The 106,248-nt window shown below is 43.2% G+C and overlaps 6 protein-coding genes across 7 annotated transcripts; 1 reads left to right on the forward strand and 5 right to left on the reverse strand.

The window, feature by feature from the left end:
• Positions 1–8,548: 8,548 nt before the first annotated feature.
• kcnk7 (potassium channel, subfamily K, member 7) lies at positions 8,549–11,080 on the reverse strand (the record flags this gene model as incomplete). The annotated part of the gene is made up of 3 exons (XM_079185058.1): positions 8,549–8,859; positions 10,062–10,457; positions 10,744–11,080. The coding sequence occupies 3 exons, from the start codon at positions 11,078–11,080 to the stop codon at positions 8,588–8,590; spliced, it is 1,005 nt and encodes a 334-aa protein (XP_079041184.1). The 3' UTR covers positions 8,549–8,587.
• Positions 11,081–11,670: 590 nt separating this feature from the next.
• On the reverse strand, positions 11,671–18,821 carry taf6l (TAF6-like RNA polymerase II, p300/CBP-associated factor (PCAF)-associated factor). The gene is made up of 12 exons (XM_079185251.1): positions 18,731–18,821; positions 17,922–18,090; positions 17,583–17,669; positions 17,345–17,495; positions 17,174–17,224; positions 16,867–16,961; positions 16,716–16,790; positions 16,320–16,540; positions 14,771–14,903; positions 14,026–14,154; positions 12,941–13,437; positions 11,671–12,857 (listed from the first exon to the last, which is right to left on the reverse strand). Exons 2-12 carry the CDS (start codon positions 18,066–18,068, stop codon positions 12,509–12,511), a joined length of 1,935 nt encoding a protein of 644 aa, XP_079041377.1. The 5' UTR covers positions 18,069–18,090; positions 18,731–18,821; the 3' UTR covers positions 11,671–12,508.
• A 1,210-nt stretch (positions 18,822–20,031) lies between these two features.
• cth1 (cysteine three histidine 1) lies at positions 20,032–21,527 on the reverse strand (the record flags this gene model as incomplete). Its single annotated transcript, XM_079184640.1, has 2 exons — positions 20,032–20,958; positions 21,519–21,527. The coding sequence occupies 2 exons, from the start codon at positions 21,525–21,527 to the stop codon at positions 20,032–20,034; spliced, it is 936 nt and encodes a 311-aa protein (XP_079040766.1).
• Positions 21,528–25,930: 4,403 nt separating this feature from the next.
• Positions 25,931–54,705, reverse strand: mta2 (metastasis associated 1 family, member 2). 2 transcript variants are annotated; one of them, XM_079185015.1, is made up of 18 exons: positions 54,375–54,705; positions 44,880–44,947; positions 40,888–40,981; positions 35,319–35,436; positions 34,649–34,712; positions 34,429–34,546; positions 34,219–34,321; positions 33,592–33,691; positions 32,344–32,532; positions 31,823–31,897; positions 31,679–31,737; positions 31,488–31,588; positions 30,107–30,246; positions 29,760–29,988; positions 29,565–29,654; positions 29,359–29,477; positions 28,401–28,543; positions 25,931–28,192 (listed from the first exon to the last, which is right to left on the reverse strand). In XM_079185015.1, exons 1-18 carry the CDS (start codon positions 54,400–54,402, stop codon positions 28,039–28,041), a joined length of 1,992 nt encoding a protein of 663 aa, XP_079041141.1. In that variant the 5' UTR covers positions 54,403–54,705; the 3' UTR covers positions 25,931–28,038. The 2 variants fall into 2 exon arrangements, with proteins under 2 accessions (XP_079041141.1, XP_079041140.1); XM_079185014.1 differs by having other exon boundaries at positions 28,401–28,591.
• Positions 54,706–58,163: 3,458 nt separating this feature from the next.
• Positions 58,164–98,905, reverse strand: eml3 (EMAP like 3). Its single transcript, XM_079184861.1, has 24 exons — positions 98,795–98,905; positions 82,820–82,996; positions 81,931–82,042; positions 81,229–81,735; positions 78,354–78,464; positions 78,099–78,127; positions 74,548–74,583; positions 72,931–73,051; positions 72,626–72,775; positions 70,894–70,963; positions 70,338–70,448; positions 69,667–69,762; positions 66,968–67,102; positions 66,536–66,674; positions 66,288–66,439; positions 66,054–66,179; positions 63,630–63,761; positions 63,418–63,485; positions 62,789–62,877; positions 62,302–62,399; positions 60,888–60,975; positions 60,695–60,793; positions 60,469–60,599; positions 58,164–59,033 (listed from the first exon to the last, which is right to left on the reverse strand). The coding sequence occupies exons 1-24, from the start codon at positions 98,817–98,819 to the stop codon at positions 58,827–58,829; spliced, it is 3,009 nt and encodes a 1,002-aa protein (XP_079040987.1). The 5' UTR covers positions 98,820–98,905; the 3' UTR covers positions 58,164–58,826.
• Positions 98,906–99,782: 877 nt separating this feature from the next.
• Positions 99,783–103,965, forward strand: ecsit (ECSIT signaling integrator). Its single transcript, XM_079184994.1, has 8 exons — positions 99,783–99,853; positions 100,261–100,427; positions 100,638–101,043; positions 101,148–101,371; positions 102,720–102,777; positions 103,093–103,241; positions 103,352–103,457; positions 103,570–103,965. Exons 2-8 carry the CDS (start codon positions 100,296–100,298, stop codon positions 103,854–103,856), a joined length of 1,362 nt encoding a protein of 453 aa, XP_079041120.1. The 5' UTR covers positions 99,783–99,853; positions 100,261–100,295; the 3' UTR covers positions 103,857–103,965.
• Positions 103,966–106,248: the final 2,283 nt, after the last annotated feature.

Genomic DNA, 106,248 nt, shown 5'->3' on the forward strand with positions numbered 1-106,248 from the left:
AAAGAGATGGAAAATGTTTTTATGTACTGGGTCGAGAATTTTGTGCTACGCCGATGTTTTCTGGTAAAAAAGACAATAGGAAGCAAATCTTCATCATCATCATCATCATCATCATCATCATCATCATCATCATCATCGAGATGGCACATTAATAAACAAATGTGTTTTTCTTCTTCCAATATGACAACTGTCCGGATTTAGCGTTCATTTGTTAAATAACAGAGCTCAACTCAACAACACATGACCAGCAGGTTTGGACATTAGGAAATTAACTAATAGTCCAACTGTGTGCAAATGTTTTATTATGGTCAATGATTGAACTGGTGAACTAGGGAATATTCAACTTGAGCTCATTTATATATTTGATTTATAATATTAATAATTTAATTTAAAATTAGATTGTTTTCACTTGAAGGGCAGTACTTCCTGTTTCCCCACAGTTTATTGTGGCTGACTTGACTCAGCTGAGATGGTTGGGCAATAAACTATACTTCGCAAGTCACACCTACAATGACTTCATGTTCTGCAGGATAATCTAATAAGAATACTAATGGGATGTTGTTGATATGCGTTGCTTAAACTGAAGTTCTCGAAGCACAAAAATAATGACAGTTATTCAGCAACAGAGATACAAAATGATACAACAGAAATTACAGCTGTTGGAGATAAAATGCCATTATGTTCAGTGAGGTTTTTAGAGGTTTGTCCCTAGATAGTTGTTACAGTGATTTCTCATCAGGGATAGGTTAATAGGTCTACAGGTGAATGATAGATGCAAACAAATTCTCCTGAATCATTCTCCTGCAGATGAGTTACAAAGAGCAGTTTAACGTGTAACAGATGCAGGCCTACGCAAGTAGTCCTGTGACCAAACAATGATTAGTGAGTTCCCATGAAGCTGTGTTTAGGGATATTATCAAGGACTGCCTGGAAAACATAAATTACCTGTCTGTGTATATGTGTGTGTGTGTGTGTGTGTGTGTGTGTGTGTGTGTGTGTGTGTGTGTGTGTGTGTGTGTGTGTGTGTGTGTGTGTGTGTGTGTGTGTGTGTGTGTGTGTGTGTGTGTGTGTGTCAGTGAAAGTTTCCCCCTGTCATGAGTCCCCCTCAGCTGGAGGGACTTTTCCAGTTTAGCCCAGAGTCTATTTATAATCTGTCGCTGACACATAGAGCAGCTGGGAATATAATGTCGCCTCCAACACACACAAACACCTTGAATGATAAAAGTTAAAGATCTCATATCAAGTACTGATATTTGTATATCACACAGCGTCCCTATTGTGTTCCCAAATATAAAGTCTATTTATAGAATTACAAAACGAGGCCTTCCTCTAATGTAAATGTTGTGTACTTCTTGGCATGAGGCTTCTGCCGCAATACAAATATTGAACTATAAAATAATAGATTACACATCTACATGCATGGAGGAAACTTTCTTTTGTTTCTACACAGTGTAATCAGTTACTGTATATTTATCTATTTATGTGATTTTAACTCATAAGGTTGAATCATATGTAAGTGATGGCTCCAGTTTACCACGTCACATGGTCAAATCCACGTAGTAAAGCTTACAAATCATTTTCTAGTTTGAAATATGAAGCAGCACTGATGCAGTACTTTTGGGGTCTGAGAACTTGAGAACTGGGTTAGTCTCTGAATGTGGTCTTATCTGGTTCCAAACATTCAGTACATTAAACAGGGAGGAATGTTTACATTAGTCTTGGTAATCATGCATCACATAAATATGACTTTTGTTTTGGAGTTGCAAACGGAAGCTGTCTGCGTCCCCTACTTTTCTCACTAAACATCCTGATATTATCACTCAGTACAATGATCATTCATTTCCACAGCTACAGTGGTAGTACTCAGTTACTCTGTATGAATGTCAAGCCATAGGACACGCCTTGTCTGGAGTCTGCAAACAATACATGGATGAAGTATGACTCGTTTATATATGAAAACCCAACACAGAAATACTTTTACTTGTGCCCTTGACAGAAGACATGCTGATGAGTGTTACGGATCAAATGTGGGAACAAAGACCTGCATTTTCAGGCCTAAGTTCAGGCCTAAGTTCAGGCCTAAGTTCAGGCCTAAGTAAACTGTATTTCCATCCACTGACTTTGAAATTGGAAGACCGAAGAAATATGTTCTCTGAATTTTGTTTGAGTCAGAAGCCTTTCTGCATTCTCCACTACTGCGTTGTTTTGGATCAAAAGCAGCTCCTGAATTTCTGGCTGAACTTTGTAAGTTAGCTTTCAAGACATACAGCTGGGTGTCATCTGCATAACAATGAAATATCGCCAGAAAAGAACGGTATTGGAAAAATCTGCAAACTTCCAGATTACGTTCAGTTAGGTACATAAGTATTTCTTTTTTTTAATTCTTACTTTCTTCAGTATCTGTACTTAAGAACTTTGGTAGAGGTCAGGGAGAGAGTGTTGTGAGGTGCAATAAAGGAGGTTATTAATAGATTCTGCATCTCGTTATCCTTTACTTTGTTTTTTACATGACAGTCATTTATCAGACGCTTTGATCCAAAGCGACTTACAATTCAGATTCTATCTCAATTATACACCGTAGGTCACAGGAGCAATTTTGGGGTTAATTGTCTTGCTCAAGTTTACATCAACATGAGACTATGGAGCCAGAGCCGGGGATCAAACCGCTGATCCTCTGATTGATGGACGGCCCTGCTATCCACTTCGCCACAGTAGCCACAGTTGACTGACAGTTGACAGTTTGTCGTAAAGTGAATCAGCTCATCAGATCCCGAAAATGTAACTTGTTTTGAAAACTTCAAATGATGGACGGAAGTTTCCTAGCCGGTGTGTAAGCGTGATTGACACAACACAAGATTGTATTTATCTTTAAACATACGTCAATTTTGTACAAAAATGGCGCACTACTCGCCTATCCACCACCCTGACCTCCACATCTTCCACTTACGTTGCAACATAAAGGAGTGGTGCGGAATCGTCCAATATAAGACGTAATATAACGGGATTCTTGGGGATAATGGGCTGAGGACAATAAAACACAATTTTGAAAAGACAAATAATAAAGCCAAGAGGTAGCATACTGTACAGACTAAATACAATCGTGCCAAAATCGAGCCTTATGTGACCCTACATGACCAGAATCAAACTATTAGGTTGTAATATAGTATTGATCCCACAGGTGGACAGGATTGGACCAGATGTGCTGCTTGTAATAAGACATCAGCTCCACATACATCACATGGTCTGATCCCAGCACATCCTGTCCCAGTCTCCATCTGCCAGGCTAGTCCCTGGTGTTTCCGTTAAGAGACTGAACCTCAATGTCAGTGTCCCTCCATCCTCACCGTCTCCCAGCAGTTTACTCTGCAGGCACGCTGGGGAACAGCTGCATTTGGGCGGGTAAAAATAAAGCACGAAAGAAGGAAGTGGGGAGTCTCCACATGTGGGAACAGCAGTTTTTTAAAGTTGCTGTTTTGCCAGAGCTCTGTCATGGTGAGGTTATGTTTATCTGAAACTATTCTGGGAATTGCATTTCCTGGTTCTTGCAGTTCAGTGACAGCTCTTAATTTGGACATGAATGTATCGTGTCACATTAAAATGCGGATTCCCTACATATAGGAACCTAATGGTTAATAGACATAATACACAGAGCAGCTTTGTTTTTAGCTTCATCATTTTTGATCAGTTCAGAATATATGGGGATGGGGAGGGGGCCTTGGTGGCAACTATGTCATTCTTAAACAATCCACTTCCTGTCTGCGGGCCAGCTACCAGTTGATGTGCATCCTGTTTTGAAGTCGAGGACATTGCAATATATTTGAGTGTACATTTTGAACAATACATCAGGCCAATAGGGACTATTACAAATCTTTCTTTCTAGGTATGGATGAACATGTTCTTGAGATGTATCTACCAATGGTGGAGTAATCAGATCCCTGCCGGTATCATGCCTCACAGCTCCATCTATGACCTTTGTAAATATAGCCTGGCTGAGCCAAACACCTGTGAGCTGTCCGTCAGAAGCACAGAGACGGCGACAGGCAGCGAGAGCATGCGCCACAATATTAATAAGGTCACAGAACATTGTGCAGTCCCTGCAGCCATGTGGCAACAGTCTACGGCACAGTCACATGTATGACCTTTGAGCAGACTCTACGCGCCATGAGATGCTGGGGTATCATATGTCATCAAAGGACACAAATATATGTTTTCATGATTTCATTATTTTACACTGTGACTCAGGATAAAAATAACATTCTCCGCTATGTTTGCAAATACTTGACTGTGGTTATAAAAGACGCAGTGAAGCGTCGGTCGGTTGACAGTGTTCGGATACTTGGGGCGACTGTAAGTGTGTTCTCGGCAGCTTCTGCAGCATTCCTTGGTGGTTGCTAAGCAGTTGCTGTGGGGTTCCTGGCAGTATTTATGTGGCACCAGGTGGATGCTGGCTGTTTGCGATGGGGTTTTAGCTGGTTGGTACGGTGACGGTGTGAAACGTCGCAGTTTTACACACGTGGTTAACATGTGAAGTAAACGTGAACATTGTGAATTACTTGGTTAAGTTTAGGCAACAAAACTACTTGGTTAGGTTTTGGAAAAAATCATGATTTGGGTTCAAATAAGTATTTAATTTGTTGATAATTTGTTACGTAACTACATACGCAAGTTCAGTTACAATAAGTCAACATGTTGACTTTGGTTTCACAACTAAGTTCTGTTTGTTTGAACCACCCATCCACCCCGACCTCTTCCCTAAGCGGACTTTGTCGCACTTTATACTTCGTCACCTGACTTCCTCCTTTGCTCCCGTCCCGTCATAATTACTACGGCCAATCAAGATTGCAGCCCAACAATTTTTAAACTACCTGTGTTGATCCAGCTTACTATTAGATGAAAACCACCTACATAGACTATCTTGTAGCTCTTCTTTTTTTCTCACTATTCCCGTTTTTCTATCGACTGCTTTTGAAGTACACTGTTTGTGCCTCGAGGAACCCCATTAATAAGTTTTGCCTTGTAAATTTGATGGCATTGCCTGTTTACACATCCAGTAAGAAACACCATTAGCGTTCTTTTGGAATGATATAAGTCCAGTAGTCGCTTTTTGCTTTGATCATGTTACCAATTCCTCACCAAAATATCCGTCTCTTTAGCGGCTTAATGCTACACTATGTTCACCTGTTGTTTGGTACTGGATGGGTAGCATCAGAGCTTTTACTGTGAAAGCTGCTGGAAACCAAGTTGAACAGAAACAGTCAAGTTGAGGGCCATTAAAACCAAAACAACCAGCTAAAAGAAGCTAAACCATTCCTTCACTATACTGTTGTCTCGCACCGATATTAAGGGTATCATTGTTCATACATATTTTTCCTTACAATAAACGACAAGTGATACTTTTCACATTACATATAGTAATTTAACCTATTGTTCTCCTAAAAATATTGTTTAGTGCAGCTTTAAAGTTAGCAACAGTGGTAGTGTTAGCATTAGCAGGGAGCTAACAGTTGTACTGTTACGGTTAGCTGTGAGTCCAACAGTTCGCTTCCCTTGAGGCGACATGGTGTTGATCATGTGACATGGTTGTATCCCAAAGGCACAAGGCAGCCGGGGACAACAGTTGTCCGTGGTATGTGACACGGTGTTTGACCCAGCTCTGATGAGTCTGGTGACCGGCCATCACAAGGCTGCCATGACCAGCCGTCATCTCTGTGTCTCTGCCTCAGCATAGCGCTACAGACTGTTGACTGGAGGAAGAGGACAAAAGAAGGCACTCAAGAGTGACTCAGCTGAAAACACAACACCAACAAAACAATTGATAAACTCCCATTTCCTGCTTTATGACTGTAACAACTTAAAATCTATATTTGTTGTCTAAAAAAAACTTCCCCCGGTTTGCTGCTTTTACTTCCAATTTTCCATATTTGTACAAACTGTAACCAACAAGTAGTTGGTTTAGTCTAGCTCAGTATAAAGATGGGAGCAGGGAGAAACAGTTAGCTTAGCTTAATCAGAAGTGAAAGGAATAGTTTCAAAGGGTAAACTGACTCTTTTGTCCTCTCCCCCTGCCTTCAGTCTAAGCTGCAACATCCTCGACCTCTCAACATTAGCAAACCGCTCAAAATGTCAGTGTTTCTTAGAATGAATAGTCCATCCAATAGTCCCATGGTACCTGCTGCTAATTTAACTCTAGACTTCAATTTGAACTATTAGTGTACTGTAGGCTACAATAAGAACAGAGGCGGTTGTATCCTAAACTTGTTGCCCCGTTTCCTGTGTGAAAGTATAGTTTGAATACCTTTATTATTATGGTTTGTATTATTATACTTTTGGGGCCAGGTACAGTGCTCAAGTGCTCACTTTTAATATTCAAAATTAATATTGAAAAGTTGATTTATTAGCCTCAAGGCTTTCACTGAATTATTGCAATAGTGACATTGATACAACAATATTTTTTCACAAGACGCATTATTACACACTACTAGGAAATACGTGTACCCCTATAATCTAAATGTATACACGTGACAGGACAAGAAGGTGAACTTACAAGATTGATAACGGCATACATGAGTATAAGCGAGTGTGTGTGTGTTGGTAGGGAGGGGCGAGGGCTGGCAGTGCTGGGCACAAGCTCAGATGGACGGTGGCTCCGTCCCACAGTCCTCTGTGCCTTGTACAAACACAGCCATAGTAGGAGAAGGGAACACACAGCGGGCCTCTGTTACGGCTCCAAGTAAAGTACTCTGCACCTTCAGACGGTTCATTAAAAGGAGCATTCAATCCAAATCACTTCAAAACAGAGCACAGGATCTGTAGAAGAGTGAGGGAGGTCAATCTACAGCGATTTGGGTTTTAGGGGAATTTCTGAAGCTGTATTTGTCCATATTTAAAGCTACATTGAGAGCAATTGTGTTCTTAAAGGGGAACTCCACTGGTTTTACACATTCACGTGTGTTTCCATGGGGAGTACTACTGTTAATGAGAATCAGAAGTTGTATAAAGCCCTCAGTGTCTCCAAAGGGAGTTAAAAGTCCTCAAGTGATGTCACTTGAGTCAGCATCGGTGACTCGGTGTGGAGTTAGAAAGAAGTGAGTTTAGCAGACCTCTGTAGCTGCTCATCTCTGCTTGAACCTTCAGGCTACGTTAGCCACTGCTAGCATAGCACACCCATGCATCCAAAATAAAACTGGATACAGTGTTGGAGTTCTGTTGGTTCTGTTCTTAATATGAAAGTTGCTCAAAAAAGAAGTTCAACTCAAGAGTATAAAATTACCCAGATCTTCTGCCGATCTTCCGTAAAGAGCATGCTCACAAGCGTTTCCTTTAACCCGCCTCCCAGCCACGCTGTCTCAGGCTCACTTACAGGAGGAAGAAAAAGAACTCTGGATTTGGCTATTAGTGCATTTTACAATTTTTAAGACCTAATGATATAAATAAGGTATATTCAGGTGTTCAAGTTATTTACAAACGTCTATTCCCCAACGTAATTATATGGGGAAAAAGTATTTTGGGCCGAATAGCATCTTGTGACTGATCCAGAAATTGTAATTCCACATTCCATCCATAAAGCCACGATGTGTAGTTTGCTTCAGAAAGCCCCGCGCTCTTCCTCGCTCTTCCTCTGGGCTTGAAAACGCCCAAATCTCCCACCCAGCTGTGAACCGTTGACGTGCATTTCGACAAGAAAGAAGAATGGCTGGAATAAAAAAAAGAAAAGATGAGATCTCTGGATCCGCTGCATCGATTCTTTAATCAGTGTGGGAATCTTTAAAGAATAACTCTGCTTTATTACAACATGAAGTATGATAACACTGGACTCACCGAAATAACAGCTGATGCTACAATACATCTGTTGCTACAATGAAGTGTGATGAGGCATTTAACCAGAGCAGTCAGACAATCACACTGGTTGGAAACAATCCAACACTTTATCCAGATTATACAAACCACTTCATTTGGAGGTCACACTGAAGTCAACACAGCTGAAATGTTTGATGTATGTGTGAAATGAATATATTTCAAACCCTGCTTATCTGTGCACGTATCATTCAGCAACTTTTATCCAAACATATTAATACCAACATAGCTAAGGGGCACAGATGTAAATAAAATAAAGAATGAATGATGGATTCAGTGTGTAAATCAGCCCATGCTGTTCCTTAGTCTTCACTCAGACCTGCAGCTGCACATTAGTTATTAGTGACATCTTGTGGTCACTTGTTGTACCGGCTACCTGCTCATTTAAGAGGGAAGTATCATGAAAAATACAGTTTCAGTGCTTGTGCACACATATCTGGAACACCTGCCAACCCACTAACTGTGAAATAAGTCAGTTTTTTGTTTCACCATCAGAAAACATGTGACTCAACAAGCCATTTAGATGTGGTGTCTGTTCACCAACTTTAAAAAGGACATACTGTGTAAATGTTGTTCTAGTGCCCCCATGTGGCCACAAAATGAATGCATCTGACATCCAGTAATCCAGAACGCAGTGAAAAGAAAACGAAAAATAGAAACACTTCTGATTTACACAACGGTTGCCAGTCAGAAGCTGGTGGGCCGTAGACGGTCTGGGGTCCAGCTGTGAAGGTTAGGGGGTTTCGGGAGTTGAGGTTCTGGCTCTGTGAGCGACAGCGGGGCCCGTCAGCTCTAGTGGAGTGGAGAAGACGGTGCAGATGGACTGGGAGTACTGAGGCTCCTCCTCACAGCTTTCTTCACTAAATGTCAGTTCACTGAGGTGGACACCTTCCAGCTCCGCATAATGCGGACCAGAGAAGAGCCTTATCACCGCACAGACCCGGGGAACCTGCAGGACAGTATCCTTGAAGGTGATGATCACCACCAGGCCCACCAGCAGGTAACCTGTGGAGACAATCTTTTTCTTTTCAATTTTAAAATGAATGTCCAGCCTGTCAACATGTATGTTTATGGTTATATAAAAAAATACACGTATATTCAAATGTGCTTTAAAAATATTGTATTACTACGATGGTGGTTAATGTTGTACAAGCATGCACAACATGATACGCGTTCTTAAGGCTCATTCTGATGTTCATGTGCAAAAGCGTGGAATGTGCAAAAAAACAAACAGAATTCACATAATCAAGGGGTCAAATGAAAATTACAGAATATATGTGAATAAATGAATAAAGACAATTATTTTAAAATTATTGTCAAAAAAAGTCATTGGGGAATTTAGACTCAATCAATTTAGATTACTTCTAAACTTCTGGCAATGGGCCTGAAAGTGATGGTGACACCATTTCATTTGTTAGAGCCTTTCTGACACTGCTGTCGTACCCAATAACATGAATGGTTTTATTGCTGATCTTTTAAATAAGCTGCATTAATATTACTTTGTTTTGGTTTTTTTGCACCACTTTGGGGCAAAACTCAGACAGTTAAGTCCAATATTCACTCTCCTTTTAGCTCTGATTTGAGTCTCTTTAGCTGCTAAATGCTCCATAATGTCCACCAGCTAGTCTCTAACTGTGTCTGTCTGATATTTGGTGCTGAGCAGGTTGAGTACAGTGGCTTTATCAGAATCGTTTAGCTAAAAACAGCTGCCTGCTGAACAAAAATCTCTGCTGTCTCCTAGCTGCTGAGTGGTGGTGAGGTACAGCAGTGTGTGGACTGGTAGTTCAGTTAGCTGTTAGCCAAACACACCATCCAAAACAACAAAAATGACTACTATTTATTCCCCCACTGTGTCTCAGAGTAGCAGATGGGAGTCGGAGATGCACTCAGCCGTGTTATCACTAGCGGCCCCTCCCAGCCTGGGGCCGGTTAAGAGAGAAGGAGGAGTCAGCAGCAAGTCAGTGGAAGTATAAAACTGTCAATAAAAGGTGTTTTGAGAAAATGTGAGTCAGCGCAAACACGAGAGGCATGCAGCCATAACTGGCCACCAAAGATATGATGCAGTTTACTGCAGCATAATGCGAGATTAGCCGTAGATAGACACACACTCACTCACGGACACACACACGCAGACACGCACATGAACTCCTGGCAGAGATCAAAACTAACATAATGCAATAGTTTATAAAAGGACATCTGCATCTTACATGTGGTGAGGAGTTGGAGTGTCTCCTTGGCCGACGGGCCCCAGTTTCTCCCCAGAGAGTTTCGTCCCTGGCCGACGGTGCTCAGGACGACAAAGCAGAAGAAAAGAGCGTCCAGGAAGCTCCAGTCGGGCTCCATTGCACAGACCAGGAGGGCGGGGAGGAGGAAAAGGAAGGAGAGGAGGAGCACGGAGAGTAGGCCGACGTGGACGAAGGCGGCCCGGGTGTAGGGCAAACCCCAGTAAGTGTGCAGGTGGTGGACGGGAGCGTGGGTGACCGCGGGGAGGAGGAGTTTGGAGAGGAGGGTGAGGAGGAACAGGGTGAGGGGGATCCCCAGGGCGCAGTAGAAGATACAGAAGAGCTTGGCTTCGTCTGATTTGGGGGTGTAAGAGTCAGAACCTGGAGGAAGAAAAGAGGGAAGAGGTCTACAGGGAAGATGGCACGAGTTGTCGCAAATACATTGGTACCCTGTAAAGAAGGGATGTGGCACAGACAGACCACAATGTTTTGAAGGTTATTGCTGCAAATATAGTCTGAAAATATTCAAGCAAAAAAAAAAAATCAGCAATCCTGGTTGACCAATGTGAGGATTTGCTGCTTTACATCACTGTGATAATGACCACGATCCATATAAAAAGGTGCGGCCCTATTTGGAATCCCAACAGGTTTCTTGAGAGCGTCTTACCCATGGTGGTCAGAGTGACGATGACAAAGTAGAGCGACGATATGAAGTCATAGCGCCTCTCATCGGCGTCGGCCTTCAGAACCGCCACGTCACTCTGGTGAGCGGAGAGAGCGTTCCCCAGCAGCTCGCTCAGCCCGCTCTCCCGGACGCAGGGGTTCTCCCGCAGGAAGGAGCGACGCAGCTCCTCCACCTCGGCCCTCAGCTCCACCTCCGCGGGCTTCTCCACCGCCGTGAACACCAGACCTCCCAGCAGAATGAAGAGCAGGTAGCAGAGGAGCAGCCAGGCAAACGCATTGACCTGGCAGAACAGCCCCAGTGAAGACACGAGCTGGGCCATTGTTATGTTCCTCTCCGGACTGCAACCAGATACTGAAAGCTAGTTAGGCTTTAAATATTTAGGAAGGTAGAGCGGTTCACCATGGATGGATTACTGAACGGGTCTACTGGGCTAGAGGCCAAGAGACTCACAATGACCACAAACACAAAACAGCTGCAAAGAGACACAAAGAGACTCACAATGACTGAGAGACAGGGCAAAACAACCAGAGACACAAAACCACTAGTGACACCAAAGCAACTACAAAGAGACTCAAAACAACTACAAAGAGACACAAAACGACTGCAAAGAGACACAAAACGACTACAAAGAGACACAAAACGACTACAAAGAGACTCAAAACGACTACAAAGAGGGGCAAAACAAACAGACAAAAAATAACTTTAAAAAAACAAAAACTATATATATATATATATATATAAAAAGAGACTCACAAACCGACTAGAGAAACAAAGCAACAGAAAGGTGGGAGGTACTGGGCTCATTGTCTCATCACCCACCCATGCAGCTCACAGACACAGGTCCACTCAAAGGGAGAGACCAGTTCAAAACATTTGAGAAGAATACAGAGCAGGCAGGCGTTTCAAAACTCCTAGAGAAAATGTTTTATTCAGCAAAAACAACAGCTATGGACAAGATGTCAAACCTCCGAACACGCAGCAGACCTAAATACTGTCACTGCTCCTCAGCAGGAGGTTTAGTTAGACTGCATTCACTGAAGACGGTTGATGAGAAGCCCTTAATCTCATTTTACTCTGATGAGCATAGTGCTGACTAATTAGTTAACCGATAAACAAAAACAATTCACCGTTTTTTTGATAAATTAAATCTTTTAAATCACGTCTCAAACACACAGCAAAAAGGCCAAAAACATTCTCTGGTTCCAGCTTCTCAAATATGAGAATGTTCTGCTTTCCCACAGACAACACTAAATGTTTTAATATTGTAATGTTGTTTTTTTGTGAGTTTAATCTGACAAATGTAAAATAAATAACCAAATAATTGCGTGTCACGTAAGAGTTGCCAAAAAACAACAAAAAACTACTCCTAATATGTCAAATCTGCATCTACACCAGCGGCCCTTCGGTACTCTTTATCTGACTATAGCAGTCTGTTTCCACATGTTGCCCACCAGTATTTCTTGTTTGATACCACTGGGGGGCGCCAGAGTTGGAAATATTTGAATACTACAAATGATGTCTGCTTTAAATCAGTTTGAATTGACCGTAAATACTGTTGTTGCCTCAGTGAATTACAGTCCAAATGTCCTTTTCCATCTCGGTAATAAAACAGAATCCTGAAAATATTCAACTATGAAAATATCATCACAATGATTGGCAGCTTAAGCTGGAAGATGAGTCTGAGCGTGTAGAAGTCTGCAGCAGTCAAACCTGCTTTGTAGTAGTTCATCTCTGAGGAGCGTCCTCTCTACAGAGGCAGATGAAGGGAGTAATGGGAACACGCCCAGCGGCGCACAGGTTTGCCCACCCTGCCGATGACGGGCAGTTTGTGGGCGTAGGCGCGTGGCGGGACGGCAGGAATGGGTGGAGTCGGGGCGAAAGTGGTCTGGAAGGGCCGGCGCCCTTGGCAACGGCGACCCATTTGCCGCCCGCCGATGAGGAAGGTGAACACAGGAAGTCCCGTCTGAGGGGAGGTGAAGCGAGCTTTGGGGAAAACGTCGCGAGACGGGCCGGCAATGCGCTGGCCCGGACGTGACAAGGAAGACTTGGAGCGCTGCACAGAGGAGGAGGAGGAGGAAGAGGAGCGAGCCAGCGACCTGAAGAGAAAAGAAAAGTCAGCAACATTCAGTCCTGCAAACACCCGCCCAATGGTTTAGTCTTTAAAAAGGGTTTGCTTTACCTTCCTGATCCGGTAGCTGCCAGGCTGGGGGGGGGCGGGTCCGTGCGAGGACTCCCATCCTGCCTGGGGCTGATGTTGAGGTTGGCGGTCAGCTGAGGCATCTTCCGGGCGGTGTCGGGGTTGGAGGCGGGGCCACAGGGTTCCTTCCTGGCATCGGCGAGCTGCGACGGGGGGCAGGGAGGGTAGCTGCCGAACCCCGGCCCCGTGCTGAACCGGACCGCCAGGCTGTCCCCGAAGAAGGAGTAGAGCTCACAGTACATGGCGGGGAGAGGGACCGGGGTCCACTCCTCCCAGGGACAGCCGGCCCCGCCTGCCTGAAGGTGGCTGGCGATGCCCAGGGCGGCTTCTGACAGGGGCTCTGGGGGGGGACTGAGGCCGGGGGAGCTCACCCTGTAACCCACAGCACCCACAGCAGAGCCCGGCTGACCGCCGGAGCCCCCCTCTGATGGCTGAGCCAGAGACAGGGCCTTCATCTTCAGCAGGCGCTCCACTGCCACCTGCAGGACAGACAGGAGAGCTCACACTCATCAGATCCTACTGTATAGTGCCCAACAGGCCCTGTGTCAGCTCTCACAGTATTTAGCTCTACACCATGACATCCGCTGTGAATGTTGACTGTTGAGACATTATTCTGTGACCTTTCCTCTGGTGCCACCATGAGGACAAAATGTAGATCACAAGATACAGTATTTCACAGCAAGACTATATATATATATATATATCAAAATGTGGTTAAAACCATGACGCATGGTTAAAAAAGCATATATATTTTCTGCCTCATATGTCGGAGCTAAGACAATGAACCAACTAGGCAGGCTTACTTCACTCTATTGTGTTCTGTACTTCCACAACGTGCTGGTGTAAATGTGTCTATAGCTAAAAGGTTACATCCAATAGCAACAGTCCTGAAAGGGACATTACATCTACTGCAGCATGGGGAGCGACATGATGAATGAGGTGGGGAGGGTTTGTTTCAATGAAATGAAGAATGGCAGGAGTTTAAACAATGAGGACCTATTAGTCAAGAAGAGGAGCGGCCTTGCAGCGGGCCGCTGGGTGAGAGGACGTGTCCCTGCAGTACTGACCAGGATGGCTCCGTAGACCTTGTGTCCGTCCGCTTTGACCTGCGCGTTGGAAACGGAGTAGTCGTCCAACACGGCCTGGAGGTTGGCCCAGTAGGCGGGGAGGTGTGGGAACAGCACTCTCTCCACAGCCTGCCAACAAAACACACACACACACACACACACACACACACACACACACACACACACACACACACACACACACACACACACACACACACACACACACACACACACACACACACACACACACACACACACACACACACACACACACACACACACACACACACACACACGTTATTGAGGAGACCTGAGAGGAGAGCGGTTCACAGCGATGACCTCCAGGTTTCCTCAATAGTTTGAATTGGGTGTTTGCAGAAATGTCTACAAAATGATGCGCCAGACATCCAGGATGTTTAGGAATAAAACATCTTGAGTTTGAATCATTCAAAGCTTTAGTGAAGCAGACAAGTAAAGAATATTTGCAAATACTATCAGACACACTGAGTGTACAGAGAATTAAGAGGACATGGAACGAAAATATATTATTCAAGAGGAGAACGTTCGACATATTTGTAATATTTTGGAAGATAAATATCTCTGACAGTGTCTCACAGACACTGAGATGATACAGTAGAGCTGTGAGTCACTAACCACAGCTACACACTATCTCAGTGTAACGTATGACGGGTACTTTAATGCAGAAACACCAGACTGCTGAGATTTACAGAAGCAGTGAACACACCTTCCATCCCAGAGCGTGAAGCCCCACCACGGCTCCGTAGTGGGTGCAGAGCGGTCTCACCGGGTCGGACAGAACCTTCTGCAGCGACAGCAGGATCTGGTGGTAGAGACCGCTCACCAGATCCCCGTGAGTCCTGGAGAGACGGCACAAGAACAAAAACAGAATGCTAACGTTGCTCTGCGTCTGCTGCATGTGTGAACAGGCCACAGAATGCTATCATGTTCGCCGATAGAGCGATGATATGTATTCATATTTCTATTTCCCACTGCCCTCAAGCGACACAACAAAAAATGCAGCTACCTGAAAACGTTGCCTAGAAACCACAGACTCAAGCTAGCTGTGGATCAGAACCTGTTGACCCATGTGACAGAGAGATTTGGGGAGAGATCCAGCTGAAACTAATTATTATTTTCAGAATTTCTCATTGAAGGACTGAATGAGAATACAATGTGAGAAAATGTCCATGAAAATGTCAAATGTCTTGTTTTGTCCGTCCAACAGTACAAAACCCAAAGACAGTCCATTAACTGTCACATGAAACAGAGAATAAAGCACCGTTCACATGATTGAACTCGGTCAAATTAGGGATTTATGCCTAACAAAAAGACCAAAATGTTTTGTTCATTTTCTGTTGATTGACTAACAGATTCATGGTCTCAGCTGTGGTCTTAGCCACCTCAGATATGATGCACTTTGTTAAATGATGCCGTACATTAACAGCAAAATAAACTGGACAATGCTACACTGGCTGTGAGGGATGCTCTTTAATATGCAGTGACTGAAGAAAAGTGTCTGTGTCATGATGGACAAACTGCTTCAGAGACATGTGCCTCATTTCCACTGCATGGTTTGGTTCCGCTTGACTCGTCTTAACTAGTAGTGTAGTCGGGACTCTTAGCTGATCGGAATAGCAACGACCAATGAAACTGCCGTGATCCTCAACACTACACTCTCTGAATCCTTTCAGCAACCAAACAGGAACGTCTGCATCTCGTCAATTGTACAGCGAAGTGTACGCCAAAGATTTACTTTGTTAAACTGGGTCGAGTGAATAAAAAAAATAATAATAATTCAGTTTGCTATTGACAGAAGCTTGGCTATTTAAAAAACTGTTTGTGCCGGATCTGGTGAGGATTCTCTCTGACCAATCAGCAGCCTGCAGCGTTTTAGCTCCGCCTGCTAGGGTCGGCTCAGCTCGCTTGGAACCTCGACCAAGTTGGTACCAAAAGAGGTCCGGCTCCCATCCAGAACTTTGACGATGGAAAAGCATGAATAAAGCCGTGACGTAGCACGCTGTGGAACAATGCAGCACTACTGACTTACAGAGTACATTTCACAGGTAGAAACAGGCCTGAAAATGGTCTAATTTAAAGATGCTGCATGTATTGTAAAATAGGAGTGATCTGCTATTTTAACTCTGTTTTTTTACAAATTCTTTGTTTCATATTAAGTACAATTATCCCTGCAGACATGTATGATATCCATGTGGACATTTGAACCCTGTGGACAGACTGCAGGTCAGAGTAGCCGACTTGCTCGCGTTGCTCACCAGAAGATGTGGCTGAGGAGCAGGGCAGCGTAGTCCCTGAGGGTCCAGTGGTCGTTGAGCGGGTTGATGGAGGCGGCCAGCGGCTCCAGGATGCAGTACATGACGCTGGAGACCAGGCTGCGCACATAGGAGCCCAGGTACAGGTAGGGGTTCTGGACCAGGCTCTTCACCATGTGGAGGAGCCTGTTGAGCTGCTCCAGGTCGTGGCTTACTGACTTCACCTGCAAAGAAACAGCCACACAATCAACATGTTTACATTTGGTTTATCTACTTTCTAAAAATATGCTAGATTTTACATCTAAACTCGCAACAACGGGACATTTCCTCCAGTCAGTGTTTGCTGGGATTAGTTTAAAAGTGAAATATCCACGAGACGTGATCCCGGGACAAACCTACCCCGCTGATGACGTAAACAAAGTACGGCAGGAGGGCAGCGATCTTGGAGTTGGACTGGAGGTCCAGCAGAGCCACCTGAAACACGCAGAAGAAACAGGTTGGAGCAGAGCCACTCATTAGCCGGACTGACCCGTGCTCAGCAGCAGTTTACCTTCATGAGGTGGGGGTCCTCTCCCAGGATGGCCCGAGTGATCTGCTGGTAGTACTTCAGCAGGTCGTCCGACAGAGACTGCACCGCTGTGGGAACTGGGACAAAGCAACAGTCAGTGACGAACACAGGACACCTCCGTCAGGGTTAGACGGATACACTCAGTGACATACATGAAATGTAACCTTTGCTGTAGATACAGTCGAGGTTGATGCATGAGAAGTAATAAGGAGCTCAATGTGAGAAGGTGTTTCTGCCTCCCCTGACCGCACGTCCCTGGTGCGTTAATAATGATGTGTCTGAGTCTTACCTGTCCCCTGAGGCTCCAGGTTGCCTTTCCCATCCAGGTAAGACACGTTTACTGAAAGCAGAAGAAAACAGGAACAATGATTAGTAAAAGATACCTCCTGATTTAAAAAAACAAACGTTCAGCATCAATGATACCTCTGTGAATAGTTTATGACGGGGCGGTAGCTCATACCTCGCACCAGGGTCTCAGCACAGCCCTTGGGGATGTTGGTGGCCAGAGCCAACTCCACCAGGTTGATGTCCCGGTCCTCGATGAAGAAAAGCTCTCCTTCTTTCGACGGGCGGAAGGGGAGAGCGTCCTGGGCCCCGAAGCCACACACGGCCTGATGAACACATGGAGATGAAGCAGCTGGAGGCACCGATGGCCGTAGCATGTTCACATCATGTCAGACTGAGCTGTTCAGACTCACCTCCACGTTGCTCCAGCGCAGAGCTCTGTTGAAGTCCTCCACCGTCAGCTTCCTCCTCTTGGCGTGTCTCATGAACTGAGAGCTGCTCTGTGTGGGTCCAAAACAACACGCAGTCAGTACTGCACCTTAGATGTTAGTTAAAATAACGTGATGAAGATTTGTCCATTTGTGTATGTTTCCTATTGTAAATGCTGATGAAGCTTTTAAACCCAAATTGATCTTTTCAGTGTGAAAGAAAGGTTTCTTTCCTGACTAAATGGAGTGATTGCTTCGTAACTCAAAAGATGGATCGTAGGTTCATGAACACGTTCATGTTTCAGACATCATGGAAACACTCACCTGCGTTGCCTCCCTGAGCCGGTAGCACACGTCCTCGGCCAGCAGAGCGGCCACATCGTCGCCCAGCTCCACGCCTGCACTCTCGGCCATGAGTTTGACGGAGTCCCGGGAAACCTCGGCGAAGCGGCGCTCCTCCCGGTCCGCCATGCTCACGGCGGCGACTCGGAAACTGAGGAGGAAAAGCACCTTACGTTAGCCCTTTGAAAGTTCCCGGTACAGCTTAGACACGGAGGCGGCGTGGAGGGCGCGAGGTCTTTCAGAACTTCTGGGGCTCCCTATGTAAAGGCTGCAACATCTGGTGTTTTTAAGTTTAGATTTAGATTATATTCAAATAGACTCGTGCTTGGTTGATCAGCCATATCCCGAATTCACAAAGGCACATATCCAATCCGTTGCAGGTCTTGACTTTTGGCGTATCCATTATATGATAGAGACAATAAGACAAACATCTTCCATTAACCACCTTTTCCAATAGGAACTCGGAACAGTGTCCTTATGCTAACAAAATGAAATATGGGTTCCGTCTATCAGCTGGAACAAACAATTAAAAAGTGAATATTGTGAAATTATAATTTACGTTATAGTGACGCGAAGATAGCTACCACTGTTTGCTGTATAGAAGTGTGTTACTGCGTTATTTAAGATAACACTAGATAGTAAAATACACCGAGGCAACCAAATAACGTTACCAGCCTGAGCCATTACCGGTTAGCCAGCTACAATCACATAAGATGTTACTAGCTTAAGTTTACTGTGTAACGACAGAGAAAATACAATGACAAATGTCAAATATTTGAACTAGACTGTACCGTCTTAGCTAGAGCGGCTGTTGGCCGAGTATCAGTCAGAGGGAAAGTTTGCAGTAGCGTAGCTCCTCCAAACAGCAGGAGCTCCATTAACAGTCAAGTTAGCAAACATAAGAATAAATCAGTTACGCCTTTCAAAATAAGACGACATCGGAGAGCGCATTCTATTTTTGAAGAGTGACACTTTTCTGATTAAATGCAATATAAGGGAAATTGTGTAAATTTGTATTGTTTTTTAAACTTTTTCTTAATCCAAGTGAATGAATTTGATTAAAACGCACCACATCCGGTCTCATTCTTGCCAACTTGACTGTGCTACATACCGATTTTTCCATTTCCGTAAACTAGTGACGCGCCAAGAGGTGAAGGCCAGTGATTGGTCGATTGGATTGAGATACAGTTCAATTAATAGAGGCTTTAGTACCGCCTTTTCTGGTGTCTAGTCGGATACATGCGGCTCTTGTATTGCGGAGTGTTTGGTCTGCTGTGATAACCCCAAAAGATGAAGGGGAAAGAGTTAAATGCCAGATATTGGTTGGCACAATTAGTAAATAATAAGTTTGATACCCGAAAAATGTGTGGCCTTATGGGTCAAAGAAAAGTCTTTGTATGACAACACTTCTTGAGGCTGTAGCTCCCCTGCTTTGTGTGTAAAATATTTTAAAACATTTTCTGCATTCTATATTCAATAAAAAAAAATTAAAAAAAAAAAAAAGGGCATGGAAGGCCTCTGTGGTCAGTTGAGTTCTTACACACCCGACTGGGAAGGCCGTAGAATTATCATGTTTAAACAAGGATAATCAGCTTAGTCTAAAATATTGTAAGCTGTAGCAGTAAGACTTTCATTGAACCAAGGGACCCTTTCTTGCTCGTTATCAGTGTCCTTTTTGTACTCTCATTTTAATGTAGTCACTTAGTCATTTCTATGAGATCTGGATGCACAAGCAAACTTTACAAGTTAAAAACAAACAGCAAAGTTAGAAACTAAAGTTAGTTTATTCATGATTCTAAGGTCAGACATTTCATTTACTCAGTTCATTAATAAAGTATTTACAATAGTTAAAAAATTGAATTACACTCATAGCAGTAACTGTAGTGATTCCACAGACCTCATATCCAAAACTACAATTTAACAGCTCAAGTCCTGCTTGAGCTGCTGACACAAGCTCTCAAGTCAAACAACCTCAACTTAAAAAAAATGTAATAAATTCCCTAGAAAAGAGGGCTTAAAAAAAAATAAAAATAGTTTTAATTGAGCTGAGTGTTCAGTGCTGCTGCTGGTTTCTAACTGGGACCACATCCAGTTAGATGGCCCTGTTGTCCCAGATCTCCTGGGCCTTGCTGCTCTCCAGCTGATGCAGGTGGAGGGCCAGTGGCAGCATCACGTCGCTGAAGTGCTGACTGGAGAAGGTGAAGGCGTTGTGGGCCGTGACCTCTGCCGGCGGCGTGGCGAGAGGAGAGTCCGATGGAGGAGAAGACGAGGTGGAAGACATTGGAGAGGAGGCGGTGAAGAGGGAGGTGGGGGGACGTAAACCAGAGCTGCCGGACAACCCTCCTTGGATCTTGTTGGGGAGGCCGTGCTGGAAGCGGCAGCGTGTCCCGTACAGGCAGAACCCGAAGTAGCTGAAGGTGCGGCACAGAGTTCCGCGGGGCTTCCACTGCTTGGTCGGAAGTTGGAGCTGGGGGCTGGAAACGGGCACGGGCATCTCCTCTCCTACGTCGGGCGACTCCGAACCGCTGCCGATATCTCCGCCCTCCACATGCAGGAAGTTGCAGCGGGAGCCGAAGGGACAGATGCCGAATGAGCAGAAGGTGCGACAGGGGACGTTCCTGCGGCGGAGCAGGGCAGGGCGCTGCTCGGCAGCGTCGTGGACGAACACGCAGCGGCTGCCGTAGTAGCAGTAGCCGGTCATGTGGAAGCCGAGGCACAACTGGGTCTTGTACTTCGGGTGGCGGAAGGGAACGTGGAGCTCGTGGAGGCCGTGGGCGAACTGGCAGCGCTCGGCGTACTTGCAGACAGCAGTGGTGGAGTAGCTGGTACAGAGCTCGGTCTTGTAGCGGGTGGAGCAGACCCAGGGGCTGAGGGTCGGGGAGGAGGACTCTACGAGGGGGAGCAGGGCCTCAGCCAGGGAGAAGCCTTGACCCCCGCAATCTGACTCCTCGCTGGACAGCAGGTTGTCCACCAGCTCCTCATCTTGGTAGGAAGGCAGGAACAAGTCATCACTTCTGGCCTGAAAACAAAAAAGGCTCAGAGTTTGAGTTGAATGTATAAAGCACATCATCCCTTTTCTCCTCACGTCATGAGAAGAGTCACTTTAGTCTTTAAGAAAAGATGTCCACCATTTATTAGTGTCCAAATTCTGCCTGTGGAAACAGCTCTATAGAGTGCCTTTAAAATAACTAAAAATAGGGTTGAGGGACTTCTTTCTGCCAACAATCCCACAAGTCAGAAAATGTATCTGAGTTCCAACTCCTGTGAGTTAGCATAGTGCTAAATACTGTTGGTTGTTCCCTTCTATTAAATTCCAGTCTTTTAGAAAAAGGCTGATATTGTATTTATTGATCCATTAATCTATACACTCCCTACAAACAAGTTCATACAACAAATTCCGAGAACCTTATGTGATATGGAATTATTTAAATTATTCTACCATTTACCTCAAGACTATACAAACATACCAAGTAGTAGTCCTGCAAATGGAAACCCTCATTTGTCTGAACAAAAAAAAAAAAAAAAGCCAGCTAAAAGAAAGTAGGTCCTCATATTTAAGACAAATGTAAAAAGACTTACCTCAAACATGACTGCAAACAGATGGAGTTACTCCTGATGTTTTGAGAGGTGAAACCTGGCAGAAAACCCGGTCTAAAGAGCAGAAGGGTCGGTTAGTAAGCTAGCTGGCTGGTTAGTTAGTAGAGTGACCCTGACCCTCCTGCTCTGTAATGGAGTCACAAGCTAAGGTAGAGTGTTCCCCTCTTAACTTTTAAACCGGCTTTCACCTCCCGCCTCCCACTTGAAAATGAGCATCAGGTGTGCTCAAGCGCAACGTCACGAGTGTGTCCCCGGCGACCAATCCGGTTAGCAGCTGTGACGATATCAGCGTCACAGTACCTGCAGCGCTAGCTAACGCTAATGTTAGCTTAGATGTGTTTGTTTGCCGGGTGATATGTGTGTGTGTCAGGTGTAAGAGCTAGTCTGGCACTGGCATACTGTATAACATTTCATTTTATTCGTAAAAAGATAGAGTAGAGACTGTTTTTTTATGTGCTGGCCCATATTATATTGCTTAAGATATGAAATGATAAATCATATATATATATATATATATATATATATATATATATATATATATATATATATATATAAAATAAGCTGATCATTAGATTACATTATATATCATATACATATCTATATCTATATATGTCTATATATATATATAAATAAGTTATTTTATTTTACATTATTTTATTTTACATTATATATATATATATGTCTATAGGGTTAGGGTTAAGATAAGATAATCTTTTATATGACAAAATACATTCGTGCGTATAGCTCAGGGGTGGCCAACCCGCGGCTCCCGAGCCGCATGCGGCTCTTTGCCCGGTTTCATGCGGCTCTTACGTTCATATCGAAGTTTGTATTTGTGTTTTTTTAATGTGCGTGTTCGCTTCGCTTGAGTTAAATACGGTATTTTCGTCAAACGCGCATGTGCGGCCACAGATTACGTTCCTCGTCGACCCATTTAACGCCGAGACGGACTGTTTGAAAGCCCCGCTAGTCACAGATGAGGATGCGGCTGAGTTGGAGATGATCGATCTTTGTGAGGAGGACCAACTCAAACCTGCTTTAAGGGACGGGACCATTGAGTTCTGGAAAAGTGTGCCAATGAAAAAATACCCCAATGTCAAACGGGCTGCGCTTAAGATACTGTCAATGTTTGGGTCAACATACGTCTGCGAGTCTGTGTTTTCTACCCTGAAACACGTGAAATCAAAGCATCGATCTGTTCTGACTGACACCCATGTGAAAGAATTGCTTCGAGTGGCAACAACGGAATACAAGCCAGATTTGAAGAGGATTGTTCAAGGCAAGGAATGCCAGAAGTCCCACTAAGTAACATGCATAGTAAAAGAAAAACACTATTGTAAATTATTATATTTTTGTTTGTGGACTTAGTTGAACTGAGAGTTTGTCTGTGTGAGACAGTGTACACAATGTTCATTGTTGAAAATGACTGGCCTGTGGTCTTAGGAGTCCATTTCTGTCATTATCATGTTGGTGTGTGACATTTACAATAAATCTGGCTGAGCAAAGGTATGTGTGTGTGTGAGGAAGGGATAGGGTGATGTTCATGTGTGCCCATGTGTATGATGTGGCTCTTTGCGGTAACACAGTAAAAAATGTGGCTCTTGGTCTCTGACTGGTTGGCCACCCCTGGTATAGCTGAATCGGTGTGTATGTATTTCTGGTCAAATACAGGGCTGTTTGTGGGACACCATGATGTTGTCTCGTTGTTTTCTGCTCATTTCATTTCCTTCATTGCTTTGTATTCTTTACCATCCTTTACAGTGACAAACCTGATTAGTTCTGAGCTGGAGTGGATGTTTATCTCAGGGCTCAATCCACATCCTCCGTGTGAACACACCGTTAGAGGCGAGGGCCTCGGGTTCATTTCAGGTTTGTCGAAATTAACACCTCAGTCGGAAGTAGTTCAAACAAGCCTTCTAATTAAAAGCCGTCTGATAGGAACACAGCTGAGTACAAATAGACAAATATTTCCTTTAGCCAGGCTAATCGTTTCTAATCAGACAGGAAGTCTTCAATATGTTCATACTGTCAGTAGACACACACCTCAGATTCATCCAGAAAGGATGTATCCCTTTATTTTCTATTCTTTTGCCATTTAAAATCACAGTGAATGTTATTTAGTTTTGTTTTGGAGAACTAGATTTAATCCTGAAGGTACTTGTTGATTAAGTACAAACAGGAAACACAAAATAATAATAAGTCACCATCTTCACTGCTCTGTCAAGTATTCATTGAGATTTGGACTCTAACTTCAGGACACTGACTCACAAATCCTTTCCCTCTTAATTTGTGAATATAATGGAATAAAACAAAAGAGAAGACTTTTACAATAAATAAAAAAACCTGTGGGCGTGTTAAATGATCCAGCATGTAAATTAAAGTCAGCTGTTTATGCTCACCAAACATTTGCAAACAGACATATATTTAGAATAACTTAAAGGAAGAAAAGAATTGAACTTTCCAAAAAGAAATACAAAACATCAAAAACGGATTCAAATAACACATATTTGCACTGCTTTCATACACAGTATCATACCTCATTTACACAGTTCTGTGGTCCGTCAAGATGAGTTGTTTTTAAAAACCTGAGATGAGAAGCTGTTCCACATAACTTCCTCCAACTGAAAACTAATGGATCTGAGACCCGGTTAGAAAAACTGTGGAAGGAAACCAGATGCCAGATTTTGAAATAATGGGTCAATATGAAGATTCCAGCTAGTTTGTCGCCATTCTAACAATGTTTTGTAATAAAAAGATAGAATAGAGATTGGTTTTAGATGTGCTGGCCCATACTTTATTGCTGTTATGTCTTACTCTCTGTAAAATACACAATCACAGCTAATCATCATCGATTACCAAAGAACTGTTACCCCCCCCCCCCCCCCCCTTTAATTCTCAGGTCGAGGTGGGGACCAGGGGGTCTTTAGGAGATAGCAGGTCATCAATACTTGCCACATAGAGGTGGTATATATCATCTTAGTAAATTAATTCAGATAAATTGTGAAAGTGTAAATGTTTTTTTAGAACAATATGATAAAAGTAAACTATTTGTTACACAGATTTGTCTTATCTGTATATAATCTGTATATATGTGAAAAAATAAAATATGAAATTGGTCATTTAATTGAAGTAAATAAAAAAAAGTTTATTTATATTTGATAAAGTTTATGTGGAATAAGCACTTTTATTATAGATTTGTACTCACTATTTGATAAAGGAAACGATGACAGAGATGCGTTGGCCTTGTTCAGGCCATGTATGGGAAACGGCACCTTTATAAATTGAACGCGAGTTCTCCTTTGATCGGATTTCTGAAGTGACGAGTTGAATCGTTCACAAGGGCCAAGGTTTTGGAAATACTGTACTTCTTTTGTACAGTAGACACTAGAAGCCATAGCTACGAAGAAGACTGTCATACAATCAAACACAGTACAGCGAAGCAATTGATCTGGCTCAACTGGAACCAGCCAAGACCTCCAACGTCAAATTCAGTTGGAAGTAGTTATTCAGCGTTATTCATGACCTTATTATGAGCCCTTTATTTACATAGAGCCGGTCCTCTTCACTTGTACCACCATGTTTCTACAGGAGCCCAGAAAGGACAAACTAAACACTGGCTCTAGTCTAGAGAGCCTCTCACCTTTTTATGTCCGCAGAAGGCCACCGTAGTTCTCCAACACGCTTGTAAAAGGAGCCGTGAGTGGAGGGATATTTAGCTGCTTACAATCTGCAGCCTCGCCACTAAACCCCACACACGGCTCCTTTAATGCCACAAACATTAAACCTAGTTAACTTTAGTCACTCAAACCTTTAGAAAAGCAGCCATCAGCATCGGTACTGCTTTTCATACCAGTGCTGATTCAAAATAGCCCTTCTTGATACCTCACATGGAGAAAATTCATTTTTATTTTCTTACCAAACACTTCTTAAATGAATAAGTCTTTAATTTAAAAAAAAAAAATACGTAATTTAATTTTTTTGCATAACATTGGCAGAAATATTATTTGTGTTTGGACATATTTAATCTTGGAATAAATAAACAAGAAAGAAACTAACGTGCAGTTTTTGATCCACATCTAAAGACACAGGTTTGATACCCGGCCCTACTGAGGACACAAGCTCGTTTCCTCTCTGGGAGCAATGAGGTGAACAGCGAGACACACAGTGGACAAAGAGCCCATGACTGACCACGAAGAAAAAAAAATTCTTTATTTCTTTTCTTATCAAGATACATTAAAGGATACAGAGACGTCGGAATAAAAAACACTTGAGAAAAAGTTTCAGTTTGTAGCATGTTTAGTCTCTCCATCATACAAAAATCAGCACCCTGTCCCCTTTGAATGTGGCCCCAGGTTCAAATGACCCCCCCCCCCCACCCCCCACCCTATGAAGGAGAGCAATGTTTCACATGTACAGTAGCCTAGTTGAGCCATCTCCACAATAATGGAGCAGAATTACACACTTTGGATGTAAAAAAAGTTTAAAATATGCCAGTTCTCCACTTCGTCTTTACACAGATTAGTATTTGCTACAAACTCGACACTTCAAATTTCTTTTTAGGAGAAATATTACAAAGCCCACATTGGGACCAAACTTGCTTATAAAACCTGTGTGAGTCCTCGGTGCTGTGGGGATTCACGGGAATTATAATCATCCAATTAACAACTTGCTTTTAGAACTCACCCTTTCATAACGGTACAAAGCGGGGGAACCAAAATAGACAAAGGAAATGAAAGCACATGGAGACGAGCTGAAGACGCATCGTCATTTACAGAAGAGGATCAAGGCCGGAGAGGCTCTGAATAAATCCATGTTTGGAGACAAAGTACAACTTTAATCTCTGACTCTTTTTGCAACATTATTCCAGAACTTCAGTTTTGACCCCAATTGTCTTCCGTACATTTACATATTGATGTGTTTTTTTTTTTTTAAACAGACTTCTCAACTGACCAGTAAATTAACAGCGTCAGTTTCCTTCAAACCAGACGTCGTCAGCAAAGCTGAGGCTTTAATCTAACATGACCCCAGGGCTAAAAGTGTCCACAACAGACATCACTTTACTTTCTATTTTTGCACATTATGGCTTCATTTTGAACTTTTGCCGACTTGAACATAGTACCTCAAAGCCAAATGTGTTCTCTCATGGCAAGTCACACAGTAACCACCATCATTAGATTTACTCAGACACCACACATGATCCGTCCTACACTGTAAGCGATGACCTCTGCCCTTTGAGTCCAGGCAGCTCGTTCAAACGTACTGAACTGAGGTCAGGAGAGCGGAGCTGACTCCTCTCTTCAAACGGATGAAAGTGGCTGTAACACCGACAGGAGACCAAAGACCAAATGCAGCAGTTCGACTGCGAAAGCAACCATCGTTCATTTTAGTTTTTTTAAATGTCTACTGTGATGCCTGGAGAAGGTGGAGACGCTATGGAGGGTTCATTAACAGTAAAAATATCAAGTGAGCACAGAACTACTGTGAGCCGTTAAGTCAGGATGAGTAAGTCGAACGTGTCAGTTCAGGCTGTATAAACTAGATATTGGGTGCATTTGTGTAAAGCCGTTTGGTGATTAGCATTAATTTAAGGTCATGACGAGTGGCTGTTAGACCAGATTTACTATTTTGATGACTAGATATTTGTGTATATCTGAGTTTTGGAGTATTAATCGGTTAAAACGAGCAATTTGAAGATGGCCATTCAGATCATCAGCAGATTCATTGATAATGATCACAACACACACACACACGCACACGCACACACACGCACACACACGTTTTGTGCTCACTCAGTATTTCTGTCAGTGAGGTGGTTCAGGGTTTTGGCTCCTGGCTGATGACGGGGACAGTTGACAGTTACAGACAACAAACACTTTGTTTAGACGGACTGAGGACGGCTCAACGTGTCCCAACACGTCTCCTCAACTTCACCAGTGAACACGAGCACAGTCAACGAGCTACGATTAATAGCCAGTCAGATTTGTCCCTGCTGGAATGACATTTTCTCATCAAATTAGACCCCCCGCCCCCATCCTCCTCACATACTGCGGGCTTCATCCCCTTACAACGGTGCGTATATTTACACAAAGATAGAGACGTCGTGGAGGAAGAAAAACAAAGTGTGCTTTAACACCGTTGTTTTCAGGATGAGATGTATCTCAATTTAAATTACACATTTAAAAACAGGCGCAATTGAAAAGGGGATCAAAAAATTATTTAGGATCTGGAATAAAATACTACAAAGCCCAAGGTGTTGCGTGAGTGTGTGATGGAAATGTACAGTCATCTAAGAGTGTGTGTGTGTGTGTGTGTGTGTGTGTGTGTGTGTGTGTGTGTCGGACACAACGTTTGGGAAGTAACAGAGGACTAAAGAAAAGAGGGAAATAAAAGACTACTGGTATGGCATACTGTGCTGCCTGTTAAGTGACGGCCTGAGCACAGACCCTCCCCAACCCGACCCCCATGTCCTGGTAAAAGACCACCGCCCATGTCCCTCCACCCTTCAGTCCTCCAGGACGATGGGCTCGTTGGTGCTGGAGGGGAGCAGGGGCATGACCAGGGAGCGGGGGGGTGGTGGCAGTTTGATCCGGACCAGGAGGTGAGGTTTCCTCGCTGCCCGGCGCATCTCTGACTGGGTCAGATGTTTCCTCAGAGCCCTGGTTGACAGAGAACACCAGGACATAATGAGTTCAACTTCATCCACTGTGACGACTACAAGACTGTCATGTTTCAATCAGCAGCAGAAAGAGATACTGGGCCTTTATTGTGGTAGAAACTAGACCATCCTTTCCTTACTTAAACACCGTGATGGTGTTGCATCTTTAAGATTACAGCGTTTGAATGATGTAGAAGAAGAAGAAGTACCTGGTGTCCTTGGTAGCCACAAACACCACAGGGTTGGGCGCCTCCCCCTGGCTGACCTTCTGCCGCTTGATGACCGACTGAGAGGTGGTTCTCATACCTGAAGTGTACGGCCTCCCATTGGCCGGGTAGGGCACGCCTGCAGCCTGTGGACCAATGACAGACCGGCTGAGTGAATCAGCCGTGTTCGCTACCTAAAAAGGTAAACATGTGATCAGACTTGTATGATGATTACAAAGAGACAGGCCAGTGCCTGTCAGCGGCCTCAGGCCCCGATCGCACAGAGACGCATCATAGCAGGCACGTCGCCGCTTCCTAAACTCCCCCATGGCAAAGCCAGTCAGGCGAAACAGCTGATGGGCCGGTGGAGGTACGCAGCCACGAGATCAAATGTGAATAACGGGGGAACCATGGATTTAATGCAGACATTGAGTTCTTGCTGTTGCACAAGAAAGAAGATAATGAAATACAACCCACTAACATTTCTAACTAACCCGCTTTTATCCGTTCTTTCCACATCTACCGGCATCAAAACAGGAAGTCAGTGGTAAAGCAGTAAAGCCAGCCTCTTGCTAGATTTGATTGGCTGCCTGGGCCAAGTAGTGACGTGTCTCTCTGGAATATTGATCTCTCTCCGCATATTTGAATAGAACACTTGAAGCCATCACATAAAGGCAACCTGTCCAGAAAAAGCCGTTTAGAAAGAACCGTTACTTTAAATTATACAGCTAGTTTTTCTAGTAACAGGAAAGGCCGTGAACATACGCAGAAGAAGGGTGTTATGGGTAGGGAGGAGCTGACTGATGCGTACTTGCACCTCAATCATTTGATTGGTTGCCTATGTGCGGGCCGGAGATGTGTGATTCCACTTTATGTCAGCATGTTTTCTGAAATCATAAGCCAGCAGGGCTGTGAACACAGTGTATGTGTGTGTGTGTGTGTGTGTGTGTGTAATACTAACGCTCTCAAAGCCTCTCTTTCCCAGCAGGCTTTGGCCCACGCGGGGCTGGCTGGCCTGGTTCCTGTTGATGGGTGTCGGGGGTCCTCGAGACGCCTTCAGTTTCAGAGGGGCTGAGATGGCTGCGGAGACACAACAACACTCAACAACCAATCGCAACGGAGAAGGTGGATTCAGAGAGAAGTGGCGGTCATGTGACGCGTCCTTACCTAAATCCTTCACTATGTTGGCCAGAGACGGTCGAGGCACCAACTTGGTCTTTTGAGGAGTTTTTGTGGCTTTGGGCAGCCTGATTATACCTGAAGACACAAACAAGGTACAACGTGGTTTGGACTCATCTTATATATGGTGCTCACACACCAACCTGTGATTGACATGCATTAAAGTGAGAGTGTTGTACATACACTCAGCCTTGACGGCGTTGGCGTTGATGGAGGCGTAGGGCCGCCGTGCGGCGCGATGAGGCTGCAGGATGTCCTCGCACACCCGCCGGGCAATGCGGGTCAGCTTGGTGGTCTGCAGGATGAACGTCTGGCGGTTCTTGGCCAGCAGCTTGGCGCGACCCTCATTGCGGGTGAACGGCGACATGCCCTGGACCTCCTGGCGTGTCATGTGACCGCGGGGGCCTGACTCCTGCACGAAGAGGAAGAGGGGATACCGTGAGGACGGAGTCATGTCATTCTGAGAGGACAACTCTTGAATGGAAGGTTTATTACAACTCAAGCCTGAGACTGTGAGGACGGAGACTTACAGAGCCGGTTCTAGCGGCGCCCTCTAGCTGCGTGGGGGTCTTCAGGCCTCCGTACTTCTTCCAGTAGATCCAGCAGGAGGCGCACAGTCTGCACTGCATGTTGGGAGGCCCCCAGGCATACCACTGAGCAGACTGAGCCGCTGGGTAGGTGGAGGGAGCATTGGTGTTAGGAGAGGTTCTGATTGGACATTCGACAGTCTTTTATGTTGATGAATATAAAAACAATTTCAGTTACATCCGGTGGGAGTAATTGTTTATCTGTGTAGGTTCATCTTATTCATCCAGGTCAGGGCTCTTGAGCCCCTCTGTTGCGGCTCCCTGAGTCTACATCCACACTAATACGTTTTAAACGATCTCTGTCCACACGGCGTTTCAGCATCGTTTTCTAGATTATCTCTGTCCAGACTTAAACGCCTGAAATCGAATATCATGTGACTATTCACGTACACTGGGCATGCGGGTGGGTGCCGGTGTAAACAGGAAGTAGATTAGTTGCTCAAATCCGCTAACTTGACTTCAGACGGCCACTCCGTAGGTCTGACAACGCTGCAGGACACGCTGCTCGCTAATCACTCCAATAACAGCTGCTTCCGCCGCAGAAATGCAGACTTTAACTGGACAACAGCTGATAGAAAAGACAACAAGGTCAGTAATACCTGACCTTAAATAAAAATGTTTCAATATTTTGTCAACTAAAATGTGCTACACATCCTATTACACCCGTCAAGAGCCTTTCCCTGCAGGTGGCTGATCATGTATTCATTTGCTTTCACTGCCAACGATGCTGGCTTACCTGTATGTGTTTGATATGTTTGATATGTGCAAAAAATGTAATGTTGAAAGACGCTTCCAGAACACAAACACAGCATTTGCTGAAAAGTATCACGCTGGAGATGAGCGATAAAGAGCGATTCCTCAACTGCTGCAGCAAACTCTCCTCTTCATAAGAGTTTGATATTGTTATAACAGGTAAAATTGCAATAAAATGTCAAGAATTGTCTTTATTCTTGTTCTATATTTTCATAAATACAACAAACTATAGTTTTTGTATATATAATATAACTATATATAAAACTTTATAAGCTGTGATATCAAATAGCTTTTGCAGCTCCAGACACATTTTATTTGGTGGAAAATAGGATAAAATGTCTCTGGATAGTAAAGGTTGCCGACCCCTGATCCAGGAGCACAACGTCAAGTCAAACCGTTATCTCTGGGACTGAAACTGTAAACCTGTAACCTCAAAATGAGGCCTCTTGTGTTCTGTTTTGATATCAGTCCTGAAGATTCTTGTGATCATTGCTGTCCTAAAAACAACTAAATCTGGAGTCACTAGACTTCCGTCCCCCCATCAGATGGGTCCTGCACCGTGCGTACTTACTGTGGCAGCTCTCACAGCTGAGTCCCTTCTGGAAGCCTGCAGCCCCGTTCATACCAGGCTTGCTGCCTGGCACCATGATCTGGTTGGGGTTGGGTTTGGTGCTGGAGAGGGAGGGAAAAAAGGGGAGTTATCCTGACAGCAGTTCTAACTACAGGTGGGTACATCATGAAGCGGTTTACAGTGATACTTACTAGGTGGGGATGTACACCTGCTTCAGCTTGCTGTCTGCCTCTGCTGCCTTTAGTCGTTTCTGACGGCGAGAGAGAACAGTGAATGGTTTGTGAATGAGCACAGAATCCCAAACGGTGCGTTGAGGCGCCTCACTGCAGACCTACCTGTTGGATGTAGCGGTCGGTAGTCTTCCACATGTAGTAGAACTGGACTACACTGGCTAGAGACTTCCAGGGCAGCTGAGGGAGAGGAAGGATACAAACAGAATATATGTTTGGTTTAGGGCTGAAACCATTCCTGAAGCAACTCGAACACTAAAAATCATTGATGCAAATTATTTGGATTAGGGCTTTGATTACACCCCTGACCCCCGTCCACAACAACTCCGGGGTTTATTGAGCCCCTAATCATCGGTGCTGAGATTGAGGAGAGAGGAGAGCTAGCTAACGTCAGCCGTTAGCAGCTAGTGGGCAGCACAGTCCTGCTTGACTAAATAATTAAGCTAATTAAGCTATTTATCAGATTACTTGATTACTAAAATAATTGATGTCTGCTGCCATAGTTCAGTTCAATTCCACATCAAACTGACATTAACAGCAGCGTTTAAATGTTTGCATCACCAGTGAATACCACCAATCAACATCAGCACTCATCAAGCTTCCACAGCAGAGAAGAAGAAGCTTACAAAGTCCTGGCGGATGTCGTTGAAGTCCTTGCCGTATTTCTCCAGGGCCTCCTCAAACAGCATGGCCTCTGAGGCGCTCCACTCCTCCATCTCATCGCGGCACAGCACCGGGCCGCCCTGAGGGACCAGCGTGGACATGGCTTTGGCCAGGTCATAGCTGTTCTTCTGCAACGTGTCCATGGCATGGAACTGAGAGCAGGGGGAAGGAAGAGAGGCACATTAGAGCTTCAGCACCACGGACAGCAGGAGTTATACATTATACATACATTAGCATTAGAGGCTAAGGCTCGTCATGTGATTTCTCCTGTATATACATCTAAACACAGCCAGGTTGTAAAATTGGTGTCTAGTTGGCTCAGCACACCACATGCTGTCGTTTTGGGATCAGTGATATATGAGCTCCCTTTCAGGAAACCTTTAATGTCGCCACATCACAATGTCACAACTGAAGCTGCTGTGGATACACGAGGTGACAAGACGTCAATGGTGAGAGACTTTGGCTACTTAAAGCCCCATCATGTCACACAGTGGATGCAGTGGTCCCAAACATGGACTGGGCTTCTTAAAATCGGACATTGAACAGGATGCTCATGTGTGCTACAAAAGCTACTACAAGGAACTTTCATCCCGTGTGGATTTTGGCGCTCCCTGTGGACAGAAGCGGGAATGTTTCAGAAAACCAGATTCCTTTTAGAAAACCTCGTATTTTACTGCAGCAGGGACCATCTGCTCTGTTCTGTTCTGGTTCTCCCGGGCCTGTCACTGCCAGAGGCCCCGCTGGAGTCTGAGCTGAAGGAGCTTCTGGTGAACCTACATGTTTTCATCCGATCTCACCAAGTCCAAACCGGTGGCAACGATGACGAGCATTAGGAATAACTATATAGAAATAGACCATCTTCTCTCTGATGGTCTCCTTGTAGTAAGCTGAAAACCTGTGCTAATAACGATGGGAAGTGTAGTTTATCACCTGATGCACCAGCAATTGAGCAACAATGAGGCAAACACTTCAGCAACAAACCAGAATATTACTATTTGCCCCAGATTGGGTCTAATTGTTAATATCAATATAGTGTGGAAAGATAAGCACAAGCACAAGCACACACACACACACACACACACACACACACACACACACACACACACACACACACACACACACACACACACACACACACACACACACACACACACACACACACACACACACACACACACACACACACACACACAGTCAGTCAGTGGTCTCACCAGTGTGATGTCTCTGGAGGCTGCAGCTGCACTCATGTGGAGGCTGGGCTGGCGGATGGAGCTGCTGCAGTCCAGGGCCCGAGCAAAGGTTCCCACAGCCCTGAAATGACCCATGCTTTGGTTAATATCACTGATCTGTGATCTGTCTGCTCTACATTGGCAATAGGTTAATATTAATATTAGTAATGTTTATGAGAGAATGTGTATAGAGTGCTGAATGTTCATTAATGAACACTAGATGGTGTGTTTTGACCATTTAATGGGCAGCAGGAGGATTTCCCTCCAAAAATAAACTTCCTGTAGATTTCCTTTATTAAACTGTGCTGCTCCCCCAAACACTAGCATAGTGTCATCATCCAAATGAATACTCGGGTGCATATCTGGCAAAATATTATGCAATATGTGTATATATCCTGAATTGAAATGAATACCTCTTAATGTACTCTCGGGTGTTACATGTATCAACCATGAAATATATATTCACATTAGATTATCAAACTTGTTGCCAGTTCACACATTTCCTCTAGAAAAGCTCGCCTGGGGATGGCAGAGTCAGAAGTCGTCATGGCAACAGGATTAAGTGATGATGATGATGCAACCAAGTGACAGATGGGAGGGAAGCGTTACCTTGCCACCACCAGGAACTGGTCTATCTGAGGGTCTTTGAGCTGGTTGTTGGGGTCCCACACTTTGGTCTCCAGCTTCTCCTGGATCCGGTTGTCTGACTCACCTGAGACGAGGAGCAACTGGGTTCAACTTAGGAAGGGGAACTGGTTTAAAAAGGTTCCCACAGTAATACATTTGCCTGGTATCTCAAACTTTAAACGCGCTGCTCACCCTCAGCTAGCTTGTCAGGGATCTCTGCCTGGTACTTGGAGCCCACCCGGATCTCGCCCTGGTCCGCCAGTAAGGTCTTCAGGACGGGGTCGAACACCAACGAGTAGAAGAAGCAGTCCTGGACCGAACACACATAAAATGATTACATTACATTCACTGCATCTTTCTCTAAAAGAACTAAAAAGTAATGCTGATGACAAACCAGCAGACGGAGTCTTACCTCTTTCTCCAGGTAGCCGGACAACATGTCCGTTTCATTGAGGAGGGTGACGTTACATTTCCCCCTGAGGAGACAGAGCGGAGCATTCACTGAGCAGGATGTCGAAGACAAAGATTCTCTTCAGAGTTGAGATTTGTGGCCTTGAATGCTGCTCAATACACACATTTCTTTATAAATGTTGTTCAGTCAGATTTCAATTAATAAACTACTGTTATGTTAATTCCATCATATTGTTTCCCCCCTTCAAATATTTTCAATAGGGGATTTGATAGAGAGGCACATATTGGGAAAGGATGGGTTACACATACTGAAAAAAGTTCAAAGTAAGTCATTCTGACAAATCTCAATAATCTGAATGTGCTGCTCAGAAACAGAGAGAGATTCCCACAGAGCAAGAACGTATCTATGGTCAGTTTGTGACGCTTATCATACGTACTAATAACCTGAGCATGAATGTTAAAAATAATATGAATAGTTTGGACATCTGTTGCTGGTGCTTTCTAAAGGAGATAACGGTGGTGTCGGGATGACTGAGTCCGATATGTGGTGTACGTGTGATCCATTCATCAACAGTTGAACAGGATGGGACGTATCACTGGCGTGACAGCAGTGAGAAGCTGGATTCAGACTTCACTGCAGTATTGTCTGAGCCCCGCTGGTGATCACGTACCGTATGTGAGTAGCAGGTAGGGATTCAAACTGTCTGGACAGGAAGAGTTCTCTGTGTTTGAGCTGGTGTTTCTGTTGTTCAGACGGCGTCGGCTGCTTCGACTCCTCCTCAAATTCTCCTGCAACACAAACACATCGGCGTCAGCGCTGCTTTTGAGATTAGGTTTTTTTCTCGCAGGTCACTGAACATTTCTAACGGACACTCCATAAAACCTTTGGAGAATGACAGTAGAAATATGAGATATATCATGTAACCTTAATCCCAGACTATTTTTAACTCATGGAATTGCTTTATAAAAATAGCATTCCTTAATTTAAGGGATCCTATCTGCCATGGTGCCGTGTGACCTGACATTTTTACCTGCCACAGCCAACCTTTACTCGGTATTTGGTAGATGGCAGATGCTGATTCCATTCCCTTAGCGGTCTAAAACACTGATCTGGGACCACTAGGAAGAGTATAACTTTAATGACAGTTTTATTGTTCAGGTTTTCAAAAACTGAAAGTAAAAAAGAAACACCCTCGTGGTGGCAGTTTGTCCATTGACAGGAAGTTGAATGGAGGTATGAATCAAACCAAAGCCGTGGTTAATAGCCACAGTTTTCATAGAGAGGCTGCTGCCCCCTGAGCAGCTCTGCTGATTTTTGCTATGAATTGTGGATGTTTTTCCGGTTTGTCCAGGTCTTCTTTTGTTCTCACCCAGTCGGTCTCTTTCGTGTCTCTCGCAGAGGTGATCTTGTGGTGTGCGTACTGATGGGAAGGGAGGAGGGCAGTCTAGCCAGGTCCAATAGTTTATAATTAATTGTCGTCAATTGTTTGACCAAAATGCATAGAATCTGTGAAGTATCAGTAGCCAAGCTGAGCTGAGCGTTGATGAATCTGCAGTGATGAAGTAACCGACAATTTTGTAATAGCGACTTTTTTTTCTGAGCCCCGCCCTTTTGTCACTTTCGTCTGGTTTCTAGAAAAGTATCCAGTTTGAGCAAAAGATCCAATAGATTAACGATTTTGGAGGTTTCTACTAACTACTACGAGACTGAATTAATTTCTCTGACTATCATTTTACCCTCTGTGTCAACAATTGAATGTTAGTGTTGGGTAATCTGGCAACATATATTGCAGGAGATTTTTCAAGCGTTTTGTTGACCGATTTGTCTTCACATGAATTAGGAGCAGCAGTCTTCTGTTTGACTGCCACCTTATACCTCAGGCCTCTGTTCTAGAACCTCTGATGTATGACCTTTACCGCTTTTGTCCCCAGAGTTCATTTCTTACTGCTTTTATTGCATTTGCTTCCTATTGGAGCAGTTCATATTTAGTAATCCTCTGTAAAGCACGCCATAAGAGTTCAAAGGTCAGCCAATTATCAAGCTAGAGAAAATTGGTCGATGGTGTGATTTCTTGAATTAAGACTTCTATAAGAAACGTAAGAATTGAAACTGTACTTGTACTTTGCCATCCACTACAATGCACACTACACTGTTATTAATGGACTTACTGTGAAACAATGCAACTGTGTCACATGACCAAATGTGTGACACCCATGTTTCCAACAAGTACGATACAAGTCAAAATGAAGCCATAAGCAGCTGTGTGTGTGCGCAAGTGTGTGTGTGTGTGTGTGTTCGGCCACTAGATTGCGCATTCCTAATTTCAGGCGGGTGAGTAATTTGTTGCAAGCTGGAGGGGCGGGACTATATCGCTCCATCTCCGTGGACTCCGCCCCTGCACTCAGCCACAGGAAACCCTGTCACTGAGGGCAAGGGAGAGGGAGGGAGAGAGAGAGAGGGAGACACAGAGATAGCGAGGAAGAGGGACGGTACCTTAAGCCACACCCCTTTTCTGTTAACCTCTCAACCCCCCTCCCCCCTCCCCCTCCTGTCCGGCTAGTCCCTGCCAGACAAAGTAGGAAACCCTGTGTACCAAACCTGAGGCGCCCATCCCCCCCAACATGTATCCCCAACTCCCTCCACACACACACGAAGCAGAAATCACACATACACAGAAGGAGCGACAGGCACTTAAAGCACACGCAACACACACACACACACACACACACACACACACACACACACACACACACACACACACACACACACACACACACACACACACACACACACACACACACACACACACACACACACACAGTCAGAATTAACCCGTTGCGTGCTGTGGCCCTCGGGGACAGATCAAGGGCCTTTTGTTCTGCACAAAGAATTGATGTGTGCGTGCGTGCACGCGTGTGTAAAATGAGGAGGAAGAGGAGGGGAGCAGTGATGAGGAAAAGTGAGGCAGATAAAGCTCGGTTTGGTACAAATGAGCAGCAGCAGACAGAAGAAGCTGGTGCACTTCTTCATCACTGTAACATGATGACAACGGGCCAAAGGGGCCAAAGCCAGACTGAGAGCCAGTCCAAGTCTCTGAAACTATATTAACAGAACTAGGTTTGGTTAAACGGCCTTTTTTTCTCCCAGAAAATGAAGGTTTTCCTTTTTTGAACACTCACCAGAGTGAATACCGATGTTGCTCGTTAGTGTGGATGAGGAAAACTGAACTTTTGGAAAGCGACCCAGGAGAGGTCGGGGTTGTGTAACGGTGAACTTAAGAATACAACTCTGTCACCAAGACGCACCGTTATCCGATCACTCAGTCCACTTAGTGAGGTGGTTAGGGAAGCATTTGACCACACATCTTTTGCAGTGTAAACACTAATGCGCCTGACGGCTGAAGTGCCAAAAATGGCTCAAATCCCCATAGACCCCAATGTTAAAATACCCAACTTTACAACTTTCCAGCAGAAATAAACTTCAGTATTGTTGTTTGTATTTTTATTTGGTATTGAATAAGTAGCATTTTGAAAAAGGTTTGGTGTGTTTTATGCAGGTTTGTAATCAAGAGGGGTAAAACAAAAACGAATATCCGAATACCAACGCTGGCAACCAAAATACATAAACAAAGAATCATATTTTTTAATATTGTGAGAGGCCCAAACAGTGGACAAATTTCTAAACCAAGAAATGTAAAGATTCTAACCACAATGAGATGAACTATGCAACTTCCAGTAACTGGATACATGAGAGAAGACATTTCAACCATGATATGATGGATGATTATCAGTGTTAATGATAGGACTGTCAACCAAAGCATCGATTGTTGGAAAAGAGTTCAAATGTTCTCCATCACTGGACACGTTGCAGTTGAGAAAAGCTGATTGTAGACAAACCACCATGAATGTGTCAGTGAAGTTCATTTTGCGTTGTTGTGGTTCAGCTCGGTCACCGCATCACCGAGAAAATCCAATAAGGCAGAGCTGTGTTTGGGAGGTAGACGGCTCGGCCTCTTTAAAAAAATGTAAATCTTTAAAAGAGCGCAGCAGAAACAACACACGATGAACCAGCTTTGTATTTCATCACTTCTCAGACTCGTCCACATAACCACTGAACAAACACTACATCTGTGTGTGGTGCTGAGTACAATAAAAAAAGGAGCACTAATGCATCCATTTTGAGGTGTGTGTGTGTGTGGATGTCTTTGTCTGGAGCACTGCGGCCCAGGAGGAAGGAGGGGGAGCTGCTGAGGGTGTCGGGGTTGGGGGTAATGAGTGAGCGTGATCAGGCCTCAGTAGTCTGCATGCCATTAGCACCACCCCACCACCTCCTTGGCTCTGTGATCACACACAAGACAGAGATGGGCTCATAGGCTGGATCGGGGGGGCGGGGCAGGCACCACATGCTGACAAGTTACTACTGAAATCCCCCCCACCCCACACACACACACACACACACACACACACACACACACACACACACACACACACACACACACACACACACACACACACACACACACACGGTCCTGATTGAAAACTATTGAAATGATCAGCTTCAATTATTGATGCAATATGATTAATTCAACTGGAAACTGATGCAACTTGGATCATGGATGTATAGAGAACTGTATAAAGCAATGAATGATGCTGGGAGAATATTATGGGATCTGGGGATTAAATCAAGGAGTGCATCTTTAGACTAACAGAGCATTTAACACTAGCGTTCATTTCGCTGATGACATTTTTAACAAAATATCATCAGTATTTGTTTTTTCCTACAATGAAGACGCCACGTTAACAAGACCGAACCGACTTAATTAAACAATAACTTTAACTACATCTCCATACAATATCATCGATAAAAAGGACAAAGTCTGTATTTATTTTTGTTGACGGAAAGAAAAAAAAGAAACAATTATTTTGCTAATTCAATGGTCAATAGAGAGCCGCTCAGACGCTTCTCAGCGTAAAGAGAGACGGCGGGTAAGAACAGCGTGTAGAGGCGGATATTTTCACATCCAACTCAAAGTAAGGAGCATGACCGGAGCAGCAGGCTGCTGTGAAGCTGCTGGGGAGCAACTTGGGTTGATTGTCTCGCTTAAGATGCTGACAGGACGAGTCAGAGGTTGAACCCTGAACCAGGACGTCCCCGTCTACCTACTGAACCAAATACCCTCTTGGTTGGCTGCATATTTCTCTTCATGCGCGCCAAAATCATCTAGGATGATGAGCTAGCTGCACCCTACTGCTGAAGAAGTTCTGCAAAAGGACATGATGGCAACAGAGTCGGGAAAACAGCAGACACACTTTAAATATAACCCCACAGAGAGAACTAGTGTGTAGTAACGTTATCAGGACAGAAACCCTGCAGCTAGGACTAAAACAGCACTGACTTAAAGCAACACTGGGTGTTGATCGTCTGCTGTTGTGGACCACTGTCTTTACAGTACAGACAGTATGTTCCATTCATCCAGGCCGTCATTTGTTGAATTGTGTTGGTTCAAAATAAATATGCAAATTAGAACCCGTTTCATGTCTGGATGTTTTGTTCAGACCAGATCATTCTCGACCAGAAACGTTAACAACCTTTTTGACAGCTTATCTTTTGATGGCTAAAATTTCGAGTCGACTAAAACTAGACTAATACGTTGGATTAAGATGAGATCAAAGTGTCCAGAGTCGACGGACACTCAGCCGATTAAAAAATGATGAGGTTGACATGTGGAATCAAAATCTATCAGTAGTTGTAATTACTTTAAAATAGCCCTTTTCCTATGCATATTGACTCCCATAAAAAATATTACGACTACAATTTAATACCTAACATTTTTGGAATGAACAAGCTGGAGCCTTACACACCAGTGATGGTCTTACTTTAACACCAGAAGCAGGCCGTGGTGCAGTTTACAGCATAAAAGCTGAAGAGGTGCTTTGGGGCTTTTTTATGTGGAACACAATGGAGACGAGGTTCATAAAAGGCAGCGAGCCACATCGTACCTGCTCCCACACCGGAGGAAACAAAGAGAGGAGCTGAGGAGAGCTGAGGAGAGCTGAGGGGAGCAGAGAGGAGCAGAGAGGAGCTGAGGGGAGCTGAGAGGAGCTGAGAGGAGCTGAGGGGAGCTGAGAGGAGCTGAGAGGAGCTGAGAGGAGCTGAGAGGAGCTGAGGGGAGCTGAGGGGAGCAGAGGGGAGCAGAGAGGAGCTGAGAGGAGCTGGGGGCTCCGTGGTTTCGTACTCACTTGCGTTGCTGTCAGCCAGGGTGTTGAGGTTTCCTGAGATGTCCCGCCTCCTGAACAGACACACCACCTTCGCCTCCACGTTCCCATTGGCTGTCTGGAAGTGGAGAGTCAGCGGTTACAAGTCGGCTTCGTCACAGAGCGCTGGTGTAGCTACCTCTGTTAGAGCAGCCATGTTGGTTTCATTCACTCGACATGCTACGGGTTAGTCAGGTACGAACTAGGGCTCCGCATCATTTACATTTGATTCAGTTCTGCTTTTCATTAATTCTTGGCTTATTATTTGAGCAGGCCAAAAATAAATTGCAAACAGAAAGCACTTTAATTTATCAGCAGCTGTGGGCGGCCACAGGTCTTCATCATATCTATAGCAAGCACTCTAGAATCACAATCAACCGTGGCTCCAGCTGTGTGTTCTCATCTGCTCTGTGCAGATCTAGTTTGTGGTTTGTCTAAAAGATGACTCACGTTTCTGTTGCTTTGTCCATTACTTCAATCAGTTACCATCATCTTGTTAAGTCATTTCCGAGATCTGGGAACACCGCTACAACTATTTACTAAACTATTTTTCACAACACTGCCATGACACTAGATCTCAACTATTAACTCAGTGAGTACAATAATATTTTCACTAATGATGGCCACAAGAAAAGAACAAAGTTGTTTCAAACTGGAATTAGACTTCATTAACCATCTATTCGTAGGACTCTCAATTAGGGCTGCAACAACGAATCGATAAAAATCGATTATTAAAAGAGTTGGCAACGAATTTCATTATCGATTCTTTGTGTCGCGCGATTATTACGTCACTCAATAAGTCGCGGAGATGTTTGAGTGTTCACAGCAGCCCGGTCGCCTGAATACCGCAGCTAGGAATAATGGAATAGGACTCCGGTTCTATTTTGTGGGTTTTTCTCTGAACTGGGGCCGTGATTAAGAGGGACGGCCGGGGGAAACCTCACCCGGCCCGGACACGGAAAGGATTGACAGATTGATGCTCTTTCTCCATGCTGTGGGTGGTGGTGCATGGCCGTTCTTAGTTGGTGGAGCGATTTGTCTGGTTAATTCCGATAACGAACGAGACTCCGGCATGCTAACTAGTTACGCGGCCCCGTGCGGTCAGCGTCCAGCTTCTTAGAGGGACGAGTGGCGTTCAGCCGCACGAGATTGAGCAACAACAGGTCTGTGATGCCCTGAGATGTCCGGGGCTGCACGCGCGCCACACTGAGTGGCTCAGCGTGTGTCTACCCTTCACTGAGAGGCGTGGGTAACCCGCTGAACCCCACTCCTGATATTAGTCAATTTAAAAAAAAATTATTACCTTAACAGCTCAGGGATGTTCGTTTGTGCACTTTCTGAAGATTTTTTGCACTGTGAATTTATCAGTTCTGTTTTTGAATAAAGGGTTGGAAATTAATGCTTTTTTTTTTTTTTTTTTATCCGATTCATCGATTAATCGAACAAATAATCGACAGATTAATCGATTATTAAAATAATCGTTAGTTGCAGCCCTACTCTCAATGTGAAGCAGCAACAGCTTTCTGTGGCCGCCCTCAGCAGTATAGTGACGGCTTAGTTTACACACTGGTCTGAACAAAAGAAGCCATTTCTGTTTGTGCATGGAGGAGAATATAGGGGTGTAACGATCAATCCATCTGGATCGATGGATGGATCAACTATCCAATAGCATTGAGTAAGAAGTCGATCCATAATAATCTTTAAGATACCTTTATTCTTAAATTCTCATGGCACGTCTGTTTCCTTCCTAAGCGTTCAAACAGTGCTAGCGGCCTAGAGCCAGGCTGATGATGGCCAGCAGCCAAGAAAAAGACAATGAGAATATTTACTCCACTCTCTGGAAAAAAACAGCAGCGGGGTCGTTGGACTCCCTGCTGGGCCAAAGCATCTGGGAATTTTTAAGATATATTTTTACTGACCTTTAAGTCGGACCGGCTATTCTCATTTTAGTGACAAGTTGCTCACCAGGTTTGACCTCCAACTACAGGAGGGCTATTCTGTAGCTAAAGAATAGATTGTTTTTCACTTTGATTTCTCAGAGGGGCCTGTAATTGTATTTTAGTTGGTTTTTAAGAGATGATAAAAATGTAACAGATTGTGTTAAAGGGCATATGATATTGTCTCATATGAATCGCAGGCCCCTGAATTGAATCAAATCGAAAATGTATCGTGGCAGATTTTGTGATATCAGCAAATATCACATCGTAGTCTAAAGTGTCAATATAGTATTGTAATCTAATACATTTGGTGATTTACACGCCCTACTAGCCAGCCATGAGCCAGAAAAACGGCACAAAGGAACATGATTGCCGTTTTGGTTTTGTTGTTAGTCATATTGTTTTTTTGTAGCAAATGGGCTGCCACTGCATTTCGTTGTGCAACCCTGTAACGCACAATGACAATAAATGATCCTGAAATACTTGTGAAGGCAATAAAATAATAACACGGTGGCTCCTTAGTCTGAACCAAGACGGCAAACTCTTCATTTCCTCCAATTGGCAACGGCAGCGCATTACAGTAACACTCTTTCACAATAAAAGCTCAGACGGTTGTTTATGCTTTGGACAGTAGCCAGGCTGCTAGTGGTAGCCATGTTGCTAACTGTGTTAGCGATCCGGTTGTCTTTGTGACAGCGGCAACAACGATGAAACCAGTCCAGCTGGTGAATACTAAACATTTAAGTAAACTCAATGCAGACCGCATGAATGTCCAGCTGGTGATTGTCAAACTAACTCCAGCCTGCTGTTTGAGTGTTTGCTCTCTCTTCCTCACACAGGTGAGTATGTGGCCCTCTGCTCTGTTCTCTGAAGGTTAACGCTATCAAACCACTTCCACAATCCCCAAGTCATTCCTTTTAGCAGACCAATTCCTCCACAGATTTTAAATCACATTAAGATGTATACTGGTATCATCATAAAGACTATGATATGTCAGCCCTCTGGTAGTAGTACGTTATTCTCCCTGGATTGGCATCAGCAGCACACACACAGCGTGCTTCCCTCCACAATCCAGCCTGGCGCTGCTGCCTCTCTCTCCCTCTCTATCTCCCTCTCCCTCTCTCACTATCCATTCATTGTGCTCAGCAGCCATTAGCACTCAGGACGATGCAGTCCTCCTGCTGCTCAGCACAAGCCCTTCAATGTAAGAGTGTTACATAAATGAGCTTAATCCTTTGACTGGGAAACAAGCCTGTGTCATATGCTGCTGCTGCTCTTATATAAGTGGCTCCTGTACCGGTGTCCTGTGATTACAGTAACCACGGTTTACCATGAGCAACGTCCAGGAAAGACGAGGGGACATAGTGTGTGTGTGAGTGTGTGTGTGTGTCAGTGAGAGTACAGTATGTTGACTGAAATGATACCAGTGGATCAGAAGGTTCTGGGTCTAATCTATGGAGTACGAGCTATGAAACACAGCCTGGTTGGAGTACGACAGGACAACACTGCCAGGTATATTATAGGGTTGGGTACCGAAGTCACAGTGAGTGAGGCTCGGGTCACACTGCCCCCCTCTACCCGAGTGTGACGGCTACCTTGCTGAACTGCAGCCCTGTCTTGTTTAGAATTAGCCTTTGATAATGGCCCACTTAACTTAACTTATTAACATAAAATAATTATAGAACTCCACTAATTTATTGAGCCGTGCAAGTCACGGCATTTTCCACAACACGGTCCTGCAAACAATAAAAGCCTTGTGTTAACAAATTAGGGGATGCTGTTCACAGAACGCTTTTAATTTGGAATGAAAACAGGAAGTGTTGACTTAAAAACATAAAAAAATTTATGTGTGAGATATTTTACAGATACAAACATTGAAACTGTAGTGAAAGGTGCAATGCTGCTTTGAATAAATAAATGTGGACCTATTAAATAAATGAAATTACACTTTTGTTAGAGTCAAGTACAGACCTATCGCCGATACCCAATCCTAGTATTACAGAATCTGTAAAATGGAAACATATGAGAGAAACAACCAACCTTGTTGAGCTCTTCTATTCTACGGATCAGGTAAGGGTTGCTGGAGGAGTTCTCAAAGTACACGTAATCTGAAAGAAACAGGAGAAAAACAGTGTTCACAGGGAAACATTCACAGAAATGCATGAATGCACATAATAAAATAAATACTAAGTAGAGTAAATATTCCTCTGTTTGTCTGCTGATAGTTCAGGTGTCCTCTGGACAGACACCAACACAGCTCTGTGGCTGTACTGGCAGAACTGAGACCAGTTTGGCTAACCTGAATGATAGGAACTCATTCAAGTGACACACAGCTCTAATTGGAGGACTGTCCATACAACACTGAGAAGCTGTTAGGTGAACCAGAGCCTGCCAGCTCAGTGAGTGGACTGGTGTAACAGGAGCTTCAGGAAACTTGTCTATCCAGACTGCAGACTGACTTCATGTGAATTGAATTAAACTAGAAGGGCTCTCTGAGAGGGCAGACCATTTGCTCCAAAAGTACACGAGTTCTTCAATGGCCCGTAACACTAAGTTTCACAACAGTCAGGCCTGTAGTTTTTCCCAGATGAACCAACAAACCAAACTGAAAGTAGAATTTGTATTTTGTTATATTTGTGAATTGGTTTACACTGTGGGCACCTGCAGTTATAAATGTAGGCAATACCAATGATTTTGGTTCTTTTTTTTGTCTGCTTGTTTTTGGGGTAATACATGTGACTGCCATGTTTGATTTCAAATTTCTCTTTCATCCACAAACAACTTTCCATTCAAATATACATTTTGGAGGATAAAATTCAAAATATTCACATGAATAAGTCTGGTGAAAGTCTGCTACACAACAATTGAATCAGACGCTGGTACAACCTCCTCTACTGCCATCCAGTGTGGCCGAGTGTTCAACCAACAGCGCTGTCAGCAGACCAGCACGAGACAGAAACATGAACAAAGCCATAAAATGTGAGTTTTGAGGCCAACGTCGGTTGATATAAGGGTTTAATATGGTGCACTGAACTGACACTAATTGGGCAGAGCAGTGAATCATTGTTTTCCCATTTTTGTCTGTAGGTAAGGTGTATTGAACAAAATACATCAGTAATAATGTTTAGTCTATAGTTAGGAAAAAGCATGAACCAGTGAACAACGAGCACATGAGCAGCTCTTCTAATTTCAACATCTCTTTGTGTCCTCTTCCTCTGCGACGGTTTAATGGCGCCCGACTGGAGAATTAGCACCACCGGCTGTTTATCTGCAACCGCCCGACTCCTCACATTCAACGAACAGTGGTGGATGGAAACGCACATGAAAGGTGCAAGATCTGAGATTGGGAGCATTTCGAGCATCCACTGTCTTCTATGACAGCCTGCACACAGGGGACGCATCAGAACAACACCAATGTCCTGATACACAGAGCAGTACTGTGCACCAACACAGCAGCGCTACTATACATTTGTCACCTAGAGAGGAACATCCCGGCCCAGTGTCTCCCTACTATTATAGTGGACCACCTCTATGCTATTGTAAAACAATCTAATCATGAACACATCGGTTGTTGAGAAATTGGATACGTTTTGATAAAAATCCACATAAAGCATGGGAAACAAGACCCGGTTTGTGTTTAACGACAGATCAGATGGGTTGAAGACATCGCAGCAGACGCGTGCTGAGGACAGTCTGTCCCGGATGACCCCTGCCAGGAGCAGGGGGCCCTCGTGGTCCGCCGAGGGTTGCTGTAAAGCTTGCGGCCCGAGCCACAAGCCACTTTCACCCAGGGCCCTTTAAAGCCGACCGAGAGCCGCTCATTTGCACGGCCCTGGAGGAAATGAGCCTGGCGAGGGCCAGCAACCCACCAAGAAATCCTCGCTCTCCGAGGGGCCGCCCCTGACCCGCCGAGTTACATCCTCCCAGCAGACTGCACATATCACACCCGTTGTGAGGTGTACGAATATTTTTGGTTCATTATGCAAATTAGGGCTGCAACTAACGATTATTTTAATAATCGATTAATCTGTCGATTATTTGTTCGATTAATCGATGAATCGGATAAAAAAACTACAAACTAAAAAGCATTAATTTCCAACCCTTTATTCAAAAACAGAACTGACAGTGCATATTCACAGTGCAAAGAATCTTCAGAAAGTGCACAAACAGGTTGCTCGAACATCCCTGAGCTGTGAAAGTAATAATTGAAAAAAAAAAAATTGACTAATATCAGGAGTGGGGTTCAGCGGGTTACCCACGCCTCTCAGTGAAGGGTAGACACACGCTGATCCACTCAGTGTGGCGCGCGTGCAGCCCCGGACATCTCAGGGCATCACAGACCTGTTGTTGCTCAATCTCGTGTGGCTGAACGCCACTTGTCCCTCTAAGAAGTTGAACGCTGACCGCACGGGGCCGCGTAACTAGTTAGCATGCCGGAGTCTCGTTCGTTATCGGAATTAACCAGACAAATCGCTCCACCGACTAAGAACGGCCATGCACCACCACCCACAGCATGGAGAAAGAGCATCAATCTGTCAAAGAGCATCAATCTGTCAATCCTTTCCATGTCCGGGTCGGGTGAGGTTTCCCCCGGCGGTAAATCTGACTCTGAAATAGTCAGTGCCTCACCAGCCACTAGTGACTAACCTCACTGCACTTCACTGAGTGGCGTAATAATCGCGCGACACAACGAATCGATAATGAAATTCGTTGCCAACTCTTTTAATAATCGATTTTTATCGATTTTATCGATTCGTTGTTGCAGCCCTAATGCAAATATGGAATGAAAACATTTCAAACATCACGGAAACTCATGCCAATGGATTTTCGAAAATAAATATAAATAAAGAAATAACCTTGACATTAAGAGTTGAAATAATGTTCCATCATCACGTTTAAAGGGATGGTAACGACTGGTAACTACTTCTGTTAAATGATCCGTGTGAATTGACCTTTCAGCCCAACAATGAATGAAGGGGAAAGAAACATTTACTGCACCCTTTGCTTCAATGAGAAAAATTACACCTGTACTACAGGTCAGTAAAAAAGACAAATGTGAGGGTCACAGGCAGATGCTACCTCAGCAATAGTGGCGACTGGCTGCTGTTAAAAATAAGATTTGAATTGGTCACTGTTGTCTGCCTCTAATGTGATCAAGCCAACAGAAGCACACTGCATCATTATCTATAAATTAAGTAAGGGGTCAGCTATACTAGGATTACATGCCATGGTGACACCTTCTGGTAGTGACACTGTTAACCCTGGGACGTACAAATAGACGATAATGACGGACAGCACCACAAATAAAAAAACACAAATCCTCATCAAAACCAACCATCGTCAAAGAACCTAATTTCCCAGACCCCAAGATGAGTCCAAACAAAATCATATTTTATATGAAGTGATATTAAAAATCCTTAAAGGCAAAATCTCACATTTTGAGGAACAAGGAAACACTTTGAAATTGATGAACATTTTCCTTGATAAATAGCTGAAAACTGAATTTATGTTCTTGTTTTACATATTTCCTGATTCAAAATCTAAATTTTGGTAATTGTACTGGTTCTTTTTTGGCCAGTGTTCTTGTGTAATACAGAATACATTAATTACTGCTGTATCTGTAAACTAGTTAATCTGCTTTTTCCAGCTTCACTGAAACCAAATATTAGCAACAGCCTTGAGAGACGAGCCTGTATTCTGTGTCTTAGTTTAATGTTTACTGGGTTCTATTAATTCACCAATATTCTGCACGTAGGAATGTGTGCTGGCCTCAGCCTCCTTTGAATCCATAACTCTTCACAACCCATTCTACTAACCAGTAATCCCTCCCACACACACAGCACTGACCCAGCCTACACTTCAACTAGGCAGTTATTACCAATGAAATGAGTGTGGCAGAGAAAGATCAAGTGCAATGTGGTTTAAACATAATGTACACAAAAATCACAGAACAGTCTCATACTGACATACCACCACATAATATCCAGCAGCTAGTTCAGGTTCAGGTGTGAAGCTGGTCATGTAGAGAAGCTCTTGGAGACTTCTCCAAGTTGCATCAAAAAGGTCAAGAGGCCACTGGGCTAGCCAAGAGCAGCATGCCGGTCAGATGAGTGAGCAGTCTTCAGTGCAAACAACATTCACAGCAAATATCCTCATATGACAGCAACGAACACCAATGTGAGTACAGGGAAACTGATCAAACTCAGAATGAAGCAGGTCTGTCAGTAGAATGACCTCCCTATGCTTGAATTTACAATGGAGATAAAGAGACACTGTGACCTGGGAGGACAGGGAACACCTGGAGGCCGGCAGGTGTAGCAACATGGTAAATCCTGTTATAGTGAAATGCTGCAGGTATCAACTCCAACACTATCAAACACTGAGTGAAGCCTGTTATGACACAGCTGAAGTAAACCTGCGGGGCAGAGGAGATAATGTGGTGGACAGCCTGGGTCACTGCAATTCAGTCAATCCACTGAGTGAGGAAAAGCACTTTAAAGATCCCACCTGTTACCAACACCCCATTCATATGTGGATATTTGATCTGGAACAGCAAAAACATGTGTCAATGCAAACAGAGTGGAGTGCAATCAGAATGTAATTGGGGCCATACTACTCCTGGAGATGGTCTGGATTACATTCTGATCACATGACATCTGCCCAACAAGCTGACTCACTCCACCTCTTCCTGCTGACTGGAGCTACAGATGAGCCCTTCCTCTGCAAAGCACAAGTAAGTAGAGCCCGTACAACGGTATCACTTCCCTTGACTTCACGTTTACTGAGCACTAGCTCCGCCTATCTAATTTGCATATAGTTGACAATGCAGGCAGAATCGCGATAACAACAAGGCCTGTGATGATCAGACATCATCACCAACACTATAGGCTAAATTGCTAACACATTTCCAAATTATAAAACTGTTCATCAAAAAGGGCAAACATGGAATGTTACAGGGCTGAGCGATATGGCAAAAAAACAAACAAAAAAAAACGTTTTAATCGTACACCGACAATAAGAACATTGACAATTAATAAAATCAGTTAAAAAATGTAATAAAAAACGTATAAACACTCAGAGGAGCGGCTTGTCACTTAAAAGGAGAAAACTGGTCCATCTATTGCCTCGTTCACAAGACGCAAGCCGAGAGGCTCGCGGATGCATCGCAGGAACATTCCAGATATCCATCAGGGTAAATATCTGGACCTGCAGAGCTACAGCCAATGAGAGAGCAGGACACGGGCTGAGGGTAAAACCTGGGGAGGGATCACCGGTAATGATGAGAACTCTGTTGCATTCGCCCCACGAGCCATAGTTGTTACACCTAAGGTGTTGGTAGTTATACATAACACAGTGACTGATCTACATTGGAGGAAATAGCAAAGACATGTGGAAACAGGTTCATTTGTGAACTACGCCCCTGACAGAGACCAAACACACTCATCATGGACTCCTCTTTGTGAAAGATGTTGTACCCCTATCTCCAGTTAGTCATGAAGTGTGAAAACCACAACAAATTCAAGACTCCCGATTACAGGACATCAAGTTGTGTAGTGTGAACAGTACAGCACTCTGACCACTTTGAATGTCGGGTGATATCAACTTGGCTTTAAAAGGTCCGCCCAACTCAAGTGAACCTGGGTTGTTGCTAACAACGGGGCTGACCCTGTTCACTTTAACTCGGCAGGTGACACCAGAACCTGGCTAGGGTCTTGAGACTATTGGGGGGGGGGGGGGGGGGGGGGGGACTTCGGAGGCATCCTCCTCTGGAAGAAAATCTTCCATATAAATGTATCAATCTGGTGCACTTTGAGAGCAAATTAAAAAGGGCTAGTTCTATGGAGAACTTTGTGCTCTTTTTCTAGCAGTGGTAGAGTGTAACCAAGTACATTTAGGCCCCTCAAGTACTGTGCTTAAGTACAATTTAGAAGTACTTGTACTTTACTGGAGTATTTCATTCTTATGCAACTTTATACTTATAGTCCACTGTATCTCAGAGGGAAAGATTGTAGCGTTAACTTCACTATATCTATTTGAGTAAATGAGTTACTAGCTGAGCTACTTTGCAGATTCAGATTCTTATTACAAAATATCAGTTCTCATTTTAAAAGTGGTCATAGTACTTTGTAAATTACTGGATTGTAATTATTGTGTAAATATGATCATATCTGATGATCGTGAATACGGGCTCAAAATACCAGCTGTTCACAGTTGCTGACAGCTTTAACTGAGAGATGTCAGCCTTTAAAATATGGATCAAGCCTACCATCCATTCATCCTACAACTACCAGACACAGTGCCTCCTTGTAGTGTTTGATGCAGTTCTGCACAGCAGTGTAGCTTCACGTCAAGCTCCATCTGGTCCTCCCACAAGCAGGGACAGAGCCTCGGGAGGATACCAGTGGGTTTCTGATGCATCATCACAGGCAGAGATGGAGAAGGAAGGATTCAGACAGGGGAGAGGATTTATTGCTCTACTTAGCACACTGATGAGGAGCCTGACCACAAAAGCATCACCTCCTTGTTCGCAGAGAAGGAACACAACAGCACCAAATTACATAACACTGGCTGAAGCACCAAAAGGGCTCTGCACTCTCATGTGGCTGACATGACTGATTCTGGCTCTAAAGATGGTGAACGTTGGGAGTTACTCTTTTATATTCCAGCCCTCCAGCTCCACTTCCTGCCCAGTGGGGACAAATTAAAGAATGATCCTGTTCTACCAGCACTGAGGCCAGCTTAGTGTATCAATGAGCAAGGGGGCAGATGGATCAATGATCCACGAAAAAAAAACACAATGGACTTCAGAGGGTTCACACCATGTACCCTTCAGGAGAAAAGAGAAAACACACACACATCTCAGCTAAAGCTGACGTTCGGCATAATCACGTCAGGGATGAGCTGGTGATTTTATGAGTATTGGTATGTCGAAAAAATTATCAAAAAAAAAAAAAAAAGGGCAGCCGTGAGTGTTTGTTGTGGACGTATTGGGCTGAAGTGGCGCAGTATGCTGGGTGCTTGAGGGTGAATGAAGAGGAGGAAGCCCTTTGACTAATCTCTGGGGAAGATAATGATCTTACATGCGAGCTGAACACTGTGTGCTTCTAGAGGACTTGTAATATATGTGCTTGCTCATACAGAGCTGCCTGCACCAGTCAGCTGCAACAACCGAAAACCCTCTTGATTCATGAATATGAACTAATTCTGACAACATTAATGCCTTCATTACAATATACGTTTGTTTCTTTATTGTTTCTACATCATACAGCCAAACGACTTAACCTTGTTTCTCTGTGGGCCACTTAAAAATTCATTTCTATGCCATTACATAATCACATGCTTGTTGCTAACTGCAATATGTTATGGGCTAGACTTAGTATTAGACTGTAATACATTTTACCACACTGCATTCCGGCTGTGGAAATTCCATGACACACTCATGATCCAGCAGCCTGGCAAAAAGTGCAGCTTTGCCTGAGAGATCCAGCAGCTCTACACAACGATGGATCTCATGCTGAGTTCCCTCAGAATGCCCGTTGACATGCACACAACGCAGACACAACACAAGTCACTGTTGCTCTGAGCAGCAAGCCTTTGCATGGGTCCATCCGTGCAGCTCTCATGCACAACCATTATTTTAACATGTGCACGGGACAGCAATCTTACATAAACCAGACCAAAATATACCTGAAACTATCCTTAGTTAGAAAAGGGAACAAAAAAATCGATGTAAAAACACATAACACTTAAGCCAGACTGAGAACTACGATGAAACTGTAGTTTTGTTTTACCATTGCAGGACATTGAAATAATCCAATAAAACCCCAGTTTAATAGTTTAATTCGTCTTGTGCAGATGGCTCAATCTGCATAAGACGACAGACAGACAGACAATACATGAGGAATAATAATTTTAAAAAACCAAGTCTGGATAATGAAGTTACCTGATTTTTCATAAAAGCCCAATATCAGCCCATTCTACCAGTCTGTCACTACCAGAGACAAGAGATGCTCTTGCCATCTGCTGATGTTACAGACTCATTGGCAGCATACTGACCACTGCACAAACTGAAACAAATACCGAAATATGCAGAGTAGTGGTAAATCAGCATGACCTAAATAGACCTTAACGACCTTAAACAGCAACGAGACTGTCACACCGTCAATTCAACCATTTCGACCGCCACAAAATCAGACTGAAAAAAGGGTACACAGAGTCCTAACATGGCTATTAATGATAATAGACAATAAGCGGTAGTACCAAGCACTGGGAAAAACAAGGCGACAGATCCAACTATACTGCAGAGTACAGGTGCACATGTCCATATCGGAGGATCCACGAAACTGAGGCGGAAAACAGTGGAGGCAATACCGCTGGAAGCTAGCCGCCTCTACCGGCGTTTTGTTTCTCTCCACGAATTGCGACGTTTGGAAACCCGGCATTAGTAAAGTAGGGTGGAAATCTTAATAATGCAACCCACACAATTTTGCTGTATCAAATATAAACACTCGACGTGTCACGGGATGCTGTGAAAAGCCATGTTAATTACGTTTTATAGCGTAATATAATTTTGACGAGATACTAAGATTTTCATCCAGCGGCAAAGTAGAGGTACAGAATGGAAGATAAGTCTCACCGGAACAGACATTGTTACCCTGGTAGTTAGTGTTAGCTAGTTAACTTAGTTAGGTGTTTCGTTGTAGCTACTGATTAATGGTAGAAGACGGTGTAGTTCCTCTTAATAAACGTATCAAGCACACCGGCGAACACAACCTCCCACAGTACGTAGCGCTAAGCTAACTACATGTAGCATTCAAAGTTAGCCAGCACGGCTAGCGCTATCCGTTGCATATGAAGTGATATGGCGGTATAATGAAATGAACCCACAGACAAAGCTAGCCGAGCAGCAGTAGCTAGCTACCCCAGACGTCGGTATAGTTGGCTGGATGCTGACCTCTCAACAGCTAGCGTTAATTTAGCAGTCTATGCTAACTAGCATCGTGTTCACTTCCAGGACGTCACCATATGTAATGCTACAGACTCACGGTCCAAAATGTGACAAAATTACGATTGCTTCGCTTACTTAGAACTGCAAATACAATTCGGCAAACTCTGGTATCATACAGGGTGCATTTATTTCGAATTAAATACCAACTTCCACAACCGGTTCATGCTGCTTGGTAACGTATGTTGGTGGACATTAGTGGGGATATCACGCCAGTCTGTTTAAAAAGTTGATATTTTGTGCCGAATGTTGGAGCGTATAGTGCTATATAGAACTGGGTATAAACTAAGTCACCACGTTGGAGTTATTTACATTTCCTCATTAGCTAAGACACATTACATTGTTTGAGTTTTTTTAATAGATTTGACGTTCTTCCATGCAAGAGTGGACCCACGTACAGACACTAGACGAGAGCTAGCATTAGCTAGCGGCTAACCGCACAGACAGCTAGCGGCTAGCTAGCCACCTTGCTGTCGAAACGAACAATCACGTTGTGGGGGGGTGTCTTAACAATATAAAACATTCCTTACCTCCCACTCGGTACATGTTGGCCGCCATTCTCTCGTAACCTTTATCAAAAGCAGTCCCAGGGTATTCCCCGCCTGGGTAGAAAAGGGTCGATGGGGATCTATTTTATTCCTTCATTTATCGTAGACACCCCCGCCGTGAAACAAAGCCGGCTCCGGACACAACAAGCCGAGATGTGGCGGGTAAAAAGTTGAAAGTTTCCGTTAGTAATGTTCCGGAGGTTATCCCCAAAATATTGAAGTCTTTGTTTTCGGTCCCTCCGACGACCTTCCTCTCCTCTTCCTCACTCATTCACACACAGCTAGCCTGTCTCTTACTCCACTCTTCCTCCCATCCTCCGCTCCCAGCTTCATCCTCCTCTTCTTCACCTCCGCTCAGTTCAACACACACACACACACTCGCACACAGCAAACACACACTCACTGGCCCCCTTCGCTCGTGCGCAAATCGTCATCTTCGGATAATGTCGACAATCTCCGGAATGTCACAATTAACTTTTTCACTGGCCAATGGTTTGATAAACAAACTGTTAATAATATGAAATATAAACTCACACTCATGACTAAATGTGTAAAACCTCTCAAGTGCTTTTCGGAGACCAAAACATTATTTAAATACTCGATACAATTTTACAGAGTCTCTACATATTACACACATGGACAGAAAGTAAAGAAAAGTAAAGTTGTTGCTAGATCTAGTCAAAGCAGGAAGTTGGGAACACACACACGCGTGCGCGAACACGCACACACACCCCCCACACACATGGTAGAAGCAAACAAAATATGCCTCTTAAAGAATCAAATCCTGAAATCACTAAGAATTTTGTTGGAATCTGTATTATAATTAGAGTTATGTATTTGGCTTTAAAGTAATAAAGTTGTATCACCAATTTCCCGATGACAGAGCTGTATGCAGAGCAAGCACAGACCTTTCATGGTCACTGAATGTTTTATCTGAATGAGCTGAGAGTCCTTCAACTAAGTAGTGATATTTACTTCTCAGCTTGTATATTTTAAGGCCATTTTAAGTATGGAAGCCTTTTACTGCGGGGGAAACAAACTGGATGGAATGTTGGGGATAACAACACTCATGGGAAGTCAAATTGTGACTTTTTAAATTTAAATTATGCGGAAATACGTCAATATGAGGAGAGAATAAGAAGGAATCGTGACTTTTTGATGAGTCAAGTTGTGGTACTAATTACAGTAAGTTAATGTTATTCTAGTCAGTAAAACAAAAGGGTCGTAGTCATCTCATCTCATGACTTTAATCTGACTATCATTATTGTGACTCAGTGTTTCAAGATGCAGTCAAGTCAATTTGACAATTATTATTAAAAATGTGTTTTTAATAACACAGGGTATTAGTCTGGTTAGTGTTTGTCTTCTTGATGTCTCATAGGTTGTGTGTTGTAAATAGGAGCAATAAGCCTCAGCCTGCTTATATTGGTCTGTAGACAATCAATGCTGTATTGATTTCTATTTTGGGGTTAAATTTGACCTTTTTAGTTTTGTCTGTTTGGTTGTTACTTACAGAAAAGAACAACCTTCACTTTCAATTTCAATAAGTTTGAGTTGTCTCATCATTTTGACTTGTAAAACCACAAAGTCACATTATTGGTGCTTAGTATCACACAGTTGTGATGAATTTCAAGAACTGTCTTATAAATTTGACTTAAAGCCACGATTTCAATTTAGTATCAGATCATACTTACCACGAACTAGTGTCGAAGATACAAAAGCTCACAGCCATACATATCAACAGTGTGGTTGTTAAATGCAACCCATCAGAAATATATCAGGAGCATACAAGAACCAAACAGAGTTCACATTGATTCCAGATATTGCAAAAAGGGAACCCAAGATTCTTCCCATTAATGTTGACAAATGTGAATTATGAGCTCGCAGTTTCTCCATGTGAATACCCCAAAATCCAGTTCATGCAGTCAGACTCTAGCGCGCGGTGGAGCTGGTGACTTCCAGTCTTTGAGCGTCAATAGAGCTGTTTGAACGTGTGAACGGAGAACTGAAGAGACCTCAAGAGTCCAGAGAGGACCAGGTCTCTGTGAGCAAAGGGAGTCTCATGGTGAAGCCCAGGGAAAAATAGGGATAAATTAGTGGACAGTTCCAAAATAATTGCAACCATTTACCAACATGACCGTAAGAATAGTAACCTGTGTCCACTGTTTATTGAACAAATATGAATGCAGGACAGCGCAGTCCTCTATATTTGGTCAGGCAACACAGCATTCATAAGTCATTCACACATTTGGTGAAACGTTTCTTACTCTCTTCCAAAAGTGTCTCTCACAAGTGGACTCTCAGTGGGGGATGTTTTCCTTTACACGATGTTGAAGCTGCATACAACAAAAATAAAACAGAATGTACTTTAAGCTTAACTGACTAAAAGACTCAAACTTGTTGTCCAAATAGAAGTCCTGTATGCAAATGTGTTATCCAGCACTGCTGGGGAGAAACGGTGTAAATATACAACAACAAAACTGTGACTTGCTGATTTAATAGCAGATGTAGCGTTGAAAACAAGCTTGTAAAAAGTAAGGACAGTAGGTAATGTGGTGTTATTTAAGACATGAGCTCTAATTTTAGCCAGAGGGGGGCCAGATGGAAGGATTTATGATCTGGACTTTAGCTGCCCATTAGACTTCTTTAAGTACTGGAACACCCACACCACCATCCAGAGTGGGCATACAAAAATTAGATTTTTAAAATATATACACTACCATTCATTTTGGGGTCACTTAGAAATATCCTTATTTCTCAAAGAAAAGCACTGTTTCTTTCAATGAAGATAACATTAAATTAATCAGAAATACACTCTATACATTGTTAATGTGGTTAATGACTATTCTAGGTGGAAACGTCTGGTTTTAATGAAATATCTACATAGGAGTATCTGGAGCATCACATTTGTGGGTTGGATTATACTCTCAACATGGCCAGAAAAAGAGAACTTTCATGTGAAACTCGCCAGTCTATTCTTGTTCTTAGAAATGAAGCTATTCCATGAGAGAAATTGCGAAGAAACTGAAAATTGACACGAAATTGTCTGGGTGACCCCAAACTTTTGAACGGTAGTGTATATAAAACCTGTCTTTTTTTATATTCCCAAATAAATTCTAAGAAAAGAAAATTCTTAAAAAGTAGATACCATCTTAATGGCGTTACTGTTTTAATTTATTTAATTTGAGCAAAAGTTTAGGATCTTTTGAGATAAATATGTGCTATAAACCTGAACAACTGTAAATGCAATTTATGGAAGTGCATTGCATTAAATGCATTTCTATAAATGAAACTTAGAGAAAAATCAGCCTCACCTCAACCAGCTACACTATTGAAATGACACTTTCATGTTAATGCATCAGTAATAATAATAATCCAGTTGTATAATATACATTGAACTAAAAGTGGCCCATCTGCATTATGAGTACTTTCATTAACATTGGTTTTATTTATAATGCTTTTAAGTAAAAAAAAAAAATCTTGCTTTTAACGTTTGACTTTGCGGTTTCGCTACTTCACTTCTCTCATTTCTGTTAATGTCCTCCTGAGGTTTGACCACTGACTCACTCGGTTATCTTCTCTTTTGAAATGACTTTTATATGCAGTTTGTTGTAAGTTTCACTGACTGAACGGAGTTGGAAGATCAAGAGCCTTCTGTACTGGTGCGGTTCAGTGTTTGGGATCCTGCATTTGCTCAACACGCAGCACGGCACACAATTCCTGAAGCAGCACTGCCCACTAGTGACTCCACACACACAACACACTTTCCAGTCTTCAGTTATTTATTGAGAGCTTGGCAGATATAACATCACAGTATTCCCAAATGTTCTCTTTAATATATAAAACTACACTAAAGTAATCATTTTCAAGTGTAGTGATCTACTGTTGGAGAAATGAATTAGTCAGAGATGCTGAGAATTGATTTCATTGGAACAGGTTTGTCACAGTCTGTCGGAAGCAAGCGTGAAAAACAGCTTCACTATTAGCTGAGATGTCGACCAAACGCTGCTCGAAATATTACAAAAATGTGTAAAAACATTATGTACACGTCTTTAAAGGCCCCGGTGGCGGACGCCGCGATGCAGCACTTTGGTAAGTTTGATAAACGAGGTGGACTAAAACACAGGAATGTTCACTGAAACCAAAGTCTTTGTCCCCACAGGAGTCTAGTCACAGAAGACCACCTCTAATGAGCCTCACCACATATCCAACAGAATGATGGAGGGATCACACGGTCCAGTTTCACATGATTATGGAGTAAATTTAATGTGGACATTCCTCCGAGAGAGGATTCCTCTACATGTCCTGTATGAAACTGACACAGCAGTGTCACCACAGAGCCCATAATTGTGGCTCTTGTCCACTAGGCTGACGCGCCCCTCCGGCGGTGTAAACACTCCCCCCCCCCCCTCTGTTAATAACGCAGTGTCCCTCCTAGCTGGTGGCAGGCTCCGGGGAGCTGGTGGAGGCAGATGAGGCCGAGGCCAGCCTCTCTCTGCTGTCCCCCGCCCCGCCTCCGATCACCCTCCACTGGAGGATGCAGGTGTCCTTCCCGCCCATGGAGAGGAGGTGGGAGTCGTTGTGGGTGAAGCAGACGTTGGTGACGTGGCTGCCGTGGCCCTCGTACTTGTGGCTCGGCGCCTGGAGACGGAAGGAGGGGCCGCTCGTTATGACCACACTCAGTAGGTAGGGGGTTCAACAGTGAGGAGACCAGTCAGAATAAATCATTTTCTTTAAAAATGGAGGTTGTTCTTATAGTGGGACGAAGTTCAGAAGAATTAAAGTTGGTCTGAAGTGTCTCGGTAAAAAATATGAATGTTATTGACACAAATGTGAAAAGCTCTCTTCACCATTTTGCATGGACTTCATGAAACTTCAGCTCATCATTTTCCCTCTACGGTCACACAAAGACTTGCACCAAGCGTCTACGCCCCTGGATGCTATGGAATAAACTGCAAAACAAACGTTTTTGTGATTGATAGGACTTGTACTGTTGTACTGTTTATATGATTTGCTTTTGTTCTGAGGTCTCAAATGTAAAATATCTTGATCTCAGTGTAACTTCTTTAATAAATAGCTTAACTAACTGAAAGCATTTTGCTCCTGTATGTCTTCACATTTTGTCAAATTTGCGCCAAAGAAAGTCGTGCTGAAGTAACTATTCGTAGTTCAGATTGTAACGTAATTTTAAAATGTTAGTTTGCCAAATTTGTTCACCAGCAAACACGATCCATGATGCTAACTTATGTATTATGATAAACTTGATTTTAGTCAACAATAAATAATATAATAAACTGTATAACTAACAATTGCTTTCTACTAGCCAAGAGATGCAAGGTAGGGACGGCCAACTAGCTAACTGTGAGCTAAGCTAAGTTAGCCAGCTAGCTGTACCTTAGCTACGCGACATGGCTCTGGTGTTAGTTGCTTTGTAACGTTAGCTTATAAAGTAATTTGCAAACGGCAAGCTAGTAAGTATCAAGGAGCACATGGTCCAATTATAATATAGGAACGTTACAGGTGGTAAGCTTATTCTAAACATGAAATATGATTGTGATGTAATGTCACGTCACTACTTCATGGCCACCGGTGTTATTAATAACAGTTTTTTTGAAAGTTTCACTTAGTACCTTCAAGTAAAACATCTAAATGGTTCTTCCACCGCTACGTGATACTGAGGGAAAGTCGGAATATTTTGATTAGGAGTTACTGAGGAACTCATCAGTATACTGCTATAGAAAAAGTATGTTTCCACTCTCAGTCTGCTGACAGCGAACGCAGTTAGCTCCCAAAATACAGTGATTCAAACTATTGGATACTTGAAATGATATTAGTTACATTGAACATAGCACTTCTACCTTACTACTTACATTATCCTGCATCTAGGAATCACTCAGTACTCACAATTTACTGATGGTGTCAGCGAAAAACAGCGGCCAGACATTATTGTTAACATATAGTCCAAAACAGGTGTTTCCTCTTTATGTTAAGGAAACAGTTAAAGAGCAATATTTGCTTTTCATGTGCAGCCAGCCAAAGCAGACGGTTGACCTATTGAGTGATGTGTAGAGGGTACCTTGGGTTTGGGACAGGGGTACTGAAAGAGGTGGACTTTACAGAAGTCGTCAGCCACGGCCACCAGCCTTTCACTGTGGGAGCGGCATAGGGCGTTGATGTCCGTGCCGTCGGAGCCCTCCAACCACACACCTGGAACACCACAGCAACACAAGTCAGCTGTCTGACAGGATAAAACAACACCACGTTGTTTAGGCACATGAAAGTGGAGCAGTAGAGTATCTCACCTATGACATGGAAGCCCAGCACACAGGTATAGGAGGCCCATTCTCGGTCTTTGCTCTCAAAGCGATTCCTCAACAGTTTACACCCTGCTGCTATGTCCCCTGTGAGAATATATGAAATACATTTTCACAGTCACAACAGCAGAACGTCACGCTGTCTGAGGATTCACGTACAAAATGACACTTGTTCACTTACAGTAAAGGATCTCATAGTCGCCTGAATTAGACATGATGTACTTTCCATCTTTGGCCCAATCCAGGTGAGTTATGAAGCTGGAGTGACCCTGATTGGACAGATAAGCAGAGGCAGTGTCACATAATGCTCTCTGAGCCGACTGTGAAGTCCATGTGAGAGGATAAGGAAGGTGTTATTCTACCAACAACGATACGTTCCAACTTCCCCGGTGAAGTGGTGAAGGGTTTTGTTGCTATTGTTGATGGATGAATAAATGTCATCCAAATAATCTGTCCAGAAATGTTTTTATGTATTCAGGGTCAGGTTCAGGTCTCAAATTTGGCAGTTAAACGTTCTGTTCATCTGATTTAAAATGTATAGCATATCTATGTTTGAGGGAGTGCATCCACATGGTACTCAAAATGGCCGCGGCTGAGCCGGAGGCTAGCTGCTAACAGTGCAAACACAGGCGGTGCTAACAGTGTTTACCCGAGGGGGAACCGGAGGGTGGGTTCAAAGCTTCCACGGCGACACTGTGGGTCGGGACCACGTTATCAGCTGTAGCCGCCACATGAGCGCAGTGCAGAGCTGCTGACAGAGGAGCGTGCTCAACATGCACTAACAGTAGGGGTGCAACGGATCACTAAACTCACTCGACTGGATCGTTTCAGTGTCTTGAGTCGCAGATCGAATCAGCAGAAATAAAAAAAGAAGCAAATATAACTTTTAGAGGTGCCCCATCATGTTTTTTGTTGCCAACATGGATTGCCGATCGTCTATTTGCCCTATCGGCTGATACAGATCAGTTTTGTTTGTTATAGCAGCAGGTACACAAGGATCCAGACTACTTTTCACCAAAGTCCTGAACAATAATTTCAACAGTCAAATGTTATCCTTTTACTTTGTTAGACTCATCTATCGTGTTTATTTGCATAAAAACACACAATTCAAATGATAAGGAAATAAAAGTTGTATTTTGAATTGATAGAAACTATCTTGGCATCGGTAGTTTTATTGATGTATTAATCGTGTTTTAGTGCACTTGTTGGGGAGTATTTTCATTGGCGGATTAATCGGATTTGGTGCTCTTGTGAGTATTTTGGGCAGCAGGACGTTGTATGTGGGATTGAGTCAAATTACAGTGTGTGTTCATGGTGATGAAGGAACAGTGAGGCTCATTGATATGTTTCTAATGGAGCTCTATGGCAAAGAGGAAGAGGTTATATCAGCAAGAAAAGGCTGTCACCAGACTTCCACCTTCAATTTGGTGACATTCTGTTCTTTGTTCAAGAAGAACTGAGTGGTTAGCATTAGCAGTGAGAGCCACCACTGCTCAGCAAGCACAGAACAAAACCCCTCACAGAAGGCCAGACTGGATCAAGAGGAAAATCCACGGGAACAAATGGAACATTTATGGATTTGATATTTAACTCACATTACATTTCCCAAAGCGGGTGTAACGCCGGCCGCTCTCGGTCACATTGTAGATGTAGATGAAGTTGTCATGGGATCCAACAGCTAAAAAGCTGCCGTCTGAGAACACAAGAGGCCATTCATGCGGTTAAAGGGGATTTCCACAATATCTTCAGAATCAGGATCCGCTTTATTCCCAAGAAGGTTTTTACATGTAACGAGGTGGATCGGTAGATAACACAATCGATGTAAGACAGTTCAAAATAAAAGCAAGTATTACAAAAATCAACAAACATAAATATAGAACAGGAAAAAAAATACTTTAAAAAATATGTAAAATCTGAATTAAAAATGGAAGGGCTGTGCAGCTTTTAGAAGTGGTAGATTCTTCCATTAAGTGCTTTGAACTTCAGTTTTGGTTGATGTTCTGGCTTTATCAAACCCGGGCCTGCTCCTATCTTCTGGATTAAGATCATTATGAGAGCAGTTCAACAATAGAGAGCGCTGACCTGGTGAGTATCTCATGACAGACAGCTGCTCGTTCCCATCAATGGACTCAGAGACCACCTCTCTGGTCAGCAGGTCAAGGACCATCCACCTGTTAGTGTTACAGAGGCATCAGTAATGGCAAGCGACTGGACAGCAGACAGCTCTTTACTCAGTCTCGTCAGTCACATCTCTCTATATACAGTATATATATATATATATATATATATATATATATATATATATATATATATGGCAAAGACTATAGATTTGCTCCTCTGTAAACATTTATTGCAGAGCTCAACATTTTGGGAATTTTTCTGGGAGTGAGTAATTGATATCAACTTTGTGTCTGCGTGTTTAAAGCTGACATAATCAATGTTTATTTATCATATTTATTATGATCAAAAGACTATGTGTCATGTGAACGATGTGACTCGTAGTGATAGAACCACAGAGAACTATCTCGAAACCCTCTGAACATCTCACCCTCTGGGGAAAAGTGAATGAATCTATTTCCCATAACTATTCCTTTAAAATGTTTCCGTTATTATTTACTGCATGTATTGATTGTTAACATGATTTTCATGAAGCAAACCTTTAGGTAAATGATTGTATCTAGGTGTAACAGTGCTGCATTGAGCTGTATTACCTTCCTGTGCTGAGGCCGACTGAAACCACTGATCCATTGGGGCAGAAACCTGCGCACAACCCGTACTCCTGTCAGAGACACACAGCACGAGTTAACGGTGTGTGTGTGTCAGCACTGGGATCACGAGTATCGATGTGTTCAATTTAGTTAGCTGAAAGATAGCTTGAAAATAAATCCAGTGCACAAGGGGAAATAAGTGTGTGTCCTCCTACCTCCAGCGTGATGCACCAGTCCAGCTTGTGCTCCTCTGTGTTCCACAAACACACCTGCCTGTCGTGGCCGCAGGTGAGGAAGATGTTCTGAGAGGGGTGTGTGGCCAGCCCCCACATCTCATCCACATGACCCTGAAACACACACACACACACACACACACACATAGGGAAACAACAAAACATCAGTTTTCATCTTGTTCAGTGAGGAAGAACAAGTGAAATGAAGTCTTGACGATACTCCCATATGCTATTGTAGATGTCAGTCTCACTGCGACCATACCGTATATGGTATAGTACATTGTATATTGTATCAGCAGTAGACACCAGTAGTCCCTCACCACACTGAATAAACAGTCCAGTTTTTCTGAACAGTTGATCTTAGAAGTTAAGATGGTTTTCCTCAAACATCCTAAAAGGTTCCCGATTCGACATTCAGAGCCTTCATATCTCATCAACAACTATCATCTATGTAAAGACATAGAGGAGTAAAGTCTACCTGAGCAGAGAAAGAAGTTTCTCTCTCTGTGTGTTGTCATCATAGCCGGACTATGTTAGTGCATGTGAGCCACTGGCTAGTTCACGCCCGCCGCTCATAACAGCGTCCCATGTAGCGCTTACCCTTCAGCCCCCCCTCAGTTAAACTCTGTTAGCTCTGTCATCACTGTCGCTGTCGTTTTGCACTGTTAGCATCGTTAGCTTCTAGCCGCCAGATCAGCAGTCGCCACGTTGAGAACCGTGTGGAGCCAATAGATACGCTCTGAATTTCAAATTTAGCACCTTTTAACTTCTCAAATCTTATTTTTGGATTCATTGCCAAAGCAGCACTCAAGAGAAAGGACACTTTTAAGTTCCAATCAAACACACGGCACATTATTATAAATGATCATTTATATATTAGTTATGTGAAATGTTTTCTCAGGGTTTCGGATATATTTTTCAACTTTAAGCTCCAACATTTTTGCATTTCATCAACAATTTTGTATCAACAACCCTTAAAAAGAACACTGAACACATTGTAGGCTTATTTATATGTCTGCAAGCCATATTGATATGAATATATGAATACTTCATATTAAAGATGCGAACATCTTTTCACATCACACATGGATGTTGTTGCGGGCTGTAGGGATCTCTGTAGCTCCTAGAGGACACTAGCAGTGCTTCAGACTTCTGTGTGTGTTTTCTGTCTGGAAGATGTTTCAGTTTCCCACAGACGAAAATCTAATGTGAGCAAGAAGCCAAATTCCAGAGGTCAGTGGAGACTAAAATGAATTCTGATGCCAGCTGTTTACTGTGAGCTGTTGGATCCAAACAGGCTGAATAAATGTGGATACAAGATACTCGGGGCTGAATTAACACGTTAGGAGACCATGAGACAAAAATGAGCCTCTGATCCTCCATTCCTCCCAATCTCTGTGCATTGTGTTCAGTCATCTGCAAGTGCCCACCATGTACAGTGTACACAGTCAACAACATATGGGAGTCTTATCCTGCCCCGGTTTGCTGTGTGTCAGGTATTTTGAGGTAATTTGCATAAGAAAATTTGCATCATATAAGCATACGTGAGGGATTATCGGGGAACAATGCAGCATGTAATCCGGTGTTTGTGATCTTATCATACTGGCACCAGCCTCACTGTGTACTGTTCACCCCCTTTACACCACATGAGAGCTGAAGAAAACCAAACATTCTGCTGCTGCTTCACAGTAAAGCCACTCATCTGGCCTAACGCAGGCGCTTATTGTGAAGACGCCGCAGGAATCGCGACGTATCTGTGATGTAGTTTTTGTTGTTGGTCAGCGCTGAATGCGCTCATTCAACAAAAAAAGTCTCTACGAGAAACAGGATAACATTTTCTCACCAGTGGATCAGTTTCTCAGTCGTGCGCAGCATGAAATCTGATCACCACATGATTGAAAAAGAAAGATTATTGAACGGCCTCTTCAATAAACAATGTTTGTTTGTTTGGCTGCACTGTAAAACAGATACAGCTGCTCAAGGAGTGTTAGCTTTAGCATTAAAGGCACAATGAGCAGGATGTTCCTACAAAACAATGTATAGACTCCAACAAAAAGAACCCTTCTCAATCATTTGTGACGGTGGTGTCTGTATCTACAGAGACCCTGCCCTGTGTCTGGATTTTCTCTTAAATGGAGATTGGCATTTATGCTTTCTATTGGCTGATCCCTGATGATGTCACATTGTGAATGACAATCAGCAGGAGCAGAGCTAGTAACCGGTGCTAACAGCTAACGTACAGAGGTTCCATTCACTCACATTATGATGTGTTTAGGCTCTGTTCAGTATAATTGATTATTGGAGGATGATGTGTTCAAATGTACTTGTGTAAATGTAGTTTTTTGTTGAGAAACTTGATTTGAAGGATTCCAAGATTTATTTAACAATAAAAATACAATAGCGTACCTGCACTATGGCCACAAATCCGTCTGAGAAGGTGCCTCTGAGGATGGCATTACGGGTTGTACCAACTAATAGCTCCTCCCCATCCACGTCTGCAATGGTACGGACTGCTCCATAATTTTCTGGAATCTGGACAAATAATCACAGTAATCAACAAGCCTTATTTATAGACAGCTTCCACCACCAGCCTCCCCCCCCCCCCCCCCCCCCCCACACACACACACAGCTGGGGTTCACCTCACACTCTCTCTCGGGTGCCAGGTCGGCGCTCCAGCGGATGATCTTACGGTCCTTCCCTCCTCCGCTGAGCAGAGCGCCGCCCTGCAGGGTGCACAGGGTGAACACGCTGCCTTCATGGGCTCGGGTCTGTCGCATGATCTGGAAGGTCTCTGTGGGTCAATAAAGCCAGTTTATGAGAGCGCATGGAGACCAAAGGATTGTAAATGTGCCCATATTATTAATGATGGTAATAAATAAGCACTGACCTTTGGCTCCTTTGCCGAGCGTTTTCACATCTGCAGCTGATTTCCCCCATGTCAGGATGTTTCCCTCAGAGTCTCCGGTCAGAACATCTCCGGTCAGACTGAACACAAAGCACTGGATGAACTTGGGCTTCTTGTATTTCTGAAAAGATTGTTTGTAGAACAACAATTTGATCTGTCGTTAGTACAGGTGTTAAAATAAATATTTGCTTCACTATACTACACACTTTCAGATTTGATTCACACCGTAAATTAGTCCACATGCTTACAATCTCCTTTGGACGTGTAATAATATTTGCATTTCAATTTGCAGTTCTCTTTGTTCTCCTTACTTCCCTTTTCAGCCTGTAACTGAGGAAGTTGCAAGCTTCGATTTGTCGACAATAAGGGAAGTGAAGGATACTGAATGTCAGGATAAGCGGGACTGTGTCTCACCCCAAAGATGCCTTGTTTCTTGGTGAACTGTCCCGCTGTGAGCGTCCAGAAGTAGACGTGAGACTTGCCACAGGTGATGATGTTGGTGCTATCGCTGGGGTTAAACTCCACGGCGAACACAGCCTCATTGGTGCTCTGGAGACACGACACACACACACACACACACACACACACACACACAGGCTTTTAGCATAATGATGTTAAACGACAACTGCGTCAGTCAAGTCTATATCACATGGAAACGTGGCTGATGAGAGCTGTGAGGCGAAGATGTAAAGCTAGATAAAAAGAGGCTAAAAAGCTCCTTAGACCTGAGGTGAGTTGCAGAGTCAAGTGATAATTGTCATCTTTATCATCAACTTTCACATTTTATTATTATTTTACAGTCATTGGAGTCATGTAAAATATTGATTACTGCGGCTTTAATAGCTTCAAAATAAACTTCATCCATCTATTTAAACCTGCACTTATCAATAGTCTGATACCAACAATGGATCAAATGAAGTGTAAGGCACAAAGAATTATCACACAACTCTGCAGCTCCTCGACGCTTTATGGAGCTTTTAAGAGCCCTTTAGTACATTGTTTAGTTTTTTTACGGCCTGCAAACTTAAACTCCGCCTCCTCTCCAGCTGTGAGCCCACCATACACTATCTGTTCAGGACCACATGACAGCTACATCCCAACATGTTAGCAACAACATGATTATGAGCTATGGTGATCATTTATCAGATGTTGTGTTTTTAGCATGTTTTGCTGCCCAGAAAAAGTTTTAAAAAAAGAAGAGGAAGAAGAAGAATGGCAGCTATAAAGGGAGAGTTTGGATTCTTTGAGGTGGGATTGTTGGAGGTACTTCTCCAGAACATGGAGCAAAGCAATGTACTGGTGTGGACATGGGCAGCAATAAAACCTTTAAGATAACTAAAGCCACAAGACTCATCTTACCTGGCAGAACACGGTTGTGGCTGATCGATCAATTAATATTCTGTGTCTTTGGTGAATCCGAACTAAGTCTTTAAAACACCAAAGTCACACCAAAATATTCTAAATATAGCTTACACTTTTTTTAGGTGTCTAAAATACGTCCTCAGCAGTACATTACTTTGCTCCCGTGCTGGTTCTCCTGTCTGTTTACTCCAAACTCCATCTACTGTAGTAATACACTGACTGTGGAGAAGAACCTCATACAAGCACACTCGTACAAAAATCTGAACGAGGATGTTTTTGCCACCAGGAACAAACTGTCCCAGCGGCAGGTCTCCAGTGACCACGTATACAGCATGTACAGAATGTACAGAAGCATCAGCTCTCCACATAAAGCTCCATTCATGGCTGAGCCGTAAAGTGGCATATGGACTATTCCAGTGCTGTGGAGAGAGAGGGGGGGGGGTATAATTATCTGGTTCCTGTTGGATGAACTCGTTTGTTTATACAGTATGGGTCAGCCCTGAGCCGCCTTCCCACACCGATCCACGCTCACTGGATGCTACCATCCACAACACATATGTTCTTGCACAACCCCAATAAAATCCTGACATGACATGATATACAACACCCAGCCATGCATTCCCACTGCTGCACTATATAACACACACACACACACACACACACACATATATACATACAGCTGGACAAATTCACTGCATAAAATATTTACACTGTTGCCATGACAGCCGGGCTGAAATTGCTCTCAGGGAAGTTGAGGCGTTTTGGGATAAAAGCCCATAAAAGCATAGCAGAGACCCCCCCCCCCCCCCCCCCTAATCTATCCAAACAGACCTCCTTTATAAAGAGCATCTACACATTCAGCATGCAGCCACGCTGGGCATCGGTTCCTGTGTTCACATTCAGCAGCCTGAGTGATTCTCGTGCTTTGACTCCGTTGAAGGATTTGATTGTTTCTGCAGGGATTATGAATCCCTGCGCCGACCGATAATTTCACAAATGTCAGATGATGTAAAAAAATCTCCAAATTGCAGAAGCACATCGCCCGCGAAGCCTGTTAAAGGAACAGTGCAACGTTTTGGGAAGTCGGGCGGTTTGTTGTTCGGAGTCAGACGACACAAGTTGAATGTCGAGGTTTAGCCTAGCTTAGCTCAAAGACCGAGAGCAGGGAGAAACTGCTAGCTTAGCTTTGTCAAAATCCTCAAAAAACACTAAATTATTTTTTTTAATATTTCAGCAGAGAATCTCCACAACAAGCTTAATTCACAACATCATCCTATTAAGTTTAATTTACCAACATAAACTCCACTTTAAATATCAGCAACAGACTGTGTGACCAGTTAGCGATCCCACACCTCTGTCAGAGGCTGTAGCAGGCTTGGTTTTAAAGCTAGAGTGAACATATTATTACATGTCATATGAAACTAGACGACCTAACAAATCCAATGGTACCATGTCATACTAGCTTGTCGGGCACGGCCATTTCCAAAGGGGCCGTGCCAAACATGCTATTTGTTATTTTATGATGAACTAAGTTTTTTAAATTCTGAATCTTGAAACCACAACTTGTCTTATTTACCTTCTTTATAAGGATTCAAGCCCATATTTTCTCAATTGTTTCATTATTTTGCCTTTAAACTATCAATGTATTAATGTTAGTAGTCAGCTAAGATGAATGCAAGCTGGTGATAACAAGTAATCTCGTTCTTTATTAGGTAGCCTGTTAGCTTAGCTTACACCTAGCTGTTCTTTACCTTGACCTCCGCGTGCTTGCTCCCCTTGTTGCAGTCCCACACTGACAGCATGTGTTCATTAGAGTCGTCGATCACACACAGGAACGCTCCGGAGTCCTGGAGACGACACCGGGAACAAATCAACACCGTACACTCACAACACTAATTCACTCAAGTCCTGTAATACTCACCGCTCTGCTGCTCTCACTTAGTACTGTTGTCATTCACTCGTGTTTTTCATCTCCGTTGAGCTACCATCAATAATGCCGTATTTATGGGGTGTCGGAATAATCTGATAAAATAATTCCTGACTAGGAGAAGTCGTGGGAACGGAACTGAAACTCTGAAAATCTACAAAAAATCTGGTGCATGACTTTACAAATTGATGTCAAAGAACCTAGAAACATGGCAGACGAAAGTAAATATTGGGTTGATGGTAAGAGATCTTTTATCAATTCATGTATTACATATCAATTTGTAACATGGTATTGAGGTTGTAATAAGTTTAGTGCTGTGGAAATGTACTTCAAACTGAATGAATGAAGACAGGTAATGGTGTTGCATTAGCTCGGGAACCGGGTGAAATATCAGCCCGTTTCAAATAAAGGCATGGTTCTCACTGTGGTTGAAATAAATGATTTAGAAATAACTATTTGAGAAGCTACAGTACGGTGTATTAGAAATCTACTCACAGCAAAGGAAAACGCAACGGATCCCACTCCCCTCTGGAAGCTTCCCAGGCCGATCTGCTGCAGGGTGACCAGGGTGGTGGAGTCCCAAATATGAACACAAGGGTGCAGGGGCTAACACACACACACACACACACACACACACACACACACACACACACACACACACACACACACACACACACACACACACACACACACACACACACACACACACACACACACACACACACACACACACACACACACACACACACACACACACACACACACACTTTACTATCATCTATGTTCAACAGTTAGAGCTACCACTCCCTGTTATTTGAAGCCAAAATGCAACTGATCTTTTAGATTTTTTGACTGATTATAAGCAATCGAAACATTATACGTAGAAAAACATTATATCTGCAGGGTGGTTACTAGGGTTACCAATGAGGTGTCTGGCTTTAAAAAGGGACATATGCATTAATGCTAAGTGTACAGAAATACAGTATATGGACACATGAATAAACATGTAGTCGATCAAAGTGCATCAGACCGGTATCACAGCAGCAGTTACCTTGCCGTCTTTATCCACCCCTGCTGTCTGGCCAGACGCCACGCGCACCTTGTCAGGATGGAGGGTAAGACTGCAGGAAGAACAAAAAGTCTTTAACCAAAGAAATAGAAGCGGTTGTACAGGGCTTTTGGACAAAACTCTATTCACATATATTGTCCAGTCGCAACATTTACATACATGTAATTGTATCCACCATGTCACAATAATGGGTAGTCTGTAACATATTCATACAGCGAGACATCTTTTGGTTGTGTTGGCTCTGTACTCAAAACAACTACTACAGATTGAAGTGCTGACTCTAAATTCAGTTGCAGTGGAGGAATTGTAGACATTTCTGTACATGGCCCCCCAATTTTAGGAAAGTAAAAGTAATATTAAAAAAATTAAATAAACTCGAGGGCTCAGTGTGTATCATTTAGGGGGTCTATTAGCAGAAATATCGGTCTGTTTAGCACCATTAAAGCATAGAGGAGACTGGTGCAGCTGGACATGTTGTAAGTCAACTTGAACAACTCTTAAATCTACAGTAAAACATCTTGTATTTGACACTACCCCCCATTGCTTTTATTTTCCTCTCTATGTATGAAAACAGCACACATCTATTCTATTTCCCACATATTCATGCCAAAATCATGGAACTTGCGAGGTGTCCAAGTCAGAAATGGGATCCATTTTCCCCGTGTTCCCTTGGCTTCTGGGCCCCAAAAGTTGGTGAAAATATCTATTTGATGTGCACTAGTAAAATTTGGCATCTCTAGCACTTATCATAAATTTGTCCAAAACACTCATACTGTATAAATGTGAAAATAAATCCGCCTGTATGCTAGATGGTTGGTCTGAGAGCAGTTTAGAAACTCTATAATCGGGTTCAACTCCCTGAGTACATGTGTGTTAATGCTTTGATCGTCTCATTATTTGGTCAGGTTGCTCATGTTCATGGCTTCACGTTGAGAGCTTGGCAGTTAGGAACTAGGACTCAGTGTGATCTGTTGGGAAAACAGACGTTGGAGTTCCATACACTCCACTGAAGGCTGTGTAAATGGTATTTGCATGATGCCAGACATCACGCAGTCGGAAAGTTCCCTGCCTCTGAGACCTGATGTGAACCCGTTTCCTTTTTATCTTAGCTGTCAAAAGAGACATCAGATCACACATTGCTTCTTTTGTTTTGTGCTTAAAGTGGTTCAGAGACATGTGGTGACCTGCCAGCGGGCTGATTTCCTCCCAACTCTCTGGTACACACAATACTGCACCTGCCTCCATACGAGTTCCATATTGCTTTAGACAAATAACTCTTTATTTGCCCTTGGCGTGTGTTGATACCTCTTAACAGGGATAGATGGACTTGATGTTGTGACAGGTTCTAGTGGCCTGTAATGATTTAAATAGCTTTTAATAGAATTCATGTATGCCTGTATGTCCAAAGCTTTTCAACACACCACATGTTCTCAGGTGTCAACAACTGAATCGATATGATAGTGTAAAACAACGTGATCTCATGGGAAGGCGTACAAAAACCTGTCATGTCAACTTTTCCGTGTCATTTAACGCGATGTTCTTGTGAAATAAGTTACGTGTGCTTAAGTTAAATAGTCAACAGTCACATATGGACGGTTGTAAACAGGTGGTTACCATTGTGAATTTAAGCGAAACTACCCGGTTAGGTTTCAAGTAGAAGTACATTAGTGTGTTTAATTTGATTTGCGGATGATGAAAACTGTCTTCCACTGACCAGCGGACGCAATCGGTGTGTTTGTGATAGTGGCGTTGTGTGCGGTTGTTGATGTGGTAAAGCACGACCACACAGGCGATGAAGAACACCGCTTCACCCGTAGGAAGGAAGTACAGGTTGGCCCGGCAGTCCCGGCCCCGGTACCCATAGCTGGCATGGCAGAGTCAAGGTGACATTCATGTTAATCATTGGTCCTTTAATCCAGGAAACGAGCACACAGTGAGATCAGCACTGTCCAGATGGAACATAACCCTCATGAATAGAAACAAGAGGCTGAACGCCGCTGTGGCGGTCTAGAAGGATACACCCAGTCCAACTCCAGTCGCTCAGAGGGCGGCTCCATCTTCAGGTCTTCATAGTTCTGGATGTTAGAGGGGATGTACATGGTTATCGGCCGGCCTCGGATGAACATTTTGATGGACTGTTCTGGAAGACAAACACAGCAGAGGACCAGGAATGTAGTGGTGATACACAGAGAGGCAGACAAGGGTTTACTGTTTATTTCACCCATATCAGAATCAGAATCAGAACCGTTTATTGCCATGGTGTGTTGAACATACAAGGAATTTGACATGACGGGTGGTGCATAACATTTAACAATCAACATCCTATTCCTACTTCCTCTTACTGCCATTTAGTGTACATTGTAAATGATCAACTAATGTCCGGGGACTTTACTGAAGCTGCAGAGAGCCTTTATTATTTAAATATTGTTTTTTGAATTTACAATAGGTGTATCTACTCAACATTAAACAAATCTGAGGATTTGCCTGAAATTGTACAGGATCTCAGTTTTTCCAAAGAAGAGTCTCAGAACTTGTGTTCACTCGCCTGTTGCACAATGATCACGTCAGCTTTTCCCAAGTGAGAAAAAAAGAATCTGTTGATTCATTTTCTACGTCTGATTCAAAATTGATTTCTCTCCTGTGTTTATGACTTAAGAACAGGTGGTTTTGCCTAAATGATCTATGTTTTTTGTATTACTTTGTGTTACTCATTACTCATTTCGGCCACAAGAGGCACCACGAGCCCGTGTTCCAAACAGGACTAACAGTATGAATGTTTTCCTCCAGATGAGTTTTAGTACATAAATGATGTGTTATGTTATGTAACATTACTGTCATGTCTATCTTTTGACAAAAAATGTGTTTTAATCAGCGGTAAGTTCAACATGAACTTAAAGGAGCAGTGTGTAGGATTTAGTGTCATCTAGCGGTAAAGGTTGCAGATTGCAACCAACTGGATATCCCATCCCATCACTACCCCTACACTATTACACTACACTACCCCTTCATTTACACGCATGTCGGAAAACTACGGTGGCCTTCAGGTAATGTAGAAACATAAGAGGCTCTCTTTGGAGCCAGTGTTTGGTTTGTCCGTTCTGGGCTACTGTAGAAACATGGCGGACTCCGAGAAGAGGATCCGCTCCCTGTCTAGATATGAAGGGCTCATTCTCAGCTAACGAAAACACAACGACTTAGTTTCAGGTGGTTTTCCACTAATAAAACCACCTTGTTATGGATATTATCATCAATATCTTCAATAAATCCTGCTAAATCCGACACACTGTTCCTTTAAACTGCCTTAATTGATCATTTAGGGGACTTTCGGGCAGCAGGAAAAGCTGAAAGAAAAAAACATCTGACATACATGAGTGTATCTCACCTTATAACGTTGTATCAGTTAACGTGTTAGCAAACAACACAAAGCAACATTATCACCCCTTTGTAATTCTTTTCTGTCCACCTGATGAATCTAAATCCAGTATTCAGCATGGTTATACTCATCAGCTGCCAACAGATAACAGCAGGAAACTGGTGCTGCAGTGAATGGGTTATTGCTGGAAAAGTACAGCCTGCTTTGTTGATGCTCTGCATAAAGAGAGCCACAGACATAAAGGGACATAATAGCAGGTCTACCTTGGCTGTAGGTTCCTCTTCTGGATCCCGGGGATCCTGTGTGAGAATGAAAGCATGAGGTTAGCCACACAAATAAACACCTAGATCCTCTTAGCTTTAAGTCACAGCTGATTCCAGCCACAGCTGACCTAAGTTTAACATTAGGATCCCGCCGTAGGATCTATTCCCATTCTTTTACGAGATAGATCTATGAGCTCTGAATTTCAAGCTGGGTTCTATTTTCCATTTATTTCGGGGAATTCTAACATGGCTCTCTTCCCTTGGCAATGGTTGTGTTATTTTATGAGACGGGACGGGACAGGACGGGACGGGGGACGGGGGGGGGGGGGGGGGGGGGGGGGGCAAGCAGCAAGGCAGAGCAGACTGAAATGTGACTGCTCAGACTCAGGGTCCGTAAATATCTGTCTGTCTGTCTGACCATAAGTCTGGTGGTAACTGGTAAGAGGCCAGAGAGACACCTTGAGAAGGGACTTACCAAGACAGGAACCTCATTCTGGCAAAAATCAGTGAGGAGGGAACAGGAAGAAATAAATCAAAACTGGACAAGAAAAGAAGAAAAACTCGTTCCTGTTTCACCCGTCGATTTAATAAAAGGCCAATAAGAACATTAAGAACACTGCTCACAGTTCATATGAGAGTGAAGTCACGAATCCCTGTTTGGAGAATAGTATCACACATATTAAAGACAATTAAAGACTTTTGAGTAATTAAAAAAAACAACACAGCGGGACCGTCCCATGTAGGACAGAAGCCCCGAGAGACAAGTGAAGTAATAAAGGTTCTGCCAGAATAGTCTTTTCTTCTATTCCTTCATTTCTTTCATCTGTAAAAAAGTTGGAAGAAAAAAAGGTTTTGCCAGGTGTACGAGCCACCAGGGGAGGACTTGAACAAAATGTTTTTTTGGCGACCTCCTCCGCAAAGCTGACCATCCATCATTCCGTCAGGTGGGCTGGAGTGGTGCGGCAGCTCGGCTAACCACAGTGGATGTGATTCCAGGCAGCGCCCACGGCCCCAAACTGGCCCCGCTGAGTTTGGCTTCACAAGAACTCACATCAAAAAAGGAGTTTGAAACGTCCTGTTGAGTGACACTTCTGGTGTTCACAGGGTTGCCATAAAGGAAGCCTTTTAAATGACCTGGTGGCTTTCAGCTGGATGTCAAAGTGAAGTTTTGTGTCAGCAGTTATCCAGGCAGGTTGTCCAGAAGGAGAAGTACTGGCTCGCCAGACTCTATCCGTAGCCATTATTATTAGTTACTACTACACCTACGTTATCACTCTATTGGAAGAGCTGTCCAACACCCAACGCATCCATTGGTAGCACAGATGTACTGACATTTTCATACCGATTAGAACAAAATGTACTTTAATTGACTGATTTAGAAATAGGAATAATTATTATTTAGGATGTATTTTGGGGAATATGGTTATACATAATATAACTTTTATTTCTGCATATTTTTGTAATGATGTTAAAAACAACGCTCTTAATAACCGCTACCACAGGATCTGCTTTGACTAAAAGTAGTCTAGCTTAGCATAAAATAGCCTAGCTTTGCATAAAGACGAAGTGGGGGAAATGGCTATTCTAGCTCTGTTCAAAGTTAAAAAAATATGCCTACCATCATATCAATTAACATGTATCTCATTTGTTTAATTCGTACGTAAATAGAAATGTAAAAAGGTAAATTTGATGATTTCTTGGTGCTGTAGCAGCAGTTCATCTGTCCATCCAGCAATTTTTGAAAAAAATTGGTAACAACAGTGTCAATCACATCAACGCTTGCTGCCAAATTTTCCACTGGCATCAACTAAGAGAATTCTTCTTTTGCTTGACTTTCACAAACAACGTGAGAGAGTGAGTGTCCTCTGGCACTCTGTACTGTAGGAACGAGGATTATAAAAAGGACTAACCGTAACCAGAGTGAAGGCCAACGCTCATAAAAAAGCTACGCTAACCACAAGTGCGGTCGGTTGGGAAATGCACTCATTTTTGCACAAATGACTACATGTGTGAACCAGTGAGAAGCTGCATGGGCACAAGTACAGAAGTATCATTCAACTCTGGCTTTGCCAACACTGAAGTCAGGAAAACTTGAAAAAAGTCCCTGATTATAACAATGCAGCGTGTCTATATTTGTTCCTCTCAAGATTATACTTCTGTTACACTACAGACAGCATTCACTGGGAGGGAACATTTCATGCTGTGCTGTTTTTGCATTGAACTCCAAATAAAAGGTCACCTGTCAATCAAATGGCCCTGTTTCCATGCAAACACCCTGTCCTATGCTGTCTAGCTATAGACAGGCAGCATGCTAAGGAAAATTGGCAAGAACATTTTTTTTGCATCAATTGGGTAAATTAATATGAAAGTGATTCAAAGAATTTCCAAAAAGAGCTTCTGCCAGTGTGTTACTATGGTAACCCTCTCCCCGTGGCTCTTCAGCTCTTGGTTTACGTGAGTCTGGTCGAGTCTACGTTTCTGATTGTCTGTGTGCAGGTGTGTCTTTGTCTCCTCCACATCTTCTAATAATGGAAGATGAGCGCGACAATACAGTTCACCACCGTCAAACTCTGACTTTCACAGCATGTGGACCATCATAATGCTGCTTAGCATTGTATTCTTTGTTTTACTGACTACTACACAACAGGACAGGGAAAAGGCTTTTACAGGTTTCTTGAGCCAGGATATTTTGCAAACATGTGCAAACGTATGACTAAGGTACTGCAAAAACCTGATCATGACTGGAATAATAGGAGACTTGTTAACACACTTATTATGAATTACTGCAGAGGCGTTGCAGGGTGGGTGTAAGGTCAAAATTCTTACTGGAGGAGAGGAATGTCTTATTAATTGGAATATATTTAATACCTTCTCATCACACTTAACTGCACACATGGTTAAAAAAACGAAGCCTAAACTATCACAAGCTGCCCAAAACCATTTACCTGCACAATCATATAAAAAGTAGCCCAATTCATCTTTGGCTAAGTCTCGCCCCCGGCTGCTACTCTGTCAAGATGTCAGGGTTACCCAGGAGCCCACACTGTCACTAACTGTACTTCCTGCATAAATATGATCACATTTTTGTGTCTGATGCTACGCTATGATTGGCTAGTCTGCCTTTGAGGGATGGGACTTAGCAGGAAGGTCAGTTGGGAAGAATACCACCCGATCTGGTGTGACATCCTACAGCTTTACACACAGGCAAAAAGGAACCTTAAGCAGCACTGTTTATGCCTGTATGCCTAAAATCTCTTATGTGAAATAACCAAAACTTGGTTAGCAGGAAATGCGTATTAAGAAATCGAGAGATGTGTTTTCAGGGCCTCTAATCACTGCATTCTGACTCAGGTTCACCCCTGCAAACCACGGTTTGTGATTTGCCAAAAATCTTGTTTTTCATCTAGTCTTCAAGATTCTGTGTTAAATACCTTGTGTATATGGCAAACTGAATCCCTTGGCCATTTGGATAAAGTGGTGAACACAGTGATTGTGGTCTCAGTTTCAGGATGAAAGGCATGACAAAAAAAAAAGCTGAAAAGATACATCACCTGCACCGGCGACCAGCTCCTTCGCTCGGCTGTGGAGACAGAAAATAACGGTGTGAGACAAAAAATATGACACTGTTTCAAGAAGTTAGTAGCTTAGCTCAGTCGCTTTCATGGAATTTCATTATTATTCATAGGGGCCATCAGTGTTCCAGCAAGTGTCTCTTTGATGAGATATGAGAGGCTGCAGCAGCCTTAGGAAACAGTGAGCTGTGTGACTGTGTGGTGACAGCTGTGAGTGATGGCAGCGTGGCTCACTTCTCCAGGCTGGGGGAGCGGGTGAGGAGGTTGGCCGAGGACGCCGCCTTCTTGTCCAGACGTTTCCTCTGCTTCTCCGGGTTCCCCAGTTTCTCGCTGTTCCTACGAACCCTGGAACACCAGAGCGGACAGAAATCTGCTTCAGTTTCCAGCGGTAAACACGCAGATTTACCATCGGAATTTGGTTGATGATTTCAGACAGACGTAGATAAAAGCAGCATCCTATTTCTAGCTGGCAACCGTTGATGTTGCTGGATAAAACTGCAATTGTCGTAGGCAGATTTGATCAACTGTAGTAGAGATGGTTAAGAAAGTAGACGGCACATTTTAGTGTCATATCCGGTGTCAGTGTCACGTGGGTTTCGTCACTGCCCCGCCTCTTTAGGGGATCAGTGGCCCATCTCCAATGGGAGAACTGAACATGAACACAGATTATGACCAATTATTTTGCTCCATAGTCAGAGAAGTAAATATTGGACCCATTTTTCACAAGCCTTATATCTTCCGAACATATGAATCAGGAGGAAATGTACTTTGTTTGAGACCTTTCTCTGTCTCAGCAACACACTTTTGCGAGATCTGGCAACACAGATATCTCTTCTCTCTGTTGTTGCTCAACAGTCGGTCTGGTGACGTTACTAGTCTAGCGTAAGCCAAACTGTGTCAAGATTTCAAGCTAATGTCAACTAACATTTGCGAACGCCCTGGCCAAATCATTTTCGTAATGCTAAATATGGCTGTCAGCTGTCTAAACATCTAATGTTAGCAAAAAGAAAATATAACTACATTTGTTCGGGCCTAATTAGGAGACAGGAGGTGCATACCATTTCATTGGCTCGGCTTGTGATGGTTCATCTTTTGTTAGAGTATCTTTGGCTATAGCTAGTTAATTAGCTTTAACTCCTGGAGTTAGTTTAAACACTAGAGAAGACTAACAGGTCAACGGCAAAAAGTTAACAGGATAAGCTAATGTGTTGGCAAACAATCGCAAATTTATCTGGGTAAACTTCCCCAAATCCATTACACAGCAGGACAGAGCAGCTAACGTTAAACTCCACACTGCCTCCCACGCAGTGAATGTTCCAGTCCTCCACTGGGCCTTAGGTGTAGTTAGCTAATGAGATGCTAACTCTTGGCCTTGGAAATAAGTTTAGGTTACTACAGGCTGACTTTGAAGCAGACAAACACATAACAAGAAGTGGAACAGGTTGTAAACAAGACAAAAGGTCATCTAGAGCAGGAAGTAGGTCTGATAATAATCTGATAATTGTAGTTTGGGAATTGGGACTCTTGTGCCCTTTTCTTTCTCTTTCAAACAAGTTTGGCTAACACGGAGGTTTGTTTACAATCTGTCTGATCACGTTTCTTGTCCCGTCAAACTTCTTTTTAAAAATGACATCTTGTTCCCTGATCACATAATAAGAACTTGGGGAGTTCAGTGTCATCATCATTACTGATAGAAGTGTACCATGAATACTGGACCCAGTTGTAATAAACTGTAATTACCTTTTAACTACTGGCTTATAACTAATTATCGGCCATCACCCAAACTCCCAATTCTAAACAGGCAACTTGTAGAAGAGAGGATTGGTGAGGGTCAAGACAAATGAACATGATTACCTACAATCAAACTGTTCTGAACCATAATTAATCTCTTATTGTCTCTGAGGAATTCTTGCGACACACCCTGTTTCCTGATGACATGCCGTTGTAACAGCAGCATCAATACATCTTTGGTGTCTATCTACCACGGAACGAGGAAGTGAAACTCAGCTTGCAACCACCCCCTCCTCCCAAATCTCTCTACTACTAATCTGAAGTAAAGTTGAATGAAGGTGTCGTAGGCTGAGCAGCGACGCACGACGATCCCAGTACCTCAGAGGGGCATGGCAGAGCTGAGCGGAGGGACGAGAGCACATGTTACCCATCACCAATGAAACCCGTTTCCAAGCCACAACAAGGAAATCGGACAAAAGAACACATGCATGCACATGCCATACACAAAGCAGCAGTGCTCTGGCACTGTGCTTTCTCATCACTTCAAAGGCAGTCGTTTGAGAGCAAATGACAGCATGCAAAAGATCCTTGATTCGTTTGAGGAAGACAAAGTTAAAAGTGTGATTAAGAAAGAGCAGATCTGCATTAAAAATCATCAAGATTTCAGGCAGTTTGTGTGTTTCTGCAAAACCCAGTTGAATGGCAGATCCTTAGTGGCACTGTGTCAACTCCTCACATCTGTATCGTCTCACAGAACCATCAACCTTAATTCTCTGTGGCTACAGTGAAGTTGTATCCTGGAGGACCACTCTGGAGGTTCTTTTGATGGGTATTAACTCTGATGGATGCTGTTTGGACGAATATGCCATTTCAAAATATTTTGTTACATCTGTACAATCGTATAAACCCCCTGACCTTTCTCGATCAGTCTCAGTGTATAAATGCTGTAACCCTAGCCCCTTTTGTTCAGTTTGCTGTGTTCAATTACCCTCACATCACATTTTCCATTGGGTTCCAATCTGTGTGCCGTGATGCTAATCTTAGATATGTCACTCAGTGCGGACGAGTGCGGCCATTGTGTTCCACTAAGGCTTATTGTTTCCCTCGGCCCCTGCTCAAACATATGGGAAAGAAAGCACATGGAAGCTGGAGAGAACATGACAACAGAACATGTCATCCCCGATCGTGCTGTCTGCAGCATAATCACACCCTGGCAACCTGATCACCTCACAAGGGGGTTTGCAGCGCAACTGGGGTTTGCAGTCACTCAAGTCAGAATCAAGACATTTTTTGATTAGTCCTTAAAAGCCATGCGATCAATCACGAGAGAGAAGATGATTAAGGAGACGGCGGTGGTGAGGGTGGCGAGATCACCCACAGCGGTTTCTTCTCTCCTTCCTGGATGGGGTGCAGGGGGCCGGAGCGGGAGCTGAGATTGGAGTCTGAGGTTCTGACCGAGGCCGAGGCAGAGCCCAGCTCCTCTGGGGAGCAGCTTCCGTCCTGGAAGTCCTGGAGGCATCTGATCGTGGTGGGCTGAATGGACTCCTCCACCGACGACGTCCAACTCAGCTCCTTTTCCTGCTCCCCTCCTCCTTCTTCATCTTCCTCCTCATCCTCCTCCTCCTCCTCTTCCAACCCGGGGGCACGGTGGAGCTTGGCCCGTGTCCCCTCAACAAAAGGCTGCCCCGGAGGGAGGGCGTCCTCCAGTTGCAGGCTCTGGACGCGCCTGGGGAGAGGGACCCTGTCCTGCCCAGTGTCCTGCCCTGGGAGGATGGGCTCTGTCTGGGTTGACCTGTCCAGGGTTGCTGATCTGGGTCTCGGTATCATGGACACTGGGCTTCCTATGTGGCCATTGGCATTGGTCACAATGCTGTCGGACAGTTGGCTAGAGATAGTTCAAAGGTTGAGGTCAACACGGAAGAGTCATACAAATTACACATCATATGAACACAAGCAGGCTTCTGAACGGACTAGCATGCCTCTGATGTAGCAACAATATGGCTATACATGAAGGGAAATAAATGATGGCCACTCATCATCCATGCTGTTTATCTGAGCCCTTAGCATGTTGGTCCAGTACCTGGCAGGGTGGCGGATCCCATCAACGGCTGAGCTGGAGGAAAGTCTTTTGCTGCCTGTGCAACCATCAGAGCAGCACACATGGTTCAGCACTCGAGCAGCACCTGGGTTCACTGGGTGGAACAAAAGTTGATTATTATTTGATTGACGTCTCTTGATTGTTATTTCTGAGTGAAACTGCACTGGTGTGCTCGGTATGTCCAGTAGTTTTTCATGAACAGCGGTCAGAGATTTATAGTGTGGACCATATAGGACAGCGTTTTTATTTTGGAATTTGTTGATACTGTCACAGATACCCAAGATTAAAAACCAATACCATCACAATATTTTATTTGATACTTTAGCTTGTCAGTCACTGGTACAATTCCCAAAATGTATAGTTCATCAACTCGCTAAGAATTTTAAACGGAAATACATAAGGCACTATATCTAGTTACGATGTTTAGTTAAGATTAAGCATCAGTGAGGGCCGCTTCCGACAATCTTTCAGAGAACGGACACTCTGAGTACTAAGTGCAATTCCCTCAAAGAGAGAAGGTCTCAGAGTGTGCACCGTCATCCCCATTTATACAATTTAACATGTGTCGCCCCTCTCTATAATGCCTTTAGTAGCGGCCATTCAAATCAGGTAAACACACTTTTGCATTTAAATGAGTTTGGACATCAAATTGTTTGATCTAGTTTGAAGCATACTGAGACCTTTGGAGATGTCAAAGATAATGTTTCTCTGTACAAAATCAAAAATGGACTATTTAATCCAAGGTTAGGTTCCTTTACTGACAATGTAAAATATTTTGCATAGGTCTTTGCACATGCACTGGTAATGTGTGAAAAACACTGGGCAATGTTCTACCACCCAATGTACCATGAGCATGTTGAAGATCACTCACCTGCAATGAGCTGCTGTTTCAGTAATGGTAAGAGCTGATCATGGAGGCGGATCCTGCGCAGGGCGTCAGCCAACGAGGATTTCAGCAGTGTGATCTCATCTTCCTGCGCCTGCAGACGCACCTCCATCATGGAAGCTCGGTCTGGGAAGTCGGTGCTGCCGTCTGCCGACGCGTCGTCTGTAAAAGAGACCATAAAGGTGGCTCAGGAAAGCTGGGCTAATTTGTGAGAAGCCTGGATGGAATGAGCCAAACAAACGAACCAGGATTTATCGGTTTTATCATCACATCAACAAAACCACTTCCATAAAAAGCCAAAGAGAAACTTTGAGCAGCATGTTGTCGACCAGCGATGAGCTCAAACACAAGTAGACATCATGTTTGTTCAGTTTGTTGGAGCGCTCTGTTTCTAATTATCTTGGGCGCAAATCAAGTGAGTTAAGTAAATTCAATGTTAAGTGCTGTGCAGAATGTATAAGACGCAACATGGCATTACACAACATTGAAGTAGTAAATAGGACTCCAGCGTCAAGTCATTTAGTTTACTGCAAGAAATTATGATAATTAACAACCAATCAGAAGAACATCTGCACTTCGTCAGTTGTACAATGTAGTTTTGCAGGCTGTTTTTTTTTTTTAATCTGGGTCAAGCGAATAAAAACAACTTGCAGTCTCTATTGATGGTAGCTTGGCTATTTCAAAACGGCGAGTTTGTGCAGGATGTACCGTGTCGCGCAACTGACGATTCTCTCTGACCAGTGTTTTAACTCCACCCTCTAGTATCGGCGCAGCTCGCTTGGAACCATGACCGAGGTGGTGCCAAAAAAAACTTTTGTTCATGGAAAACAAAAAAAAGATGATAGAAACACTGATGGAAACACAATTACACTGCAGTGTTTCCCCTATATTTTTAAGGATTGTGTAAAATCCGCCTGACATTTGGTTGGAAATAGAAAAGGAAACAGGACATGAGAACATGCAAACAATTCTGTAATAGCGGACTAAAAGTATAACAGAAATGTTCCGCTTCTAAAGTCACTCGAGTGTCATTCCTGTGTGTGTGTGCGTGTGTGTGTGTGTGTGTGTGTGTGTGTGTGTGTGTGTGTGTGTGTGTGTGTGTGTGTGTGTGTGTGTGTGTGTGTGTGTGTGTGTGTGTGTGTGTGTGTGTGTGTGTGTGTGCGAACCAACTTTTAAAATATCACATTGATGGCATTTCTGCATTGTGAGGACACTTTGGCAGGTCCTCACTATTTCAAAGGACTGTCTGAAGGTCATGATTTGGTTTTAAGGTTCAGGTTATGTTTATGTTTAGGTTAAGGTTCGGGTAGGAGTTGAGGCTAGGCATTTAGATGTGATGGTTTAGGTAACGGGCTAGCGAGTGCATTTTGTCAATGGTCCTCACAAGTACAGAAAAACAAACACGTGTGTGTTTTCTGGCACGCTGTCCATTTGAAGAGGGGATCACAGCTGCTTGGAGCATTGTACTCAAACAGAGGAGTGTCTCTCAAAGACCTCATTGTGTGTTGAGTAGGGCTACAGTTCTGGTGTGTGTTTGTGTGTATGAGAGGCACACAGCTGGTTCTGGTCCAAAACGTGTGCGTGTACGCGCGTGTGTGGAACGCCTCCTTCTGTTCTTGTGTCACTGGATGGAACAAAGCTGTGCATAGTGAGCATCAGGAGGATATTTTCCTGCTCCAGTTCAACTCAGCTGTGTTGGTAGTTCTCATGATTACTCAGCCACTCGATTCTTGCTCAGCCATTTTAGGTTTTGTTTTTGCACTGCAGGCCAATAAAGCACCAGCGTTAATTGACCGAGAAGTTCCGAGGAAACGTTCCCACTCAGTAATAAGTAGGTAAGAGGTCCTCAGACACCACTCCTCTCTGCACAAATCCTTTAAAGACCGCTCCACTCAATTTTGAGATCAAGAACCTGGAATAAGACAGTGCTTGTAATCGTAGTTGGAAAGGCCAAGTCATACTTTCCCCTTCCGCTTTGATCAGTGTGATATAAATGTCGTCATCTGCCCATTTTTCGCACGGACCCCTTTAGAAGACGTCAGATTCCTGATCAGCTTCTAATGTGAAACATCGGCAGGAAGCGTTTGTTCTTTCTGACTGTGGTGTGGTGATAACGCCTCTGAAATGTTACATTAATCAATAAGTAATACAGCAATATCTATCTTGACACCATTTGCCACCAACATCTACTGCTCATACCCAACCAAGAAAGGCTGAAGCAGCATAAAGTCTACTGAACTGATGAAGGATGTGTTGTATTATTTTATTCTTTAATCATTTTAATTAGCTTTACGAGACAAAAGTGTACAAAGGATTTTGTTAAAACTTCATATGCAATCACCTAGAGACTGAGGGTCGGGTCATGCTCCGTCAGGACCAGTTCACACAACGTGTCATCAATTCAAAGCAGTGATTGTGACTTTGGTGAGTCTGAACTACCCTTTAATGTTTGTAGGTGTCTAAAATACATCTTCAACAGTACATTGCTTGGCTCACGTGCTGGTACTCCTGTGTGTTTCTACAATCTACTGTAGGTAACACACTGACTATGGAGAAGAACCTCATACAAGCCCACTTCAAAACATCCAAACTATCTCTTTAATTAAGACCATGTAGCTTAACTAAAACCAGTGATGTTTCAAATTGCAATTCAGTGGACAAAGGACAGTTGGGATTTGAATCAAGAATGGATCCTGAATGGAATCATGACACCAAGAACTGCAATCACAGTCCAACTGTGACATTTTGTTAAGATTGCCACCTGTATAAAAGTTTGACCCAGACTAAAAGGTCAACCTAAAGTCCTATCGTCACACTGATGATGATCTGTCCTTGGTCAAGACAGGAGCACATTTATTCAGTTCTCATCCATGAAGAGTTTACACCAGCTTATAATAAAACACACTCAAAGAGTTAAACACAGTGTCGTAGGGGGAATCTAAACAAAGGTCATTCTGCTAACACAGAATGACGTGTCACTAAACAGCACTGGCAGGTTTTATGAGGCGGTCTGACCAGAAATGAGCTGACGAACAATAAAAGCCATCAGCTGTGACTGCGACTGGACATCATTCATAACAACATATCACACAAGGCCCTGAGGGAACCAGTGGAAGGAGATGACCACACTACCACTACCATCACTTCAAACCACAAAACATCCTGAAGTTAGCCTGTTAGGTTGTCACCACAGAGAGAAAGGCTGGTATTATTTGTACAGACATGAGAATGAGTTCTCTGATCTCTTATGAAATCTCCACGTTTCCTTTGTGCTCTAAAGATGTTTCATTACTGCAAAACAAAGGTCCTTGAACTCTTTTCTAAGAAACTAGTCGAACCCTGGTCTGCACTTGGCGCGCAGCCAATCTTTACTGCTTCACTGAAAGATTTCATCAGCCTGCTATTAACATGTAAATGATCTGCCCATTTATCGGTGCTTTGTCTCAACCTGTCTTTTCCTTAGCTTAGCAATTTTCCCCAAGAATGCCAACTGAAAACACATAAAGAGTTAACCTTCAGATTCACCTGCTCAGCTCGCTGTAATACGGAGCGCCGGGAGGGACATGGAGGGGAAGATAAAGAAAGATCTCACAGTCCTGATAAACTTTCATCTAGGTCAATGTAAAAAAAGAAATGTTTAGGTCGATGTACTGCCGGGTCGGTTCTGGATTGGCCTCAAATATAAAGATGAGACAAGAATTAGCGAGTTAGCGCGCCCCGCGGTCTCTCGGCCTTCGGTAAGCGGTTAGCTGTAGCTCAAATACAGGCACACCACTGTGGCCCCCGACTGGCTGAATTTGAGTTGCTACAGCTAAACGCTAACTGAAAGTCTCTGGCGCTGGCGTCCACTCTCTCTAGCTAATTCTTATCTCATTTAATTTACCTAAAGTTCTTTTAAATCTTTTTTTTTTGCCCCTCCATGTTTGTTGAATTATTTTTGGTTCAAAATGTTGCCTATAATTCTAGGACCTTTAAAGCCATAATGTAGGTTTTCATCATTTCCTGCTAGTACACTGTAGCTCGAAAAATACCAGATGAATCACTTCTACAATTCTATTAGGCATACAAATCATACATTTGTATTCCTGATACAGAAATTAAAATATTGATATATAGTGTATATATATGAAGCCTTCAGTAAATTACAACAGAAAGTAAACGGTCCCTTTGATATCTGTACATGGAAGCCAGCCTGGATCCAGACAGCATAGTGACCTTCATCACCAGGAGATGTCAGCCTCTTTGCAACTGAGTGATGTAAAAACAGCCAGAGGCCTCGTGGAAGTGTTGGCACACCAGGGTTATGATTCACTGTGGCTCTTAAAGACATTTTCCTTTGGTGTAACCGTTTCACTGGAACAGGCATTTCATCATCAGCAGTGTTGCGAAATGCCTGGAGCTGATCCAGCTGGGCAGGGGAGGAACTGTTCCCTCCACAATAAAGGTCTACTTGAAAAACGCTGCACACTGATTATTCTTCAGAATAGAAAGTTCAGAGTGGAACACGGCTGACTAAATGTAGGAGTAACATTTGAGACCAGCTCTCAAGTGATCACATGATTAGTCAAGTATACGCTCTGAGAAAAGAATTAACCCCGTTTGTTCTTTGTCAGGAATTTTTGTAACTTTCTTATTTTAAGTTTGAGAAAACATCAGCTTCAGTCTGACTTTAAATTAAATCATTTCTATATGGAAGACAGGGTTACAGACTCCAGTGGAGGTGGTGGGAGAAAGGAAAATGATGGCTAAGCTATCATTCCTAATGGAGAACATGCTCCCCCCATGTCTAGGGTTTTTATTGTGAAAGGTAAGAACAAAATGATGTACTTCCTTTGCCAAGGTTGAAAGGGGCAATACAGTTTGCTGCCTTTGCTTTGTTGGTTGTGAACTATAGTGTACGAAATATTGACCTTGTTCTGCAAAATAAATGACATACATTGCATATTTGCCACGTGATGTTTGCATTCTGTGTGAAAGTACTCATGTAAAAAAAATTTATATAAAAAATGTATTGATATGCGAAGGCCTTTACACGCTTTAAGGTCAACAGGTGCTGATAAATGCCAGCCTGTCTTCAGTCAGTGTAATATCAAAATCACAGAAATTTAATTTTAGAGTAATTTTAGAGTCCTGCAGGATTTACTCATCTTTTATTACAAAAAGCTGACTGTTAAAATAAACTCCATTTAAGATGAGGTTGGCATTCCAACCAACCTCATCTTGGGTTGGTTGGGATGCCTCCTCCTCCGTATTCACAACCATTACCTTGTGTGAGGCAGTTGGATTCGCGAGATCACGCAAGAATCATGAGATCACGCAAGAATCTTTACTGTGGTGGAAGCGGTATTCCCACATCTCTGCTGGTGGATACATTTGTACCGTGGCGTGGTGTATAAGGTGTAATCCTTTATCATTACAGGCTATGTTTTGTTTAATCGACTGACTCACTTACTCCTACAGCTGGAGCTGCATCAGCTGGGTGTATAGTTCACAATTAGCAGTGGATTGTTAATGTGTGCATTGGACATCATTGTTGCTCCACGTAATGACCTCTCCTTCCTTCCTGCTGCTGTGACCTACATTCAGCTAGTATCAAAATGAGCTAAATGGAAAATGCCACCACTGCCAAGACAATAATAATGTCAGCTCAAACAACAAGGGAAAGACACCTCAACTCAATGTGATCATCTTAATCTGCTCAGGTCAGAGCGATGAGGAGAGCAGCTCTCATCTGACCTGACTGGCTTGATGTCTCTACAGAGAGATTGTACTTCCTCCCCGACCTGTCAGAGTAAAAGCCTGCGTAGAGACGTCTGGCCTGTGGCCTGTGCACATAAGAGGAAGTGACACAAGCAGCTACTAAGGAACTTCAAGGGAGACCACACACACAATGCAGGCATGCTTGTATCAAAGCACTAGCTGCAGGTTTTAGAGAACATAACAGAAGATCAAATACTGTTGGGTTTCGGTTCAGGGTTAGGACTGTGTGGGGTTTGCTACATCCAGGGCCGCTCTAAACCAGTTAGTTCTGTATCAGTGTAAAAACATCCAGATAACAGAATCAGCTCAGTAGCTCACATGGTAAATTCAGCTGATTGTCCGTTTCAACAGCACTAATCCATCAGTATCATCAGTAACAGTGTCTGAGTCATGTGATGCTCACTACTCGGCTGCTGTCACTTTATCTTTCCATTCAGAAATGAATTCGAACTGCTTCACTGTCAATGAAACTATTTATTTTACAGTAAAGTCAATACAATACTGCTTTGGATACGTGTCCTGATTATATATTCTTATTATTATCTATATCATGTAAGACCACAGTTAAATATGGAGGAAGAGTTTGCACGTGCACAGCATTGACAGGAATGGAACTGAGCAAGCTGGTGTTTAGAAAGGTGTTTAGAAAGATGGGCGAGAACGAAGGGAAGGCTCCTCTTCTCCCCTCTGGGCCTTTCCTGCTCCGAGAATACTTTAAGAAAGAGTGGCTGGAGCTGTAATGGCCATCGGAAACCCTCGTCTCTAAACACTACCTGATGATAAACAATTAAAACATTCCAAACCCTCCTTTTGTGAGGCTGTTGCTGAAAACGTGGATGGAAAAAAGGCTGAGAAAAGCAGAAACACATGCTGAAAGCTAACTTCCCACCGCGGGCCTCCTCCTTCTTCTGAGGGGGAAAAAAAATCCGACGTCAGTCAGCGAAGAGCATCAAAGACCAAACATCATTAGCAGATAAACAAGTTTCCCTTTAGAAACCCGGATGAACCCCTTTCAAGACAGTGATGGATGAGCACATTACTCCTGAAGCCTGATTGTAAGCAGGTCTTCCTCCACACACACCATGTTCTCACTTTGTATGTGGGTTTGCAGCTATTGTATAGCTGCAAACCCACATGCACCCACATGCATTAATTAATGCGTTAATGCAAAAATCTCACCATCATGTGGCTTATTGTCCACTCAAATGTTAACCAACTCTGATGAAGCGAAGTCTAGATCCATTTTATCATGAACGTTCAAGCCAGCAGTGTTAAATCTCAACTCCATATTTCATCAGGAGGAGAGGGACTGTCTGCTGCTGACACTCACGGTCAGCTGATGAAAGTATAATCATCAGGTGTAGAGATTGGAATTGGTCTTGTCGGCTCTTTAATGACTCTTGACGTTTAAACGCCGTCTCATTTAAATTTCTAACAAAATCTACATTAGAGCCCATTTTACAATTGTCGTCTGTCCCACGAATGAACCACTACCAAACAGACGTCTGTCCTGGTGTCTCCATATGGTGTCGCCTCAATGACATACTGTATGGCCAAAACGTTGGTTGGGTATTTCCCTAAATGTTGACTGGTTCTGGAGGCTCTGAGGGATCGAAGCCCGTTCAAGCATCTTCAAAAGAGATCAAACGTCAGTCCAACCATCTTCTCCTTTGCTGTGAAGTTCTCATGAGCTGCAGCTTCATTAGACACTCATGCATGTTAAATCACGACTGTAGTCTGGACAGAAACCGAGCTTCGGGGCTTGACTCTCACCAGCTGGCTCCAGCGCTATAGATCAATGGGATTCCGCGACGAACACACACGCTAGAGAGCATTCACCTTCCATCTGCCACACCCCGCCTGATAAAAGATACTGCATGCTGGAGACCCGGCCAAGAACACAGTCGCTCTGGGTGTTCACATGCAGCAAGGCACAGAATAACGCATGCAGGAACTAGAAGACGATACTAACATACAAAGTTGTGGAATCTATGATGTGCATTCTGCCAGTTGTATATTTATACACACAAGGTTTGAACTGTGCAAAACGCCAACTCCTTCTGTTTAGGGAAACTGTGAGATGTGATGAAAAACCCTGGTAGGTGGACCCTGAGTTCAGATCTTTTTTAATCAATTATAAAGAGACACTTCCTACATATGGAGCTTTAAGGCCTTATGGGAACATCATGGGGATATTATAGAGAACCTGAGACAGGAAGTAGCTGGAATAATATAGTAATGGAATGTAGTGCAGTCAGCTAAATCTACAGGACCGGTTGCCATCACATTTCTACACTTGAGGATGACATCTTTCCTTTTTGGACACTGAAGCTTACGAAGCAGTCATGACCCGACAGGATGACCTTGTCTTATCTTGATGAGCCCTGGTAGCAAAAGCATACCCTGCTTTAAGGTCTATTTAACTCTAAATGGAGCATCATTTACTAAATGAACATCATGCTGTATTGAAGAAGACTTGAAACTAGAGATTGAGACCATAAACTCATGTTTACAATGTTTACTGAGGTAATAAATCAAGAGAGAAGTAGAGTCACTTTCTCATAGACTTCTATACAACCAGAGGAGTCGCCCCCTGGTGGACAGTAAAGAAAGTGCAAGTTTCTTCCGAGTAGGCTGCCGGTCTATAAGTTGCAGACATATCAAGAAGCCCAGGCTCCTCCAGCTTTGAGGGACTCACACAGAGTCCCCCATGTGACATGTTTCTTACCATGACTCACTGAAATATCTGGGCACTATCACACCATCTACATCTGCTCTGTTCTCTACAGGAAGGGACACCAAACAGGAAGTGGAAGCTTTCCCTCCAAAGGCGCACCATTTATTACTGAATTTGCTCACAGGGGAAAAAAACATTAACCGTCCGCAACCAGCTACGGTCCATCTGCAACTCCTGTTCACCACATATAAATACCGCACTGCTTATAAATATGCACCTTCAAGAATACAACACATAGCATATAAGAAATGCCTGTGAGTATCGTTTCCTTGCAGTCTATCTTGGGAGAAACTATTTTTTACAGAGTCCATGTTGTATTTATGGCGAGGCCATGACTGGCAGTTTGGTGGCACCACACCCACTCCTGCTGAAAAAGAGTGTCCACAGGAACTCTACTTGGTAGTGGGATCCTATACTTAGCAGGCTGGTTTCATACATGGACTAGATGAACAGAGTGTTTTATTGTCTGGTTTTACTGGTAGTAGCAGTGGTGATGGGACAGTTAAATACAATAATACAATAAGTGTTTTTCAAAGGGCCAACACTCAAATGGCCAAATTAAAATAGCGTCTCCCTACTATGTAGGATGTCTCATCTTTTGGAAGTGCATTCTAGGACAGTCACAGTGAGTGACAGTCCTTTTAATATACAGCTATAAATACGACGCTCTGGCTGATTACTATTCATTTCAGACTGACTGTCAGACTGTGTTGCTATAGGTCTACTAACACCATAATGTAGCTGCATATTAATGAAGGAAAGAACAAACATCCACCCAACTCAAAACAAATACAGAATTTAGATGTCTGTAATTGGTAAAAACATTTGTAGAAAATAGATGTAACAGTTGGACAAACCATACCAAATGAATACAGACAGAGTGTTCTTCAGAGAAAAGGTCTTCCAATAAACAATCCGTCTCTGGTTTTTCAATTATACTGTTCAAATGAATGATTGGCCATCAGATCAGAAGACAACACTGGTCTAAATCAAGTGGAACACACACATTAACAGACACCATGGGAGCACAGCAGCATCTATGACTGCTTTCCCGCTCTACTTTGAGCTTCTGGTTTTTCAGTTTTTCAGTTACAAGCCAAGACTGCGGGTGACTCATCGCTGGTTGGCAGGGGAAGCAGGAATTTGATCCATATTAAATTTACAGCAACAATTCTGATTAATATTCAGACTTCACGGTCGAACTACCGTGTCAACTTTGACTGTGACAAAGGCACATACAGCCACACTTTTCTGGTTTGTTTGCAGGTCCTCTAAATGCCTCTCTATGTGCTCGTTTCCACTGAAGGCGTCCGACATTCCTGCCCAGAAAGTACCAGCATGCAGAAGAAGTGACAGGAAATGATGCATGCATGCAAATCAAACATGGTAGACAAGACACTCTTATTGCATCTTCTTTGCTCAATAAGCACTTCAGGTGTGGAATGGACAAACGTCAAATTAAATAATGAATTCATGGTTCTGGTTATGAAGGGAAATGAATCAGATCAATTAATCAAAATACATATTTTGCTGGTGAATCACAACTCCTAGAAGACTGTGTGAGGCCTCAGAGAGTTTGGTGTTACTCATGTGAGAAGCCACAAGTACCCAATGATCCTGAACAAGAAAAACAGATTTGATTCCAAAGCTGGGAGTACAAATCCTCTATTTGATTTTCACTTTTCTGAAAGGTCATTCCAGGCCTTGTGGGAGGTTGGCTGCCTGACAGCTGCACAGCCACACACTCTGGGACTGATGGGTCTTTTGTTCAGTCTCTGTGCAAAGATACAGTCTTTGGCCAACGGGTTGATGCACGAGTTTTCAAAAACTTCCCTTTTCGTCCAGCTTGATTAGAGCCAGATATAGAGCGGATGCAGCAGATATAGTTAGCCTAGCAGGCCCTCCAGTTTGCCTTTTTATCCAATTAAATCTGTTTGTTATTTGGGTTCATGCATCTTCTCCACATCAGAGTCCCACAAATGAAAGATACAGCCTTTATTTGCATGCAACGTGAGCTAAAATATCAGCATCGGTCTTGAAATGCATCTCCTGCAGCAGTTGTGTGACACTCACATGAAACACATTCTCACAGTGTCCACCCACCCACCCTCTCTACATAATGACCTCAACCACCTCCAGACGCCGCTCGCTGCTCCGTGCTCTCGTCTTTGATCGTGACGCCTTGTCTCCGCTCAACATCCTGTACGCCCCTGCACTACAATCTGAGGTTCCATCTGAGAAGTGAAACAGAGAGCAGCATCATATCTGGGAAACACTCCCCCCCCCCCCCCCCCCCCGCTGCACTGTAACTGCACTACTTGCATGGCTGGATTGTGCAGAATATATTAATGTATTGACTGTGTTAAGCATCAGTAAACATTTGGAAGTTCAACCTCAGCTCCTATAATAAGTCTAGTATATAATAAACTATGTAGCCAAAATACAGACACTCGGACCCTTAATGCTCTGAAGCCCAAAATCCAATCATTATCGTCAGATTTCCATCTGTCCTTGAACACATCATGTGCAACGATCGCTTACGTCAGAAAAAGCAACCAAAACGAATCTTAATATTTTGATATTTCATCAAAAACTTTATTACGTATACATTTTATTTAAAATCTCGGCCGAATGAACCCTTTGCTTTAATCAGATTCTGTAAAAAGCAATACATTCTAAGATCCTCAGCACAACTAGGAAGCCATGATTGACTTGGCTGAGACCAACAGTCACCAGACAGACATTGAGTGGAGCTTTGACTGAACTGCAGGCTGAGCACAGCGCAGAGAGGAGACGCTTCAAGGTACACAGAACGAGGAGCCTCATTTTACCCAACATTGATAACACTTGTGGTCACACGGAGAAATGTTGAATATATAGATTCCATTGTTTTGCAATTTTTGCAAAATAAATTATCAAAGATATGCAACTTTTCTTTTTTCATTTATGACATCGTAACTGTGTTATACTGCACAAAAGACATGTTTGAGGTGCAGGACTAAAATGTCCACAGAGTGAAATGTGACCGGAGCAAAAAACGCCCTAAAACAGCTTGGAGTTCAGAGGACATAACAGCATCAGATCACACATTCTATCAGACCAGGCCTTCAGTCTAAAGCCACGGCTTCTAGACTGTAGTGTTTACTAATTCCCAGCAGACGTTTTCTCCTGTTTGCCCTATGAGGCAAATACATGCTATTTATTGACTGTTGAAAGAGTCCTTTTTCTGAAACTGCTCAAAAAATGAAAATGTGTCAAAATCAGTATTGTTGACCTGACCAGTGAAAAACAATCCTCCCAGCATTTAGTTTGAAGAAAATAGTTACATTTTCATCTCTTTTTTTCATAAAGACAACAGTGGCATTACGTACAAATTACCATTTTAAATTCTGAAAATGAGTCAATACTTAGTTCTGATTAGGACCGATGTTGGTTAAAAGATTTAACTGGAAAGTTATTTTAGTAAAGGGCATTTTTCTACTACTAAAGTGTTGCTCAAAGAGAGGAACCCACTGAGAACTATCGACGACAAAAACAGAGCTAGGAGAGAAGGTGAGTTGTATTTTTATTTAAGTTTAACAGTTGTGGTGTTTCAGAGGTCAAAGGTCAGGCTCACAAGTAACAGCTGTTGGAGCTTCCCACCCGCCCTGTGTCAAAATCTTTGCATTAGATTGAACCGCTACAAAGTGGGCGGGCTTAGAACGTAGCACCATGCGGCCCCACACACACCTCCCAGATTTAGTGACGGCTGGATGTCATGACACTATTGGTTGGTGCTAGCTTACGTAAGCGGACGTCATCTTTTACTTTTACAAGAAGAGAAGATTTGGATATCAAAATCCAAAGAAAATAGATGAATAAATATTCACCTGGACTTTAAGGAAAAGGTTTCTGTGAAACGTAAAACCCTAAACATCGATTCCCATTTCTCGCCAAACCCCTTTTTTAACTGCACTAAACCTTTTCCTCACTTGGAGCCGTCAAGCTTCTTAATCGACTCCTCCAGTAGAGAGACGGCCTCTGTGGTGAGCCTGTTAAATCACTAACCACTGTCTCAGAGGATAAAAGCATCTAAAAATAACTGTCAGAGAGCCAGAGGAGACGGTACATGCGCTCACAGCGCTGGCAGCGGGTCAACACACTGGTGCACATCTGACTGTCATATCTGGCTGAAGCAGAAACAAACATGATGCAAGACCACACATGCTCTGCATGCTCTGCATGTAGATAACAAAAGAGCGAGCTCGTCCGTTGACTGTTGATGGAAGATAAATCTGTGCAGCGCCATGATCTCACTGGGGTTTAGTTACTGAGTTAATAACCAGAGAGCATGTATCTTCAGGGACTGAGCTTAAATCCACCATGAGTTGGTTTTTTTGTTCTCTCCGATGTTTTGGTGGCAGCTCAAACGGAACGTCGTGCAAAGAGACGAGGGCTGGGAATCACTTTGAATTGTTTAGCAGTAGAAATCTTTTCAGTGAAAAGGGTCTACAATTGGCAGAATTTTGTTTCAAATCAGGAATTTCACATCTAACTAATCAAAGAAACAGGAACCAAAACAAGTGTGAATCTAACGCATTTGTGTCAGAACCAAGAAGAAGCTTCTTCCTCCAGACTGCAGAAAAGAGGCCGCATTACGACATCCTGGGAAAAACGAGCTGCCATCTGCTGATGCAACTTCCTGCTGATCTCTGCACAACTTGCTCTCTGTCCCAAATGCAGTTGTTATTGACGGAGAAAAAGGAAATCATGAAAGGATAAATCTGTTTCAATAAAACTTGGTTCTCATTTTCCTAAGTTTGTATCATCATTGCTGCCAGTTACAACAAGGTGAGAAACCTGTTAAATCCACCTGCTTTTTGAGCGAGCAGCTGATGGACAGTGCTGTCCCACAATGCAATGCACAAAGACATACAGAGAAGCTACTCGCTCAAGCTGCAGTTGGCTGTGAAACAATAGAAAACTTTTTTTTTTAAACTTAGAAAAACATCTCATTCACTCTCAGTGAAGTGTGACTGACCGTAGCATTCCAGAGCTGCAGTCTGATTGACATCTGGCACAAACATTGCATCATTTCATCCAACCATAAACCAGCATCCACTGGTTTCTCACACTAACTAAGCTCTAACAACTACTAGATACAGATACTGTAAACTATGTATTGTGGAAATGGGACGCTGCTCATCATGTACTCAATTATGTATGTGAGGAATTAGCTGTCCGAGGAGGAATACGTCTTCGGCCACACTGTAACTTCTGAGTAAAGAAGAGTCACAGCGAGTGAACCGTCAGTGTCACTCGGGTTGCTATACGGTCAGGCGGTGAGCTAATAAACTGCATTTACAGTGAATGCACAGCAGATGACGGGTGCACCTGTTGAAGGTCACGGTTAATTCAGATGAACTTTGCCTTCTGCTCCACCTCCCCTCACGCTCTATATGTACTATATCTACGTCCAGTACAGGCCACCACCGACCGTCCAGAGACCTGAAGATGCTGACACACATTTCTCAGTCATCATAATTGGTGAATAATAGTTAATATAATATCTAAATTACTTAAAATATGTATGGACTATTACTAGTACTACTACAGCTGCAGCAGCATAGAAACATCGTATGAGTATGAGCTGATATTAGCTTCACAGAGCATAAACATGTACGCTGACAATCATTTTCACTGCAGATATTGATTGATCTATCAATCAGAGTGTTCTATATGTAATTCTGCATACTGCTTCTGTATTGATAAAGATATCTTTATTAACATTGCGCCATTGATTTCAGCTGGATCACCCAGCCCTACGTAAATGCTTTTGTTTTGAAAAGCCTGCATGTCATCATACAAGCTTTGGGTGGAGAAGCGTATCGTCTATTGGTATCTTCTCGTTATCAGAGCATCACAGACTACAGCAATGAGTCGTCATCTGACCCGTGATACTACGGTGAGAGCCGGTCAGCTGACGGTGAGACACAGAGAAGGAGCAGCTGTACAACAGGGCTGCATGTTACTGTACCACAGCTTGTCAGTTACTAAATCAGCTTCATTATGAAGCGTCAGTGCAAGACCGTCACTATTAAAAGGCAGACATCTTCATCCAGCAGAGTGGCAGCCTCTACACTGGCTTTTACTCGTCAGTTCCCTCCAGCAGCATTGCCACAGACGCTGGCGAGCGTCTCCACCTGATCTTTACTGTTCCCCTGGGCCTCGCCGCCCCCCCCCCCCCCCCCCCCCATTTACAAGACAAGCAAACACAACACCGGCGCATAAGGTGGGACAGCAGGGCCCACAGATGTGCAACAAAAGTCAGCATTGTGCAACAGTGTGAGAGCTCCTTGAAAACAGACGGCATTGTGGGGGATCAGAGCAGGTGGAGCTTCTGAAACACCCTGAGGTTTGTGGCTTGCTTGCATAAAGCAAACTCGACTTTGAGAAAAACTTGCTCATTTGTCATTCAAATTCGAACTGCTTGTGCATAAAGAAGGAAAGCCTGATACAATATCATATACAGTGCTAAACATTGTATATACACATGTGTGTGTATACACAGCAGTTTTCTTTGATCCCCTGCAGCTCTGCTTGGCCTGTTGATGTGGCTGCTGGAAACACAGCCAGGACCTCATTCAGCTATGAGCAGTGCACAGCTTCATTTAATAAAACCTTCATTTTAACAAAGCTAAATGTTTCATAAAGTTAACTAACTCTTCTGACAATTCACATTAGTCACCACAGAGCAAGGCAGATGATAAACAGAAAACTTTAAAATGTTACAGTCAATTCTCACATTCATCTTGACCCTGCATGCCGAAATAAAAACAGCTGTTTGAATAGAATGCTTAAAACCATCACGCGCTAAAACTGAAACTAGCGAGCAGCAGGATATGGAACTACTGCAGCTGTTTACCAAACACTTCAGCTCCCACACACCCACACACCTAACGTTACACAAGTGCTGCTGTCATTTTGAAACACAGCTTGCATCGAGACATTAAGTGCCTACATCACTATTTGAAAGATGAATATTTTACATGGCGTTGCTTGACGGTATAATTACAGCTGAATAAAATAAAAAGACCTTAGAATGTCAACCTTTTGAAGCAGCGCGCCTGTTTTTCCCACTATCCTCCTCTCCCACCGAAATATATCAAGGAATGCGGCAGGAAGCACTGCGAGAGAGCTGTGCAACTTTATTTATTACATTAAAAGCTTATTAGTAAGTAGTAAAATGCACAGCTGAACGAGCCTGAACACGTTACAGTACTGTAAAATGCTACAAGCCATGTCTCCCGACGTGCCGAACAGCAAAACAACAATTATGGCCAATTTTGTATTATTTTGCCAAAGTGTTGCCTCCATAACCATGTGAGCGATATCCGAACTCTCAGTCAGTCAAGTTTCCACAACGCTGTTGTCAGTAAAAACCGCTAAACAACACACGAGACGTTTTTCTTTGCTTCACTCACCCAAGCTGTTTGTAGAGGAATCCATAATACGAAGTGTAACTTGTGTGAACTTTATTCAGAGGTAAAGCCTGGACTGAGGTGGGTTTTCCATGCTGAGAGGAGTGTCAGAAGTCACACTCTGGAGACCTGTGTCAAAGCGTCAGGTTGAGCAACAAGAACACCGGAAACGTGGGCAGTTTTCCTGCAAATAAAGGGCTATTGTTTATTAATGAATACAAAAATGACTAAAACACATTCCTAAATCCCGTTAATAATGCGTAAGAGTATATAATTACGTGGATAAAAGTAAATAAGATAACGAATTAAAACAACAAAACACCTCGCTAACTGAGGTATCGAACGTGTCCACCGGAAGTTACTTTTCTCATTATGGCTAGCTTAATACTAGTCGCGGGAAGGCACCGATGAAAGATGCGTTATTAATGTCAAAAGTGTCCTCTATGAACTACCTCCAATAGTTATTGTCTCCACTCTCAGTAGATGTAGAGTACCAGAGGAAGACGGGATAAAACTTGCAACACAACATGTTCAGGCTACACATCAGCGCCTGTCAAATAAAAGCTGGGAGACTGTATTTGTTTGGTAGCCATTTGTTGCCACCTCTCGGTGGGGTTGTGTAGTGCAAAACCGTGTAACGCATTAGTTACGACCCAAAATACGGTAATAAATATGCATTCTGTTTTTTATTTAACGTTAGCTTTTACTTGTAACGCCTTTGTTTAAATACATTTTGTTTTAAAAGCCTAGCGCACATTGTTATGTGCCACTAAATATCATTTACCAAAATAGGAGCCCAAATACCTTTATGACTGTCTATCTTAGAGGAATATATAACAGAATTCAATACCCCAAAACGTGTGTCTACTGTACAAAAGCATACAGTCTATGTGCAGAACAGGGGTGGCGGAACAATTGTTGGCGCTAATGTGTCTGTTATTTGGGGGGAAGCGAATCTATGTAGGACCAGGAAGTTCAGCCGGCTTTACATCATGGAGGCGTCCACGGGAGGTTGATTTCTGAAGGAGACTTCATTTCTTCGTACGTTCGTCAGTTTAAATGGTGAGTATTGAACAAGGGATGAAGAGCTAGCCTAAATCTGTTAGTGTAAAATGAACACCAGTCATGTATTATAGAATATCAGGTCATACGGATAACTTGGCTGACGCTTTGCCCTAATCACCCCCTCTTTTATGCAAATGTTATTACAAAAATATGTCCGCTTAATGTTTTCTTGGCAACAGAAGCTGACTGAAGAACCTTTATGAATAAAGCAGAGTCACTAAAAACAAGTGCATTCAAAATAATGTATTATAGTAAACATTAAACTGCTCTTCGGTCAGAATCACAACAAAACCCATGGTTCTGGGTGTTGTCACTATTGTAGTAGAATAGAATGCCTTGAGAGCAGATTTGTGAATGTTCAGCTATCTGAATGCTGGCGTGTCATGGGCATTGTCCCTCTGCAGTTCTGTTCCCTGGACGTCCGTGTGATGGCTCTACCATGAAGTGTGCCCGCTGCCTGCTCCAGCTGCAGTGTCTGAGACTGGTTGGCCAGTCAGCCAGGTCTGCAGCTCAGTATGGCGCTCTGCTCCAGTCAGCGTCCTCCAGTCAGCCCACCAGCACCCCGCACCAGGTAAACTTTAATCTCCACTGTTGGGGCCAAATGCAAAAATATTGGTCATTTCAGGATGTTCGCGTTATAATCAAAGACCGAAAAAGCACGTAAGAATGACTCTGACCTTTCCTCAACGATGAGTTTTCAATTCTGGATGCATTCAACCCACCAAGCGGCACTAATCACAATAAAATCCCAGCCTTTTTTCTTCTTGACAACCAATTGTAGACGTTGAGAGGTTTCCACGGCAGCCCATGGCATGCCAAGGGTCGACCTGTACCCGCGGAGTTCATCGACGAGGACGACAAGAAAAGGGACAAGTCCTTGGTGGTCCACGACGACCTGTTTGAGCGGGTAGCCAAAGAGGTCAAAACCAAGGCCACGTTCAACAAAGTGGTGGACGTCTTCATCAAGAGGGACGTGAGGCGGCGGGGTCACGTGGAGTTCATCTACGCCGCTCTGAAGAAGATGCCGGAGTTTGGCGTGGAGAGAGACCTGGTGGTCTACAACAGGCTGCTGGATGTTTTCCCCAAAGAGGTGTTTGTGCCCAGGAACTATATCCAGCAGATGTTCAACCACTACCCCCGGCAGCAGGAGTGTGGAGTGCAGTTACTGGAGCAGATGGAGAACTATGGTGGGTGTCTGTAAACAGCCTGCTCGTGGAATCCCTGGAATAGATTTGGAATACGTTTGACATAATGCAGCAGCATCTGTCAGTCTAAATGATTGTGTTTTCAGGTATCATGCCCAACATGGAGACCAAAGTCCTGCTGGTCCAGATCTTTGGAGAGAAGGGCCACCCCATGAGGAAGTACCAGCGCATCATGTACTGGTTCCCCAAATTCAAGCACATAAACCCCTTCCCCGTACCCCAGCAGCTGCCTGAAGACCCAGTGGACCTGGCTCGCTTCAGCCTGACCCGCATCGCTAACGACCGGGACGCTAAAGTCACCGTCCACCAGGTACAACTGTACGCATCGGATTGGTGAAATAAGCCGGTTTACTTTCTCTCAGAGAGCGAGATGGTCAGATGGGTATTGATCTCATGTCTGTGTGTAAAGTACAGAGCTGGAGTTAGCTTAGCTTAAAGCTAGGCCTGACTCCAGTTATATAGCGTGATTTGCTAGATACAGTTGGTGGGCACAGGTTTTGGTCTTTGTACAGACACGATGGACTCAAACCCAACAACTGCACTGTGGTGACACGACTCAAGAAATAGTTGCAGTTTACAACTACCCTTATTTTAAACATTTGTTATCATTACAAATGTTTACTTACAGGTTAAACCAACAATATATGGTGTTGGTAGATGGATTGAAGCTTGATCAGGCTAAGCTAAGCTAACTACAGCCTGATTCCATCTCTATAGGGACTGAAATACACACACAGGAGGTTGATATCCATCCATTCATCTCACTCAAAATGTTGAAACGCTCCTTTAAATTCACAAACAGAGAGCTACGTGTTAGCCTGTGTGCTAGCCTGTGCTAAACTAGCTCCTGTAACTAAATGCAGTCTCTCATTGAGGATGTCTTTATTGTTCGTTCTGAAAAAAGTTATTTTGAGGTTAACTCTGATTTTCGAACCCATGATTTTTAACCACCAGTAATTCAAACAATTAATTTGTTAGCATACAAAAACTACAGCTGTCATGAACAACTTCATGGGAGCTGTAGTTTTTCATTCTATATTCTTCTGTAATTTTTCAAGCACTGTAATCTTTTCTGTCTGAAAAACATCCAGCTTTTTGTTATTCCCTGTCCGTTTTTATAGTTCACTACTCAACTGGTCTCAGTCCATCAAGCTGGTGACCTTTAATCAATGATGGTCTGGGGCTGATGGGAAATGGAGTTCATTTATGACCAAATAGAAGAAAGAAAAAAACATTTTACATAGGCTTTGCACAGTTTCAGCAAATGCAACCTTAGCTAAAGGTCCACTTACTAGCTTTTTTTTCTGGAGCTTTCAGCTGCAACCGTAACTCAAGGTCCACTTACTGACTTTTTCCAGAGCTTTTAACCATACCTCACTGTTCCAAATTGCATGGAAAGATTATACATTTTTTTATTTCTTTGCTTTGTTGGTTAAACTCCCAAGTTGTCTAGTTAATGTGCAATATTGCATTGATTTCTTTTAAATGTATCATCTCTTTCTAGAACCTCCCACATAATGTTCAGTAACGTAATGTTCAGCTCTCTGCAGTTCAAACACAACAAGCAGCAGAACATAACCAACTGCTCTACTTTGTTGTAAACACTTTTTCTTTCTGTCTTTGCCAACCAAAAATGTTTTTTTTGCTCTTCCCTTTAGCTGCCCTGTACAGACGTTACAGAGAGTGGAGAGCAGGTCACACAGCCACATATAGTAGGTACGGAAGCTGTTTGTTTGACTCACATTAAATGTGTACCAGCGTGGTTTAGTAAGTGGATACAAGAAGAAGTCTGGGATTCAAATCGTGTATACTGCTCTGTGACATTACAGAAATATGTCAGATATTGTCTTCTTTGAGTAATGATTGCTGTAAGTGTTTTTTTAGCCTAACTGAAAAGGAAACCAGAGAAACGACAGTAACAAACCAGGAAACTGGATTATTTTTAGTACAATGGTGGGGTCAGACCTAGAAATATATATCCAGACTTTTGCTCATTGTCTTTGTTTTCTTTCCTTCCTGTGTTGACACCAGGTATCCAGAGCCCCAGCCAGGTAGAGCTGCTGGAGAAGCACAACCCGAGCAGGCCGGTGTTTGTCGAGGGCCCCTTCCCTCTGTGGCTGAGGAAGAAGTGTGTGTACTACTACGTCCTCAGGGCTGACCCCACACCGCCCGACGAGAAGGTAGGAAAACCCTCCTCTCCTCCGATGGAAATAGATTGGGTGTCATCTAGGAATCCTGTGCTCCTGATCTTACTGAAGCTGTGTGTCGTCGTCCCCCTCCCCCCCAACAGGTCGAGGAGCCCTTTGATCCAGAGAGGTGTTTGGACTATCCTCTGCAGCTTGAACTGGATTTGGACCGTGACCTCGGGGACGAGGAGAACTTCGACGTGGAAGACCGTAAGACACCGAAGCAGTCAAATAGATTTCCGTGATTATTCCTGGTGAGAATGAAAGCACGGGAAACCTCCCACTGAGTGTGTAATGCAGCTGTTGTGTGTCTTGTATCCAGTGGACGAGGGTCCGGTCTTCGCCATGTGTATGACCAGCCGGGGCGAACAGGCCGTCCTCAACCAGTGGATCTCCGGCCTCCAGGAGAACAATCCCATCCTGGGTCGGGTCCCCACTCTGTTCCGCCTGGACGCTGGGCCCCGAGAGCTGCAGGGGGCGGCTGACACAGAGTCAGCCCACCACCACGGCCCAGAACCTGAGACCCAGAAAGAGGAGAGACAGCCTCAAGAAGAACCTGAGGTAATAGTGGAAGAAGAGCCGAGGACAAGCCAGAGAATGAAACGGTGAACAGCAGTCAGACTGTGCGGTTAAGACTGAAGAATCCTAACATACTGTACTATGATGGGTAGGGGCTGGACTAGTGTGAGCTACTGGTTCACTGAACTAAGCAGAACCTGAGGAGGAGTCTATGTCTCTAATTATGGTGAGCTTCTGTAATCCAATAAATTACATTTTAAAAAAGTGCGCTTCCTCGTTTTAGTCTCTGTCAAAAGTTGCTGAGTTAACATTAGGCCGGTCAGCATAACGACTTTTGTTGGATGACATATTGTTCCAGAAATGATCGTAATAGAAGTGTGACATTTTCTGACAGAGAACTGAAGCCTCAGACTGTGTTGGCATTCTGACCTCATACTCACTTTGTGTTTACCACAGTGTTTCCACAGAGGAATGAGTCTAGTTTGACACACCTTTAAATCCTAATGACACAATAGTCAAACTGGGAGAATTTAGGACGTCAGTAAACCCTCTAACACTGGATCACAGCAGACATCCACTATCAAAACATGCACGAGAAATGCTCCTGGCAGAGAGACAGAGTCAACATGATGCATGTCGCTTTCTTCTTTATGGGGTTTTAATGTACACGATGAGAGGGGTGTACCACAAGGATCTATTTTAGGGCCATTGCTTTTCCTATTTTTATTTATTTACATATTTTTCAAACTTACAAATCCTCTCACACATCCACACGCACTTCCATACAGACATCAAACATCATGGAGGGGGAGATTCAAATAAAAGACAAAATAAAATAAATAAATACATTCTAAACATGTACATGTCCAAGTATATGCAATATAAACTTGATAAACATCAAATGTGACACCTTTATCAAGTCTGTGACTTTTTGTGACCTACTAAGTTGCTTGTATCCATCCAATATTCAAAATGCATAAACATATACATCGATGTGTATATATATATATATATATATATATATATATATATATATATATATATATATATATATATATATATATGAATTTCTGTATTTACTGTTTGATCCTCTCTACTCTGGTCAGGAAGTTTTATATTATTAAAATAGTCTACAAAAGGTTGACAAATTTTGTTGAATTTCTCTTGTTTTTTCAGAGAGAATTTAATTTTCTCTAGCTCCAAGTGTTTCATAACATGCCTCATTAAATTTAATTGTGTTGGTGCAGTTCTCCATTTCCAATTGATTAAAATCAATCTTGGTGCCAGCAGGCTAACACATGAAATCATATTGTGTTCTCCACCATTTCTTACTCTTTTAGAGTCGATAATTCCTAGAACTGCCTACAAGGGATCCAAGTCTATAGGTCTGTGTAAAAATTGTGATGAGGTCTAAAAGATATTGCTCCAATAGTTTGATATCCTCGGGCAACTCCAGAACATATGACCTAGTGTTGCCGGTGCCAGCCTACAACGTTCACATGAGGGATCTATATCTGGGAATATTCTACTGAGCTTTCAGGCCAAGGACCCCCAAACTGATAGAGAGAGGGAGCAGGGACCCCCGACTATATATATTGTATAACATTGTGTTTTATATTAAACTGGGCCTAGTGCCATGTATAAACATACCTCTTTACTGTGCATTCAATACTAAGCTATTCAAATAATACACAGGTTGATATATTCATGTTGTTATTTTAAACATGTGAAGGTACAGTGAGTAGGGGGGCCGTGCCACTGACATTCATAAACATACCTTCAGCTGATACCAATGCCAATATCAACATTGTCTGTCAATTGCATGACAATCATGCACACAAGCTGTTCAAATAGACGTTTTTATTTTAAACATAAATATGGAAATGAAAAATGAGTGATGGCCTATTAGTGCCACTGCCATGAATAAACATACCTGTTATCTTGCATACAATACTGAACTATTACAATAATGGACACATTCATGTTTGGGGAAATTAAAATTAAAATTGTCTAATCAACCAAAAATTTCGCGGACCCCCTGCGGACCCCTTAGGGGTCGCGGACCCCCTGTTGAAGACCTCTGGTTTAGATCAATGTAAACAGTGCATTATCACATGTCTTGCACACACTGAGGTGTTATAAATCTGTCCTAAGGCTGTTTCCCACTGCTCCTCTGTAATCTCTGTACCTAGGTCGTACTTCCAAGCTGATTTCAAGTGTTCCATAGTTTTTTCGTTATTTTTGACCATGGATTCTTTAAAATTCAGTTTATATGCTGATGATGCTGCTGTTTTCAAATATATAAAATTCAAAGCCTCAAATGTTTTTTTATTTTTACTTGTTTTTGCATCTGATACATATATTGATATTCACTTACTGTACATCATTTAATTAATCTCAAATCAGCATTTTCTGTTTCTTAACTCATCATTTTATATAAATGTCTGTTTTACTTCTGTTTTTACCAATAATGCTAATTTAA

This window comes from Pholis gunnellus (assembly GCF_910591455.1).
Source record: "Pholis gunnellus genome assembly, chromosome: 23".
Lineage (NCBI taxonomy): Eukaryota > Metazoa > Chordata > Actinopteri > Perciformes > Pholidae > Pholis > Pholis gunnellus.

What these genes read in the sequence shown, in the direction of transcription:
- taf6l (XM_079185251.1), bottom strand. Translation starts at nt 18,068, where the DNA reads ATGGCGGACCGGGAGGAGCGCCGCTTCGCCGAGGTTTCCCGGGACTCC. An exon ending in TGCGCTGGAGCAACGTGGAG is followed by an intron (nt 17,496 to 17,582) that starts GTGAGTCTGAAC and finishes TGTGTTCATCAG; the next exon opens with GCCGTGTGTGGCTTCGGGGC. An exon ending in AGGACCCCCACCTCATGAAG is followed by an intron (nt 16,791 to 16,866) that starts GTAAACTGCTGC and finishes TGCGTGTTTCAG; the next exon opens with GTGGCTCTGCTGGACCTCCA.
- mta2 (XM_079185014.1), bottom strand. Translation starts at nt 54,402, where the DNA reads ATGGCGGCCAACATGTACCGAGTGGGAG. An exon ending in CCTGGCTGACAGCAACGCAA is followed by an intron (nt 35,437 to 40,887) that starts GTGAGTACGAAA and finishes TTTGTGTTGCAG; the next exon opens with GAGAATTTGAGGAGGAGTCG. An exon ending in CCGACCGCTACATCCAACAG is followed by an intron (nt 31,738 to 31,822) that starts GTAGGTCTGCAG and finishes TCTCGCCGTCAG; the next exon opens with AAACGACTAAAGGCAGCAGA.
- eml3 (XM_079184861.1), bottom strand. Translation starts at nt 98,819, where the DNA reads ATGGATTCCTCTACAAACAGCTTGG. An exon ending in GAAGGAGAGAAGAAACCGCT is followed by an intron (nt 78,465 to 81,228) that starts GTGGGTGATCTC and finishes CTGGTGTTCCAG; the next exon opens with GGTTCGTAGGAACAGCGAGA. An exon ending in GATTTGTGGCCATAGTGCAG is followed by an intron (nt 63,762 to 66,053) that starts GTACGCTATTGT and finishes TGTGTGTTTCAG; the next exon opens with GGTCATGTGGATGAGATGTG.
- ecsit (XM_079184994.1), top strand. Translation starts at nt 100,296, where the DNA reads ATGAAGTGTGCCCGCTGCCTGCTCCAGCTGCAGTGTCTGAGACTGGTT. An exon ending in CCACACCGCCCGACGAGAAG is followed by an intron (nt 103,242 to 103,351) that starts GTAGGAAAACCC and finishes CCCCCCCAACAG; the next exon opens with GTCGAGGAGCCCTTTGATCC. An exon ending in GAACTTCGACGTGGAAGACC is followed by an intron (nt 103,458 to 103,569) that starts GTAAGACACCGA and finishes TCTTGTATCCAG; the next exon opens with TGGACGAGGGTCCGGTCTTC.